The sequence below is a fragment of the Centruroides vittatus genome, unplaced genomic scaffold, assembly GCF_030686945.1.
Source record: "Centruroides vittatus isolate TY-2023 unplaced genomic scaffold, ASM3068694v2 contig_19, whole genome shotgun sequence".
Lineage (NCBI taxonomy): Eukaryota > Metazoa > Arthropoda > Arachnida > Scorpiones > Buthidae > Centruroides > Centruroides vittatus.
This window is the reverse complement of record NW_027121169.1, coordinates 6397400-6541578: the sequence shown is the minus strand read 5'-3', so window position 1 is coordinate 6541578 and position 144179 is coordinate 6397400. Positions and strand designations below refer to the sequence as shown.

The 144179-nt window shown below is 32.6% G+C and overlaps 3 protein-coding genes across 5 annotated transcripts; 1 reads left to right on the top strand and 2 right to left on the bottom strand.

Moving 5' to 3' along the window:
• Positions 1 to 41427: 41427 nt before the first annotated feature.
• Positions 41428 to 49879, bottom strand: LOC136970211 (zinc finger protein Noc-like). The gene is made up of 2 exons (XM_067264638.1): positions 49612 to 49879; positions 41428 to 43674 (listed from the first exon to the last, which is right to left on the bottom strand). The coding sequence occupies exons 1-2, from the start codon at positions 49675 to 49677 to the stop codon at positions 42259 to 42261; spliced, it is 1482 nt and encodes a 493-aa protein (XP_067120739.1). The 5' UTR covers positions 49678 to 49879; the 3' UTR covers positions 41428 to 42258.
• A 6136-nt stretch (positions 49880 to 56015) lies between these two features.
• LOC136970210 (uncharacterized) lies at positions 56016 to 68655 on the top strand. 2 transcript variants are annotated; one of them, XM_067264637.1, is made up of 2 exons: positions 56016 to 56067; positions 67499 to 68655. In XM_067264637.1, exons 1-2 carry the CDS (start codon positions 56056 to 56058, stop codon positions 68636 to 68638), a joined length of 1152 nt encoding a protein of 383 aa, XP_067120738.1. In that variant the 5' UTR covers positions 56016 to 56055; the 3' UTR covers positions 68639 to 68655. The 2 variants fall into 2 exon arrangements, with proteins under 2 accessions (XP_067120738.1, XP_067120737.1); XM_067264636.1 differs by lacking the exon at positions 56016 to 56067 and adding an exon at positions 60830 to 61241.
• Positions 68656 to 68703: 48 nt separating this feature from the next.
• On the bottom strand, positions 68704 to 129928 carry LOC136970209 (uncharacterized). Of its 2 annotated transcripts, XM_067264634.1 has the most exons (11): positions 129771 to 129928; positions 129594 to 129639; positions 81215 to 81445; positions 76549 to 76758; positions 74072 to 74185; positions 73854 to 74000; positions 73643 to 73769; positions 72843 to 73575; positions 72675 to 72776; positions 71014 to 72583; positions 68704 to 70568 (listed from the first exon to the last, which is right to left on the bottom strand). In XM_067264634.1, the coding sequence occupies exons 1-11, from the start codon at positions 129825 to 129827 to the stop codon at positions 70156 to 70158; spliced, it is 3750 nt and encodes a 1249-aa protein (XP_067120735.1). In that variant the 5' UTR covers positions 129828 to 129928; the 3' UTR covers positions 68704 to 70155. The 2 variants fall into 2 exon arrangements, with proteins under 2 accessions (XP_067120735.1, XP_067120734.1); XM_067264633.1 differs by having other exon boundaries at positions 73643 to 74000.
• Between the last annotated feature and the right edge of the window lie 14251 nt (positions 129929 to 144179).

The window sequence follows — 144179 nt, the reverse complement described above, 5'->3', positions numbered from 1 at the left end:
CAGTGCAGATGACAGAATAGAAGGGCCGGAAGGCAAAAGGGGACAGACTGCCGGCCAGGATGACCGACACTTGATTTAGTAGAAGGTTCCATAACTGTAAATTTGACAGATATACAACCAGCGGGACGTCTCCCCAGGACGTAAAGTAAAAGTTATGGGATGTGGAGGATAGTAGTTGCTTTCCCCCTTCTAATATTGGCTAACATGGAGCGATTTAGTTCTAAACTTCCAAAGTGAGGGTCAAAAGGGAGGTGGAAAAACAATTTTTTTTTTCTTTTTGGATCTATCTCATGGGTTGAAGGGTGCTACTGTTTTTTTAATCCATTATCTCTACCATAAAATTAGTTTTAATGAAATTCTTTCTGTTTTCGGATATCTGGGTTACTTTAATATATTTTAAAATTAGCTGTTAATTTAATTTTTAATGGAACCATTCTAGAAAGTCGAAGAATATGAATTATTTAACAATTCTAATAGTTTAGAGCTTTTATAACGGTGCTGCTTTATTCTGCATGGATCCGTGTGTAGCTCTATATTTGTGATTCTTAGTTCTATATTATGTAAGCTGCTTTATGTAGTCTTAAGTTGTAGTGTCTTTATGCTATTTGTTATCTGGTCTGATCCGAAGATAGAGAAGACAGTAACGGAAGAACTACACAATTATGGAACAATTATTCAACATGTTCTTTGGTGTTATTTAGTAAATTTTAATGGAAACATCGTAAGATCAAAGGCACAATCTATCGCATGTTAATTGTATTGTATAAGGGAATCATTTCAAAGTTCTATGGACTTAGAAAAAGTAAAAGAGAAAATCCCCCCTCGTGAAAGAAGCAAGAGATTCAGAGGGTGTCGTGCGATTTACTAAGTTTGGTGCAATAACTTTAACAAAGAATTGGGGTGTAAAAGCGCAGCAGTTAATCTCAATACAAGTAAAACTTTCTCTTTACATCCCCGCTTTACTTAATCCCGTTGCGGTAGCTTTACATTCTATTGAGTCCTTTTTGCCTTTTCACGAGTATTCCAGATGTCCCAAACATACTACCACAGTATTAACTATACTACTACATTAATAAAAGTAGAAACAGTTGGAGAAGAATCTCGTATCCATCGCCTCCTCCTCTTCCTTTTCTTCTTGCTCTCTTCTTAAACTGAAAAAATAAGTTTCGTTTTGTCCAATTCGGTCCGATTTTATCGACAGATCGAAATACTTTCGTTCACAGACGTGCTTCAACTATGAAATGAGGATGGTAGAAGGGTGTGTAAGAGGAAGACAGCATTTACTCTTCCGTCGTAAACCGCAAAATCTAGTAAATACAACGTTTGTTCTTCCTTCACGTAGTTTGAAGAAACAAATTGTCCGAGATGTTACACAGGAAAAAAGTTCCGATCCAAAAGAAAAAAAGCTTGAATGGTCTTCTACTAAAATACACATTCTTTCAGTGTGGGGGGTGTTTAACACAAGATGGACTACGAGACAACAAAATGATACAAACCACTTGTAACTACAGAATCCTGATGCCGAGTTATAGTTTTCGACTGCTAAAAGAACGGTTCCTAATTGTTAATACTGTATTTCATGAAGCTTATAACGAAGCTTGAAGTGTCTAATCACCTACAACATGATTTCTTTAATTGTTAATTGCTGCATCTATAGCAAACATCCTCCCTTTAATTTAGCCTATTATACCACTTATAGGAGCTTGATAAGATGAATTTAACTAGTTGTTACATCATCCATTATGAAGAATAATGATGTTATTAACTATTTGTTATCGTAAATTAAGGCCTTTTAATTGTAAAAACCTTCAATCTTCTTTTCACTCTTCAACATGGATCTGTAATAAGTGAGGAGGGATTTATCACTTTATAGATAGATTCACATATATAAAAGGCCTTTGTTATATACAAGCATTCATATAGCGTTATATCATAGACCCTATCATCTGTTCTTTCCTGTGAAGTCCTTCTACAAAGCTCCTACAGACCCTCAAATAGAGAAAGCTCTTAGAAAATTCCTAGAAGCCTGCAGGATTTCTACCTTTTATCGAAAGGCCAATACATCAGTAGAAGGCCCCTTATACTTTCTAGCCGGTATATTGCTTCGAGAATCAAGTTTTATCGACTCATAACACGACGAGACACCTAAAAACACGTCTAAATTTCGATTAATATAGAGGGTACCACTTAATTAAAATTCATCTAGCATCACAAAAAAAGTAAATTTCTTTCTCAGTTTCAAGAAAAAGACCCGTTCTAAAACTAATTTAAACAAAAATCCCATATTCTCTATGCTGAGAGTAGAGATGCTGATAACAATCGAAGATGAGGAGCAGATGTAGAAATTTATAAAGGAGACAGAAATCGTAAATTTAGACTTTTTTTAAGGAATAGAAGACATTTAGCAACATCAAGGTAATTTACACAGTTAGCAGCTAGTCTCAGGAGGTCTAACAATTTCATTTTACAGGACTCATAAATCAAGGAGGTCCTTCTGTTGCAGGCTGTTAGCTTTACAGTGAGCTGTTCCTTTTTTCTTGACAGAAAGAGACGGATCCTCGTATATAAAAATAGTTAAAGCACCTCTCGAGATGTGTTGATGTTCTACTTTTTGGCCCTTAGAACTTTCCATGTGCTGCAGAACATTGTTTGGAGCCAATGCCGTATTGGCACATCATAAAGTTGTATGGGCTTCTACGTGATAAAGGAGCTACAGAAGAGTTTCGTAGGCTAGCAACGGAGCATAATATTGCTAAATGGTTTCAATAGGCTCTTTAGACCCTCTAAGTGCTCTGTATAATTTAAAATAGTGCTTTATATAACTTCATACAGCTTAAAATGCAAGCAACTGCCGACTTAAGGCAACATTCTGGAGGCTCTGGAGCCTATAAAATGCTGATTAGGAGCCTTATTTAAGTTTATTTAAATTCTTCAGCCTGTTTACTATGCTCTTTAGAGGTTATAACTTTATCTAGCAATCTACCCTCTAAGTTATCTATAGAAGGTAGAGAATATCCACGAACGTTATGTAGCCTTTTATAGAGTCAAGGGAATATATTTTGAGCCTTTCTACAAAGTTTAGATTGCAGAAAAATTTGCGCCTTTCTTTCAACAAGCTGTATCTAGAAAGGCTTATATATTTTGAGCATTCAGAAGCTGCGAGAATCCTCTACTACATTTCCACTTGCTTCTGCTAAACTTCACATCTTTAAAGATTAAAATAAGGCTATCCGATGTAATTATAAGGTGCCAAATTTTGGGAGGAGGCCAGATGTAAGAGCACAAATTAAAAATTAAAGCAAGAAATCCTAATAGAAATTAGCTTCTATAGAATTTCGGTCACGAAGAGCCTTAAATATCCGCTTTGTATCTAAGCTAAAAAATTAAAAAAAGGCAAAAGGAGACCTTAAATATATAAAGAAGAAAGGCACAAAGAAGAATCGAATACAAAACCTTAAAAAAGGGCGGAAAAAATCCTTTTTATTTGTAGTCTGTATTGTTTGGCAGCGCAGTTTTTACGATCGGGGTGATTCGTGTAAAGAAAAAGTTTTAAAAAAATGACAGGAATAAACAACAAAACACTTTACGACGTTTGCGAGAAGACGAAGAAGAAGACGAGGAAGAAGAAGAAGAGGGAGAGGAGGAGGAGAGGCAGTAGTGGGGGACAGATGAAGAGGGAAATCTAAGGTTTTTTAAAATTCAAACTACACAAAATTACACGCTCAAATGCTGGTAGATGTTTTCTTCTATTCTGCATTTATCGCCAAGTTCGAGATATGAAGTCTCGTGTTATTGCGTTGTTTACATCACTCTTCAGCTTCTGATTAGTGATGGAGGAGAGCGGGAGGAGAAGGAGGCGGAGGAGGAGGAGAAGAAGTAAAAAGCGCAGTATCATCGGATGCCGAGTGTCAATAACCTAAAAATTTTACTATTGTCGAATATAAAAATTTGATGTAATAACTGCTCCTTTACTTATATTTTCCTTTTTTTCTTAAACCTCTAAAGTCTCATTTCTTATATCTGTTTACTTGTAAACGATAAACTTTGCTTCTCTCTCCCTCTCTCCTCTTCTTATCCATGCATTTTTTGTTTCTTTATTTGAGATTTTTCTCTCTCTAATAAGATAAATTATGGGATATATTTGCATTTGCAGCATGTTTTTCTTGTGAGAGATGGTTTGTTAAATTGTATACCTCTTGTAAAAACCTATAAGAAAGTTTAGTTTGGGAGGTATCAAGAAGGGGGTTAACATTACGTAAAAAGTGGACAAAATATTCAAAATAATGTGTAACTAAGTACTGGAATTTTATCTTAAGAACAACTTTAATGTGTGTAGGTGCGTGTTTAAGTTGTAAAGTCGTACAAAAAAAAGGAGATTGTTTAGAGAAAGTCACCATCTGATATAGGAAAAATATTTAAATAACTTGATTATAGTTAAAATTATGCTTAAAAATAAATAATTTTGTTGTATAATTAAGTTTTAATCACTTAAACAATTATCTAAAGGATGTTTAGACGTCTTCATTCTTAAAAAAAAAAAAAAAAAAAAAAAAATGGATCAAATTGTACTCAAACGTCAGCAGTTAGCAGCTTAAATCCCATCTTTAGGTTCAAGAAAAGGATTCAAATTCTAATTAAAATATTTAAAAAGCTTCTAATTTAATTAATTTTAGTTATTTTAATAGTAAAAGTATTGAAATTTCATAAGAAATTCAGACTTATAGTCAATGTGATTCATCAATTTGATATAATACATTCCTACATTTGAATGGATACTCCTGAGTTACAACCCTTTATCGCGTAATGTCATCTTGTAACCACATACAAGATCGTTTATCTGGAAGGTTAATTGACACTTGAGACAATTATCCCTCCTACAGCATCAATTCATCAAAGGAGATCTTCACCAATTCGTTCACAGTACTTCGTCGATCTCATTCTTCGAAATTTCTGCTAAAATAGTACTAATTTTGGCTCCTAAAGTAATTTGGACACTCATAAATCATTCCCGAAACGTTCCTCAATAAGTCTACACTCTTCGGGGGTCACGTATCACTAAAAATTTATTTACAGTTTTGCTAGAATCGTCACTTCCAATTATCTACAAAAATAGTTTAAAAACAAACATTTTTACTAGTTTTAAACGTAATTTAAGGCTTAAAACCGTCTATTAGCCTTCATACTACATTTCAGGCACAAATTTTTAAATTAGGACCCCTAAAATTTGGAAATTTTTCTTAGATTTTTGCTAGAATAACCTTTAAACCGCTTACAAAAATTACTTTTAAGACGATTTAAGGCTCAAAAATATAGTTAAGCCTTCAAATTAAATTTTTATTTTAATTTCGAGTCAAAATTTAAGTTATAATTCTCTAAAATTTTGGAATTTTAACACAATTACAAGCAAATCTAAGTAAGAAACACAGCATGTTTGACTTACTCTCTTCGCAATTTTCAAGGAATTCTAAGCCTTATCGAGCCTTAAAAATCTTGTGTAATTTGTAGAAAACCTTCAAAATTTCAGTTCAGAATAATAGCAAAATATATAAATACACGTAAAGTATAGTTTACAGAAGTTATTTGAGTTACTCATGCATATTCCCTTACGATTTTTAATGGTTTTCCAAGGCTCGTAGAGCCTTATCTCGCCTTTAAATTATGCCTGATATAACAGATAGTGAGGCTGTGATAATTTACAAAGAGTTAAGTGTGACACATCCCGTGAAGTTTTTAGAAAAAAGACAAGAAAAAAAAGCAGAAGATAATTTGGAATGAAGCGATTAACGTGACAAAATCGCATTTAGATACACTGACCATTCATAATTTAGAAAAAAATCCACTTTTATCAATTGCTGACAATAAATGTAAAAAAAGAAACAAAGAAGAAATCACACAGAAAAAAAATGTACGGTATTTTTCTAAGAACAAAGTGCAGATAATAAGCGCTTGAATTAATAATAAAGTGCGCATGAAATTTTCATACAACACAAATTATCTTCTTCGTTTGGCTCTTGTGCCATTTTTATTCAATTTCTTTGATTCTTCTTCAGACTTTTTTCAAATTATTGCCCCCTTCTAATGATTCATTACTTCAAATACTTTGTAATTTATTGCTTGAGGTATTAATTTTGAATCTGTGGATGGTTTAGAGTGAGAGAAGCTCAAGAGGATGATTCTAGATGGCATCCGTAATGTTTTTTTTTTTTTTTTTTGGTGTTTTTGCTTGACTTTTGATGTTTTTCTTGATGTTTTGGCTTAATTTTCATGCTTTTTCTCTATATTTGGAGATACTTTTGATCTGTTTGCATGATTTTGAATAGGTTTTTGATGGTTAAAAATTTCATTTTTTATAAACTCTATACGCTTTTTTAGAAGGTTTTTGCGATGATTTTAGAAATTAATTACATAAAATATTATTTCTAACTTGTTTTATGCCTTTAGAAGTAATTTTTGATAGTAAAAATGCAGGTTTTTTTTAATGTACAAACATGCTTTTAATTAATTTTTGTACTGTTTTAAGAGAGTTTTAATGGTTAAAATTATGCATTTTGAGTATTTTTACATAAATTTTTATCTTTTTGAATATTTTTTACGGTTTTAGACAAGCTTTCTTTGAAGCTTTTAGATAATTTAAACGCTTTTCTGAAAGTTGCTGTGCATTTTTACAGATTTTTCAAACTTAAAATGAGATTTTTTGAAGGCTTATTGCTAATTTTTTTCATTAAATACGCACTTTTATACATTTTATAGCATTTTTAGATAATTTACGTGGTTTTAAAAATATAATTTAAACGGTATAAATTCCGAATTCTTAAAAAAAATTCCGTAAATGTAACAAAAAATCTTAATTACCTGTAAAAAACAAAACTTCTTCAAAAGTATAAAAAAACCAAGCAAAAACATTAGTCAAACAAGTCTAAAATACAAAAAATAATTCCTCAAATATTTTAAGAAATCCTTCCAAAAATCCTGAAAATTTTCTAAAAAATTCCTCCAAAAAATCCTGAAATACGCCAAAAAATTCCTTAAAAAATCCTCATACATTTCAAGAAAATCCCGCAAAAGTCCTGAAATATTTTAAGAAATCCTTCCAAAAAAATCCTCAAAATTTTTTAAAAATTTTTCCAAAAAATTCTTAAATGTGTCAGGAAATTCCTCCAAAAGAATCCCACAAACATTTCAAAAAATCCTAAAATAAGAAAAAAAAGAACACACTAAAATCTCCTCAAAAACACAAGAAAATAATCCTTAAACACAACGAAAAAAAAAGAAAAATAATCACGTGCGAAAATTGCAAACCTCTTAACACACACACAAATATACAAACACATAAAAAAAAGTGCTAGTGCAATGGCAAATTCGGTCGGAAATTTAACAAAAGACGTTATAATGTTTTATAAAAAGAAGAAGGAGGAACAAAAATCACGGTTGGTCACGAGCGAGAGACACTTTCCCGAAAGACTTTATTTGGTCATCACGAGAACGTAATAATTCACGATCGCGTCCTCGCCAGTAAACTGCATATTTAATGGCGGTGAGCGCACTATCTGTCACGAGTATCATCTATATTAGATGAGCATGAAAAAGCTGGATGACGGCAGCGGTCGACACACCTCAGCATGGTTATTACCAGCCAAAGCAACCGTCACGTACGAGGGATGATAAATGACTCGGCTTCTATCTATCGCTTATCCTCCTCCTAGACTACCGGATATCCAATCCCCCGTTCGCTAATTTATATCTCCGCGCTTATTGGGGGGCCTCTTGATGGCCCTCTTTCTTCTCCGTCTCTTCAAAGGCCCTTTCTGCCGCATAAGAGGAAATCTTCTACCTTTAAACTAGGATCTTCGAGTGTCTTTTTTATTGGAAGTGCTCTTCTCTTAAAAGGCCTCTTCCTTCTAATATAGAAAGGCCCTTCAAGAGACGAGAGGGCTTCTATATTAGAAGCCCTCTCCGTCTCTTGAAAGGCCCTTTTTTCCACATAAATAAGAAGGTCTTCTCCTACCTTTAAACCAGGATCTTTGTGGATGGTGCGACGGCCCCTTTCTCGTGTTTCTGAGCGTTTTTTTTTTTTTTTAACTAGAAGGCTTTTTTTCAAAAGACGTGTTGTTGTTCTCTTAAAAGGCCTCTTTCTTTTAATACAGTAGCTCTATTCGTCTCTTAAAAACCCTTTTTCTTCCATTTAACGGTGGAAGCCCTTTCTTCCCTCCTAAAGAAGAGGGTCCTCTCCAACTTTAAACAAGGATCTTGATGGATGGATTTTTCGATAGATGACGTAAAGGCCCTTTCTCATTTTCTTAACAGGCTCTTTCTTTGCCTTAATGGAAAAGTTCTCCATTCTTAAAGATTCGTTGAAAAGAAGCCTTTTTCCTTTCATTAAAAAAGAGAGGAGAGACCTTTCTTGGATTTTCAGAATGGAGGAGAGCCTCCTCCATTCTGAAAATCCAAAAAAGTATGAGTGATTTCCTATTAATAAATAAGGCCCGTTTATAAATATATCGTATTTAATGTAAGTGAGTATTGTTTAACCGTAGAAATCCTTATTTTTCGTATAAATCTGCTTAATATGTGAGGACCTCTTTTTTAAAGGCTTCCTTCTTCTATTGAACAGATAATTTAATTTTCTAAAAGATCTCTTCCCTTACCATTCAAACAGAAGGCCCTCTATTCCATTTACAGTAGAAGCCCTCCTTTGCTCTTAATGGTTCATTTTTACAATTTTATTCAAGAGGCCCTTCCTAAAAGTTGAAGCTCTCTTCTTCTCTTAAAGGGGCCTATTTTATTCCTTTTAATGGAGAAACCTCTCTTCGTAAAGATCATTTTCTTTAGAAGAGGAGGAGGCCCTTCAGGAGAGGGCGAAGTAGAAACAATCTTTTAAAAGTTGAAAGGGAGGAAAGATCTTCCCCACCCCACTGTTTTTAAAAGGAATCCTTTTTTAACAGACGATGAAGGCCTTAGCGGAAACACATCTTGTCGAATTTGGGCCTTTGAAGTATGCCTCACGAGTGGGAAGTGGCGAATGTAAAGGTTAATTAATTTGTAGAGTAAAAGCGGAAGGTAGGTAATTAGAAGAGACGTGACTGATAGGGTAATTAAGGTCAGCGTGTTATTATAGTAAATTCTGCTACGGTAACAAGATATCTGCTTCGTGACCAGAGGGCCTGTTTCTACGTGCCTGAATTAAAATTTAAGAGTTGTTTGAGAATTCTAGGCCCCCATGAACGTTTATATACTCCCAATATTATCATCATCGTCCTCCTCCTAATTTCCGACGTAATCAAAACACAAAGAAGGGCCCTTATGAGGATGATTTCTTAAATTTAAATACAAAAAGGGTCTTTCTTATACGTTTAAACTTTAAACGCTTTCAAGAAGGACCAGTTTGCATAATTATACTTTAAATACGTGCATTAAGGCCTCCATATTTATATTCTAAATGTTCACAATAAAGTACAGTCGAGGCCCTTCTGTTATGCCTTTTAAAATTCTTTTTAACTGTTTTGTACACTGCTATATTGTCGCAATTAAAAGGGTTTAACTTATTTTGTACCAAGCACGAGTCAGGGAGGGAAAGGAAAGGCTTGCAAAGTTTCGATCAAGGGGGAGAAGTTAGCTGATGGCCTCGGTGACGTCACTGGAGCATTTAGAAAGGGCAAAGCGTGATGAATGACCCTATGTTTGCTATCTCCGGTTAAGACCGATAGCCCAAAGACCTCGGTCCCATTTCTCGACATCAATTAATGGCCCTCTTCCACCCACATGATCACGTTGGCAGCTTTGCTTTATTCGATGCCTATAGGCCTTCTATTACTTAATCTAATTAAGGTTCTCACGTCAAACCAACATAATTAACTCTTAATTAAATTTATTATATTACTTTCTTGGAAAACAATTAATTTCTTAAATGCAACAAGTGGCCATGGGAATTAAGGCCTTAATAGTAGTACAGTCGAGTCCCCAATGGACCCGTACAATCTAAACTGTCAAACTATCAAATTACTTATCATCGTATTTAAGTTTTAAATGAATAAATCATGTTTTCCACTTGATTACTTCCAAATAAGTTAGAATTCATCAACTGTTTTGCTACTTTAAAAATCTAGGCCCTTCACCAAACGTAACATCACATTTATTGATATAATTTAATTAAATATTGCTTGATTATTATTTGTTTAAGTAAAATGATGTTGTGAGGGCCACTTTACGTGATGAAATAGGTAATTTAATTAAGTGTTACGTTAAAGAGATTTTATTCTGCCTTTATCCAAACTGATTGTGCATCAAATTTGACGTTTCCACTATAAAATGTGCACGTTTTTCTGTTTAATCACTAAAATTAATTTTCAAATTAATTTTAGAAGTTAACAGCACTTAATTTATATAAGAATATTTAGAAATTTTTAAACTTTTAAACAAAATGAGGCCCCCTATTATTTTGGAACTTTGATCTTAAGGTGCATGTACTATACAGATGGAGGTTATATACTTATAGAGATATGTAAGAATAGTTGCCTTCGAGTTTTTTTTTTCGAGTATCGATTAACTTTAACGATGGGACCTCCTGATGTTGGTGGCCCCCACAAAACACATTTCTCTCGTATCTGCTCTCTGTGTTCTTTAACATTGCACTGGAGCAACACGAGTCCTTTTACAAATGGTACTCTCGAGTTTAGGGGGCCTCTTAAAAAGCGGATGGCCACACACATGTTCAACTTTTTTCGGCACCATCGAGTTCACATGATATCAAGTGACCGATCATTAATCATTAATTCCCGACTGTCACATCTTCCCACCGCAAACGTGACCCTCTCACACTTTAAGACCTCCTAAAAACCACTTCAGGTGTCAAAAATGTAATTAGGACCCTTAGAAGCCGGCTTAATTTTAGTTTTTAAGTGATCTCGAGTGATTGAAACATAAAAAAAGTGTAGGAAGAAAAAGAAGTGAAGAAGAAGAAGAGAAGGCGACTTCACAGAAGAAGCAAACAAAACTGGAAGAAGATCAGCCAGTCGATTCAAATTACACAACTCTAAAGGGTATGATAGTTAGAGTAAATTGGACATCTAATGATGCAAACTGGTTACTATTGGTCGAACAGAAGTTAAAGTGAAGCCCCAGGCATTGATCTACGCCCTCAGGGCATGGCTGCAGGTCAAATAAAGGTGCACAGTGACGAATTCCAAACAAGTGCAGTTGGGTCAAACTCGCCTATATTGCCTTTGTTAACGAGCTGGCGGCTTGTCGAATAGCCAGGGGCCACTTCGCACAGTGGCTGATTACTGGGCGGGCCTCGTGTCCCATGTGTTTACCGGCTCCTCCACGGTCCACCTATATTGACTCGTGGGACCCCTCTTCCTTTCTACGAGCTAGCGGCACGTTAGAACTGCCCCCTCTTCCTGGACCTCCCACCGGTTCTAGACATCCTAATGAAGACATCCAGCCAGGTGTATGGCAAACACAAGATGGGAAAGAAGCTAGACGGCACACAATCTCCTCTCTTCTACTCAAAGAAGTGATGCGAACCGGACTCGATCTGTCAACACCGTTTTTTCTCTCCCCCCTTTCCACTTCTAAGAAAGCAATTTGAATTTGTTTTTTCTATTATTAATTCATTTTATTTTATTTATTTTTTCTCTGTGTGTCTACATTTTCCTTGTGAGGAAGAAATTGTTTTTTCAAATCAAAAATAAATTCCTATCGATTTCTTTTAGAAGAGACCCTCCTGAAATTTAATTAATCATAGAAATGCATTTCTTTTTTAATCTGTTAATTGTATTTTAAGAGACATATTCAATTTAGAGTGGGGCTTCTTGCGTTTTAATTAATAAAAAGTATTATCACTTATGACCCTGTTCATATAACTAACAGCACCAACAATAGACACTTGTGCATTAAAATAGAAATAATATCATAGGGTTTTCTTTAAACAAATCTCGCAAAAATGACATCTAAAGATCAGATATATTACAATATAAGGCCTTTTTCTCTGCCAAATACTAATAAAATTAAATGATTGAGACCATTCATGGGTTTTACAAGCGTGAGGCCCCTCTAGATTGATCCTTACACACATCTAACTTCTTAAGATCGGTTTTACACTTGTGATTTTAAGCTATGAGACTTCACTAAATAATCTTCGTGGGGCCATAAACTATATTTTCAAATCAAAGCTACCTCTCGGGCCTCACGCTACGAGACCAAATTTACAGATTATGTCTGGAAGGAAGCTTTATCTTCTGCGTAAATTTGATCCTGGTTAGACCTTAATAAAAGGCTCCAAAATTTAAAAAAATAACTAAATATTTCCACAATAAATCGTCGTGTTCCGTTGCTAAGTTACCATTTAAACTAGCAACACACGAAGCGACATATATCACCTCGACTACCCAAAAATTTGACTAACAAAATCACTGTATAATCCGCATAACACTTCAATAAAGAAAGGGTCAACAAACTTATCAATTTAATAAAAAAAAACAAAAAATAGGGGAGAAAAACACGAAAAAAAATGTTCCTATTTACTCCATAAACCATTTACATATTACATTATAATTATGAGAGTTTCTCAGGTGGAAGAAAAGGGAAGTATTCCCAAGACACCTATAAGTAGAGCCATCACTATACGTATCCTAATTAATTACAGTGGCCACAGAAAAATCTGGTGTAATCTCGACAGGAGCTCCTCTTTAACCACATACTTTTACAGTAAAGGGGTAGAGCATCATCTCGACGTTGCCTGATAGTTCCGTGCTGAGTCTACCGATCGTAAAGGGAGTGACGAAGTGCGTTAGAGCGTCACATTTGCATATATCTAGCCCTTACCTCTTCAGCTACACGTTCTTCGTATGACCCACCTGAGAGTCGTGTTAGAGAGAGAGAGAGAGAGAAGTCGAATGCGTGCACACATTTTACTGTCTCTTCTCTACCTCCCCCTGCCAAACCTACGTCTTGTAATAGTTTTACGACTGCACCTCTTCAAAAGTGTCGTTTTGTGAATGAGCGAAAAGGGGTGATTACGTTTAGACACCTTTTGACATTCTTCATTTCCTCTTATTGACGTATGCGTGTGTGACTAAGTAATTTAGAAATTAGGCTATCTGGAAGGATAAAAATCCCTCTTTTTCTTTTTCCCTCTTTTTTAATATACTACTGTCGTCCTTTACTGTGATAAGGTCCTGTAGCTAATTTAGGTGGGGTACGAAACGTAATAGATGAGACTCTACCCCAGTTTGACCTTGTCACTGGCTGCAGTCAGGTGACTAATGGATCAGTAAGAAAGTTGGTAGAGGGGCTAAAAATGATTAATGGGACTACATCAACACCAGGAAACTCTGCTGAAGAATGAGAGTTGAGAGAAAAAAGGAGGAGAGAAACCAAATTGGATGCGATTCTTGTATTCCATTTTGTTGTATTTGTTATTATACCGAATTTCGCGATTGGAATATGTATAAAATTTAAAATTTTGGTAAAATAATATAGAGAGATGTTAACACCAAAGATTTACTTAGAATAAAGATATACAAATCGATTTAAGTTAGAAAAATTTAACTTTTTCCTTACATCAAGTTTATCATCTGTAATATGATTAAATTAAACGTAAATCATTTAAATATTTATTTTTGATCATTTAAATTAATAAAATGTTATAAAAAATAAAGCATTCTAAATAATTTTTAATGGAAACTTGAAGAATCTACACACAAAAACATCTCGAAAAAACAGCAAGTGAAGTGTATAAAGTTGCAATTTTGATGGGCATTTAGGAGAGATAAAACGGAAAAAATCCTATCTACCACCAATCACGTGACTGTTTTTTACAATTAAATCATAATGATAGAAGTTTAAAAATCGCCATAAGTAAGGAAAAATATGAGTATACGTAACAGGATCACTGTGCACGTCACTCAGTTGTATCCGGTCTCAAGACTCACTCAAGTGTCTCTTCCTCTGCTGCCAGATGTCGGGGGCTATAATTAGCCAGAATGTGTCTCCATTTGTTGTCGCCATCAGACAGGTGTCACTAGAACGCAGCGACCCTTGACCCTCGAGTCGTTAGTATAGAACGATCGCATCCTTTGACTTTTTTTTTTCCTTCCCTTTCCTTTCTATGCCTAGTAGAAGAGGATATTTGAGTTCGGTGGCAGATGGTAGAAAGGGGGAGATAGCTTTGCTACAAATGTATTTGGACTGCCACCAAATTGACACTTTATGTGTCTGTTGGAAGAAGTGCAGGTTATTTTTGAGGTCAGTATAGGCTTTTGTGAGTGTCGCGATGAAATCTCACAGGGTGTTTATGGTGACACAGACCTTCTATAAGTCATACTAAAATTAGATGATGGTTTCAACTACTGTCATCTATCATTTGCAACTACCTTTTTTTCTTCTTATTCTTTTTCCCCTCTTTCTCCTTTTACTTAATAAATAGATTTACATCCCCATGATTTATTTTAATGGGTTCTTAGTCTATTAACGGTTAACTTCTGTTTCTATTTGGTTTAATTTATAACTTCAGTTTAGGTTTTATTATATTTTAACTGTGATAAAACTTAGAACTTTCTGTTGGGAAGTGATTAATAACTTTGACAAAACGCCATTTTTTTCCCCTACGATTTATTATCGATTTTTGTTGGAGCCATACGTTGAGCCATTTATAAACCTTCCACATTAACTACAACAGTATCAATACCTCAAATTAAATGTGGATTTTCTAAAATCCTTTAAGGCCTCCCGACTTCGTTTATGCCTCGACACTTACTAGGGCCTTTCTAGTATCTAATAATAAAAAATGGTGGCTGGAGTTAATGTAGAAATTGAGCTATGCCTTACTACTAAACTAAATTCGAAATTAGGGTTTGTAAACGTTATAGAAAGATATCTTGGAGAAAATTAAATGTACTAGGATTTTCCCAAATGATAAGGTGACTCGTAGGGGTTTAATGACTTCTAATCGCGTCTAAAAGGAGTCAAAGAGATAAAGGACCGTGCAGATTGCGACAGTTTGTTTTATGTTTGGCAGGAAAAGTATGCGCTTGTTATGACGGGACTAATTTAGCGTTAGTGCTTCGCTTACCCCTCTTTAGTAGCGTTATTTGCTGTAAATCATAGCACAGGTCAAGTAACGGGTGCCTGAGTACAGTCCAGAGTTCTACACATACATCTCCCTGTGCAGCAAATGGCGCTGAAAAAGCAATTACCTTTTATTACACAACCTAATACTAAATCATTCTGACTGATAGCGACTCGACTCCTTTACTTCCCCACCGTGCCTTATTACTTCGTTAGCACCAGGTTTTAGTATTCGGAAGTTGAGGAGGAAGAGTCTATGAAAAGAACAATAGGAGGTCTTCCAGTCAGATAAGGCTTTGAGAGCAAACAAAGATAGCCTTTCTATGTTAAATTTATTGTTTAATCTTAGATTAAGCATGAAAAATTATGTTTAGAATTTATTTCACGTATTTTATAGCCCTTAATGCCCGTGCTACTAAGGTAATAAAAGGGTTGGAGCTATCAGACAGTTTCGGTTTGTGTTAGAGATCAAAATTTCTCCATTAAGAGAGAGGGACGAAAGCCATCTTTCTATCCACCAGTCGTACGTACTGTACATTGAAACATCTTCATAAATCTAACCCCTTAGCGGGTACTACTATAGTAATAAAAATAAGGTAATTACAAGATGCCAGTTCGTGGAACGAAAACCACTTTTAACTCGCGAACAGATTGATGGAGTGGAGGGTCAACTTTAATTTTTAAACCGGAGCCCTTTAGTTATGACAGATTAATACGTCGTTTTCGGAGAAACAATCGCGATGGAACCCCCCTCATAAATAAAAAAATCGTTTGGTACCCTAAAGAACAAAGAAAAATACGTCATAAAGCCTGGGCGTCGTCCGTTGTAGTTCTTTTGAAGCGGCTCTGTCATTAGCAGAGATGACATAAAAGTGCAGTCATTTCTATACCAGTTTACGTCACAACATGTCTCGTAAACGACTAGAGCCTCATATAACAACGTATCCGGTCATAAAAATGTCGCCCGATTTGTCGCAACCCCGTTTCTGCCGTCTGGGAGGCGGAAACGGCCACCACTAACTTTTAAACAGGGGTTGAGAGTCGAGCGGTTGAACGGAGAGCGCGACTTGTTGAATAATAAAATTCTTCCTTCCGCCCTCCCCCCTCCGACGAAAGTAAATTAAACTAACCCAACGGTCCGCTTAATCCGCAGGATAAGCACAAATTACGAATCTTAATATCTGCAACACCTCCACAAAATTTGCAGAGAGAAGGCGATTCAACACGCCACTCTGTAATCTCTACTCCATCTTTCACGCCTCCTGGGTTGTCTGTCATTTGGCCACAAGGCGCCGACGATACAAACGGCTGCCAGCCACTAGCCTTCTGTTGAAGACAGCAATGATGGATGCCTTCCGACCTACAGCCCTGCATTAACCGCTTTTTTATGAAGTATATTAGTGAAAACTGCGCTTTTTTTCCCCCTTACCCTCCGGATGCTTAAAATTTTTCTCTTCCATGTTTTTCTCTTCTTTACCAAAACAGACGGCTTCTTTCTTAAACCCACGACGTGAAAAGGCCTTAGTTGAGGTGGCTTAAAGTGATACCGCAATATTGGGGGTATTAACAATGGTATTGTACAAAGAGAATCGATGCTCTGCAACTTACGGCGTGATAGAATGTATGGGTCATTAATTATGCGTTTTTTTAAATTATCACGCTTTACAGAGGATTCTTTCACGTTTTCACGCGTTGCTCACGAGTCAATTGTTGTATTTTATTAAAATACAAGTCTATTTTATATGCGGAAAAGCGCCTTTTGCAATCTTAATTTATCTAGGCCTTCAGGCAACGAGAATTTGATAATGGTCTACGTTGCACGACCGGCGAGGATATAATTAAATATTGTTTCGTAGCGTTTATACAGATTAACAGCAGAGTGTCTAACTGAAATTAGGGCCTTTAGATTTAAATTTTAAAATTATTTAGAATATGAGGCCTTTAACGCGAGTCTGATAGACAAAGCGAGCATTTTACGTCGTAAATCGTGGAAACTGATAGATCGAGCCGAAAGTAAGGCCCTTCGGGAAGAGGAATAGTTTTAACCGGTTACGGCACCGTTTTAAGGGTGGAGTAAGTGAAGGAGAGGCTACGTTCCGGTCTGCGATGATGTATGGCATAGTTACTGGGTGCGATAAGTCACCTCCCCGGTAGAAGCTCGGAAACCTGGACGAAAATCCTGGTCATCCGATCCTCAGAACGAGGCTGGCCAGATTGCTATGATGGATGACCGGAGTGGAGCGTGAACAGGACTCGACAACCTCCTCTCCCACCATCTTGACAGAACCCCGGGGACGGATGATGCTGGCCCCCCGTGTCTTCAATCTTGTAGCGATAGGCCGACAATTGGGCCGACGGTGCTTGTCTTCTTGACCCGGGTCACATGATCGATGCTGTAGAAGACAAGTCGCTGGGACCTCGACCACTCTGTCATCCCTTGTCGCGCAACCACCCAGGAGGACAGAAAAGGTTTGTCACGTTGAATATGCAGCAGGAGCTGTACTTTTACAATACGTTTATAGAAATCTCGCCCCTTTTAATGGGGCTAAACTATTGTAACTTTATTGTAGCGCGTAAGACAAGGGTATAGAACAAAGGAACCCATTGTAAAAGGTGCGCACAATTAGGAAAGTCGAGAGTAAGTGGAGCATTGCCATCTCTCTCGTGACCACGAAATTAAATTTCTACGCCTCTTCTTCGGCTGACATCAGCTTTTCTCCACACCTAACTTACACCCAGGGGCTAAATCATACGCTCCGACGATAAGCCACGAATGTTAACAATAAAGCTAACGACAAGGGGACGGCTTTCGTTTATTGAGAAGGCCCGGGGCTCTGATCCCAACTGGCCAACTACATACTACAATGTTGCCTATCCAATAGGAAACGAGTGGAACAATGGGGCCGAATGTGGGATATCTAATCCCGAGATCAGCGATTGGAGAATTAGAAACCTAACAAATCAATCACTGTTGCAGATTACACGTTAAGTTAATATATGAGCGGCACATCTCCACACCAGACATTTGCACCTCCCGGGCATGAGGCTCGATACCGTGAAAGATACAAGATAGATAAAATTTGCAAAATCTCGTTTCGTGTTTGAGTCATCACTCGATCCCCCTTTACGGTTTTTGGGACACCCCCAACAAGCGCGCGGCTCTTCTCACGTTCCTATAAGTGGATCAAGTTCTGTAGACGGCAACCTCTATAGGACATGCCCCCACCTAACAAACTTTAAACAAACAGTGAAAAAGAAGAAACACGCTACGATTTAGGGCTCCAATCACGTGACAATGGCCATCGATCACGGTCCAAAACCGACAAAACGGCGGCAGGTGCCTAAACTATAAGCCAGAGGATAAATTCCACGTCTGGCCATTTGGGAAGCGTCGAGGGGGATGTAAAAACGTAGGGCTGCACCACCTGGCAATCGAAAGGACTATAGTACCCCCATATCCCGGTGGGTGGTTTGAAAGTAGAGTTACAGTCGGTTCGGAAATTTTACTGCTTAGACGGCGTGTTGTATACGATCCCATAAGTCTTTGCTCGATTGTAGAAGTAGAACGTCTCTATACCCTGCGTGTCGAGGCATGGTAATGGCCTTTACTTCCTTCCGTTTGACTGTACGATCACGTACAGAGGTGCAGCCTGAATCATGTTCTGTTCACGATTCTTGTTGATCTCTTTGAGTGTGTGGTGGACTGAACAAGTGCGTACGTCTTTTCCTTTATCTTTTTACAATTACTATCCCCATTCGAGAGAGAAATTTTAATTATGAGGTTCCGTAAAAATGACTAAACTTCTCCCCCTTCACATTGCATTTTCTCACGATTTCAGCCACAAAACTTAATGTAAATCAGGTACTATAGGGCCTCCAGCTTTCGATTTCTATTTTATGAGTCCTTCGTAGGCCCTATATAAGGCTCGTGTAATAAATTTCTCTTTAAGGTAGTCAGCAACCGGAGAATTTATATTTATCTTAAAATTTTGATAAGATAATGATTAGCGATTTTAAATTATGAGATTCTCTTTATTGAAATTGATTTATGAGGTCTCGAGCCGCATTAAATTCATAAATCTAAAGAGTAATAATAATCGTGATTCTTGTAAAGGCTTAATATTATAATTAAGCATTAATTGTAATATATGTAAAGCCTGACATTAAAATTAATACAATTTAAGTAGTGCCTTATTGGATATTTAACGATTTAGAAGGCCCTATATTTCTTATAACAAGCCTTAGAAATTTCGTAAGGCCTTAATTGTAATGAACAATTAACTTAATCTCAACACAAGAATGTTAGAAGAAAAAATAAATTAAACAAGATCTTTTAAGTTTAAAGGCCCGATAAATATATTCCAGAAAGGCCTTAACAGTTTTAAACAAATTAAGAATATATAAAAGGCCTTTATACTTAAAAAAATTAAGCTCAATAAAGCCTTAAAAAATTCTCCAGACAGAAATAAGATCATTATCTGATAGCTTTCGAATTTAAAAAATTCTTCCCACGACTAACACAACCAAAAATAATGTAGAGCCCTCCGGGTGACGTATACAGTTTAATGCTAGTAGAAATATTTGTGCAAGTGGCCCCCACATCCAAAAATTCTTCACTTGCCAAGCCACAAGTCAGCTATTAGTTACTCAAGCCTGAGCAAAGTAAAAACCTAAGTCACAACCAGACACAAACCAGCCGAGGAGCGATGCATGGCGTACTCCCCTACTCTACAACATTCAAAAGTGACCCGCAAACCCCTCCCCATCAGTCATGTTTTGACACCCGTGTTAGTAAGGCTTCTGACAAGCCGCGGCTGTGGTCATTAACAGAACCTTTGAAGTGGGCCGCATCCAGCCCACGGGGTGAGACTGCTGTGTCTCAATGGGTGACAGGCCAAACGTGGTTCTAGATTCTAACCCGTCGACGGGCGAACTGACTTAACTGTACACCAAACAAAGTAGTGTTTAGATGTGTAGAACCTCCGACAAACGATGTGGGTATTTACACTAAATCTGTTTTGACAAAGATCTGTAAATGGAAGGAAACTGTCATTCTGATATCTTGGTTTTAGACTGATGCATTCATCACCCCTCTACTATACTCGCTCTCTTTTTTATTTTATTATTTCTTCATTTCTTACCCCCCTTCTTCACTGAGCCATTTTGGTATTTAAGGTAACAGATGTTGCTCTTTACCCCCCTCTCTCTCGACTGTGCTTTCGCTCTTGTTTTCTCCTCCAAATTGGCTCCATTCGACTTCACTAAGTTGCACAATTTTCGGTTTTAGTTTTCATCTTTCAAGCGTTAAAAAATCCCCGAATTAGGGCCTCCATTTAATTAGAAAAAATCCGCAAGCCTTTATTCATTTTATCCGCATCTTCACTTAAGTTTACTTTAGCTTAACTTAGGTTACATAAAACATTAAACTAGTGCCCATAAAACATTAAACATTTGGTGCCTATTTTTAAAAATTTCGGTAAGGTTCTATAGCTATTTGTACTTAAGATATTCCTATAAAATCAATTACTGAATGGGTCTAATGATAATAAAAACACAAGTGTTCGAAACTATGATAGCCGTCTTATAACAAATTTAGGCCCTAGGCCCTATTACGTATCTATTTACACTCGAGATCTAGAATACAATACATATACTTCAATTTTAAGTGTAGATTCTAAAATATAATAGGCCCTTTCTTTCCACCGAATAAAAATACATGTAAAAATATGAGGCTGTAAATTACAAACTCGGCCCTAAACTGTAGCTCTGTTTAGTTATGAGAAAATCTGGCCCTGATTTTCACTAAGAACAATATTTTAGGAATTCAGAATATTTTATAAAAGTAGGCCTTTTATATTAGACTATTATTTGAATATTTTACTAACGTGTGTGTTTAAACAAGTAAAAAAAAAAATGCTTAAAAAATATGTTAAAAATATAAAGGCCTACGAGGCTTGATGAAGTCATTTAAGTATCGCTTCTAAGTATGACAAATAAGGGCCTCGTGACGAATTAAAAACGAATAAAACCAAAATAAATTAATCTTCTATGAAACTTTTCTACTTAAATACAAAAGAAGAGGCACTAAACATTAAAGGCCCTCTTCTAACCATATAACCTAAGACTAAAATTGTATATTTTAAAATTTTAAGTAAGGCCCTACACCTATTCGCACAAAGATATCCTATAAAATCAATAACTGAAGGCCGTAATGAAAGCATAAGTGTTCGAAAGTATTCCTAAAGAAGGCCCTATTATATATGCCTATATATATATAGGTCTATATATATACGCATACACACACACTCGTTCTAGAAACGAATCCATTTAGAAGCGTAGATTATAGGCCCTGGGTCGTTTAATATGCAAATATTTTGGATGAGGCCCTGCTTTAATAAACTTCTAATAAATATAATTATGGAAGGTATTTGTGTCCTGTTATCGATGATAAAGCGTCAGAAGGCCTTTCGCACGAGTTACATTCCATAAATACGCACGAGTTACGCTCGGTAGCGCGCATATTTTATTGAGGAAGAGGGAGAAACAGAAGGAAAGAGAAGAGAGAGAGGGGGAAGGAAAATAAATAAAAAAACAACTTCTACATTGACCATATAAATATAGACAAAAGATGATAAAGTGCACGGTTTTCTTCATTTCCGAACTCACAAACAATTTATCTTCTGGAGAAATATATATCCGAAGACAAACAATGGCTTCGAGCACCGTTCTGTCCACGCGAGCGGATGCCAGCTCCCCTCGTGGAACAGCACGGAACTAAAACACACGGCTCAAACAACTCCAACCCTCACCGAAATCATAAATATAAAATCGCGTAAATTAATAAAGATAAAAAGGAAAAAAAATATGGTAACATTAACTTACCTTCATCCGTCCGCCATGTTTGTTTCGTCGGCGATTCCTTTTTTTTTTGTTTTTTTTCGCTTTTATTACTTGTCTTCCACTTATCCCATTGCCCATTAATGGGAATATGGTTGCTGACAGGTCACGTGGTGTAAAGTAGAATGGAATTGAGCGTAATTACTACAACTCTTCCTCATCGACTTCTCGCGCTTCTCTTCAACAGAAAACGCTACAGCAGCGCCGAAGCATCACCACACTACTCCTCTCTTTTCTCTTATCGACTCCCTTACCAAATGATTGTTAAATGGTGTTAGACCTCATAATAACTCGCTATTATGTGTAAAACTATTAAAACGATAACGTTAGAGAAGGGCGAGGGGAGGAAAGAAATTTTCGTTAAAGGCCTATAGGCCGTCGCTGATACTTTAAACACGCTTTTTTTTTAAGCTTCGAGGGCCTCTTCGGTCTTAGATACTCTTTTATAAGATTCGAGGACCTAGTAGTTCCTAATTGGTGACGAAAGAGACACGCGTAGTGTAACACGTGACATTTTTATAAGCTTCGAGGGCCTCTTTGGTCACCTTTTTTGGAGCCATTAACAGCACATAACTCATCAGTTTTAGCGAGTTTACTGCTTCGATCACCCCTCCTTAAATCTTCCTTCTCCTCCCCTGCCTTATCCTTTTTTCCCCTGGTTTTAACGTTTAGCAGACGTTAAATTATGCAAATTTCGTTATCACGTTATTAATTCCCCATGCCAAGAGGCCCTGGTGATATTTATTTTACTTAAAATAAGCTATTGTTGAGAATTATTTAAAGAGCAACTTATTTTGGCACGTGAGATATTTATGATCATAAATTTCAACACTTTTACTCGTTCCTGTTGTTTATTTTTTTAAGGCGAAAATTACTCAAAATATTTTAATTAAACCGTTTAAACTTTATTTTTTCTACTTTTTGGGTTTCAAAATTCATTAATTTTGACGCTAATTATAGAAAAAAAATCCCTTTTTTCCCGAGAAAATAACGCTAATTTTAGATTTTTAAATCAATTTTTTTAAATATATTAATGGCTCCGCCCAATTTAAGCTTAAAGTTGAACTCCGCGCTAATTTACACCCGGGAAATTTTTGATAAAAAAATGACTCCGCCCAATATCCGTGCCCTTTGCGACTCCGCCCAAAACGACTTCGCGCTCCGCCCAATTCGAGTACTTTTAATTATTAACAGCGTAAAACGTCGTTTCTTACAGACGTACGATTGGCAGACAATTAGTAGGGCCGGCTCCGCCCAATTTTTTACGTCATTTAACGTAACGAAATGAAGAATTTTATTGACATAAAGTGGCTCACTATTCCGCCCAAAATTCGTCATATTTTTTTTGAGATTTACGCAAGAAGATTTAGCGCATTAAATTGTATAATGCGCTGCGTATTATTATTATTATGTTTTTTTTTTGTCCCTTTATGCAACAAAATAAATTATGAGGGCCGAAATCATTTTTCAATGTCATTTAACAAAAACAGGCTATTTAAATGCATTCCAAAGAAATTGTAGTGGCACACAATGGCTCATAAATTATCTCAAACAGATAGGACCTAAATGGATATGAGGCCTCGTTCTTCAATGTCTACAAAAATCAGAAATTATTCTTGTAAAAATTGCGCCCTTCCTTCTTCTCTAATGAACGAGAAGAAGGCCTTAATTAACGAACAGTTTCTATAGAGAGCTACAAACGACTCAGGTCTTTTACAGGCCCCAAATCTTAGCAAAATGGTATTTTTTTATTCAGGTTTTTATCTGTAAGATATTGGGGCCTCTGTGCGAATTTAAATTTCACAATGTTTTATGAGGCCTAAAAAGTATTCTTTATGTCTTGAGTTTGATTTTTCTGTGGACCGCTTAGAAATTTCCAAAAAACCTTACTTAATGGGCACTTTTATCTTACAGAACATCTAGGGCTTGGGTGCTGCAAATGTATTATTATTATTATTATTTTATTTTATTTTTTTTTATCAATGGGCTTAGTCTGAAACTGTAATCAATGCGTTTAAAACACCAATTTGTGCCAAAAGCGTTTATTTTCGAATTATTAGTGGACCTTTTTTTCCATTTCTAAACCCGTTAGAGTTATAAGCGTTGTGGTTCTACTGTGCCATTAAGGGTGTGGTTATTTATCCCTCGATGTAACTGATGAAGTAGTGAAGCCTGAAAAGTGTTCGAAAGGGGTCGAGCGTCACAAATGTTCTCACACTTGCACTTTTCCCTAATGAGATTTGTAACGCTGCAGGATCACCAATAACTATCATTATTCAGAAGGGGAGAAAAAGAAGCGAAGATAATTGTAATTACGTGACCAGGACGAGGATCTTCACCTTTATCACCCCCCAGGATTTTTTTTCGGGAGGGCCTTCACTTAAAATCGATTAAATCCACACCAAAAATCTCTCAATTTTAAAACACTCCTACGCTATCTCATCAATTACATTTAAAAATTTCAATTTCGAAACCAGTTTCTATCGTCCGTCCGTAGATCTGTACAAAATACATTTCCTCGTTACGCTCGGCTATTTACGTAGATAACACGACCAAATTTGGTATACGGGTCAAGAAACGTAATTAGAATCGTAATCCGCTTGAAAATTTTAAAAGAATTGAAAAAAATCCTTACCAAATGAAACTTATCGATTATAACGCTAGCTATTTTAAGCCTTATATAACAGGTACTGTATATTCATATAACTGACGTCTTTATCTAATTCATTCCTTTGCGTAACTTCATCAATTATAGTTATGAAGAGCGAAGTTTTCTCGTGTGTGTGTGTATGTGTGTGTGCGTGTGTGTATGTATCTGGCATCGTTAAAGGAAGGAGAAGATACCCCCTACTCTTTTTTTATGTTATTATTATTATAAATATAATTTTTTTTTCTTAATGGCCGCTACGGTAATTTGCTAACACTTTCTTAATTGAGAGGACAGGATACGATAGACGGCGCTGTAATTAACGCATCCGGTTTTTCTCCTCGCCTCCTGCTCTTCTTTCGCCATGTCCGAGAAAAAATTATTCACGTCACAACTTTCTGATTACACGCAACGATAAAGTGATTAGGATGCATTTACAGAGAGAGAGAGAGAGAGTCAGTCTGCGTAATTGCTAAATGTGATAGCTACTAGCATTTATGTACTTAATGTCTTATAATTGGCTTTTTCTTTTCCCCCTTTACTCATATCTCCCCCTTCCCTCTCTCTCTCGCTCCTTCTCTTCCCGCACAACAATTAGAAATTAGAAAGAAACGGATAAATGAAGATAATTTATTGCTTCAACCTTTAATGAATTTCTACTTATGCAGGGCTTTACGACACCTCTCCGTTTCGATCTATATAAGAATATCACGCACCCTTACAGACATACGAACGTACCCTAAGGCTCTAACTATTTGTTAGATAAATTCCTAATTATAAAAAAAGGTTTAGGCCTCTCGCGTGTGTTTAATTTTAGGATTTTGTGTGTGATTAGTACGTTGATTAGAGGCTCACTTATCCCTTTAATTGCCTTAAATAGCCTTACTTTTTATCTTTATTAGAGAAAATCTTTTATAAAGCTTTGTCTACAGATGTTTCTTTAATAATTACGAGTTAGACATGAATAGAACCTTTATTTTTTATTACTAGCGCCTAATATGCTTTATATCTTAATCGAGCCTGTATTTAATGTACCGTACTTATAAGCCTTTACACTATATGAGAAGTAACGGCTAAATGAGAAAGGCTTACTTTGAATCTCCTTAAATAATATAAAGAGCCAATTTCTAACTTATAGCCTGTTGATCTTGCAAATAATATAAGATTAAGCCTTACAAACTAGCAGTTTTAACCTTAAATAGTGCATCAGGTGAGCCTTAAACGATATAAATAGATTATAACCTAGCAATAATTTAAGGTGCAAACGGACCTTTTTATTTAACGAGCCACAAAGGCTCGAGCCTTACACCTCAAATTTCCACTACGAAATTCTTTACATCAGGCCTAAAAACTTTATTAAATTTGAAAAATCAAATAAATCTATCAAAAGTTTAAAAAAGGCATATATTAATTAAAAATATATACAGGACCTTCAAAATACAGGCCTTTTAACAATTACATATTAAACACTCAACACTGTAGCCTGAAAATTTTATATAAAAGCGAGATTTCGAAGAAGGATAACATGCCTGATTCGTTTGGTACAACGAAGAGGGGTGGACATCCGTCAGGAAAAACAATATGGCGCCCTTGCACAGGTGGGCCACTTAGTAAAAAAAAATATGAAAAAAAAGGGAAGCAAACAGCGCGTGACCCACAAGCGATCGAGTTACGTTACTTCCAGCGGAAATTCGTTGACATCATTGTTCATGATCATTTGGTTTTCATGAAGTGCTGTCATTGTATCATAACAGCTTTTAATCTACAATGGATGCACACAAAAGAGGCACCCCCATTACATCTGCACTTTACTTCTCACGTATTTTTACTACTTTGCCCTCATTCTTTCTTTTTGACAAAAGGGCCATGCAATGTTTATCCTCCCATTTTTTTTTTATTACGAGGCACAAAATTACTACGTGTACCACTTCAGTAACAAACTGCTTCGAATTCTGCGTAATGGTGTTACGCTTTTTATGTTAATTTGTGCTACTGCGGTAACAAATTTGGCACACTTGGAACCCCCTTGATGCATCTTTAACTTAAAAAAAGTGCTACTGCAGTAATAAAATTTGGCAATGCTTAAGCCCTCGATGCACCCCCAACTGGAAAATGGTGCCAAAATATCCATGTACTGTACGCTTAATTTATATTACTACAGTTACCAAAGTGTAATCACAATTAGGCCTAAATTCCTCTTAACCCATCTTTAAGAATGGTACTGCTATGGTAATAAACAATGTGAAAACCATGCAACTGTGGATGAATTTATAAGCCAAGATTCTTCTTAATGCATCTTCAATTTACATAGTAACAAATATCCTTGAAAGCTTTGCTTAGTGTGTTTTTAACTTAAAAAAACAGTACTACTGTATTAATAAATAACCCCCCCCAAAAAAACCATGCTGCTATGGTAACAAATCTGTCAATATTTGAGCTACAATTAATGCGTTTCCTACTCGAAAATACAGCAATAAATATTCTAGGTGTCAGGTTGCTGAGTCACATTTTTTAACCTTCCGAATATGAAAAGGGGGATGCACGCGACATATTTTTACATTATTTTTTTCTATCCCCCTATAGAAATCGCCTTGTAGACGGTCTTTAAATTCAGACTGACCACCAAACCTGTGAAGGCTCACGGGTTATTAGAGAGGCATAAGTCACTGCCACCCTCAGTCATACAGGAAGAAGAGCACGAATACTCTGTTCCCGGGTCGTTTTCCTATCACAGGTTGCTGTCATTTGCACTGATGGGCTGTCAGTTGCAGGGCACCTCTCTTTGTCGTCCTTCTACTCTTCGACACCTCTACACATCCGGCTGTTGTAAGTAGCATGACCTGTCGATTGTTCCAGTTAGTCCTGCCACTTGTACTTGTCTGTAGCACAATTATGAGTCCCGAATCATGCATAACTCATATGGAATTTTAATATTACACAACCAGGAAAAAAATTCCCTAAATCTCTTCAAGAAAATAGGAACGTTATCCATTTTTCTATTCACTCTAATGTTCCGGAATGCTTAAATTTTTCTAGAAATGGTAAACAACGATCCACAAAAGTTTAACAGCTGAAAGGTCCTCTTTCTATCTCATCATTCCGAAAGGTTAACTTCGGTTTAGGGATATAATCCTCTAATTGTTTGGCTATCTAAGCCCCGTTATACTTTTCTTTAGATAGCTTCTTAAATTTAATCCCCCCTATTTTCGTTCTCAGAAAAACACATGTACATCGGTAACTCTATAAGAGGACTTAATAATATTTCCGAACCTTTAATTGTGTAAAGGGCGATCCTGACATTAACGATACGAGCCAGAATGGAGTGCGCATCAAAAACGTGTTTAAACTCAATTTTTCTATTCTAGAATTAATTCTAGATCTAATTTTGTAGTTCTAATGAATTTCTAGAGTGGATAAATGTGTTAAAACCCTAAAATAATTATCACTTTTTAAATAGTAAGGGTAACACATTACCATTCGGAACCGAGGAAAGAATAAGTTGATGAGGGTAAGTGCAGTTAAAAGTTGCGAGGTGGGTGTTACTAACTTAGAAAAGTAGTCTGCTCTCATTGATTAATCTGTTCCCAGCTTGGAAGGTCTAGTAATCAAATTAAGATACATGGCGGCTGAAGAGAAGATAAGACACGCAATTTATCATCACCCACAAGACCATTAGACCTTCTCTGGATCGTTGGACAGCCGGGGACCTCAGGCGTTTAAAGTGACATTCTTTATCTACTTTGGTTCTCCTTTCACCGCATACAAACTTGGATGTGCTGGGGGTTTAACGCGATCAAAATCCTCCTCCTTAGTAGGAGGAGGAGGGAGGGAGGAAAAAAAATGCGCTGTATAGTTTACAGAGCATCGAATGTAGCAAATGTCCCGCAGCAGGAATGGCTATGCGCGTGGTTTGTGATATTCTTTCCCCCTTTTTTGGGCTCTACTAGAATCATTTCGTTTTGCTTGGATACGTTTGTATCACATATCGGGGTGTAAAATCGCGTGAAAGAAGAAATATTTCCTTTGATATTGCCACCGATCGATAAAATGATAATCCGTGAAAGAAAGCACCGATTTTGTAGGAGGTAGTGTTAAAAAATACACTAACACCCAATTTTCGGGGGATGTACTGTACGTGGTCGTTTCGAGTTAAAATAATGATGAATATTCAGGGGGGTTTGCTGGAAAGTAAGGCCCCTTAGCGATTTGGAGGTTGGGAAATTCATGTTTGATGAAAGAAAAATCCCGTTCCTTCGGTTTACTCGAGCGCTGCAGGATAGGCTATCCTAACAGGATATAGATCAAAGGAACGGCAACCATCTGGTCTGTAGCGAGGACGACGTAAAGGGGGGGTTAACATCCACGGGGACCGCACATAAATCGCACAGTCTGCTTGAAATACTGCTACGGGGATGGTAAATGGGGACGGAAAGGAGAGAGAAGCCTAATGGCAACGACAAGCTATGGCACATTTGCTACCTTCCATTAAAACTGTCAGCCAAGCCAGTGGTACCAAAGGTCACCGCCTATCCCCCTCTGACGGGCGAGACGTGCAGATTGACGCTGTAAATCTCTCTGCACTCTGCTGTTCACGTACACTACACCAGCCTGTGGCTAAGCCCGATGTCGATGAAACCGTCTCTTCTACATCTACGTCTCGTGTCGGGGTAGTAAAGCGAAATAATTTATGAACGGTTACCCGCCAACGTAGCTTTTCCTTCGAGGAGGGATCGGTCTACGACTCTTCTCTCAATTTTCCCCATCCCCATTCGACCCCGCGAGCAGCAACAGACGTGAGAGGTCAACTAATGTTACACTGGAATTCCCATTTAGGTCGCCAAAACGTCCGAATGAGCAGGAAAAGGATCTACTCCTCCGCACGAAACTTATTACTACTTTGTAATTTGCGGATCCTCCCGAAATACTTTCGATATCTTACATAAGTTAACCTTCTAAGAATCTATAATAATATTTTTTCTTTGCATACCTCTTAACTATAGAGGGCTTGAAGACGTTTCTTACGCATTCTTCTATCCTTGATAACGCTTACATGGGATTCCGGATTCGATTTTCTCGTTGTACAACTGGAGGAATTTGTAAATAAACTTACTAGACAGATTAAAAAAATAAATTTTACTTAAGATTTTGGTAGAGGAAGTTTAAAATCGCAGCAAAATTTCCTGCATAGTGCACAAATTCTGCTCCGCTCAATTTATCGCGCTCCTCCCCTTAGCTCGGTTTGAATCATTATCATCGTTCTATCGAATTTCGCTTTGAATTTGCACCAGAACGGGGAAAACGTAGCACGTAGAAGCCAAGAGACCCCCTCCCGAAAAGAAGTTAAAAAAAAATACTCGCCATGATTAATGACCCGTTCGTTTCAAGCTCCGCCCTGACGGTTGACTTTACTACGTTCATCATCAGATTGTCCAATGGGACTACGCTTTTACTTTTATTATGGAAACACAATCGTCGGCCATAATTGTGGTAATTTTCTAGTCGTTTCTCATCTGCCACAAAAAAATGGCGAACTTTTTTTAAGGTACCAAACAAATCTACTGATCAGCGTCAAACTCACGTGTTGTACGCAGTTAATTTCGTACCCTACTGAAAGATTGGATGTATGAAGTGCCCTTTGTTGTAAATAATCGAAAAAACCCAAAAAAAATGCGCCATTATCGATGTTTAGGAGCAAGAAATAATCCTTTTGTAGAAATAAATAAGGTGCATGAAGCCAAAAAAAAAGTGCTGCTCGTGCTCCAGTGCAAAACACAAACAGAATTTATGGGCATAAAGGGCAAAAAGCCACAAAAGGTGAGTACAAAGCGAGAAACAATTGAGTTTATGGGTATAAGTATAGTTTAAAAAGGGGTCTTCTCGTACTCTACAGCAAAACATTACGCAATTTATGAGTATAAAGGGCGTAAAGTCAAGAAAACAGATGCCAATCGTAAAGTGAGAAATATGGGCTTAAATGTAGGGTCAAAGAGTGTAGGGTCAAAAGAGGTGCCTCTCGTGCTTAAAAAAAGTGGAATTAATATGAATTTCGTGCTGCAAAATTGAGTTAATGGGCTTAAATGTAAGATATAAGTCAAAAAGAGGGTACTTCTTAAGCTGCAGAGAAATATAGATTTCAATTTATGGGCACAAATAAATGGCCTAAAAGTCAAACTAACAACGGTGCCATCCAACTGCAAAATGAGAAAACAGCGTTATTTTTGGGCAGAAATTTATTCAAAATGAAGTCACACTCCGTGACTCCTGGTAATGTATAAAAATAGGGCACACTTTCACTATGATGAGTGATTAGTTTACCTCCCGCGGCTCTTTTCCTATGAGACAAAAGAGAAAGAGCAGCACCTCCCCATAATTTGAAAACGTAGCCACGTGCAAAGTGGCTTGACAGGACAAAAGCGGCGTTGACCAAATATTCCAGGACCATTATGATGAGCTTTGGGCCATTTCTCATGCCTTATCGGGACTATTCATCGTCTAGTAATACTCACGTACGACTCAACGCCATTACGTTGTGCAGAACCGCGCTGAAGAGGTTAAGCAAGATTAATGGCAAATATTTTCTGGTAATTGGAACGACTGGTGTCACTCTTATAAAGTAGAAGGGCAGACTCTTTTGATGAATGTTAAAGAATAATGATCATTTAGGAGGGGGGAATTCATAAAGGGATACGTGATAAATCGTCCTATGATCTCACTCTTCTCATCCCTCCCCTAACCAGAGTCTGTTAAAAGGCTCCAGATGCTGAATGTACCTGGGGTGGTGGTGTGTAGAAACACTAGATTCGTAGACCAAGTGACGTTACACAATCGATAAAACACCCCCCTACTTAATTTTGACTTTCGTCTCGTACTTCGAGGGTAACTCATAACGCAGGAAGGGGGTATGGAAGCGCATGAAACGTTCACGAACTCTTGCAATTATGAGGCAAACTGATTACAGCGCCGGTGTTTAAAGAAATAAAAGAGAATCAAGATGTTGAAGGGTAGTTCTAACCGGCTCCACCTGCAGAGTAGAGATGGGCAGAATTGCCATGTGGGAGAGCACGTGCCATCCATGGAAGATTTATAACATCATCTAAGTTGACCGCTTGAAAGAAAAATTAATGATCATTAAGATCTATTACTGTGCAATTTCCCAGTTTGACCCCCATCGTGTTGAGTATATGTACGCCGGCCCGCTACCCTATCCCACCCATCTTTAACCCGTAACTCATTTATCTCCGGTTTACGTGCAGTTACGAACGACCTCGTTTCGTATTTATAAGAGTTTCGAGTGGATTTCGACTTTTCTCAACCCCCAATTTAATTGGAAAATCTCTTTCGCCCTCTCTATAAGACCAAACTTATGCGGAGTCGAGTAAATTATCCACTTCAACCCCTTCTTACAACATTGAGAAACTGTTCTGTTAATTAAGCATGTGTAAGCTTCTCAACCGGTAGGTCGCGATCTATTATTATCGCACTTTATAAAGAGGTAGGAAAATCTCTCCTGACGTTATAAACGAGTTCTGAAATGCTAAAAGCGGGATTTTTTGGAACTTGGAAGCTCGACAGGAAAACTTTCTCAATTTGTAATTAAAGAAAAAGGGCCTCCTATCGTTTGAAAATCTGACAAAACAATAGTGACGTATTTCATTCGTCACATTTGCCATCTTCGATGAAGCGTAACCAATTACGTTTCAGAAAAGAGAAAAATTAAGCCCTACACAAACAAGACGTGGCACAATTAACTGCTAAAGCAAAGGGAGTGTTCATGCTACGTCGACCACCCAACTAAATTCACCCTTATAAATGCAATTTGTCTGCAGGTCCAATAAGACCTTCTCCTGTCCATGTTGACATTAACCTCTCCACTATGAAGCATTCTGCTTCCCCTTCGCGACCCTCGTATCCCGCCCACGTCCACCCCAGTCAGGGTTACCATTGGGGGGTGTATTGCACTATCCAAAGTCAAATAGCGAAATGGCCCACCCGTTTGGCTGACAGTTGGGCTGTCAACACTGCACAACATCCTTATGATTCCCCTCTTGGGTCATAAGGTCACAACTTATCATTCCGAATGGTAGGAGAGCCGCCGTTAAGGATACTTAATATGACTTTTTTTTTTTTTTTTATCGTCCAGGGGATAAATTAGAACGTGTCACGTGCAACTCGAATGCCCACTTGTCAAAAAAATTTCGTCACCTTTATCGGGCTTCGTTGAAATTATAGGGCTTCAAGAGGTGCAAAACTGTGCTATTACAGTAATAATTCGTTCAGATAAACTGACATTCTGTAAAGGAGGTGAAGAACTTTATAAACAACAAACGTTCCGTAAAAAAGAAGGCATTTTGGACCACGCTACTCTCAAAAATTTAACCCAATTTTTTTTACCGAATTAATCGGGTAAAATATAGTTTTTGGGAGTTAATTCCAGAGGTGGCTTATCGTTAATGGTGTAATATATAGGCTCTACCCCCCAAAAAGTGGAGGTTAAAAGGGGGTACAGCAAAATTTAAGAAATCATTGGAGACCACCGCTCAGAAGTACCTCTACATCTCGTGAGGGGGAGGAGAAATTGTGGGGATGGAGTCTATTCTTAGTGGAGGAAACCAGTTTGGAAACACGATAAACATAGCCCCTAGGCCCCAGCGGCACAACACACACAAAAAGAGGAGGATAATTTATTAGGGCTGATAGTCATGAGGCTGATTTACGGACGTTCCTAGAGATAACGTGACGACAACTGGGGAGGTTGGTTCCGTGACCTGACGTTGTTAGAGAAGGGTCGAGAAAAATACCGACACCTATCCTGGGGCTGTTCTTGAGAAAGGAACGCGTGGGACGTCCCTTAGACACCGAGTCGCCCTTTTTTAGGCCCTTAGTTTTGTCATCGGATGTTACATAAACCTCACAATTTAAACGACTTTTTTGTTTTTCAACCCTCAACTATATCCCCCTCTCCTTTGTCTTTAGTCTTTCGTAGAATTGAAGTTCGGTAAACTCGTTACGTCCTTCGAAAATTGCAGTTTGGATAATTGTTATGAAGCCGCAAGTTTAAGTTACAAATTTGGGGTTTTTTCTGGACCGGTAACAGATAAATAAAGGTCTCTCTCCCCCCTCTCTCTTTCTCTGATACATCATTACCAGTTTTACTGTAAGTTAGAAGAAAAAATACATTATTATACCCCTTAATATTATTAAAAAAACAATTATTTTAGGTCCTCTAGCATTAGAAAATAGTCTTTTGTTCCTGAATTAGTACATCAAACACTTAAAGGGCCTAGTATATATAGTAGAGGCCTTTCTTCCTCCTCGAGCATCTACAAGAAAGTCGAAAATTTTTCGCCTTTCCTAACCAAACTTATTAGACCAAAAATTCCTTTTAGGGCCTCTAATAGTCTTTTGTTCCTAAATTAGTAGAGCAAAGTTATAAAGGGCCTCGTGAAGGCCCTAAAAACACACTTATTCTTGAAAAATCTATAAGAAAATCGTATATATTACTGGAAGAAATTTATTGTTTGTTAGAATATAAAATTTAGGACTTTTTTAAAGATTATAGGATCGTTTTAGGACTTATTGTAGGAAAATATATATTTTTAATGAGAAAAGTTATATTAAATAATAATTTCTATCGACAGAATGTAGGAAAATGCATCATTTATCTCAGGATCATCGATAATTGATGAAAGTTCTGCCCATTTGATAGGCATAATAAAATCTATTTTTATTACTTTCTGAACAGATTTTTACTTCGAGAAGTCTTTTTAGCCTTTTTAATCTCTCTTTTAATGTTTATTCTCCTATTTTGGTCTCAAATTTGAACCTACTGAGCCCGTAATTACCTTTACAAAAGGCTTGCTTTTTAAAATTATGTATTCGAGCCTTCTTGAGCAAGTTAATGTTTACACAGAAGGCTTTACGGATACTTGCTTTTGAGGTGCAAACTCGAGCCTCAAGAAGATAATGCCAATAAATTCGCTTATAGAAGGCTTATTCTTTAAAAATTATACACCCAAACTGAAGTGACTCTCAGAATATTAAATAAAGTGGCGATTTGAACAGGCTTACAGTTACAAAATTATGAATTAGAGCCTTCAAACTTGTAGATAAGAGCCTTATTTGAACGTCTTGTGGTTTCAAAAATTCCACACAATGTCTGTAGATATTTCATCCTTCTAAAACTGAGTCTCAGAATCGAGAAAATAGCTGTAAATTCGATTAGAGAAGTCTCATTGTTTTAAAATTATAGAAAAGAGCCTTATTCGAGCACTGTACAGGCTTAGAGCCTGTACAGAGCTCAAATAAGGCTTATAAACACGCTTAGAGCCTGTGTGGCGCTCGAATAAGGATCGCCCTCTCTAATCTCATCCGTCTAAAATTGAGTGAAGATAATGGGTAAGGCTTACTTTTTTTAAAATGGTGGATTTGAACCGAAGGCCCAAGTTTTAATGCCTTTATAGAACATGAAATATGTGCCCTACTTGGAGTTATATAACTAACTCCAAGTAGGGCACATTTTTCATGTTCTATAAAGGCATTAAAACTTGGGCCTTCGGTTCATGGAGAAAATGATCTTCCGCATCACAAATCTTGATCATTTTTAAATAGACAATTTAATAATAATTCTTACTCAACCGGTAGATAATAAAAATTGAATTCGACCTACTTTCAAGTAACGTAAAAGTGTAGTAAATTTAAAAATTTGGCATTGTCCCGTCTTGTCAGGTCTATTTTTAACAGACTTTACCGTCAGACAGAAAGCTACCAAATTGCACTAACATAAGTCTTGGTATTGGCCAGCCTGGTGCGAAAATGGCACCCTATACATTTTGTTGTGGCACATTGCCAGAAGCACATGAGTGTTGTCGTGCGAACGAGCAATGAAAATGTCGAAAGACGACGTGAAATAGCGAGATTTAACGTCACGTCAAGATAAAATGGTTACTGCCGACCGGGGGGGGGTGAGAACCATCTTGTTTCTGATGATATTCTGCGGGACCAGAAAACATCTCCTTGATGATATTCCTCGAACGTCCAAATTTAAATTCCCATCTCTCGAATCTCCCTCCCCCTTTTTGATGATCGCACGAGAGGAGATCGGTAAGAGGGGGTGAATCTGTTTGGTGTTTAAATCGCCCCCTCTCCCTGCCTGAATTAATGGGGCACGTTAGGAATCGAAGATGGAATTAAGTGATAGAGATGTAGCTGTTCTAGTTACGTTTTATAGTTAAAGGAGGATCTTATAAATCGAATCTAGCACTTTCAAGGTTCGTATATTAAAAATGATTCGATAATAATCGAGGTTAAAAGGTCACCCACTTCACAGCTGTAACAATCGAGCTGAATAATATGATAATGTTGAGCAAAACGAAAACGTTAAAGTAGAAATTTCAGGCGTATAAAAATAAATTATGCCAGTTAATAAGGCTATGATAGTCTTCTGTTAATAAGGCTCGAACAAGATTAAGCGACTGCGGAAATAAGACTAAAAATAATAAAATGTTGAAGAAAATAACGAAATTGTTGCTAAAATCAGCAAGCCATATTTTCAAAAAAATTAAGCCTTAATTTATTTGAAAATATGGCTTTCTGACAATTATCACTGTTAGACTATACAACCTGATAGTATATGGGCCTATAAAATTAAGGTAGGAACATTTGGCAAGTAGTCCTGAAGGTTATGTTCGGAGAGTCAGTCAGTTCTCAGGTTTCTGATAAGGACCAGAACCCAAATTTACAAAATTGAATCGGAAGTTTTGAAAAATCAGACTTAAGGTAATTTGCTTCGAGCCTTATTTGAAAAAGGACTTTTCAGAGCTAATTTTGAATTAATCCCGAACTTTTTTTAACACTTTGATGTCCAGTGGGGTGTTAATACATAACGGAAATCAAGATGGCAGCCGGAGTATATGACCATTATCGAGAATACAAACTAACGAGGGCACAGCGGGAAATTCCCCCTTTACAATATACATCCTAACGAGTCGGACTGCAAACACTTACAAATTATGGTCGAGGAATAGAAAAGCTGCAGGTCCGCGAACAAGGCTCTGGTGCCTCCATTAGCGGTAGAGATTTGTCAATCAGGAGTATAGGAGGTCCACGGGTGGTCCAAGTACCCTCGTTACGGCGTCCCGGTTCTCGGTCGGGGGCCTCCCAGCCTGACACCGACAGCTGGTGTACCCACCCTCGATTGTCAGCCACGTTGAAAGGGAGATGTCCCTTGTCAACGGAGGCATCAAGCTGCGAAGGGGTGATTCCGATAGGTAATGACGTCACCGTTTGTGTGTCACGCGTCCCTGTGTCGCGGTGTCAACACCGCCTATAGGGATGCGGCAACATTTTGAAGAATGTGCGGTCTAGCGAGTGCGATAATGAGCCGAGGACCCCCTCAAAGATGACGAGTTTTACAGAAGATTCGAACATCTTCCAATGAAAACTAAGATGAGGGATGCTATGTAAGGATTCTAAGAGGCAGGTATAAAGTATACAATTAAATCATGTATAGAATATCGCATGCAAACTTCGAGAAATTATAATCTGAGAGTGGAGTAAGGTGTTGAAAACTATAAAAGAACAGGTATTTAAGCCTCCTAAATTACAAAATCGCATACAGAAGTAAATAAATTAAACTAATCACTTCAATTCATCACCTAAATTTCTTTTAATTTGTTAAAAATTAGACAAGAGGGGGATGAATTGAGCACACGGGAGGCAACTATGATGTGTTATAAAACAGTAAAGAGCGCGAATAAACGCATAAATAAGAACTAAATCGGAAAAAAAATTACGTAAGAAACAAGAAAATCCACCCTTCATCGTGTCAATTCGTCAACTAAACACAATTCTAACCGAAAACAATTCGAAAATCAACCTTCACAAACACCAAAGAATGAGTCAGAAGTCTGGCTTCAAGCCCAAATTCGATTCCATTCTACTTTATAAAAGTCACAATTTGCTATCGTCGACACATATCTTAATTAAATTTAATCTAATTTAGTGCAGAAACTCTTTACTTATAATGCTACAGAAGCTAATTTTAATAAAGTTGAAGTCTTCCCTTTTTTTCTCCCTTCGTAGTTAACCCCTGCATTTTCGAAAGTCGCCATTCGAAAACTGGGCTACGCAGTTGTTTCGATCCTGATCAATAAAGTCGTTGGAGAAATCTGCACCCAAGTGGAAAAACCATGCTCTTAAAAGGGATTAGGGGGGCCTAAACTCAACACATATTTTAGGAGGCTTACTCCAAGTGTTAATAGTCCACGTGTTAACGTCATGTAACTTTTAAACAGGCAGAATGATCCATTTAACTAAGTTAAAGATTTCTGCTACTGAGTTACTGCATGGTTTATGCGGCATTGGCTGCAATTTAAGGCTACAATTCAAATAGGAAAAAAGGCTCTTAGCTTTACGAAAGAGGCTGGCTTTTTAAGAAGGCAAAAAATGACGCATTCGAGAATTCGTATCGATTTATTCTATACTTTTTAAGTAACGAGACTTTCTTCGACTGATTTTTAAGGCTCTGATAAAAAGATTTTTTATGATATTAGCCTTTAGAAAGAGGCTAATAAAGCAAAATAATGAGTCAGAAATTCGTTACCAATGAATTACTTCGTGTTCTCACAGTACCTCGCCAGCAATTTAAGGCTGTGTAATTAGAAATATCTATGATTTTAGCCTTTTTAAAAGGCTCAAAACTCATAAAAGTGCAGAATAATGCATTTAATTAAGTTTAAAATTTCCACTATTAATTAAATTACTGCGTAATTTAACAACAGCTCCTCCTTCGCCTGATATTTAAAAATATAAATAACAATATTTATGATCTTTAGCCTTTTTTAAAGGCTTAAAACTTACAGAAAGTCAAATACATTTAACTAAAATTTACTAAACTAGCGTATAATTTTACAGTAAACTCTTTTTGCCTGACATTTAAGTATCATATTTAAGGCTCTTATTAAAATAATTGTAATAATTAGCCTTTTATATAAGGCTCGAAGACAACGAGAAGGCAAAATAATTAAGTTTAAGCCAAAAAACTCGCGCTATCGAATGATTCCGTAAGCCTTTCACGTCTACTATTTACAGGTTACGATCAAAATCTTTTATAATTTAGCCTGTTTCAAAAAGCTTAAGACAGAAATTTATAAGTAAAATTCACTTTTATCGATTGTTAAAGCTTCCTACAATGCACGTCAATCTTAAAAACAGTCAAAAATCGTTATAATTATGTAAAAATGGGGATGAATTTTGAAAAGAGGAGGGTTTAATTGTGCAGAAAAGAAGCAGAATTCTTTATTGTTAAGGTGTATCAAATATTAATTTATGAAAAATCGATATATCGATGATTAATCAATGGATATAATCATCGATAAGAAGCTAAGAAAGTTCTAAAGTGATAAAGAAGAGGAAGAGAAAGATGAGAGATTGATAGAGGCAGAGAGAGAAAAACCAATAAAATATGCGTTAAATTAACTAATTTTTCTCTTAAATAAATCATTAAAATTATAAGTTTTAATTCTATAAAAAAAAATTAAAATAAAATATTTCACTTTCTCACTCCTGCTTTACTTCTCCTTTCGAAAGTGTCTGTCTGTCACGCAATACCCGTAAACTTTAATTCGAATTTTATTTATTTTTAAAAAATTAATACTAAAATTCAAACCATATCAGAGCGCATGACCCGTACCAATTTGCACCCCCCCCTCCTGACCTGACTAATCGGTTCCTCTAATTGTGTGTTTCGCTCGACTGTGGCTCCATTTATCATTTCCGGTCTGTCGGATGTCGTTCGTCACGTGCAGATAGGAGACGGAAGTTGTCGCCGTCACGTGACTTCCGTCTGCTTAGCTTTTACCTTTCTGCTTGAAACTTATATATATATATATATATTTTTTTTTTTTTTTGAGGGGGGTGTTTGTGTGTGGAAATCGCTTTTGTCATCCTTGCCGTGTCGCGTTTGCTTGTGTATAGTACGCCTCTCCAAGTTCACGTGTAGTAGAGAAAACTGAAACTACAATTTCTACATCTGTAATTAAGGGAAGAAAGAGTTTATATGTGAAGGCCCTTAAAGCTTAAAGAAATATAACTTATTAAAAAACACTACACCTGTGTTTAAAGGATTATAAAACGTGAAAATGTTGCTTTACCCACTGGTTCCCACAAGATCAAGCCTATAAAATTAAGGAATATCTACTGAGCCTTAAATGAATGAAATATAATTTAATCAAGGCCCTATATATCGGAATTTAAATATAATAAAAAATTTTATACGAAAGTACTACAAATATTCAAATTATTACAATTATTCATCGATCTAAAAGAGAGAGATTTTAATGCAAAAGGCCTGTAAGACTTTAAAAGCCTTTCAACTATCCACTTAAGTGTAATTAATCTTAAAATTAGGCAAAGAAGGCCTTAAAACTTCGAAGAAAATTATTAGCGCTGCTCCTACAGGCTAGACTAGACCACAGGCTTTCCTACTCCTACAACAGATTTATTGAAGAGTAACAACCCTTTTAAACAGTAAGCAACAACGAAAGGGGGGAAGAGAGAGAGAGAGTAACACTTAAAAAAATGAGAGTCTCGATCCATTAAGCATAACATTTTAACTTAATCTTTGTTAGTAAGTAGCAAGATAATTCCACTTCTAGGAGAGAAAAATATTAATGATAATTTTCTCGACCGTGTCGCCCTCACAAACCGCCATTTTGAACTTCAGAAAGGGGGGATGGACTAAACACCCCAACAACATCTATTTAATTTGCTTTCACTCATCGCAAAGAAGCGCAGTGTGTATGTTTGTCTGTAAGAGGAGAGGGAAGAGAAAGAGCAACTTCCAGCAAATTAGACCCAAAAGGGAACTAAATCACGTGTCTACTTTACTTCCCTTTCAACCCCAAAACACAAAAGTTAAAAAAAAAGAACAGGACTTTCATTACAAGTAATGAAATTTTATTGCGATAATTAGAAGCAGGAGTGTATCAGAAGATAACTTTGCTTTAACAACGTTTGATAAAGAGTTTTGGGTGAGGCTAATATGGACTACCAGATAACACGTTTTAATCTAATCTCTGCTCCACAACGATTTCTCTTTTGTTTGGTGTCCGCCCAAATGCGCTTCATTGGCTGGAGTAGGGGGGTCGTAAATTTAAAAGCTTGTTTGTCTGCCTGTTACGAAAGAATAAATGCCTTTTATATAATCTACGTCTATATTAAAACTCTACTCATCCCTTTCCTGCATTCTAAACACCTTACAGAAATGCCTTACGTAACTACACCTCATATACAAAACTTTTATCTTGTGTACCTTGACTAAATCTTAAGTTACTCAATTAACCTAGATTCACTTCAAAGCAGCTTTACCACCTAATTAACCTATTTTCTGAGCATAAAAAGGGAGGTTTTTTCGTGTGTTCTAGAGTATTTTCTACACTATAGATCGTAAAGAAGCATACTCCAACAAACCCTAAAAATTAGTTGTGTTTAGAGGGAGATTTTATATAGTTTAACAAAGCTTATCCTACCCCTATATACTACTAGGTGTACAAACCTATCCAAGAAAGAAAAAAAATGCACCTTTAACACCCCAGAAATTAGCATACATCATCAATTGCATCCACAGTGTCAGCAGAAAACATCATCCCTAATTGAAAACTCTAGAAAATCCACCGTGTAAAGGCCCTGTAACGAAAATAAAGGGGTGTAGAAAGACTAGGAACCCCTTTAGAAGGTGGAGAGGAGCACTATCCGCACGAAACTAAGCGCGTTAAGAGGAATGTAAACGTTTACAGAACATAATGACAACTGAAACAATATTCGATTTTTAAAATGGCAACGTTTATTTTAACAAAACATAATTTCTCATAGAAGCCTATATCTAGGAGGAAATACTAGATGAGAAACACGGTGAGGAAGAAAAAATCAGATTTTTCATTATCATAAACAGACATCCCCCACCACGAGTGCCATTCAAAACAGAGTTTTACCTTTCCCGTATTGAATGACGCCATACCTTCACTTGATTGTCAAGAAGGAGACCGTTTGGCCCCTTCCAAAATTGGGTGGTTCTAGAGATTAATATAAGACTAAGAATAAGATTTAAACTTATGCTAAAGTTTAAATTTTAATCTAGAAAAAAGTTAATAGTTAAAAAAAATAGGGTAGAACTTAAGAAGAAACGAAGAATGAATCTCGCCCCCTCTTATGGGGGTATCACAGTTATTATTATTTTTTTTGAAGGTTCTATAAGCTAAAAGGAAGAAAATTTGATAGTTTATACGTTACTTTAACACGTTTCCACCCAATCTGGAGGGTCGACGGTCCATCCTGTGCTTCACCCAAAGGAAGAGGTTCATACACAAAAATCATTATTATTTTTTATAAAGTACACCCGTGGTTGTCTTGAGTCGAAGAGGAGGAAAAAGGGTAAATTTTTGTGTATTGCCTTTTTTTTATATCTGTCTAGATCGTCGATACATACACAAAAAACAAAATAAGTTCCTTATTTTACAGTTCACTATACAATACACGAAAGGAAGCAGTAAAGCAAGAAAGTGGAAGTTCTTTATGTACACAAGGCTTTGGTGTTTTTTTTTTTTTTTTTTTTTTTGTTAAACTGAGCCGGACTTACGTCCTAGAAGGATCTATCAGGGATGCACAGGTGGTCCTAGCCTCTGTCCGTAGATGCTGTATGGTGAATAGTACATTCCGAGTCCAGGATGAGGTAAAGGTGGAAGTGGTGCACCCGGTAGGGTAGGTAGAGGTGGCTTGTAGGGATGATACCTACTGGCGGCCGATAGGCTCGAAACGGGGCTTAAACTTGTTGGATATGTCCTGCGAAGTCCAGCAGGACTGGTGAGCGAGGTGGCGGTGCTGTAATGCAAATGGCATGCCCCTAGGCCCACCGCTGAAGGCATACTTAAAGAAGGTGATATCAGCGACAACGATCCCTCCCCGGCTGATAAATTCGTATGGGTCCTCAGATGTTGTAGGAGTTCTTCCGAAGTGGTAAACCTCTTCCCACAATAGGTGTCTCCAACCATCCAGCTGCACACATTAGGCCTGGGTAGCATGGAGTGAGTGTAGAAATGAGAATTAAGTCCAGGTACGGCGGCACCCGATACCGCGGGTGAACCGGAACCTGCTAGGCCCGGTACTAGACCTGGGGTTAGTCCCGGTAGCCCCGCTGCGGCCGCTACGGCTGCTGCACTCAACGGTGACGTCATTCTTTCGTGGGTGCATTGGGTGCATCCGCTCGGACACGTGGACAGTTGAGCGCTTTGCATGCTCAGTTGGCAATTAGTACAATAGGGATCTCTGCAAACAGGCACCAGTGTTGTACCTCCGCTGGCTGTCTTCACCCGTGCGTAACCAACGTAAGGTGAGAGCGCAGATCCCAGTGGATAATTACCCGGTTTTAATGTGCCATTCTGGCCCAAACCGGGTGGAAAACCGTGGCTACCATCTAGAGATATATGTCCTCCGACGGTGGCACAACCCGTGCAACTTGTTAAAGGGTTCAGTCCCGTTTTGTAAGCACCCAGTGCCAGATGAGACATAGAAGATAAGCCATCTTTAACACTATCCGTTCTAGCCAGGTCCAAGCTGAGTGCCGCTGCTGAACCATACCCGAGACCACTCAAAGTGTTCTGACTAGCTGAAGTGACGTTGCTGAGCGGCATGCTAGAATTTACAGAGCTGCTCGAAGTTGTTGTTGCCGTTTCCGATTTAACATTCGTACTTCCGGTATCAGAACCAGAGGGTGAGGCCTTACCACAAGAAGCATTACTTCCACCAGCGGGTGAACAACTTCCCGCTATGGGTGTACTCGTTTTGGACATGGGAGTCTTTTTATCGTTGCTGTCGCTATTGCTCTCATCTTTTTTGGAAGATTCGTAGGGTTTAAATGCGGGCTTATCGTCTGATGAGCCTTTGTCCTTATTCTTTTCGCCATCTTTACTCTTTTCCAGTGGTGGAATGATGGGTTTATTGTTCGGATTGTCCGCACCGATGTTGCTACAAGTCTGGGCTAGGAGGGCCAAAGGACTCTTCTTTGCATCCAGCTGGAAAGGAAAAAAAGTACAAAAGGTTACTCGGGAGAACGACAAACAAATAAAAAAAATATTCCAAAAATTAGGTCATATCTCAAAAGGGGTGGTAAGAAGCTTCGTTAAGATCTTCCAACTTTTTTTAGAAGTTAGGTATTAAATTAGGGAGAGAAAAATTCCGAGATTAACATACTAATCCTTACTCCTCCTGCAGCCTGAATCACGACCCGTAACAGTCGATTTTTTGATGCCGAATGGCACCAAGCTATTTAGCACCCCCCTCTTCATATTAAACTCACTCGAAAATGGCCACAAGTGGTCCCGATCAGCAGTCCACTTAAGGAGACAATCACAGTTTGTTAATTATCCTATTCGCGAGGAAATGAATTAATTCCTCATTTCGTGGGGCCATTGAATACGCCCCATTAACAGCAGCCATCGTTTAATTAACGCAATCCAGTTAAAAATGATAAGAAGGATAAATCTACATTCATCAACAGATTAACGTGAATTTAAAGTTCATTCTAGGCCCCATCGGTTCAGGGTATTTTCATTTTAAATTTCGATTCGTTTTAGAAGAGAGTGTTGAAAGCGAGAAGTCATACGCTACGCCCTTTTGTCTGCTTGCGTATTTTTTATAGGCCTCTACGCTTTGGGGCCTCCGAGACTTATTCGCGAATATTCAAAAAACGGGGGAGAGAATCGTAAATATGTCAATAGATAAGACAAAGTTTACCTTAAGCAAACAACCCCTCTACAGATTGTGTATAAGGTACGCTAATAAAGCTTAATAAATGTCAGAAGGGTTTGTTTGACTGCAGCTACCACTACTACTTCACTGTTTGCATTACATCCTGTAAAATTCATATGATAGGCCGAGATTTGTTTAACTAGGCATATTTTTTCCTTAAAGAAACGATACCTATAAGTTTTCATTAATAAAATCAATATAAACCCCCTAAAAATCGTCATTTATAAACGTCTAAACTCTTGTAAATAAGTGCGATTTTAATGCAATCAAAATGCAAAAAATCATATAAATAATATATATAAATGATGCCCGAATATACCTAAAGGCCTTAAACGATGTTAGAAATAAAACAAATTCATTAAATCAGTTTATAATCCGGGAGTATCCCAGAATATCTTCACTGAAATTGCTTGATTTATAAACGTTTCCCTCTCATAAAAAATATTAATATTGCAACTACATTAATTCTGAGCCCATAGGTATGTCCCCCATAGGCTGAGCTAGAGATAATATATTTAAACTTATTCGAAAAAAAGGAGGGAAAAAGGAAGAGGATGCACTTTTTCTGAGAGCTCCGCACTTAGATGGAAAAACCATTTTACAGATTTTCGTGACATGTGCCCATTTATCACGTAGCCGTCACGAAGGGATTACGTGAAACAAGCGCAATATTCTCTCCAAAAAATCGTTTGTTATCAGCTTAAGAGTGTTACGCTAGCAGTATAATGGAGTAGGCCCTCTATTCCAACTAAAGTACTTTCTTAGTACGGGTCTAGAACTAGTAGAATTGCATTAACTTCTACCTAGCGCATACCTACAGGCATAAAAAAAAGGGCATTCTGCACTCTTAATATGGGGAAAAAAAAACTAACTGGAAAGATTCTAAACGAGAGTTTTTCACATCTCAGAAAGGCCTTAAACACGATGAGAGCCTTAAGCTTACAGATTAAACCTTATATTACGTTTGGGTGTGGCGACGGACGGGATTATCTCTGTATGAAGACGAAAAGAGATGTAAGACGAACAACTAAGACGCTCAAAGGCCTTGTATGAGAGAATTTAAGCAAGTTAGGACGCAAAAAGCAAATTTATGTCACGAAAAAGGCCCCTAATTATATCTTTAAGACACCTTGTCTAAGGCGTTAACGAAGTAGTGACATTTTTACGATCCCCAAAACAAGCATTAAAGAAAGCGAGAGAGTGAAAACAACACCTGTAATTTAATTCTACACGCTTTATAATTATAAAAATACCCGTTAAATAAATTTATAAAGGGCCTCCTTTATTAAAAAAAAAAATTCGTTAAAATTTATGAAATGCTTGCGACTCTATGCGCTAAGACAAAGATTTAAACCACCAAGTGGGCCCTTTTAAAAAATGTAAGGGCTCTTCTATTGTAATTTAATTATCTATAATTTAATTAAATATACTTTAAATTATAAAAAAAATTATTTTAAATATATTTAAAGGCGTCCTTTTATTTAAAACCTTACCTAAATTCACGAAAAACATAATTGGAGATGATCGCTAGTAACAAATTCGAACCATCGAGTGGGCCCTTTTAAATCGAACAGCATAATTTAATCACGTGTAATTTAATTCTACGCATTTTAAATTATAAAAATAACTGTTAAGAATATTCATAAAAGACCTTCATTATTTAAAAATTTTGCCTAAATTCACAAAGTAAATAAATACAACTAGAGACAAGCGCTACTACGTAGATTCAAGCCACAGATTAGGCCTTTTTAAAACAATCGAAAGGCCCTACACTTTTGTAATTTAATTCTACACATGTTAAATTATAAAATGCATCCATTTAGTATATTTTAAGAGGCCTCATAATTTAAAAATATCGCCTAAATTAACGAAAGGTGCGCTACTAAAGCGGACGGATTCAAACCATCGAGTAGGCCCTTCTAAAAACCTGAAAAGCACCCCATCCGCTTGTCATATTTACCAAAATCGGTCACGACGGTGTTCAAAAGTGAAAATCGGCCTATAGGCCTTCATAAAACCGGTCGAGGGGGCAGTAAAGGGCCGGTTTATTAAATCGGTCCACGAAGCTGTCAGGATAAGTGGACAGGTGTCGTGACTGTAGTAAACATCTCGTTAACCCTCTAATTAATCAAACGGACGTCAAGAGGAGCCGGGGGCCCCCTCCGTCACGGATCTATCATAAATATGTCGGGTGGTGACGTAATATTTTAGAGTTAGCACTTCTATAAATTAACTAGTTTTTTTTTTCTTTTCTTTTTCTGAGGCAATCAAAACTGTCAAGTTGTATAGTTTATCAAGATTGTTATGAGGCTATATATAAATATAACTTATATTTATTTTTAAAATTTACTTTTAAAGGCATTTTTCTTTATTTCGTAAATAATTTATAAAATTAAAATTCATTTAAAAAACAATAAAACAGAAGAAAATCCCTTTGTTTAACAAGGGGTGTAGGCCTATAAAATCCACTGAAAAATCCCTCGTTTTTTCCTATTTTTCCACATTTTTCAATGGTGACGTATTGAAAAATATATTCTAAAAAGTGTAAAAATAAGTTCTAAAACAAATTTTTTAAATATAAAACTTTCTAAAGTGGTTAAGTAACTCCTGTTCGTTCAAGAAAGACAGAAAAACTCCCTCAAAAAGTTACTTTTTCTACCGCGAAATCTCACACTTTCTCAACTTGTATGACCGAAAAGAAGGCTTAAAAACCTTTCACAACTTGTTCTAAGGCTAATATACGTCATATCCGGTTTACCAGGCTCTTCGTTTAAACATTAAACATAAAAATCGAGTCCGTACTTAGTTTACATTTGGGAAAAAATCCATGATAATGTATAACCTGAAACTCTTCTTAAAATAAAAGAAATTTAACAATTCTCATGGTCTTAAAGAAGAAAACAAACATCTCATATCATGTAATTTGTAAAATTATAAACAGAAAATTTCTTTTTATGCATTTACAGGCCCTACCATAGCAACCTATTGCCTCACACTGCACGACTTTAAAGTGTAATTTTCCTATAATTCGAAAGGCCTTTAGAAGTAATATACGGCCTTATGCAAGAGAAGATTTAAGGCCTCATATTATATAGAGAAAAATAATAATAATTAAAGTTTCGCAATATACAAATCTAAATCGTTGTAAAAAATATATCCGAGGCCTCCCTACATTAACCACTGTTAAATGTGTTTAAGGCCTTATAAGGGAGTTACGCTTCTAGAATTGCATTAATTATATTAAATTACTTAACTTTTAATATCTCCACTTTGAACTATGATACGGGATAGAAGTGCCGCCTTGAATTTCTCTTCAGAAACGAATATAAACTTCTCTTATAACATCACATAGCCCCTCTATTTATCTTCTTTTTTTTTACTGTTTTAAGTGGCTAGTTGATGAAAAGATTTCATTCACGTGCGATAATTATGCTTTCAGGGAGGTCTAGCAATATTTAATTTCCATCTACCCTAACAACTGCATTATTTTAGCCCTCTAAATTGTGTTTTACAAGGTTATACGACCCCCTAAATATTCTCATTTTCGTGAAAGCCTCGTAAAGTTATAAAACGCAAAATTGGGCTGTAAAATTCTATGACTGGGACATGTCCGGGTGTTATTTCGACGTATAAAGTGCCCCATACGGAGATTACAGCTTATGAGGCCCAAAATATGCCATTAAACTATACGTCAGTCAAGTGATATAAACTCCACTTTTCAGCTATATTTTTATATTTTTAATGGTTTGGGCATTAATTGTGATATTCTTTGGGCCCCTCTGAAGATTTTAAGGCCTCATTTTTGTATTTATATAACGATAACATCCATCAAATTTCAGACTTTCCATACTTCGTCACTCCTCAATGCAGCAATACGTAACTTTGAATGACTTTAACGACGTTATAACTTTTTAAGGTTATATATTTTTGGGCCTAAATTTAGCACCATTAAATCAATTTTAATCTTATCTTGAGTAACATAACCATTTAAAATGTCCAAAATATGCAAAAGAAGGTCTAAAAATAAATTCTAAATGCCATCATACTTAAAGAGGAACGTGTAAAATACCACTCGTGGGCCGATTTTTAAAGCATCAAAATACGACACAAGTAATGGGTTTTTAATACTAATTTACACACAAAACAGACTCACGTTTTGTGTGGAACGGTGTAATGCATTTAGGGACCGAAATTCACTCTCCAAATCCCATAAAAATCGAGAAAACTGGGTTTATTGGGTTCGTTCTAAGTATTTAGATCTCTCTAACAAAATTACTTATCATAATATATTATCGTGTTAGCATTTCCCCCCATAACTTATAGTGTCACGTCACGATCACGAATAACGCTCAGTAGAACAATTGAATGGGAAAAGTGCAATTCAATCGAAACGAAGTGGCGTGACGCACTTAACAGGACATATTCTCCAACATGCAAAACGTTACTCAATTTTTTTCTTTCCTTATTTTTTTAAGGGCCCTATAAATTGATTTTTGGGCCAGAAATTTCCCCCGACAGATGCTAACAATAGCTAATTAAAACGCAGCTGCACAATCGACTCGGCGGATCCTATTTTATCAGATTTACAGCCCGATGAGGTTAACGACTCTTTTTTCCCCCTCCCCTCTTCCTCCTCCCCCTAAATAATTTCGTTGGGGGCCATAACGAGGGGTACAAAAACTAGTGTTAAAGTTCTAAGAAGAGAAAAATATTGTGTCCCCGCTCCGAAAGACCATTTCGGCGCCATCCACTTTCTAAATTAGAGAGCGGTGCCGGATGAATAACTGACCAAAATTGTGGGCAGCGGCCACCACAAAGGAATCTCAGACACCCCGCAGCCCTTGCTTCAGACAAATTGTCGCCGGCGGAATAATGGAAGTAAACCATGGAAGCAACATGTGTGTGGGTGTTCTCGTCAGCCACTTCGCATAGGTGACTGTTGACAGTGTGGCACACGTGCTCGATAGATGCACCAGAGCGTTTCGTTGCGTATCTTCGGAACCCGACGGGCCATTCGGCTATCGTCTCGAAAGGAAAATCACGCCATGCAAAAGTTTCCGCCGCTAGGTGGCGCTCCGGCACGTGGGGTGCCGCGGAGGAGTGAGAAATTAGCGCTTTATACCGAGCAGTTTGTCACACAATACCCGACGAATCGGTGTCATATATCAAAAGTGGATAGGGGGTGCACGCCTAGGACTTACCGTGGTAGGTAGAGGCGATAGATACTCCGGACGTAGATATTGGTTGCTAGACGTCAACATGTTCATAACACACCCTAATAATCCTTAAAGTGAGAATGTCCGTCGTCGACGACGGGATCGTGCACACTGTCCACAGCTAGACAACCAAACCACACTGTTCAGCAGCTCCCGACTGAATGCTTCACAACAACCGATATACAGCACAGGGTCGTATCCGGGACGGACCAATAGGACACCACCTCCTTCGCAACGTCTGCGTCGTCTATTGGTGGCCGCGAGTCACGTGCTTATCCGGTCGTTAATTTGGACGAGGTTGTCAGTGACGATCCTGTCCAATGAGATGATGGGATGTACTAATGACTTGGCAAGCCGCCAGCCGTCATGGTTTACAGCGCCATCTATCACACACCTGTCACAAGTGCCAATCAAGGTTGATTTATGTCAGCTTTTGTTGTCAGAGCCTGCGTAGCCACCGCACCCCCTTAGATGAATAATACTTCAAATTGAGTGAAGTAGGAAATACAACTTAGCGCATCACGCCACCCGTGATGCTAGGGTTGCGCCTCGGTAAGTGGGGTAACCTCCGTAACCTCCTACGAACCCCTAAAATAATATCGGAAATTGAGGGTTTTTTGCCGGGAATTTTGGGGTTTCGCGAAGGTGACTTTTATTAAAAGTTGGGCTGCGTACTTTGCGCGCCAGTCCGAGTGCGTTCGCGTAGTGCCATCTGGTAGGAAGAAGTGGAGTGAATTTCGGAATTTTTTGAGGTTATCCCTGGCGCGGTTCGGTCGTAAGTGAGGTGTAACGGGAGGGATACGCGGCAATGGTAAAACGAGGGGGCGATATGGATCAAATGTATGTTATATAGGGCAAAGGATCAAAGAAGATGGCGTAATGAGCAGGATCGGCCATATGTCATACGGGAAGGGAAGAGATAAACATAAGGGAAAAACAGGGTCGGGGAGAGATGCCATAAGGGGGATAAGAATCGGACATATGTCATATGGAGAAAGAAAGCGAAGGGGGGAAGAGGGATGGAGATCCGACAGCGATTGTTGAAAAATGGCATCTAGAGAAAGCACTCTTCAACGAAAGAACTGGAGCAATTACAGAATAAGTTTCGCACGGTTCCTTTAACAAAGCCCTCTTAAAAGCAACGAATCTTTGCGGTCATCGGTTCTAACAGCGTACTAAAGCCTTCCATTTGAGAAGGAGGGGAGGAGCGTATCCCCCGGGGGACCATCATTACACGTGTTGTTAGTTGCGACAGAATATGCTCCCGACACCCCTACCGAGTCGGACAGGATCAAAGAGAAGTAGCGTCAACAGAGGTCGGCGCTTATCAATCACAGACGATGATTGGAGACAAGACTAGTGACATCTCTATGCCGACACTCGGAACAATAGATAGATGTCCCCCGAGGCGACAGGTGAGGGGTCCGTCTGTCATTTCAACTCCTACCCCAACTCGGGGACAGTTGTTAAGTTTATTGTCGTCTCCACCTCCGTCGGCTTCTTCACAGGCCCAATTTTTTTATCCCCCCATTGCCCATTCTTTCTTTACTTTTCTAGGTATCCGTTTACATCGTTGAAGGTCTGTAACCTCGCGGTAACGAAACGTGACGTCACATTCAAGTATAAACTTTGCAACACCAGGGAATTAATAAATAAGAATATTTGGGAATCCAAGCGATTTATTATCTTTCACGTGTTATATTTTAAAACACACGAAAACACCGGAAACGGGCTTTAATTTCCAAGATCCATCAACGGGTAACTCGTTTAATTGTCGTCAAAATCAGTTTTATGTTGTGTAAATATACACACAGAGGCCATCCACGAATGAAGAAGAGGAAGAATTTTTTGAATAGCAAACAATTGAATGGATCGATATTGTGCTGCAAGATAAATAGCCGGTGTCACGTCCATCAAATTATAGAGGTAGATTGGAGAGGCATACGTGCGTGGGACTAGGACCAGTTGGTACAGAAGCACACACGCAATGTTTCTGTACCTGTATCGGTGAATTGGCGTCAGAACTACTATGGGACGGGGTCATTTGTGTCCGCAACACTAAATCAAACGATACGTGCATCGTATAGATGCACCGAACACGGGTTAGATAGGTTGCATGTCGAGGGTTAATGCCCTAGATATTTTTACATCCCTAGGATATTGTATCTGTGTCTGTGTGTTTATGTGTAACCCAGGGGTTGAGGGTGATAGAAACAGAGCGGATGTCCCGGGACCTTTATCATCGTTTTACTGAATTTTAATGCTACCAGGTGATGGAGTGATTGTTTTAACGAGGCTCGTATGATGGATGAGTCTTTGTTTTAACTTGGAGGACACTGGGAGAGGTCGGGTTGTCCAAGCGTATTGTAACAATTCTATTTTCATGCATGTTTAACCTCGAGTAATTGCAACGTGCTACACATGCTAAATATCACAAGCAATCCAGATATTATTAAACCCTCAGACTTACAAGACTTTTGTGTATATATTTTGAGTCACGATTTCTCCGTAGAGGGCGCTAAAAAAGAAAAAAAGATGGAGGAGTTGAGTAAAGCTCGTCGATGACGTAACATACCGTACAGTGATTTATAGGGGACCTTCTCCAGCTTTCAAAAGTGTAGTTGATTCGACGGTCTCACGTCCTTCAGATAGCGAGGATGAAGTGAAGTGACAGGCGGTAGGACGTCAGATAGTGTTACTGGTCGGTACGTCTGTCTGCCAGCGGGTCCTATTTATTTGTCTACGTCGTTATCAGCCGGTTGTCAGTATGGTTGTAAATCATTCTGTACTGGAACGACCGGACACGTCAAAGTGAAACCTGTCAAGTCGCACACTCTCCGGGATCAGAGGCTCGTGATGTTTGACCTGCAACCGGCGAACATTCAACGTGCAAAAAAATTTTTTTGAATGATTGTACTCTTCTTTTGATATAAGACGTCTCCTTTCTGTTGTGACGTATGATTTCGCATTTAAAAATGACTTTGATAAAGCATAAACATGTCGTCCCTACTTCCAGGCGGTGTGACGTTTCTTTACCCCTGTGTTTATGACATACCTGAGTATCTAAGATTACATACGATACGGGTTCGAGCCTGGTTGAGCAGTCTGCGATTAACACCGGATTAACAATGATCGTTAATGAAGGATGCCGGGTTCGAGTACCGGGAAAAAAGTGTTATCGCAGAAGTAATTGGATTAAATGACTAAAGTGGCTTAACAGATAAGTTTAAAGTTGATTTCTTTTATTGAACACGATTCGGGTTCGAGTACAGTAACCTCCTCAGAGGAAGAAAAAATAAAATGGATTCTTTAATTAGATTAATGACGTATTATCGTTTAAAACACAAGTAAAGTTGTTGGATTAATCGTTTATCCGAATTAAAAATCGAGATTAGAATAAGCGAAACTTCATTTGAGATTACAAAATATTGTATTGAATAGTAGGCTCCGGGTTCGTGAACAACATTAGTTATATTTGCATACCTTACGGTGTTAATTCATTATTAACGAATTTAATCACGTTTAATATGTTCGAATTAATGTTAAACCAATTAACAATTGAAATACACGTGTAAAATAATTACAAAATGTGACGTATGTGAAAAAATATTCGAAGTCTAGCTTCTATTGGACTGTTTTATCACGTGGTAAGTTGCGTCACTTCCGCCATTGCCTTATTCATGTTTTATATCTTTACTAATATAAATAATACTGCTATTTTTAGATAATGTACCAAATATAATTAAATATCAAAGAAAATTTTAAAACGTGTCTAAAATATTTTATTTAGGAATAACTTTTACTTAATATTTTATAAAATATTAACATTATTTTTGAGAATATAATATATAAATTAATATTTTAAGCAAATATTTTTATAAAAACTTTTCAAAAAATATGCTGCCATCTATTGAGTACGGTTTTAATTAAATTATTATTATTTTTTTAAAATTATTTTTCTGTTTAATATTTTAGTCAATAAACATTAAAAATTTAATTAATATATAATTAATTCTAGTAAAATTAAGATTATTAAAGTTAAGGCAAAAAGGAAACGGTTCAAAGAAGCACGCGACTTCATACGCGACGCGAAGCGTCATGCTTCGAATACAAAAATCAATAAAACCAAGAAACAGAATCTGAACATATTTACGCAGAAAAGAAAATTACGTCATAAATGATATAAATAAGCTTACACAAGAGAAATTTAAAAAGTTTTTATGGTAGAAAATATCGATGTACGTAATGACGCGTCATTCAGGCGACGTCGCGACGATTGTTTCGTTCATCCTATAGTTTTGTTTAGAAAAAGATATATATAATTAAAATTTTGTATTACATAAAATATATATTTTAAGCTGTTTATAAAAAGTATACAGTAAAAATGTTTCAAAGTTGTAAACATTTTTTACAGCGCGTCGCGATGATGATGTCGGGTAGCATCGCTTCGCTTCGCGTCGCGTCATGTTAAAACAATGCAAATATACACTAAAAACATACCAAATTAAAATAGACTACTTATTTAACTACAATTAATTCTCGATGTAGCAAACTCTCAAAGGACTGAGCTGAATCATTCGCTATATCGAGGCCTAATCTACATAAAGAATAGCAAGGATCAACAAAATGCCCACTACATCATATGTATTTAACTATTTATTTAGCTAATTAACTATTTATTTCATTAATTTTCTACTTATTTAACTATTCAACCACTTATTTATTTAAATAGTTACTTATTTAACCACTTAACTACTTGTTTAACTATTTAACTACTTACATACTTATTCATTTAACTAACTACTTATCTAACCACTTAACTACTCATTTAATTAATTAAACACTTATCTAACCACTTAACTACTGATTTAATTGCTTATTTATTTATTTATTTAACTATTTAACTACTTACTTAACTATTTAATTAATTATATAACTACCTAATAAGCTATTTTAAGTACTAAAAACATAACAAAAAGCTATTAAAATGGAAACATAAAATAAAATTTTAAAGATAATAATATATTTTCCTTATAATTTTTTTCGTTTTAAATTTATATGCACATAAATTACCAACTTACTGTGCATTATAAATATATATACAATGTATCAAAATTTTCCTGGTGTATTTTTATTTTATTATTATTATTTTAAATAAATATGCTTTATTTTACATTGACACCAATAAATTTCTGCTTTCTTCGGTGATTAATATTGAAAAGAGGGGGTTGAGATAACTTTTGTGTGTCGCAATTCTTCTCTCTTCTTCCCCCTCTTTTCTGTGCCTTCTTTTCGCTACCTCCCCCCTGCTCTTGTGTCTTCTTCTTCTTCTTCTCTCTCTCTCTCTACCCCCCTTACTGTTTAAATACAATTGGTCTTTAGTCGTAAATATCTGAGACAAACAAGACACGAAGAGATTTATAACTTGTCAGATGAAAAGCTAGTTTTTGGGGTGGAAAATAAAGATGATTATCTGCTTGTCATTCCTTTATACAAACCTATATAGACTAAAAATTACCGGTTTTGTATTCCTTATCGCTAACGCCTATAGGCATACATAAGTTATGTACAGTCAAACTTCGATACTCTCCTATGAAACTAGCGCTAAACCGAGTGTTGGGCTAAGCTGAAGTACCCGAATCAATTAGTTTCATATTCACTAACGAAGCCACAGTGTTTGGGGGGTACCTGTAAATCACGTGACTTTTTGATCACATTTAATACCGAAGAGCCTCAAGAACCTCATATCGGTCGCTCTAACGGGGTGGTCCTATCTACAAGACGTTATATCGCGGTTTCACTGCATATAAAAGGTATTTTATATTCTTATAAATGTTTGAGAGAGATTTTTGTATATGGTTTTCAACTAGAAGATCATAAATTATCTATAATTTTCAACATATCACATCTCTCACAATGGGTCATCTATTTTGATAAATGACTGTTTGAGGCGAGGTCATTGACGTGTTGTTTTTATAGATTTTATTTTATTTTATTATCTATTTATTAAATAAAATATATATATATTTTTAAATATATAGTCGTAAATATTCGATTTTTTTCATATTATTCTATACTTTACACTTATTTAAACGTTAAAAAGTTTTTTCCGATATTTTTTATAAGAGATGGCGCTGATACTGCTTGTTTTTGATTTTATTACTTAAAGAATTAATTTAAAATTAATTTAAACGAATATCATATTATTTTTTAGAAATTGGAAAGAAAAACTATTAAGTAATTTAATTTTAATCAAAGTTTTATCATTTATTTTTAACGTTTAATAATAATGTTACTAAATTTTGTCTACACCATTAACTTATTAAGTTTTAAAACTTTTAAAAATGGCGTAATGACGATTGTTACGGGATATTGCGTTATTTATGTTTTCTTTTTGAATTTGAAAAACGTCATAAAAAGAAACGGACAATGTTGCCAGTGGTGAGCGATTTGTATTTTTTGTATATTTATAGCGATATTAATTGTCAAGTGGTCTTTATCGAAGGTTCGACTATTTGTGGAAACGGATATGAAAAATACAAGCAAAAACCGATACTTTTAAAAACTTTTCCTTCCCTGCGGCCGTTAGGAGGGGTGCTTTTTTAGTCTTAGGCAGTTAACTGACTTTTGGGCCACCCTTTATAACTTTTACTTACGCTTTACTATATAAATATAAAGTCATATTACTCATACATAGAGATAGGTAGAGGGAAAGCTGGGGATTTTTTCCATTATATATAGGGAGATCTGGGGATTTTTTTTAGACCTTGGCAGTTTCTACCCCTATAAGTTAATGCTATTTTTACTAAAAAAAATAAATAAAATATTATAAAATAAAATCCTTAAGACAACTCTTTATTAACGAAGGAACATTCTCCATGTATTTCATTTGTTAAAAACAGCCAAAAGGCCTACTTTACCTCAGGCCCCATACCAAGCTTTCAACGGCACTGATTTTATGAAATCGACAATTTTATAAACATTATTAGGGTGATAATAAGAAGAAACTACTCTTTAAATCCGTATTTAAAATATTTTAAAATAATTATTAGTGAAGTGCCATTCCGGTTAAACAAAGACAATAAGATGATGATGATAAGAGGAATTGATGCCTCATGAAGAATCAATTGTTGATATCTCTATTTATGTACTGGATGATGATAGGAAGAAAAAGCAATTCTCAATGCCTCTATTTATATACCAAAACAATTATTAATAAAGCATCACACCGAACTTTCTCTGCAAGAAACAGTAAACAGCAACAGGTTCTATCAGAAATAATAAAAGTAATAATTTAAAACATAAACAAACCTCATAAGTAAATTGCCTAATTGGATTTAATTAAACATTTTAATATTTCTTTGATCTTGGCACGTCTTTAGCATCAAACAAACAAAGGAAGTAATCGTATTTTTATACACCCGTATATATTATATACCCACACATACATACATACATACATTGAAGTCATCAAATGTAATTATTCACATTTATAAATATTTCATTAAGGAAACTTGTTATAATTTGTAAATTAGATTGCTTTAACGAAATGTTAAAGATAAAAAGACAAAAAGCTTATGCACGAGAGAGGGAATAGGAGGGGGGTTTTAGAAGAATCACAGCAGAAAATGTCACATCAATGAAGTAGAAACACGTAGACAATTAAACTGTTCACCTGACAGTAAATTCTCGAGGGTTTAGATATGAAGAAAGAAGACATTTAAAGTCTTCTTTTTGACATTGAATGACGTTGTTGACGTACGTCACCAACAATACAACTGATAGGAAAATTGTAGATGATGCGAAAACAAGAAAACATTTTTCGTCTTTGCAGATTGGGTTGTGAATTATTCACGAAGTAAAATAAAGCAATGACAGTCGTGTTCTTTTGTCATTTATTAACTTGACGTCGCTGACAGAAGAAGCGAAGTATTACGAGTAACAACGATCGAATTGCTTTTGGCAACGGCATTAACTCCCTCCGCTCTTCTTTTTTTTCTTTTTATTTTATTTTATTTATTTTTTCTATTCGTCTTTCGTCTTCTTGTAGTTTTTATTGCAACAGGAAATATTTGTAGCTGTTTGTTTACCTGATATGATTTTTTTATTATGAAAATTCATAAATATTTCAAATATTTTGATGGTTGAAAAATGGAGACTGGTTAAAGAACTTCGCGCCATCTATCGGAGAGTGTTGAAAGTTAGCGTACCGTACATGTCGACATCTATTGGATAAATTATTATTTATATTTTTAATAAATTTATTATTTTTTTAAAAATCTATTATTTATGTATTAATAATAATATTTAATCAAATTTAAGTAAGTTTTATATATTTTATGATAATTAAAATTATAACGGCAATTGATTTAAAAATTATAAAAAAAATAAATAAAATTATTTACACGTTTTAATTAATTAAATTTATTATAGAGACCATTGTTTTAATTTTATTAACAATTTTAAGTTGTGTGTTAAGAATTTCTCGTAATAGATGGCAGCACGTAATTTTTTTACCCCATTCCTTCATATTTATTAATGTAATTTATATCTTTGAAAGCAAAGTATTAACATTTTACAGAATTTGTAAAGACAAAACGACGTACCATTTACTAAAAAATATATCATACTTGAAGCATAATTAGAAAAATTACATGCATTCAATTTATTTGATAAGTGAACACAAAGATGAGAATAATAGGAGAAATTTTTAATTTCTGCAACCAGAAAAAAAGAAGAAATTCTTTTATAATTTAAGACAATTAACCGCATCAACTTCCTTTAGATTCAATTTTTTTTAAATATATTTTTCTATGATTAATGGGATGCAAAAAGCTATTGAGTCATGGAGAATTGAATAGAGGATGCGTTAAAAGTCACACAAAACATTTGACAAGCGTTAATAGAGGGGAAGAATGGTTGTAAAACCCGTGTTAAAACTTTGTATTCTCCACTGTATCGATTTGACTCGAGTTAAATAGAAGAGTTTTCTAGTGATAATTAATTAATCCCTCTTAGGGACAACCACGTCAAAAGGCATAAAAGAAATTCACTCTCTTTCATTGATTTTACATTATTTTACATTACTGAATTCATTGAAATTCCTTTAAGTAGGGAGTAGAACGTGTAAAAAAGTATGGCAATTAGTTGTAAAGTTTACAAGAAGATATTGCCAGAAGCCTGTTGAGATCCCTTTTGCAAAGTATTCTAATGTCTCTCTTAACAAATTCGCCACGTGGAAACTGTGCTGGAAGCATCGTACGTCTTGTGTGACTGGTTGTATTGCCGGAAACTATTAAACAATCGCCGATATACACAATAGATTTAATCCTTGTAGACGGGAAAAAATTGTGTTTAATGTTAATCACCGGTTGTTTTGGCTGTTCTTAAATTATTTATCGTATTTTAAATATCTTAAAGGCTATCCACTCGCCTTGCAACGAATTACTGGAAGAAGTGCGTTTTAAATGGAAATTAATTGAATTTTTAGACTCTTTTTAAAAAAGGGTGTGGTTAAATTGTCGTTAAATTTATGCGATAATTTAAAATTTAATTGTGATTCTAATGCAATTAATTTTGCATATTTTGCATAATTTTAATGGAAGTAACGCGGTATTCATACTTTTTTGGGGAAGAATACACTGATTTGCATATTGACAAGTTTGAACTTGTCGAAAATCGTTATAAAATGTATTTTTGTGGAATAAAAATGATTTTTTTGAAAAATAAAAACTATTTGTTTTGGATGAAATACAATTAAGTATGACTTGACTATTAAATTAACTTACAATTAATTAACATAATTAGAAGGCCGAATTACCGATATGTTACAGCGTCAGCCTATCGCTGTAGGGAATCCGGGTTCAAATTCGGGCGAGTTATTCCCTGAAACTTTTATTATGAATGGCCTGAGCTTGATGTGTAAGGTTGTGTCTTTCACCTCCAATCTCTCTACTGAGCCTGGCATTGTAAAAAAAGGCCCTGCTTAGTGCCCACAGAGTGGAAAGAGTTTTAAGAAATCACGTTAGAGTCAATCTCCAAACGGCCATCTTTATTTTTCCATAATTTTAAGGGAAGTGACATAGCGAAAGGCTTAAAAACACTAATTGTAGGCCTACCAGTTCGATTCTTTTACTTGAAAGTGATGTCATCTCTCAGTTTTATAATAAAGTCTGAAGAACGACGGCAAATTTACATAAAAATACCTTATAGTTCTTTGAACCAATCGAACAGAAGTTGTTTTTCAAACTATTACGCAAGAAACGTACTTTGAGTTTCTAACAGAAGCTGACAAGTTAGAACAAGTTTAAACACGTTGAATTTTGTTTAAAATCGTTTTCTGATTAAAAAATTGATTTATTTTATTTATTTGTTTAAAGTATTTATTGTTAATCTGTCGTTAATCCTTTTTAATCCTTAAAAAGTTTGAAAGTTCTTTAACTTCATAAACATTTTAAATCTTAATTATAAATAAATTAATTAATCTAAATATTTTCTCAGACGTTTTCGGATTACCAAAATTTTTTTAATTGTTTTTTTTTCCCTAAACTTTAAGTTGATTGGTTGAATTTTCACTCTGCCTTGACTTTCAACCAATCAAGTGAATTGTTACAAAGTTTTTAGAAAATTTTATGTAAATCATTCTAGATTTATTATATTTAAAAAATTTACCATTTAAAACGTATTTTAGCAATTTTAAAATTGTTAATATAAATTTTAACAATTTTATGTTATATTTTCTTAATTTATGATAAGTTTAAAAACATATAACAAAAATTTTTATTAAACTTATTGTAATAATTAAAAGAAAAAAAAAGTAAAATTAAAGCTGTAGAATTAAATTTATATAAAAAATAAGAAAAGCAGGACTAAAACAATCAAATTCATGCTACCATCTAGTGACAGGATCTGTAATTAATCAGTTAATTTTAATATCTAAAATATTTAAATTTGTGTTAAAAAAGACAATAAATATAAATATAAAAATAGTAAAGGAGCTTATATTGTATACAGTTTTACTATTTAATTTTATTTATATTTTTCGCAATTATCTGCCTCCTGGAAATAAGAAAAGGGACGAAGTGACGATGAATTATGAAGTGAAAATTGATTTTTTTTTCCTCTTTTCCTTTTTATTTTCTTCCTCCTTGTTGATGTAATATTGATGAATGGCTTCAGGCAGCAATTCTTCCGCATCGTCGAACGAAAAATCTTTCATATATATAAATATATATTTGGAACAGGAGTTTCCTATATGTCTAATTGTGACAAGAGACGTCTATAAGGTCTGATGTATACAATGGAAATCTATATGTGGTCTTGACGTAATTGTTTATGGTACACGTTCCATCATTGTCTTCCTTTTATGTGATGAACGATGACTTGTCTTTGGATAGGATCGTCTCACGGATCGATCGTTATTTAACCTTATGAGACAATATGAGGCCTATCGCTTGACAGCCAGCAATCTCGATGTTTCTACCTTCATTTGTCTTATCAAATCAGTGATCCTTGAATGGGACTTTTCTTCGTCAGTTAAATAGGGTCACAAGGATATTTACTTTCATATACCATCGAGGACCATGAAACAAGCCATTTTGCTCTTCGTATTAATGGTAAGTTTTTAAATGTGATGCTATCTTTAAATTCTCTGCCGTTAGATACAATTTTGGACACGGAGACAAATTTGGTTTTTTTCTTTTCTTTTCTGGAAGTCATTGTGTGTATAGGGAGTCACGATTTTGTTCGCACATTTTAAAGTTTAATAACTCCCATAAATTTTGTCGAAAATTTTTGAAATTTTGCAGTGAAGTTTGTACATTAGAGCCATTTTTACTATTAAATTTTAGTGGTTAAAGGTTGAAGGGGTAGAGAGATAGAGAGGGTATCACGTGTCCTCTATACGGTGCGATCGTACTTAATGAAGATTTTACTTGTTATTAGCATTTACAATTTATTTTTAAATATAAAAACTCGTCTCTATCCACGAAATTTTTGTCATTTTATAATAATTAATAATATAAAAAGTTTTTAAAATAAATTTCCCTAACAGATGGCGCCACACACAATTTTTTATGCTCTTGCCGGCAAAGTTAAACAACTCCTTGTTGGATTTTAAAAACTTAGAAATGAGTTTATACAGTAGAGAGTCGTAAATCGGCACCCTGGTAATCGGAATCGCCGATAATCGGCACGATTTTCAGTCGGACTGTGTCGTGCTGAATCGAACGTTTTTGATACTAAATTTACTTCTAAAGTATAATTTTCATGTTTTTATATTCTTCAATATATTTATTTTGTTTGTACAAAATAAAGAAATAATTTTTAACGATACGATAGCCTCGATTATTATTATAAAAATTTTCGTTAGGCTTAAAATCGACGAAAATTCAACACGAAGCGACACGCAACGGAGAAAAATTCAACACAAAGCGACACGCAACGGAGAAAAATTTGAACATCGGACAGGTTAATATATTTTTTCGTACATAGACCGTAATCGGAACAAATCCCTAATCTGAACAACCCCAGTCCCCAATTGATTCCGATTTTCGGTTCTCTACTGTAATTAATTAATTAAACTGATTTAAAATTTTTATATTTTTCTTTAAAGTCCTGTGAAACTCTAAATAAATCCAAGTAAGCAGATAGAGACTAATTAAGTCCATCGATTGATAATTAGATGGGATTATTGTACATATTTCTAAGTTTAAAGTCTTATATATCAGTACATCTGAAATAAAGTATCTGCTTTATAAACCTGAAACATACTGTGTGAGGTATATATATGCAAATTACTATATTTATAGACATATAAGCAGGGAGCTGCTTCTCCCTGAGAACATGTTAGAAAGGGGTTTCAGGTTATATAATTGTAGGCTTTATATATCTATATGTATATGAGCTGCAGCACATATATGGCCACATAAAAATAGTCTACATCTCGAAAGATGCCAGTGAAAATTTTCTACTGTGCTATATAGGTTAATACTGCAGTAAGAAATCAACAAAATGTAACACAAGTCAATGACAAATACCAGATGTGTGCTCCATTGAAGTAATTACAGTTCACATCGGTAGCTTGCCTGCTTTTTTTGGCAAGATTGCAGCCTTACTAGGTGATACTAATGTCCCTTAATGGTATCAGTAGACTCGATATTTTCCTAAATAATTTAAGATATACACGTGCCAAGTATTTTTCGACGAACGTAACCGCACCACGTGACATTGTATCATTTTTATTAATTGATAATTTATATTTATTTATTTTAATATATATAAAAAAGGAAGAGTAACACTTCACTTCGGAGGAAATTCAAGAATGCACTCGGTATAATGGCTTTTAAGTAAATATTTATTTATTTATTTAAGTTTTTTAATGGGGTTTGAAGGTTAATTTATGTGAAATTAATAAATAAATTGCATTAAGTAATTTTATTTATTTATTTTTAATAATGTATTCTTTAAGTAAGTGCTGCTATCTGGTAGAAACATTATGAATTACAATTGCTTGTTGAGTTTAAAATTTATTGTAAACGACGTTAATTTTACTGAATTACATCGATTAATGCCCATTTTAATTAATTAAATTCAAGGAAGATCATTGCGAATTACAATAATTGGTGAAAGTAATGTTAAATTGTATGGCTTTGATGGTAATTTTTTTTCTATCGTTATAATTCTCTTAAATTTATCATGCTTTTAAAGGAATTAAATATTTATTCCATAATAAAAAGACTACAAATGAAATTTTATAATAATTAAATATATTTTTAAATCAATTTAATTAATAAAAATCACCTAGAGTTTAGAAGAGGGGAGAGAGAGAGAGCGAATTTATTTATTCTCTTCCCCCTCTTTCAGTCTTAAAAATAAAAATAAAAATAAAAATAAATTATATATATATAAAAAATACTTTCATTTCAAGATTAAAAGCATTCAACCGAAGTAATTTGCCATTTTAATATCCTTACTAATTAATGAGAAGAGTAGAAATTTTTTTTATTTTATTTTTTATGAGGGGGAACACTCGAATAAATTTCGAGTGATTCTTCAAATAATAAAATAATATTAATTAATTTTTCAAGAATTTTTTATAAATAAAAATTTTAATTAAATTAATAATTGAATTTATAACAATTTAGTTTACTTTGAGTAGTGATTTGATAATGTGTAAGCGCTCGGTTGGTTGAATTATGATACTTTATTGAGTTAACACGTGGTTTTTTTTCTTTCCCTCCTGTTTAAATTCTTTTCTATTATATAATGTAGAGAGTTAATTTTTCAATTTCAGTTTTACTGGCGACTTATTTGTTAAATTTTCTTTGTGATAGCGACTGGCACGTGTCTGGTTTAATTCATCAATATCATGAATTGTGACTAACAAAATGATGGCAGTTTATTTTCATTGTTAGAATAAAGAGTTAAACTATTCAATTTTATTTATAACTGGAGAATGATGTCGTCGACGTGTCAGGAAACTGACGAATGACAAAATAATTGTCAATTTCGCAGCTGGATATGTGAAATTATAGACATTTTCTGTGTGATGTCACGGGAGAAAGTACAATCATGGGATGGTTACTGAGCGATTTTGTTGATAAGTATTAAATTGTGCGTCAAACTGTTTTATGGTTTCATTTAAAATTAAAAAAATATATATGTATATTATATATATAATTTATCATAATAAAACATTATCTTGTATAAAATACATTTAGTGTATACAGTAATTATTGTTTTCAATTTCGACTTTTGTTAACTACAGGAGGAAGAAAAAATTGTAAAGAGAATTAAGAAATTGATCCTCGAAAAAATCGTCACCTTCATAAAGCGCCTGTATTTGTGAACATTTCTTCTACATAAATATTAAATAGCGATGTCTTCAGGGTCTATGAATTACCAAATATATTAATACTATTTTCATGGAAAATGACATTCTAATCACTAAATCATGGAAATTTCTTAATTCTTATTGTTTGAGGTTCGATTCGATTTAACAACTAAACAAATGGTGCTATATTGCAGTTTGGCTGCATACATTTTTGTATTATGTTATATAGGTCTACCAATTTATTATTACACTAACTCGTAAGTGATACTTGATAATAATATAATTATTACGAATATTTGTAAAGACAGTACTAATTAATCAAAAAGGAAAAAATATTTTATAGATTAAGTACAGTACACGCAACTTATATTTGTTGTTGTATTTGTGAAAAAATAAAAAAAATAATCAATTTTATTCTATTATTACCGAAAAAAAGTCAATTCTTCAATTGATTGAGAAAAATGATTAATTTCTCTCACTATAAAAGTATTAATAAATTATCAGCACCCAATCATTAATAGAAAATTTACCAATTTCACTTATTTAATTAAAATTGTAATTTTCATTCCCTTTTCATTCATTTGAAAGAATGAATAAATGATAATTTATTAATTAATTTCACTCATCGATTGACGAATTAAATCAATTTCGTTCATTTATTAATAAAAATACGCCAGTTTCATTCGTTCAATTAAAGTACCGTATATTTCCTCAGATAAGACGAGGTATAAATTTTCGTCAAAGTTTTATAGTTTTAGCATATATCTGTCCTATAAGACGACCCCAAACTATCAATGGCCTATGAATTTAGTTTAGATCAGCGATCATCATCTGGATAATAATACTGTATAGCGTATACGGAATTATGACCTATTTGTAATTTTTCGAATGAACAAATTTTATTTTCTGCCTTGCTATTTTTGCAAACGTTAGCACCGATTCGGGCATTCGGGTATTCACCTTGACCATTCACAAAAACGTCGTATGGGTTATTCTATTTGTGGACATGCCCTACTCTCTACTAGTAAATAATTACGGTTTGTTTGTTTTTTATAATGGTTTTAATTTATATAAATTTCAATCTGATTTTTTTGTATCTGTCCTATAAGACGTCCCCGGATTTTGGAGGTCTTTTTTTATGATTCAACTATCGTCTTATCTGCGGAAATATACGGTAGTAATTTTCACGTGCTTTTCATTCATTAAAATGAATTAATGAACGATAAATTGTCAATAACACTGATTGAACGAAGAAATTAATCGATTTCATTCAAAGCAAAAATAAATAATTGATTTCATTCATTCATTAATTTATAATAAAAAATTCCAACGAGTTTCATAACTTTCCCGGAAAAAATTAAAATTTTTGTGGCGTCATCTATTATGAGATTTTTTTAAAAAAATACTTTTTATATAATTGATTATTATAAAATGACAGAAAATTATAAATGCTAATAACGAGTAAAATCTTTATTAAGTTCGACCCCCTCTATCTCCCTACCTCTTCGATCTTTAACTACCAAAATTTAATAGTACCAATGACCCTAATACTCAAACTTCCCTGCAAAATTTCAGAAATTTTCGAAATGCACGAGACTTATTAAGCTTCAAAATCGAGACCCCTACACACACGTAAACATCCATAAATAAACGAAAAAAAAACCCACGACGTTTCAAGATTCCAAAAATATAAATTCTCGAGGGGGGCCATTTTTTCGATTGATTGCAATACTTTAACAGCAAGGAACTACAATAACAGCCAGGAACATAAAATAAATAATCTGTTTCATTCATTCATTAGTAAAGATTTGAGTCTTAATTTTCACGTGAGTTGCAGCTTATTCATTAGTAAAATTCGTTAGTTTCATTCATCGATCGTAGTAATATTCATTCATTTGAAAGAACAAATAAACGATAATTCATCAGTTTTAATGAATCGAATGGATAAATTAATCGATTTCACTCAACGTAAAAATAAATGATCAATTACATTCATTCATTCATTAATAATAAAAATAAGTCAATTTCGTTCATTGATTGACAAAATTAACCAGTTTTCATACACTGTTAAAGACAGAATTAATAGTTAGAAGCTACTGAATAATGAATTACTTGTCAGCTACGAATTACTCATTAGTTTACTCGAATTTACTAAGAGTCGAGTTAACTCATCAGTTTTGTAGCTTGGTTAGTGATAAATTAGTTCGTCAGTATCATCCATTTGTGAATAGATTGGAGATTTAACATATCAAAATTAACATCTCATAACTTTAACTAATTAAAACAATATTGAATCTTCTCACTTGGTAGATCGATTTATCTTCTATATACACAAAGTAAGTGGTAGCCTTAATTCTTTAATTAGACCATTTTAATTGGTCTTAATTCATTTAATTAGGAGAGTTGTTTATTGTTACACTTATAACAAAGGGTTGAACTAAATTTTATGATATTAACTCCTTAACTAAGCGAGAAATGCCTCGTACACCAAACCCACAACCGCGGAATGCTGCACAGTACATTTTAAAACCTTCTACGATGAATAATCGGATTCGTAGCAGTAAATCCGTCGTTTCTCTTAACAGCTACTCCCTCCCTCTCTCGTGTATGTGTGATAAGAGATGGGTGTGCAGTTTAGAATGATCGCTAGAGACAAAGATGGACCCAACAACTCTCTACTTGACGATTTGTAGCCATTTTGTGGCTACTGATGACAGCTAAAGCGTGTCTTTAAATGACTCTCTGCGGAATGATACTCTTGATATCGGAACGTTTGGATGATTTTAGGCAATTAGTGAAGGGAATTTGCTGATATATTAACTCTTTAAATTCTATTCTACAACATCTTTGACGAATTAACTTGATATTTATCAATTAGTATGAAGTTAAACAGTCGTAAATGATAAATTGCTGAGTTATGTAATGTCTATACTTGAATAATTTAATTGTTATTTACGATATTTTTATTCGTTTAATTATTCATTACTTATGAAATTTCGAGTGATATATGATTAATTTTATAAATTTTTTTTTAAATAGATAATGCTGAAAAGTATCGTCATGGGATGCGAACGCAATAAAACGTGTAATTCAAACTTGAAGAGGGATGTTAAAGAAGGGTTTAAAGTTAATATAACGTCCCTTCCTTACATTTTACATCATCGTGTGTCTAGAAAAGTTAACGTTAAAGATAGTATACGTGTAGCAGATAGACATATTACAATTGTTGGTATAACATCAAAGAGCCTAGAGAATTTAGAAAAACGAAGAAGAGATACCACAAGATTATATGAAAGAAAGGAAATTGGTAAGATTAACTCTCAGAAAAGAAGCGAAAGTTTAGAAAAGCTAGAAATAAATAAACCAAACAAACATTTTAAAATCCGGAAAGACAATTCCAATAACACTGAAAGTAAAAGTAAAGCAATTAACAGCTCAGACAGTTCTAGATTGAAGATATTCTACGGAGAGGAAGTTAGAAAGAAAAACATAAATTCGTCATCGATTTATCCGGACAGACATCTCATTTCTTCTAATATGAGGAAACAGGAACGTAATTTCCGTTCTGAGAAGGCCAGAACTTCATATTCCTGTAGATACCCAGAAAGGAAACTAACAAAGAAAAGAAGACATATCCGAAGCTCTAAAGATGTAAACATTGAGAAAAACGCTCCTCGAGGTGAAGCATTTATTATATCAAGAAAATTATCAAAAGGTAAAGGTATAGGAGAACCTACAGGATATTTTCATAGAGGTAAAGATGGATTTACTAGTCACGAATGGGTTGTAAAGAGTTCCTTTCGTGTAGTGGGCGATAAGCACTATTTAGCAACCAATTATGGCAAGCAGAGAGGTTCTCCGATAGGTTTTAAGATATTTGAAGGAGAGAAAACGTTAAAAAACGTTAAAAATAAAAACGGGAGACGTCTTAATGTACAAGCAAGACCAATTGCACCACCTTTATCTATAAAAAAAGATAAATATCCCTCAGTAAATAACGAAGTCCTCTCTTGGTTGAGAAGTTTGCCAATTCCTCAGGAAGAAGGATCTACTGTCGCTGACTATCAGCAATTTAGGGCATTTCCAAAGATGAATATCCAAAAACAAAATGCGGGATCATATTTTAGTGGCACTTTTCCTGTAATGTGTCAAAACGGTGCTGGAATTATCAACTTTTAACATTAAATTTCTGTAATTTTTTAATTTTTTTAAGTAAATAGAGAAAAAATAAATTAATTCAACAATTTTTATATTCTAAGTTTTATTGTTTATTATTATACAGAAATTAAATGAAAATTCTTTTTAGGAAAAAAAAAGTGAACTTTTCTTGATCCGGAAGACAACATTCCAATTAACAACACGAGACAATTTCCTACTACACATTTTCTGTACAACGAATATTCACATCAATTCTATCATTTTTTCTTCCAATTTTATGCATTATTATCTTATTTTTCTCTAAATTTAAGTACATTATTAATTAGTTTTTCATTTTATTTTAAAGATTTTTAAAGAAGTTTACAAGATTTCTGAAGAAGGATATTGCACAAAAATATTTCTTGATATGTTCAAATCTTTTTTTTTTAGATATGACATTTTTTATGTTTCTTAAATTAATTTTTAAACATTTTTTTGAATTATTATTGCATTATTTATTTATTTATTTACAAGTATTTTTTTCTTCCTCTTTCTCTATTCTAGAATTTATTAAAGAAGTACCAGTGCTTCCTAATCAATGATTCGAGTACCAATCCATGTGCCATTAGTGAGAGCTTAAAAATGCCATTTTCACTTAAAAATTTAATAACTGTGTACTCTGGGTGGATTTTTTCTTGAGCCAAGAATCTATTTTTGAATAAATTTTGGATGAAAATTATTTTTTTTTATCAAAGCTTAAGGGGTGGTAAGCATCTTAATCCTATGAATCACTCAGTAACGCATGGCTTGAATTTTATAAAAAATGGCACTCTTCTGGTATTTTTTTCGGTACCTTTTAGACAAAAATTAGGAACTACTGGCATATATTTATATATTTTATTAATAAAACATTCAAAAAATTTAATTTTTTAAATTTTATTTTAAAATAAAAAATACTCTCCGCGTGTGTCAAAAAGGACAACTCTCTTATGAAATTGTTGTTGTTGCTGCTGCTGCTGCTGTTGTTGTTAAAATAAAACTACAATTTTTACAATATAGAAAGTACAAGATATACAAAACAACACATCAATATTTTCTTTTAAATATATATATTTCAAAATCAGTAAATTTGTAAAATATTTAAAATAATTTATTTATTTTTTTTATCTTATAAAGATTTATCAATGCAAAGCTTCATTTTTTAAAACTGTTTGATGTGGGAATTTTTTGTGTTTTTCTTAAATTATTTTACTAAAATTTTGCATAAATCTATGGTACTTGAGCGTAGATAATTAGAACAAAATTAAAATCTTATATGATCTATACATCGCGACAAAATTTGATTTCCTATTCTGGAAACTGTACAACTATACAAGACCTCATACATAATATACAAAGTTTTTTTTTCTTTATAACTTAAATAATTATATCTTTTTTTCAAAGAGAAAATAAATTTTAGAAATGAGAAAACTATTCTTTTTTTTATGATTTTACTTGACTTGTGTCGTAGCACTATCCATTTTTTCTCTTATACCTGAGCTTAAATTTTGGTCCCTCTTTCAACTATCATCACCGTCGTTCTTCTCTTCTCTTTGCTGACTTCTATAGGCTCCTACTTTCTTAGCTGCTGCTGTTGCTACTACATCTATAACAGCGTATTGCACCGCTGAAACGTTTGTTTCTGTATCCTGATTGCTCTTATCACTGTTAACTCCCAATCTTTCAGCACTATCGTATTCTCTACCTGCTCTGGGTTTCAGTACGTTAGTAGATTTGTGGGTTACTGAACAGATTTCTTCGCTTCTAACGTAGTCGCTGCTGCTACCACTACTTGTGCTGCTTCTTGAGCAAAGGGATAGAGTCTCTATGTAGTCACTCATATCCGATGACGAGCTACTGGTGTTAACGGTTTTAGGTTCTAGCAGCAGGTGGTTATCGGGTGATGCTGCCGGATGTATCAGACGTCTGTATTCTGGAAGAGGAAGAGAAAAAGTAGGTTTACTTAAGGAAAAGTGCGTATATAATTTTAAAATTTCTATAAATTTGGAGAATATAATGTGCAGGGGTTCGGTATGTGTGTGTTTTGTATGCGTGTAAATCTTTTATGGAATATCTTTTTGTTTTTAGCTAATTTATCACTATTATTCCCTTATATATATATATATATATTTCCATGCAATTATCTAATTTACTGATAAATATTCACTTTATAGACCTATATTATCCTGTAAAACCCTCGCTACTTTTTCTCCTCCACATGAAGAATGCTAGAATTTTTATTAAAGAAATAAAGAAATTCTAACTTTCTCATTGAAATTTCTAAAACAATTTATAACAATATTCCTCCTTAACTTGTTTATCTCCAAAGGAAAACGTTAAATTTACCTTTATCTAAGGAGTAAACTTAAATTTCTTACCACCAGCTCTACACTTGCCATCATTCTTTTGTTTCTGACATTTTCGTTCACTCTTCTTCTCAGCATCCGGTTTGCTTTTTCTGAGTGATGTCGCAATTTCCGGCTTTGCAAGGCTGTGTTTCCGGGGCAGAGAGTTGTGTATACTGACAATATGTGAGTTATTGATAGGGGATATAGACACTGCAGAACTTCTAGGAAGGCTAGTAGAAAATCCAGAATCAGAAGGGCTAGCAATACTGCTTACTTCAGCGGACGGTTTGCAGGGAACACTCGAAGACCTTTTTATAGAAGTTCCAAGACAACCGAAGTCACAATCGACTTTATACTTTATATCGTCGAAATCTCTAGACAGTTCCTCATCAGAAAATAAGTTCTCCTCGTGTTTTAAGCAATCTGCAGATCGATGGTAAAGGGCTCTGTGCAAACTCTCCAGAGAATCATTGTTTGGTGTCGATGGTACTGAAGAGGGTGGCGTGATCTCGTTTGCACTGAAAGACTTTTCTTTAGATCTTAGTGTGAATTTTGAGAAAAGTGAGGTCTTCCTGCTGCTATATCTTGGACAGGAGCTAGGAGAACCCGGGCATTCGTCAGTTTCGGAACCATCATTAAGACCATTTTCATTACGCGTATCTGCAGAGTTGGATCTCTTTCTCATTAGCATCTTTTTCTTTAACTCACTTAAAGAATTTGATCTAGTCGATCTCAAATCTTGTTCCTTCATTCTTGGTGTCAGCTCTTGTTCGTAATTTTTACTTTGACATGGAAGAAGATATGGCATAAAAGGACGGAGAGAAAGGCTGGTAGAATCCGATCTTTCTACTTCACTAGCTCTCTTCTCTTCTTCGCTTATGTCACTGTCTTCCACACACGAAAGAGATTGTTGGGATTTTGTAGAGTATACAGGCTGCATCACCATATAATTATCATCCCTCTGTAGTTTTTCCTCTTCTTCAGCTACTGGAAATGACATTAACTCGTAAACGCTCCCTGTAAATTCGTAATTTTTACCCTTTCTTAACTGACTTGGTGACATTTTGAGTGTTTTCTGATTCTTAACTAGTTCTGAATGGACACACGAATCTTCAGACAACTTCGCTAGAACGCAATTAACATTTTCATAATAAGGCAAAGTCTCGATAAATTGAAGATTAGCATAATTTGACTGCTCCTGAATAGAATTAGTAAAATCTAAATTAACATAATTTGGATTAGAAGGATTTTTCTCTTCTTTAGGATGAGTTTCTTCACCATTGTGCATGGCACAAGTTTCACTAATAAATTCTAGCTTAGGAGGTTCTCTACAGACTGCTTGCGTTTGTTTAGACATGGAGGATTCCGAATCCGATCGAACAAATCCGTGATCCAGAAGAGAAAGATGCTCATCACCCGCATCTTTCCTCCAACAGGGGACTAAATTACCTGCCCACCACATTACACGTTGACACGTACACACTTGACTGATTGCAGTGTGCATTTGAAAGTTATCTGTTCCGTTTTTGTTGCAGGTACACAATACAGTTTTGCACATCTCGTTATCTTGGTGGTGTCCATTCATCTGTAAACAATGCTCCTATAGGAAGAATGGATGAAAATGTAACTAAAGATTAGAAAGGATTGGATATTGTTTATTATCCAGAGAAGAGATTAAAATGTGCTTTTACCTGTAACTTTTTAGGTACATCATACTCTTCCTTTGGCGTCATATCAGTCATTTTGTTACGCTCCAATGTTGCATCTCCGTTCTCTAGCGGAAGTTGTTTTTCCTTAAAAGAATGTTTAATTTAATTAAACAATAGAATTAAATAGAAATATACTAGTTACATACTTACTTTTAAATAAATATTGGCTATTGCAGAACGAGGAACAGAATAATGTCCATTTGAAGTTAGATTCCTTCGACATGTACAAGGTAGCATAGCCTGAACTTCTCGTTTGCTAGGAAGGGTGCCACAAATGCGAGAAGCGTGCTTAGGCGAAGAAGAAGGCGAACCTGTTGAACTACCACTGCCACTACTGGCTTCTTTCTGAAGATTGGGCATGGTTCTAGTCCAGCACGTGCATGGATAACTCATGCCATGAACTTTTGGGATATCGGCATTGAAACGACACGTACATGCTGGGAAATTTTCCTGATTGGGGGTTTTGATAGCGGAACCGAGTAAACGTTTATGATCCTCATCCAAAGAACTGCCTCTAATAATCCTTGGAGGACTCCTAGAGATGTTATGACCGTTAATGTGATGCATACTTCGAGGCCTATCGTAAAGAGTGTCAATACAACTTCTAGGAACTGAGTATTCGGAACTACTTCCACTGCTGGTACCACTACTCTGGGAGCTTTGCGAACACAAAGAACTTCTATCAGGTGGAGACTTAACAGATGTTCGAAAAACTCCTTTTCTTCCGTGTACAGCTACTTCACTGGATGGTGAAACGATTGTTAAGTCCATAGTCCAGTGGGGTGCAAAGACGTTTCCGTTTGTTTGCCTCAGTTCTGGACCATTTCTCATTCCTTCCTTCATGCAATATCGCCCTCCACATTTACTACAATGGCTAAAGGACCTGGCAAAGGAAGAAATTTTAATATTTATAAGATTACACGAAATCTTCTATATTAAAAGCAACTTACCAAGTGCTCTGACTATCGCATGGACAACCATTAATGTTTCTCATGCTGGAATTTACAGAAGATAACTGTTGTTGATCTTGAAAATCACTTATTGTGGGTAAGTCGGGTAATTCGGTTGCGGGTGTTCCTGCCCATCGATAATAAGAACATGAAGGCCAATGATAATGTATATGACAGTTCGATTTACTGTTACATATATCTTCACCCATACCGTCTATCCGGAAACTATCAGAAAATGCATCACAAGTGCTCCCATCTGAACCTGAACTTAGTAATGGTTTACTCGATTCCGTGCTGCATTTATCAGAATCTCTCCCATGAGATTTTGGTAGGAAAGACATGCGAGTTGCAGGATCAACTAAGATGAAAAACTCTTTAAATTTTTTAAAATATTATTTGTTTTTTATATTTTTCTTCTGAAAAATTTACCTGAATGTTTTCTAGAGTATTTTCTTCTACCATGAAGCTTCCCTCTTGATGCAAGATCCACGGATTGTGCCAGTTCCTCCGCCTGATTCGTGAGCAAGATATGGATACCTTCTCCTAAAATTAAAAATTTTTATAAGTCAAAGTATTCTGTATCAGGACAATTAGCGAATTTTACAATACAGTAATCTGTCGACCACGCTCTATAGTTTAAAAAAAGAAACTACTCTACGTAATTTGATATTTAGAAGACGGATATGATCTCGCAATCACTCAATTTTTAAATTTTGCAGGGTAGAAAGAAGTCTGCACATTACATTATATGGCTTAAGAAGTATCCAATAAGTGAACATAATTTGATATTTACAAGAAGATCGGCGCTGTTTTTGACTACTCAGTAGCCTGTTCAAGGTGTGTTATGCAAAAAATTGATAAAATCAACAAAAATAAACCACAGAAACTTAAAATATCAACAAAATCATGTTAAATTGCACAGAAAACATCAAGTTTACGAGGAAAAATACTCATAAATCACCCGCAGAGATGTAATTTTGGATGCAATTTTTTTTTTTAAATTAAGAATATTATATATAAAAATTGTTTACGTTTTAACAATATTTTTAAAGATATATTTTATGAATTTTGTTGTAGGAAATTTAACTTTTTAAATCATTCAACAAAAAAAAAAAACAACAAATCATAAAGTAGTGCTGTCAGTAAATATTTTATAAAGATAGAAGTGGATATCATATAGATTTTCCGATATCTAAACTGTCAAGACACGCTGTTCGGAGTTTGTTTTATAAGATACAAAGGCATCTTTAGAGATACTCTATCATAACCATTGTCAGTTGGGTAAATATTAATAGTAACGTTACCCAAAATCAACACACACGACTTTCCTCCATAATGGCTAGCATTAAAGAAATCACGTTTGTTGATAGCTAAGAAATATATATACATATAAAAAGATAAATTTGGACAAGAAAAAATATTTATTCTATAAGTTGTAACTTCTAAAAAAATTCCAATGAAATATATGACTTTTTCTATAGAGAAAAATATATTATTATTATTTTTTTATAAGCTCCATTTTTATATAAAGAAAATTATTTTTTGCTTTTAATTTTTAATAATTTCTTCATGTTTATGTTTGTTTTTGTAAATTTCAATTAATTAAATTTTATTGCGACTTCTGATTAAAGGTTTATATAAGCAGTTATGTACATATAGGAATTCTAAGAACTTTTTGGATATAGGCATAATTAATATTGGATATAATTAAACTAGAGAGGTCTATGGGAATTTATAGGCCTATAGGAATTCTAAGAACTTTTTGCCAATTATATAGGGGATTATAAACAGTTTATAAGCAGTTATGTAGGAATTCTAAGCATTTTCTAATCAGTTACATACAATAGAAGATTCTAAACACTTTCTGAGAAGTGATACAGGAATTCTAAGCACTTTTTAGGCAGTTAAACAGGAGATTGTAAACAATTTCTAAGCAGTGATATAGGAATTCTATGCCTTTTCTACACAGTTATATGCAGTAGAAGATTCTAAATAATTTCCGAACAGTTATAATCACTTCTAAGCAGATACATAATAGTTTCTACCTAGTGTCCAAGCAGTTATAAAGCAGTTTTGAGTATATGAACAGTTTTGTAGGAATTGTTAAGCAAACAAAGCTGGAAAGTTTATAAAGACTTAATTTTAAAAAATCTGTAGAAAATTGCTTAAAATTCAGTTATTTTAAAAGTAGAATAATTGAATTTATTTATATACAAACAATATTCCAACTACAAAGTGTGAATTAATTAAGAAAAGTGAGATAAAGATAAATTCGTATATTAAAATAAAAAAATTATATATATAATTCAATAACTAAATATAATTTAGCAAGAGTTATATATGATGCACAATAGACCTCTCCAGTTTAATTATATCCAATATTAATTATACTTATATCCAGTTTAACTCGATTTATATCTTGGTGCAAATTATATCCATTTTACTAGATTTAAACCCCCGAGAAATTATAACCAGCTAAACTAGATTATATCCTATAGTAATTATACAGTTAATTATATATAATATCTAGTTTAAATATATTTATATCCAATAATTATTATAATGACTTGAAATATCATTTCACAAAATCTCAACACTTCATAACCAAATCAATTGAAATTATTAATATAAAATAGCTTTAAAGGCAAGAAAAACTAATAAAAAATCTCGTTTCTTCTTTTGTGTTTAAATTGCCTAAATAGCGAGTAAATAAAGAAAATATACGTAGAAATTCATGTACAGCTGGCCAAAATGACTGTATAAACTCCTTTACAACTGGCAAAAATTCTTATACAAACTGCTTGGAAAGTTTCAAGCAGGACATACAATTTTCTTTAAAATGTAAGCAATTTCAAATTAAAATAATAAACTCAAGCAATTTCATTAAAACTCAAGATTAAATTTACCTTTCCCACATCTAGATCCACCTTCGAAACAATATTTTCCATCTACCACACCAAATCTTCTTAATTCTTTGATGGGCCAAGTACCAAGAAGACGTGGAGGAACCCCAGCTGTTAAGCAAAATTTATAATCTTGTAAGTGTAATCTTGCAGGGCCACTTGCCAATTTTCCTTTAGCTGGAGCATGGGCTATTTGTACCAAAAATTGCTGTTCTGTAAAACAATTAAAGATATTTTATGCTAAATAAATTGAAAGTTTACATTTTTAAAACTGTTTACAACACGTAAAACTCTTAGAAAATTTATAATTAACAAAATTTCGTTGAGGTTATTCAATTGAATAATTTAATAGGATTTTAATTTAGCGTAACTTTAATCCATATATTTATTTAACAAACGTGATCGTAAGCCAGATACACAAGCGCTTTCGAGCAAATTTTCATGCATAATGCGTTGTTATGCATATTTATAACATTACATAAATGTTATCCCAACTTCTAAACTTTGTAAATTCCTATAATAATCAATACTAAGGCCTGAAAGAGTAAAATGAGACCCAACCAGTTACGTATGTGGAGTATTACCACTTACGAAGAGAAACTTTAATTTATCATGTGTTTTTGTTTTTTTTTCTTTTTAAGTAAAACAGACTAAATTTTGAGATTTACGTTCTATCAAAATCGCTACAAGACCCTAAAGATGAAATAAGGCTCTGATCATTTCTCCATTAGATTTTTCATAAAAAGAAAATACGTATCATTTCCATAAATAAAACAAAATTTTTGAAGGTTCTGTGTCCTATGACAACAGAGATAAGAGATAAGAGATAAGAGCCAAAAGAGATAAGAGGCCCAGACCAGTCAGAATTGAGGGCCCTTTCAGATTCTTCATTCAAAAAACTATTTTATATTAATTTCTGTTTAGATTTTTACACAGAAGACTAAATTTTTGGGCCCTTGTGTCTTATTACAATCGTTACTAGGGCCATAAAGAGAAGTAACACCCGGCTCTGTCACAAATACAAAAGTTCTATCAAAATTTAAATCTCATTCTACATAAAATATTAAATGTTGGGTTTCTCTTTGTCTAGGGCCAGGCCCAAAACGCTCCTTTGGCACATCCCTCTACGTAGAAGCGATTTCTACTATAATATTTTTTCTACTTTCTTTTTTGTAATCTAGGAAAGGTCATAGCCATATCATATAAGTGTAATCTCAAAGGGATCATCTATCAAGAGTATGAATTGCAGGCTACTCTACTAAAACGATAAAGTTGTAGATACGAAGTAAGTCATATATATATATATAAAAGAAGTACAGGGATATAATAGATGGATAAATTATTCGTTTAGAATAAATTAAAAGACGTACAGTACACGATACTATAATCTATCCACCCCACGATTCTCACCTCTTTTCAACTAAATGCTTTAAATTTCACTTTCCTAATTTTTCATTCGTGAAAATCATTAATCATTTTAGATACAAGAAACATAATTCTAACTTGCTACATTCGTTTTGTATTTATAAACATTCCTGTGCGTAGTTTAGTATGAAACATGCGTTGTGTTATTCATAAATTTCCACGGAAGGATGGCTGTTTAAAATGATGTTTCCACTTTAATTATGAATTCCATACAACCAAGTTCTTTCAGAGAATTAAAATGAATCGATCCAACAACAACCGTAATCATTTTAGAGTTTAAAATTTTTTAAATATTTTCTAAAACGATTCTTTATAACAAAAATCTAACAATGAAGCAATCAGCTTATAACAGTGAAATTTTATAAATGTAAACTTAATTTAAATAATTCAATTATTAATTTATTTTAAAAATAATTGGTAATAATTATTTATAATTTTTAAATTCGTTTCGTTTTCATAAATTCATCACTTTTCAATTTTTATTTATTTAATTTTGTACGTTTCAAGGTTAAAATGAATCATTTTCATTTTGAAATTAGCATTTTTTACATTTAATGACAATTAAATTGAAATAATTACAATTAAGATAAAAAATTGTAGTTTACAGAATTAAAAATGATTACTTTTTAAATTTCAAAAGCTAAAAAAATTATTATAAAAAAGTATACATAATTAGTTTAAAAATATGTTTTTAAATATCATTTAATTAATTTCAAATTTATAATTATTGTAAATTCCGTTATACACAATTAAACCTGTGTATAACGGAACCCCACGGAACCGAACAACTCTTCCATACTAGACATGTTTCCGCTCTAAACAGGTTAATTTACATTACTTTTAGCAAAAAATTCAGAAGACCGTATAAATTTTCCGTTAATGACAGGTTTTTCGCTATATACAGGTTTTATTATACAGGTTTGACTGTATTATTATTAAGTTCTATCACGAGTCTAGACTGAAGAAAGGGAGAGAGTGAGGGGTGAGCAGATAGGATGAATGACGAATTGTTTTGAAATTAATAATATTAAATATTACAAGTTAAAAAATAATTTTTAATATAATCGAACCTCTGAACAACGGACATCTTTAAATAGTAGCGGGTTGTTTCTTTTAATAAAAAAAATTGCATACAAAATATCCTCCAAACAACAACCACCTGTGAATATCACTTTTTATGTTCCCGTCAGTGGCCGTTGTTTACAGGTTTGACTGTATTTACATTAAGAAAAAACAACGAAATAATGTCTATAAACAATTTGTAATATATTTAAACAATTAAAAAAATTGTAAATTAGAAAAACCTGTGCTATTCCTGTTTACAAAAATTTGAATTAAAATTAGAGTTTTTAATTAAAAATTTCAATAAATAAAGGATAAAATTTATAAAAACTAAACCATTTTTTAAAACATGTACACACAGAATATTACTACATTAATTATAATTATAAAAATATTTTATTACGGTGATAAATAATTAAATTATTATACATTTTAACTCATCTTCAGATGTTTTGATGTTAAATTTATCTACTAGATGATACAATCTGAGTATAGAATTTAGTAGAAAACTTAGTGTTAAGTAGGAAAATTTGCAATTAGAAAGTAGTAAATGAAGCTTCTTAATGCAATTTACTTAATGCAGAAAGGGGTTGTTATTTATTTTAATGATTGTGTAAATGGTTGCAAGTGCTACTACTCTAGTAACGAAATAATATTTAATAATTAGTAAATACAATCTCTTATTTTTATTAAAAATTTGTAGTAGCACTTATCATTGTAAATAAATATCGATTATGCAATTATATTCGTGATTTCAAAATTCGATTTTGATATTAACGTATCGAATAAACTTTAAAGATGATAAAAAGACCTGAAAAATCATTAAAATTTCAATGAAATTTCTATTAAATATCATCTTAACTTTTTATATTTACATAAGAAAAAGTTAATATAGAAGTAGCTAAATAGATTTTAAAAAAAGTTGTTAAAATTAAAAAAATATTATTCTAAATTATAAAAATTACATTTTAAAATCATTTTTAAACATGTAATTTAGTTTTTTTCGCGTATAAACCATTGCAGATTATAAAAGTTAGCATTATATTAAACACAAATGGGGAGATCCTGATCGAAATTTTAAATTAAATATCAGTTCCTTAATAAAATATTATAGAAAATTCTAAATGCCTTTAAAATACTGAAAAAATAATAATTTAATTAAAAACTTTTTGTGTAATATAATTAAAATGTAGCGAGAGTTAAAATTGATGGAACATTTGTTATAAACAGCTATTAAATTATATATTTCAAGATTATAAAAAATTTATGAAAATTACTAACAAAATTATTATCTGTAATTTTTATATTTTTAATTTTTATGATATTATAAACATTATTAATTTAAATAAAAAATAATTTGAAAATTATATAAATACTTTTTTCTATTTAATTTTGTTTATAAAATTCGTCATTTACAGTATTTAATTTTATATATTTTAAAATAAAAAAAAATTAAAAGTTAATCATTTCCACTTGTAAACGACAATTTTTGAATTTAATTATGATTAATTTCAATTTAATTGCAATTAATTTTAAAAAATTTAAATTTAAAAATGAAAATGATTATATTTTTAACCTTCAAAATACAGGAAAAAATTACAGGAAAAAATTGAAAGTGATGAATTTATAAATGAAATTAAAAGTATTAAAACACTTCCTTAATTATTTTTTAGTAAATTATTATATGAAAATTAGAGAAATATGTAAATTTTCTACAATTTTTAATTTGAAATTTTATATATTTCTTTTATTTCTAAATTTGTACATTTCAAAATTAAAAAAATATAATTATTTTCATTTTGTAAATGATAATATTTCAACTTAAACGTGATTAATTTCAATTTAAACATGATTAATTCCAACTTAATTGCGATTAAAAAATGTCGATTGTAATGAAAATGATTATTTTCAAGTTTGAAACGTACAAAATTAGAAAATACGGTAAATGTACGAATAAAAATTTAAAAATTACATAAAAGATATTATCTTCAATCCAAAAAAATTAATTGGAACATTTTATAAATTTATAAATAAAAATGATAAAAAATGAGTATTATTTTTTAAAATACAAATTTATACAAAAATGTGTAGAATTTTTGTATTTTTTATGAGAAATTTTACATATTTTCATGTAATAAATTGAATTTTATGTGCTGTTGATAAAACATAGAAGTAGACTTACCTTCAACTAAATTAGTTCGAATTTTCACCTGCCACTGAATAAGTAATTCTCTAGAATCGAAGGCAAGTACAACTACAACTTCAGTACAGATGAGAGCTAAGGTGTTGCTCTCTTTATCCAATGTGAATCCTGTCTCCATTCCTAGAAATCCTTCGAGAGAAAGTGAAGCTTTGGTGGGCCCATTCTTGCACCTGTCTTTGCTATCACGATACAATTGTAGATGGAGGCAATCTAAAGATTAAATTAAATTTTGTTCCATTAAATAATTAAATGGGAAAATTTAAAGTAAGATGAGATGATAATAATGTTTAATTAAATAGTTTTGACTTTAATTCATTTATATTTTCCCTACGTGGATTGGTCGACAGTACTTCAATTACGTAATAATGAAGTTAAGGCTACGACACTTAACAATGCTCCTATAGTAGTAATAATAGCCATACTTCTATAGCAACAATATGCAATGGATATTCAATAATTAAACAATGATTTCGAATGAAAATTGAACAATTTTATGTATAAATAATTCATGAAAGTGATTATTAACGAGTGGTGCCACCCATGTGGTGCATTAATTTTTACTTAAAGCCATGTACGACCCCAAACTGTTGGTTGACATCACGGAAAAGAATTATTAAAGCCCACTAATGATCTTTTGGTGGTATTAACCTCATAATATTCCATAAAACATTTACGGTATGTGCAACCATGCTGCTATATCGATTTCTAACAATTTTTTTTATCCTCCTTTACCAAAGAACCTTCGTTTTTTAAACTAAAATGTAAGGTTTTTCCAAATGTTAGTGGTTGTAACACTTCTAATGCTTCTCGTGGGTGTTGTTGATGATAGTGATCAGTATATAATGTTGCTATAGTAACAACTGAAAGTTTTAAGGGGGCAGCGTGTTGAGATTTTCTAGCAAATATAATTAGAATGATACTGAAGCTATGGAGTTTACCAGTTGTATTAACACTAAATTGGCATGTTGAATGTTAAAGAATCAAGATATAATAAAAATGTTACTATAACAACAATTGAAACTTTTAGGGAACACATTATTGAACTTTGTTAGAAAATACAGTAAGAATATTGAAGGATAACAGCTGAATTAATGTAAAAGCAATATATTCAAGCTGGAAGATCGATTTAAATTATAAATAATCATTATAAAATATTGTTGCTATAGTAACATCTAGGATTTTAAGAAGACAAATTGTTGAAATTCGCTACTAAACATTGATAAACGTAGCACTAAAGTTACGAAATTCAATAGATAAATTGATATTTAAGAAGCATATTCAAATGTAAAAGAACAACCAATAAAAAACAAAATTCTAAGTGGTAATGTATCGAAAATTTCTAGTAAATATGGCTAGAATACTGTTAAAATAGTACTGAAATTAATATTAAAGTAGCATATTGAGCTTTAAAACGGTTTAAATTTAAAAATAATTATAAAAAATATAATAAATTTCAACATATAAAATCTCTATTTTGAAGCGATTACAAATAAATTGACTGTACATCAGGGGGAGTAAAACATGATTTTAATGCTCAATCACGTGATATAATTTCCTATTTTAGATAGAAAATACTTTAGAATTACTATAAAGATAAGGATTTTTATTTTATTTTTATTTTCGGAAAAAAATACTGCAAAAGCTAAAAAATTTTCTTTCTCGTTTCCCAAGAGCACAATGCTTTGTCCTTCAAGTAAAGACAGAATGAGATCCAAGTGGAATTTCTTAACTTCTAAACTTCAAAGAGATATTGGATGACTATTTGTGATGTGCTCAACTTCCAAACACGTTAAAAAAAACGTCCAATTCCTCCCAGATCGACTTTTATTTAAGGTGAATTTTTTAGAAAAAAATAGTGTAAGAAGGATAGAATCTTTCTCTTATCCTCCTCTCTTCTTTCTAAAGGTTATCATTGAGAGAAATATGATATTTAAAATTATTTTCTTATTGTTACTGTAGTTTATTTTCTCAATATCTTTCGTATATATAACAGTGCTGCTATAGTAACATGATACTAGACTGCTATCAGATATAACTGAATCGTTATTATTCTATTTAATTAATTAATTGTTTTTAATGTAACTATAATGTACAGCACACTGTAGAATTCTATAGTATAGTTAGCAGTCTTTAGTACTCTATAGTGCTATAGTATACGTTAGCGTATACTATTAATTAGTAGTATAAATGCTAGAGTATGGTAACATTACTCTACTTAATTAATTATTAATTAGTTATTGTGCTGCTACAGTAATGTATACTTTAATCATATAAAATTGTAAAAACTAGAGATTAAGATAGTTTTAATGCTTTATGTTAGTAGCATCATATGCAAGTACACGTTTATTACGTTGATAGCATGGTAGGAAGTTACTTGTGTTATCACATTAGTGCCTGTACATTTACAGATTTATTATGCTAGTATCATTATAATGCTACCAACATATTAAACTATGCACATACTTAAACTATGATGAGTATTCACGATATTATCTATATTATAACTGAATAATTTGTATCATGATCACATATTGTTACTCTGCTTATAGTTTGCTTATGATGTTATTTATGTATTTTATGCTATGTGTATACTAATTTATGTAGTATAACATGCAATTTTAATTAAGAGTTAATGTTTAAATTAGATTTAATGCTATAATTATTGATCTGAAGTTATATATATCAACATTGTATGTCGTCCTCTTGTTAAAGTATTGATCAGGTGTAGGTATGTATTAATTATATAGTATTATGAAAAGTAAATACAGTACAGTAAATTATGCTGGTAGTAAGGATTTTTATGCCATTAAGAACTGTTACAGATCAGTATCATCAGTTTGTAACTTCATAAAATAAAGGTAATTGCAATGAAGAAATGTATAATGCAGCAACAGCAACATTAATTTTCTCTTCCTGAGAGGTTAACAGGAGAATAATTAATAAAAATTACATTTACTTGTAACAATAGTAATAATTAATGCTCTTAGGAACGAGATAGAAGAGTTACAGTAGCAGCATTCGAAAGTTTTCTCATTACTGATACTACTACAATAATAAAGCAATCACTCTCAGCTATTAATAACACATTAGAGAGATCCTTGTAGTGGCATAAAATAAACTTTAAAGGTTATCTAGTGCTTTTTTATTAGTGTAGTAGCAGTGATTTACTGCAATGTCAGGGTGGGAGACGTCCGTTTTTTGTCTTAGTTAAGACAGGAAATTCCATTCATATCTTAAAATGCCTTTGACTCGATCGTTTCTTTCTCTAAATACCGACTTAGTTTAAAAACCACTCTAAAAATAGTGGTCCTACTAAACACTGTGATAAAAGTCGCGTGTGAGGAAACATGAAGTAACATACTGAAAATAGTGCTTTTAATATTATCCTAGTTATTTGAATTTAATGACTTCCTTCGATGATTTAAGACCCTTAATGAAGAATGATCCCTTTCTGAATAATACAGGAAGATGATATAAGTTTTTAACCTTAAAAAATCCCAAAAGTTGTGTGCTTCTTTACACTGTGAATGCAGCTTCTGGTGTTGAATGCCTCGCAGCAGGGTGATAAAATGTAGATGCAAGGCAGTAAAAGTAACATATTATAAGGTCTAGAAAGGAGAATCCAGTCTATCTGAACCCTTTAAGGCCCCATTTAGGAATAACTTGGCCCATAAGACTCATAGAAACCACATCAAGTATTTAAAAACAATAAAGGGAGGAGAAGCGAAACGGTATGGTAAACAAAGTGGATATATTTCACAATCGCTATCATGGCAGGCAGTGACTTCTAAAAGCCTTGTTTGCACTACCACAGAGATGGACGATAAGCAGTAACGACACCAGTGCGACTCACCAAAGTCGTCTGTGCCCCATTTGAGCCCCGAGGGTGAGTTTCAGCATCAACGAACTCGAAAGAAAATGCTGCCAACAGGAAAAAAAAATCAATCAAAGAATTGATAAAGGTTTCAGAAAAATGAAATTCCTAACTTAAAAAAAAAAAAAAAAAAAATACGATGAGGGAGTAATTTAGCAAAACTCTTCGCAATTTTCTTACGCGTTGCTGGGGTGAAACGCCCTGTAATAAAATGACTCCCTCTTCTTCTTTATTTATACATATAAAAAAATGTTCTTATTCCGAGAATGTTTCAAGATGAAAAATTCCCCTTTTTCTATAAGATTTCCTTTTAATGTTAACGTGTACAAACCTCCTTCTTTAAACCCCTTCTGATAACCCCACATCAATATAAACATACAAAACTTCTCCAACTCTATATTAAAACATGAAACTTTCTCCTTCTATATCAACACACAAAAGTCTCCTTCGTTCAAAACAAACATAAAAATAGATTTTTTTTATAAGAGCATAAAAGTCTTCCTCTTTCTGTATCAACATACAATAACTCCCTTTTCTCGATATTAAAAAGTCCTGTTTCCTCTCAACATACCAGAGTATTTTTCTATATGAATACATAAATGATCCCTCTTCCATATAACATTACAAATAAATGTAGAAAAAATTTGTATTTTGTATTTTCATATTAATATACATGAACTTTTAATATTAAAATTAAAAAATGTCTTCGTGTTAACATACAAATGCTCCTTTCTATGTATATAATTTTTTTTTATACGGAACATAGGAAAGTCTTCCTGTCCATATCAATATAAAAAATTTCCCTTTTCTTGTTAGCATATAAAAGTCTTTTCTTTCTACTTAACCATAACTCTCTTTCTCTCATTCTATATGAACATAAGTAAACCCTCCTTTTCTATATGAGCATACCGGTAAGTAAATCCTTCTTTCCACTTCAACACAAGAAACCTACTTCTTTCTTAGAAACCTCCTTCACATATCAATAACTTTCCTTTATATCAGCTTATACTAGCATACAAACCCTTTCATTCTACATATAAAACCCTTATAAAAACCTCCCTTTCCGTATCAACGTACGAAATAAAAAAACCCCTCCTTTCTTTATAAAAACAACCCTCTTTCCCTTATAAGAACCCTCATTTCTACATCAACGCAGAAACCGTTCCTTTCCATATCAACATACAGAATCCCCCCTTTTCTATACATCAATTTACGTAAAGATCCTCTTTCTATGAGGCGCAAGAAGACATATATATATATATTTTAATAAGATTTGCAATGATAGCGTGTTATTAAAGTAATAAAATTATTTTATGTGTCTTCGATCAAGATTTTAAGAGATATTTCGATAATGAACGACAAGATAATAAGCTCAGATATCAGAATTTACATCAATAAAATAGTCATAAAAGGCCAATGAGAAATTGTGATACAATTTTGGAAGACCTCCGAGCTAAGAAGAAGAATAAGAAAACGAAGCGTTCCTGTTTTTAATAAGATGTCGATTTTTTTTAAAGGGGAAAGAAATGTTTCTTTTGAATTTATTCGGAATGTCCTTTTTACAAAGATCGTTGACGAGATATCGAAAATTTTATTTGAAAATAGCTTTTAAAAATTTCCCTTTTTACAAAAAAAAAATCTTAATTGAAAAATACCTTTATTGCGTTTTTGGAAAAGTTTATTGCAAGTTTTTTTATGTTTTTAAAACGTTTTCCGTGTAATTTTATCGTGCTTCTCACTTCTGCAGCTTTCCATTAATAAAATTACGCAGTTTTGTGGTTTTCCTGTTAATAAAACGTGGATAAATTTAACAAATTTACGAAATTCTGTGTGGAATTTCAACAATAAACAGCATTCATCTATTTAATTTTTTCTTCAAATACTATAACCATTTCTACTTGTAATCCCTCGGTACAGCTTTCCAACAATATTGTCAGTTGCACTTTTCTATCAATGGAAGACAATATTTCTTATCGTTTTCCATCGATAGAATTCTAAAAAAAAAACAAAAACATATTTGTTTTTAAAATTTATACAAATTTCATAAGAGATTAATAACATATTTTTGCAAAGATTTCCAGCAATAAAGCTTTACATTCCAAGAATAAACAATGCACTATCGTTGATTAAATAAGTATAGTTTTCCATCAATAAAACGATATTCTTGACTATTTTTTACTTCACTACTTTCTACTAATAAAATAATTTATTCTTATACAGCTTTCTATTAATACAACATTCCAACATTTTAGATTTTCAAAAAAATTAACAATTTTTAGAAATAATTTGACGAAAATTTCCGAAGGGCTTTCCGTTAATAAAAGTATTTAAAAATAAATCTTTTAAGGTTTTCCAGCAATAAAGTTTTCGTAATTATAGAGAATTCCAGAAGTAAACAATATTCATTTTTGTTCTTTTTCATTAATATCTTAAATACTGTTTAGTGCAATGAAACATATTCTCATATATTGCTTTCAATCAATACAGTTGTAAACCAAATTTTTTTATGAATTGTTTATCGATTTTTTCTATTAATAAAACATTGCTTAAGTTTACATTTTTTAAAATAAAATTATCATTTTAAAGATAAGTTTCACATGAACTTTTGATGAGTTTTCCATGAATAAAAATACTTCTTTTTAAAGCTTTTCAGCAATAAAATTTACATAATTATACATCTCCTGAATAAACAGTATTCATCTAGGTAACTCTTCATTAAATACCTCAACCTACAGTATTTGTAATTCCTCAGTACAACGTTTTCCATGAATAAAAAAAACAATACGTTTTCGTGTTTCTCATTTGTATAGCTTTATATTAATACTATAATGCATAGTTGCATAGTTTTGCAGTTTTATATTAATAAAACGCTAGTAGAATTTACAGATTTTTATAAAATGAACATTTTAAAAAAAAGATTTACATAAATTCTTGGAGAGCTTTCCATTAATAAAAATACTTCTTTGTCGAGATTTCCAACAATAAAACTTGTATTGCAGGAATAAATAATATTCATTTATGTACTTCTTTTTTAATAAAGTAATAGCTCAAGTAGAGCTTTCCTATAATAAATAATAAAATATTTTTATGTATAGCTTGCTCTCAATGAAAACAGAACTACATAATTAAGGCAGCAGTAATCAAACAATCCTCTTTGACAGTTTTCCAGTAAGAGAAACAGTTTTCGTTTATAGCTTTCCGTGAACACATTACAGTACAGCAGTGCTGTTGTCTACTTATGTAATGGAAAATATTCTCACAAGCAGCTTTCATTAATAATACAGTATAACAGCTGTTCATTATTTATGCAGCTTTCCAATAATAACATTACATAGCTTTTCATTAAAAACATTTTTTCGTACAGCTTTTCACTAAGAACATTCACTCGTTAGAGCGCTCCACTAAGAACATTCTTCGCGAAACTTTCCATTAATGCAATTTGTATTACTGGAAAGCTGTACAAGGAGTTTTCCCCCAGCTTTTAAAACAAAACTACGGCAAACAACTTTCTACTAATAAAACCATAAAAGCAGCTTTCCAGCAATATAACACTTGTTTTCAGCTTTCCATTAATAAAAAAGAAACTATAATTATTCGCATCAGATGAATTTAAACGTTTCGATAAACAATTTTTTTCTATAAGTTATCAACGTAACAATAAACAATCCAACATTCTTCGAACAATTTCCACAAAACCGCATTAATAAATTCAGAGAAAATGACTGTTAATGAGGCCAGATAAGTGTATAAATGTTGGAAAATTATCTTCAAATTACACCTGTTTGCACAGGATAACGACTCGACTCCATTTACATCCAACGGATGCAAAAGTTACGATTTGTAATTAACTAGAAACCATCGTAACTTCCAACCTTTCCTCCATGTACACGCATTTTGCAACGGGATTAACAGAGAGATCGTAATTTTTTTTTCCAATTTTCCAACATTTTCCAACATCAAAAAACACTTTTCATCTTCTTTATCCGGATAAAAATGATGCAGAAAGTGTTTTTCTTTTTTTTGGTTGGGAATTCATCAACATTTCTCCTATAATTACGCGGCATGAGAGCCGAGTATTTTAATGAGCTTTCTAGCAAGACATAAACAAATGAAACGTTGTTTTTTAAAATGTTTTTTGATGCTTATAAATGGTGAAGATATCTAAAAACACATACTTTCATATTAATTTTGAGAGATTGAAAGGAATACCTGAACAGGTTTAACTGAAGAGAGGGAGGATTATTAAAAACGTTCCTTGCTTAAACCAAAAATCTTAATATTTTATTGCTAGATTAGCATAATAACTTGTAAATTTTCCTAAATTTATTGAATTTTACCAGCAATGTTATTATTTTATAAGTATGTGAGATATAAATAGGCTTGCTAAAATCAGAAGCTTTTCAGCAAGCCTGTTTATAACATTGAAGCTCTCTAGCAAATACATTAACATAAAATATCATTTTTTATATATATATATAAATGATTAAAAATCGTCTAAAATATATATATATTTTAATTTTGAGAAGCTTAAGTGTATACTTCAACAGATAAACGAGGAGCAAGAGAAGGGGGAATTTAAAAATGATATTTTTGTTTAAATGGAAAATCTCAATATTTTATAGATAGATTAATATAAAAATTGTAAACTTTTATAATTTTTTAAGAATTTTCAGAAGAATAAATTCATTTCGGTGATTTTATTCTTCTATAATCATCTAAAACCATTAAAACTTTCCAACAACACCATTAAAATTCTTGCATTTTAATGGTGTTATTGGAAAGCAGATTTCTAGAATTCATTTTATTAATAAATGAAACTAAAATTATTTTTAATGTTTTTAAATGATATAATAATAAAACGATCTAAAAGCCTGAAAAAGTCTCTGTAAACAGGTAGGAGAGATGGAAAAGAAGGAATTAAAAATGTCTCTGCTTAAATTTCTTTGAAATTTTCTAACATTTTATTTTTGGAAAATTGTAGTAAATTGTTGTTAGAAAATTCTCTGATGCTAATTCAAAGTTTTATCCATTTCTAATTAACTAAGAGGAACGAGTAGCACTTTAGTGATGTGAACAAAATTGCTGGAAAGTAACAGCTTTCTAGCAAAATTTAAACAAAAATAAAATTATTTAATGTATTTTTTTGACATTTTAAAAGTATCTAGATATAAAAAAATCATTTATTTTAGTTTTAATTTATCTGGAAAAATGGGAAATATGCGAGGGGCAGAAGAGGACTTTCCTATTCAGCCTCTTGCATCTTTTCCATCTCATACAAAAGAGAGTAGCTTGTAAAATTTCGATTATATAAAACAATTGTAAAAATGTTCAAATTTCTTTAAATTTTTATAACAATTTTTGGAATAATGAAGCATTTTTTATGGTAATCCAAGTTTCTACTCTTATACGATTGCCTAAAAAGAGAGAGATTTTAATGATATATGCAGGTTTGCTGGAAAGCTATGACTTTCCAGCAAATTGTAAACAAGAAAACTTTATTTATTACGTTTTTCTGATATCTGTAAACAGTGTAGATATCAAAAAACAAGTTTTTTTATTTTTAATTTATTTGGAGAGCTGGAAAAGTGTATCACAACAGGTGCGAGAAGCACAAGAGAAGGAATTATAGAAATAGGAATTTTAAAGAAGTTGTTGCATAAATTGAAAATCTTAATATTTTATATAGAGAGAAAGCTTTCACTTTTATTGAACTTTCACTTTATTAAAACGAGATGCAGAGAAGAATGCTTTGTTTGTTTGTAAATGGAAAAATGTAACTTGGGATCAACACGATGGAATGAATTTTATTTGATACTAAAGTAAAAAAAAAAAAAATGTAAATTAACTCTAGAAAATTTTTAGAAAGTCTTATTTTTTTAATTTAAAATTATTTGTTACTGCTTTTTTCAACAATTTAAGTTATTAATAATTATTTCTTTGTAATGTTTATGTAATTGCCTCTTATAATCCTTTATTTGCATTTTCATCTGCATCTTCATCTCGACAAGTCATACGGTTTTGAAATAAAATTGATGTAACTGAGAAGTTTTTTTTATATAATAAAAATAAAATGTTATAAAATTCGAGTATTTTACTTCATTTTCTAAATAAAACTATGGGTTTTATACTCTCAATATGTAAATCTCCAAGTTTTATATGCTTAAATCTGTCTCCTAATTTTCATTCTATTACTCACAATTTCGAACCGTTTACAGAGAATTCAGCCCTATACATACTGTATGACTGTCCGTATCAATTTTAGCATAAAATCTATAGAATTTAGTGATAAAAAAACTTAAAAATTTGTCATTTTATCCATTTTCCTCTAGGTAATTCATCGTTTTTAATATATTCACACAAATATAACAATTTTTAATTAAAAAATAAGTTAAATTTGCGTTATATCTTGCAGAATTTTGGGTGATGTTGTTAGAGAAGAAACGTTGAGGATGCTTTTATTATTTTCCTCTTATTTCTTACAGCGATTAACACAGTTTATCGATCAAGTATATCCTCGTAGAGTACGGTTCTGATACAAAGTTTTAATATATAAATTATGTACGTCCTTCATAAATTATATTAAGAAAATTAAAACTTATGTACAAGTCTTTCTCATCGATTTTTCGGATGTTTCTTTAACTTTCTCTCTTATTTTTTCTCCCTCCTTTCCTCGTCTTCTTCGTCTTCCTCCTCCAGTTTATCCTCACTCGCTTCATTTATTCTTCATCCTTTCGAGTAACTTATGCTCCAATGGGATTATTCATTCCTTTATTTAATATTTAAATATCCAAACAACCCTCACTCTCTACTGCAAGATAGAATTTCCTTTCAGATTACCTAAGTAATTAATTATTTAGCATCTTCTTCAAAACTTTCACTTTATTATCAGAGGAACATATCAAATAATTAAATGGAACATTTTTTTTCACTTTTATTTTTAATATTTTAATTTAAATCCCTAAGAAGAGCAATCGAATGTGATGCTGTTGAATCTGGAGTGATGATAACCATGAAAACTGCTAGAATTTTTGACTATTTTTATTAAAATTAAGTGCAAAAATGCTTTACATAATTAATAAATGTTTCAAGTTTTTGCTATTTATTAGAATTTTCATGAAATTAAGGCTTTTAATCATCATTTTCTACTCTTTGAGTATCCTTAAAATCTGTATGATATAGTACTAAAGTCTACTTTGATGAAGGTGAGATGATGATATAAGAAGTTCAATAAATAATGTAAGTTTTTAATAAATTAGTTGAATTTCTATAGAATCAAGGCTTTAAATCATCGTAATCATTTTTTTCAGCTTCATAGAGTCTTAAAAAGTATATAAAACGTAGAAAGATGCTGATGATTAGTTACTATAAAAGTGGAAAAATAGAGAAATGAAAGATAAAATCGCTTAAATTTGACAAAAATTTGTGAAATATTGTATAGAAAGAAGACTTTATGTTATCATCGTCGTCGTCTTTTTAGGTTTTATATAATTGTTTAAGATCTCTATGATGAGGAAATAGGAGCACTAGAATGATGCTGATTTAGCTATTCTAAATTTTAAAAAATTATACTGTATTATTTTATTTTAATAATAATTTCTAGAAAATTGTATAATTAAGGCTATAAATAACCATTATCATAATTTTTATAAGCATTAAATGATGATAATGCTTTGTTTCTATGAGTTAAAACAGCCACACAAGAATGGATGAGATGCTATTGATTTATCTACTAAATGCTACTAATAAATAAGAAAACAGTTATAAAATGATGATAAGGATAATGATGATGATGATTTTATACCAGAGAGATGCTTAGAACAAGCACAAACTGGCGTTTTCCTGTCCAAAAACTGATTACAAGTGTCATTGCATAATGACATTCCTAGCCAGATTTAACCACGATAGGGCAGGAATATAATTAAAAAAATGACACCCCATCAATTAACACATAATAAATTACTTGTTTGTGTGCGCTTACAACAGTAAAATCGAAGGAAAAGTAGCGAAAGATCCATAAACAACTAAACAATAATCCACTTTCCTAAACTTATTATCGCCTTCGTACAGCGGAGCAGCGAAATTAATAAACTTTAAAAAGGTAAATTAACGGCTCCCGTAAAAAAGAAGGCAAAATTAATGGTAGGAGAAGAATATATGAATATTAAAAATTCAAGTAAGTTGATGAAAAGTTATTTAATTTTTGGCAGGAACCCAAAATTTTCAAGAAAAATAAACAATAAAGTGATCATGTTATAAGAGTAAAAATTACTTAACTCGACTTTTACAAAATTAATATGCCTTAAAATAATTTTAAAATTTAAAATTTAAAAAAATACATACATTTAAGTCACTTTTGTAAGGTCTATTTACTCAATTTTCCTTAATTTTAGCGATTTTATCCAGCATCTTTCTTCAGAGATGGAGCCGAATTTAGGCGAATTTCTTGATTATTTCAATATTAAAATTAAATTTAACAGCGTAAAAAGATGAACGGAACCTTATTCTAATTAGAATTAACCTCATTTTCAAGTTTCTATATAATTTATTTGCTTTATTTTCTTTAAATTTTACTAAGCATCTTCCTTCAGAGGAGGAAATATACATAGCGAAATTTAGATGAATTTCATAAATATTTCAACAGCAAAATGAGATTTAACAGCACAAAAAGATGAGCAGAACCCTATCCAACTGGCATAATGTTGAAGGGGTCATTCTCATTAACTGTCGTTATGGTAACGTGCCATGTTAATGAAACATCATCTTTTCATCCCATCCGATTAAGCCGGAAAGTCTAGTTACAGCTTCAACAATAAATTATAAACAAGAATGAAAAGATAAAGAATTCTTAAAGAATAAAAATTATGGGGGAAATAATTTTTCAAACAGGAATTAAAAATCGGATCGAGGAAATCCTCGTGAGGTTACAATTAGAATAATTGACTTGTCTTCCTCTGCAAAATAATACTTTATTTAAATATCTTGTTTGCTACTTTGCTGCGCCTTTTTTTCTATTTTACACCCCTTTTCATGTGTAATCTTATATAAATTTTCGGAATTTCTGTGTTTACATTTAGAATCTTTAATGAATATCGATCGTTTGATAGTTTTTGTTTCAATTTTGGTTATTTTGTGTTGAATTTTCTGCCTTCTAAAGACGTTTTAAAGCATAAAATCTCATCTTAGATGGATGAAAGTCTTATTTTATGCTCGAAAAAGTCTCATTTATGATAAGAATTACCATTTTTTGGAGTGAAAATTGAATAAAAAGGCTGAAGCATTACATTGTAAGCCGAGAAAGGTCATATTTTCAGAAAGAATGAGCTCTGTTTATGCTAAGAAATGTTGTTTTTGAGCCGAAGAAAGTCACATTTTGAGTGCAAAATGTCATAAGTATAAATGAAAAGATCATATTTCCTACTATAAAAGTCATATTAACAGTCGAAAAATATACTTTAAAGTGAGAAAGGTTATACTCTAGATTGAAAATATTATATTTTAAGAGGAAATAGTCACATTCTAAACAGGAAAAAGCCAAAAATTAAAGCAGGAAAGCATAAACTAAGCTAATAAACAAATTCTAGTCACAACTGAATCACATTTAGGAGTCACCTGAAAGTGACTCAAGTTTGACTCATACCTGAACAATTATCGATTAACCAGGTGCAAGGTTACAGCTTTACACGAGAATTTGCTTTATTTATGACACTAGAAGTTCAGCAGTCACCAGAACATGAGTAAAAATTTGACTCACACACTCATGAATTACTCGAAATGCTACTGAATACACAGCTCAGGTGCAAAGAACACGCGAATTTAATTATCTTATCGCTGAAACTATTTTATCATGACAAATATTATTCATAGGGGTAATGCGATCACGTGATTTCATCGAGAAGACACTTCGAATAAATCACAAACGGACACGAAAATTAATCACATAAGTTCGATCGCTTTCTTCGAGATCAATAGGGGAGCTCGTGACGAGAATAGCATTTATCACGCGATTTTTTTTAAACAGGAAATTCGTCACAAATCAACGTACCACGTGATATAACATTGTTTTAAGCTTACCATCTTGCACTTTTCTGCTTGAATTTCTAATCTCAAAACATAATAGGGGAAAGGTCATTCATAGTATGACCTTTACTCTTCTGAAAATACAATCTTTTCTATTTGAAATATGACCTTTAACCCCAGAATAAATTTCTATTCAGATTATGGCCTTTTTCACTTCAAGATAAAGTATTTTATAACATAAATATGCTATTTTTTTTAGCTCGAAATGTGACCTTTCTCATTCAGGAGGTATTCCAATACACTGGATAGAAATTAGGAGGAATCCTTGTGTGTGTATGTGTGTATATATACATGCACACACGAATCACGCGACTTTTTAGTAGAAAACTCTTCATAAATCATTGTGCCACGCGATCAACAGACAATTGAGAGTAAGAAGATACCTTTCAACATCATGTTTAGTACTGTAAATATTTAAATATTGTATAGAAATTAGAAGGTATGCTTATGTGTGTATGTTTGAATGGTTAATGAAAGGATCCTTAGTAATGTTTGTGCATCATTTGCACAATCGATAACTTTATTATAAACAGGAATAGCTGGAATGGATATCTAACTTCAATTGCTTTTCTATTTACAGAAGAGATGGAGGAGGAGGAAAATTAAATTCTTGGTTGTATCAACAGATTGCTTTATACTTAATCCTCTTTTCTTGTTTGGTTCGCATCCTGATCGACAGAAGATGAAATTCTATCCTTAGTTTAAAGAACAATACAACTCGTCACTACAGACCCGTCTCTAATTTGTTGATCTGATTTGGGATGATTTAAAGATGATTTACTTGCTGTTTAAAGATGTTTAGAATGTCTGAACACAATCCATTTTAAAGATATGAGGTCAAAAAGACATATTCAAATGTGAAGAAGGTCGTGACTCTGTAGGGGATGGAAGGCTTTATTATGGAAAGTATTTGTATTAAAGGTCACACTCTACACAAGACGATGCCATAAATTAAGGTGGAAAAGATCATAGTGAGCTTTAAATGTCAAATTTCAAGCTTTAAAAGATCACGTTTTTGTGGAAAATTTCCATATTCTGTGCTAGAAAGAATCATATTTATATAAATATGATTCTTTCTAGCACAGAATATGAAAAGTAGAGCAGGAAAGTAGGCTCATTTTCAAATAGAAAAGGTCACATTTTCACTTACAAAAGGCAATATTCTGAAGTACTACCGAACACCTGGTTGCGGGTTTGGGCCTGACCAACAGACTGGCAAAATGGAATTTTCCGGGTTTTGTTCACGTGTCTAATATCTAAATAAGGCCACTTTTCTATAGAAAGTCTTCCCGGAAGGCACCACCTTTTGGCAGAACGCCCAAGTGTTGTTGCATTGCCTTATCTCATCAATCCAATTCATATTTTCACTAAGAGAAAGTCATATTCTGAACTGGAAAAAAAAAATCATATTCTCAGCGTAAAACTACCATTTTCATCTAGAAAAGGTGAAATATTCAGCTTAAAATATCATATATAGAAAAAAATAATATTCTACACTAGAAAAGTTTATATTTTCAAATAAAAGTCATATTCTAACCTAAAAATCCATACTACAGTTTAAAAATGGGGATATTCTGTTGCCCCATTGTAAGATCGAAGATTTCACTCATCTAATACAGTTAACAGGCAAATTCCAGGTGTAAAATTGGAATTTAGCAGTAAGAAAATTAATAAAAATTTAAAGAGGCTCTAGTGAAAGAAGAAGAAGAGGGGAAAAAATGATGAAATTCAATCTGGGTTATCCGTTACCAAGGTGACTAACTTTGGATTGCTATCTTGGTCCAGTGGTTCTGTCCGAGCGGAAAAAAACTATCTTCTTTCTAGTAAAAGTATCCAATAGAAACCGTTCAATCGGAAAATGGTTATTTTTCTAGCATCAGGAGGAAGAAGAAGGAGGAGGATTCTCGTTATTCTAGAGCAGATGAACTACATCAAATCTTACAGAATCAATTGTTTTATCCTTAAATTATTTAGGAATATAGTTAAAGAAAGGTGGGGTCATCTTCTAATCTTTTCGGTGTTCATTCCAGTTTTACGTCCGAAGGAATTTATGTCCCATTTTATGATGTGGAAAAGTCGTGTTCTGTGTTAGAAAAGGTCGTGTTTTGGATTATAAAAGGTCGTATACTTAGCTCGAAGTGGTCATATCTTGAATTTATATTTTCGAACTGAAAAAGATCATATTTTGAGCTTAAAAAAGTCATACTTTGAGTACAAAGTAGTCATCTTGAGGTAAAACTAGTCGACTTTTGAATAATAAAAATTACATTCTATATATTACATAAGCTGTATAAGGGCATGTTTTGAATTTAGGAATCGTATCTTAAATTCAGGAGGTTATTATGGACTATAAAGGTCATATTCCGAATTTGAGAGCTAACAAGCTAGGCTAAATAAGGTTATATCTGAAATTCGAAAGTCACAATAAAAGGTCCCTCTAGCTACGGGCCTGTTTAAAAGGTGATATTTTGTACTCGAAAAATCATATTCTGAGTTTAAAAAGGGCCATATTTTGGGTTCACATGCCGAATTAGAAGGATTCGAATTCGCATTCATATTATGAACCGAAAGGAACCGTAATTCTGAATCAGTAAAGCCAAAATAAAGAGCTGTTCAATCTGCAACACCATTTTAGTTTACCAAACTTTTATTTTTATTCCCCCTAACAGCGGAAGTGGAGCTTTCCAGAAAAAGCGCCTCCAGCCAATTAGTAATATCATCACTTCCTGATAGTTACGCGGATACTTCAGTAAGTTACACTACCCAGTTAATGCTAGAAGTCGTTACGTTCCCACAGCGTAACTCCATTACGTATCAAGAAAGTGGTGCTTTAGCGAAGATAATGTGGATGTAGTATTGCAGCAATGTAAACTGCGTGCAACATCCGGATGCGAGAATAATCCCCGCGAAACGTTACGTTTAATCGATAATTCATAGGTTAAGGAAAAAGAAAAATAAAACACATTAAATCTACAACTAACCCTTTTAAAAAATTCACCATACTGACCCATTTGGTTGCTATAGTTTGTACGTAACGAGTCCTAGTAGTTGGCATTCTCCTCCGTCATGAATTACTTAAATTATTTAGGAACAAGTTGGAAGAAGAACAACAACGTCACGCATTTTATGTAACGTAACACGAAAGGATCTCTCAAACATTTAGACAGAATCGGTCTAACTGCTTCCATTGGGGATCTCAAACAGGTAATATCTATGATAGGCGATATACTGCTACAAGATTTAAGAAGTAAAGCTTCCTTTCTACCCCCTTCCAGTAATGCTTTCCTTATCCGAAATTGCAGCAATGTCTCGTCTTTTGGGATACCTGACAAACTAATGTTGCACTTTTCCAGGTTTGTTGCCTCTTAGAAAAGCATCACGTGAGTGGACAATGATGCGGATCTCTTTGCTATGATTACTTGTATATAAGAAAAAGGTTAAACAGAAGAGGTAAGATTTAAATCTAATCCTTCTTTAGGGGGATTGTTTCTGCACATGACATCCATTAGTGGGCGCATTTTGCAGGTTTAATGTGTGATCTAATTGAGTGACTACACGTGATGTTTACTCGGTTAACAATAATACTTTTAAAAGAGACGTAACACAGCTTGTAATCTGTATCAACGACAGTCATTAGTGTGTCTGTCTGTGTGTACAATCTGATGGATAAGAGTACACATTCTGTTACGCTGTTATATCACTGTTTTATCGATTGAGATGAGTCGCTTCCTGTAGAAGAGGATCAAGAAAAGCTATATTTTATCACTCACCATAGGTAACACAGCAAAATTTCTTAGAATATCCGGTTTATCTACATATTCGTAAGACATAAACTATGTACTAAAAACGTAGAAGATGCTTCAATAGATGATGAAGAAGAAAAGAAGACTTAACGATTAATTATTCTCACTTAACAACGCATTAAATTCCATACTCAACCAAGAAAATTGTAAGGAGTTAGACGACTTAACGAGTCGTCTAACACCTTACAAGTTTCTTGGTTGTAGGAAGTAGTTAGAGACTTAACGAGGGTGTTTGAGGGGTTAAAGGTTAGGATTTCCTGTCCAAAAATGGCAAACATCCAAAAAAGTAGTTTGGTAAAAGGATTCATTAGGTATAGCAGACCTCGGGGTACCATCTCGGTGGCTCGTTTAGACTGTAATAAACAAATATATGCCCCAGGCTTACACCATCGTAAACTAAATCTCCACTACACATTACATTAATGTAAATGTTACCACGGTAGAAGGGGAAGTTGTGGACTTATCGGGTGTTTTTTAGATGATTTATTCAAGTGTTTTCGGTTTTTTCAAGAGTTTGTATATATATTATTTGCTTTTACTTTCAGTGTAGTGAGTAATTTACTTTCCTTCATTAAAAATAAATATTATTTTTATCATTTGTAGCCAAGAAATGTATTTTTTAGAGACTTTAAAGAAAATTTCGACGTTTGTCATCCTATATATTTACTAAGTTTCTCAATCTTTTCATACATTTTCAAATGTTCCATATACTTTCTCCACATCTTTGTACATTTTGTGTAGCTTTGAATATCTTTAAACACCTTCGCACAGCGCTCACACCCTTGTACAGTACATCTTTGTATACCTTTCATATCGTTTTTCACACCTTTGTACGGTACATCTTTGCATAAATCTTTTGTACACGTTTGTAGTGTATAAATACGTACAAAAAATGCAACAATTCTTGAATACAAGATATGAATGAACGTAACATATTCCACTATTCATAAACACGTACTGTACATTCATATGTATTGTTCATATTCATAATACACGTACTGTACATATGTTCAGTCTTATAATAGCCTATTTTTATATATTTTTAATGTACAAAGATGTTCTAAAGTTGAAAATGTGTGAATAATTTGCGTGTATATGTATTACTAGAAAGCTTAAATTTAGAAAACATTCACAAGTATTCATTTGTTTTAAAGTGGATGAGTGCAGAAATAAAGCACAACTGATGCAGGCAAATGCAAATATAAGGCTCAAATAAAGTATGTGTTTACAAAAATACAACAAATTTATTTATACACAAATCCAAAAATTTGAAATTATGCATCAAATATATTTCCTTGCTACCTGAAGAATAATTCCAATTCCTAAAATACACACAAACACGAGCAATTATTCAAAAAAGAGCAAAAAATTCCTTTATAAATTCTCATTTTTTATGAAAAATTAATAAGAAAAAAAATCAGATTTAAATAATTTATTTTGGAGGAGGAAAAGTAAGTGTTTGGTATGCAAATAGTGAATAAAAAAACACGCAAACAACCCACTTTCTAATTTACTCTTTCCTATAAAAACATTTTTTCGTAATTTTTTAGAAGAGAAAAATGTTATTTTTAGATTGAAAAGAGGGCATCCAATGTTTATTTACAACACGCGTTAGTATTTTTTGGGGAGTATTTTTAGAAGAAAGAAGTATTATTCCTTTTCCTATTTTTGTTTGTCAAATAAACAGTCAAATGTTGACATTTTTCAAAAGAATACATAAAAAAATTCCTTTTTTTTTGAATTTTTCAATTTATGTCTACCTGAATTGATTCTAACTTTATTATTATTATTACAATCGAACTTCCAATAATGTCCGCCTCCCAACAATGGTTGCCTATAAACAGTGGCTATTTTTTAGAAACTTTTTAAATGCGTGCAAATTAACTTCAAAACCACTTTTTAGGAACAATTTTTATGAAAAATACGCATATAAAATAACTTGCAAACAACGGTCAGTTTTGTACCGGTCAGAATGAAAAAATGATGGATACCGGAAGAAAGCAAAGAATATTTAATTCGTGTTCTTAAATGTCTGATATCTTTCGTGATTTCCTTACTCTAATAATGCTTTTCGTGATATATTTAGTATACTACAAGTATTGTCTTCCTTTCGTGACATCCTTACTTCACTGATATCTTTCGTGGCATTACGAATTGGCTGATACTATTGTGGCATCACGAATCGAGTGATACCTTTGTGGATTCATGAAACTACTGATATCTTTAATGGTTTTGTGTATCTACTGATAATTTTTTGGAGTTCTTATTCTACTAACATCTTTCGTGGAACCCCTTACTTAGCAACCAGTTTCTTAATCCATGATGTCTTTCGTGATATCTTTATAACACTGGTATCTTTCTTATATTATTAATTCATTACATTTTTCGTGAAATTTTTAGTCCTATCGTTGTATCCTTAGTCCTATGATATCCTCCACAGTATCTACACCTGTCTTTCTTTAATATAATAAATTCTTTTACATGTTTTATGGTATCATAAGTGTTCTGATATCCCTTTGATACGGTTTAAAGCATATGAGAAAAATTAAAAAGGTAAAATTAAGTTTTTTTTATAATGTTGAATATCAAAAAACACTAAATAATGGAAAAAATGGATACAAAGTAGATTTATTTGGGGACGAAATAAATAAGTGACTTTCAAACATATTTTTTAATGATTAAGGATTAAAGAAATTGAATTATTTCTAAAAGTCCTTTAAATATTAAATATTAAAAAAAACTATTAAAAAATAATAAAATTGAACCCAATCCAGCTTTACATTGAATTTTTTTCTTCCAAAAATGCGTCAAAGTTTTCAAAAAATTCAGCTGAATTTTTCATTTATTTCTATTTTAGAAGAATTTTTTAAAAGAAAAAGAAAAAAAATTCGATATAAGAAAACGAGATAAAGAAAATCTTTTTAAAAAATCTTGCAAGGAGTCGAAATGATAAAAAAATGATTAAAAAATAAGAAGAGGAGGGGAACGGAGAGACTATTATGGAAATAACTAGATCTTTAACCTAAGGCAATATCGATAATGCCTCTTTGATATCCGAACATCTCTTTTCTGAAGATACAAGTGGCCTTAGGATAAAGAGAAAGCAACTCGAGAGGGAGAAGAAGAAGTTAGCATCAACAATAAAACACAACTAAAAGAAGATTATATATCAAATCCACTAGTATTAAATGGATTTTTCTATGGTATCATCATATTCCAACATCCCAACATCTCCAAGTTATACAATTTAGAAGAGGGATTATTTTAAAAAATCTTGGGGATTTTTCTGTAGATTTATCCTGTTATATATATTGTGTTTTTCTTTTTTAAAAAAATAATTTATTACAAGTCACGATGAATTAAATTTGTGTTATTTCTCTTGATAGGAGGTTGATGTTAAGGTGTGTTTTATATGGTAAGAAATGATTAAAATTTTCAAAATTTATTGTGTTTTCTTGACTTAAGTCTGTAGGATCTTATTTAGGGTTTAAACACGAAAAATTGGGTTCTTAACAACAATAAAAGAAAGAAATCCATTAGTTTCAATTGGATCTTTCTACGGTATCATCATATTTTAACATCTCACCATCTACAAGTTATAAAATTTAGAAGAGGATTATTTTAAAAAATTGGATTTTTAAAGATTTACCCTGTTCAATATTGGGTTTTTTTATGAAAATAATTTATCTTCAGTGTAACTATATCACGTTTAAGCATGGAAGAACCAAACTTGTGTAATTTCTTCTGCTATTGGAGTTGATTTAAACACGCTCCTTCCCATTTCATGTTAAATTTAAGCTGAAGAATGATTAAAATTTTAAAAAATAATGATGTTTTCTTTGCTTTATTGATGTTTAAACACAAAAAAAAACTGAGGATAAGACGTTACAAAACGTAAACACAATTATATATTTGGCATGATCTTATCGATTTTCATTTGTAGATGCACTTAAACAAACAGTAGATTCGAAAACAGTGGGAGGCCCAATCAATAATCGAGTAGTTGTTTCCGCTTGTCACATTGTCAAGTCACTACGTCGAGCTATCAAGAAAACAGATCGAGAGTTCACACGCACGCACACACACACACATATATACACTCAACCTAACATCTTGCAGGGTGGCTTTTCAGGAAAAAAAAAAAAAAATACATGTGGAGACAGTCTGCTGGGGTGCACAGAAAATGCTACTATCGATTGGATACTTCAGACTTGTACTATCCACTCACTTAGTGGGTGGTTATATCTCTGACCATCTTTGAAGTTGGCCAACAAGTGTCAACTGAGAGAATAAGGTAGAAGTCAGAAGGCACGCAAGGGGATAGCATCTTATCTACACCCAAGATAAGGAAAGAATCCACAAAGTAAAGTCTCTCTCTGCCTTGTTTGGTGAATTTTTTCAGCTTGGTGTGTTTGTTTCTTCTATTTTTATTGATTTTTTAACACGATTTTTGGGTGTTCTATAATACTACTAGGATGTTTTCAGACGATAAAGGTTATTGGTTCTGAATGAATGGATTCGTCCAAGTTGCTAACAATAGGTGCAAAGGGTAGATCAGAAGGCATTTTTGATACACTAAAAATGAATAAAACTTGTATATTAGGACCACTAAAGTGAGCTAGGTGCATGTAAATGTATGATAATCCGAGGTAGGTAAGTGCTTGTAAATGTAAAGTATAATTGAGGCAGGATCATGTAAATTAATGTAGATGTGGTACTGTACAACTAAGACAATATCAGGTGTATACAAATACGAGCCCTAGATGAACAAATCTCAAGGAAAAATGAGGGGATAAAGGTTAAAAAGCGCAACGAACAGGTATCACATAAAAAAAGGAAACGAAATTCTAAAGCAGTAACATTGTAGAACAAAAGTAATCTGCCGTAACTATCACATCTTCACAAAGTTAAACAAGAAAGTTCTTTGCTTCCTAACAGATGGCAGACACGAAAAATGACCTCACTTGGAGCCACCCGCCTTTCGGGTGTAGCTTGTAATGGGCACTTTTGTTGTCCCGCTTGCTACACCATTAGGGCTGGATGAGTAGAGGGAGAGGGAGAGAACAGACTTTCACTTCGACACCCCCCTCTCTTACTTTCAACCTCCTTCAGACTAGTTCTGTAAATTCGATAGTTGGAAAAGTCGAGATAAAACGTCAATTTGTGATGGACAGATTAAAAAAAAACACACACAATTATTAAATTTTTTTGAGGGATTTTTTTAGATTATTTTTAGATTTTTAGAATGTAGATAGATTATTGGAGATAGGACGATTAGGAAGATTGATAACAAAAGTAATTTAAATACCAAGAATGACTCAAAAGAATGATTGAAAATCAATGAGCTTAATTCCTTTTAAGCTGAAGGGCTTACTTAGTATTTAAGTTGGAGAATTTAATATCCATGATGGATGAATTATAAATAAATTAATTTTTGTTAAGAGTTGAAAGTTTTTTAACCTATTTTTAAAGAATTTTATCAAGTTTTAAACATATTTTCTTAATAAAAACGTGGTGCCAAACTCTTCTTTATTCTGGTTTATCTGGATGAAGTGATAAGGAGAATCTCTTTACCAGGATATTAAAAAGAGCATCTCCTTGAAGAGATGCTCTTATTGATATTTCTCTATCTACAAACATCAAAATGCTTTTCTTTACACTTCTATGTCTTCAAATAAATAATTATTTTTCTTTCTTCCGCATCTTCAAATGTAGAAGTGCTCTTCTTTATCCGCTGCATTAAACAAGTTACGCTTCAGACATCAAATAAAAAATTACATTTCTTTATTTTTTAAACAGAGAATTGAAGAGTATTTCTTTGTTTAAGCATTCTTCTTTGTGCTCTATACTGTGGAAGAATCTTATCATTAATCATATAGACACTTCTCTTCTCATCTCTGATATTTTGGGTGTATGACCCAGTATATGACTAAATTTATCCAAGAAGACAAAGAAAGATATACCTGCGAAGTAAAGTGTGTTATTCACACGTAGATGTATACTTGTAATGTTCGTTTATAGGTATATAAGAGAAGTGTAACAGAAGCTAAAGAAGACACTCTAAGAGGTGTAACTATAATCAGTTTCGTCTATTTTAATAAGAAATTAATAAAGTATATCTGTACACCTTTCACAAACCTCTTAATGAATCTCCAAAAAAGGTCTATTATGAGTTAAAATTGTTTGTATATCTTCAAATAAACAAAAAATGCACACGTATATCTTACATTTTGATGTAATTGTATATGTATAGTCCTTGACAGGGTAAATTTTTGTATATCTTTAAAAGAAGTACTGTACATTCCTATATTTTAAAGAGATATATCACCTGTAAAAGTATATAACATCTTTATAGCCTCATAAGTCTGCATGTATACTCTTAAAGGGCCAATTTACGTAAATACGAGATATACAGCTTTGTTTTTCTTTAGAGATTCAGGATTTAGAGGTGATATATCACTTTAAAATATAGAATACTTAATCTTTAAAGAAACAGTATGAAAGTACGAAGTTATATCTGTATATCTCGTGTACAGATATATCAACTCTTTAGGGATATACATGCCAAGTTATGAGGTCATAAAGATGTTATATACTTCCGTTTTTCTAACCGAGGAAGTGATAAAGCGGGATAAAGAAGAAGAAGAAAGAAGCTCAAGATAACAGGATAAACTAGCAGAGTAACAAAGATGATAGCAATATAATTTTCCAAATATATCCTAGGAGTAACGAGTTTTACTTATCCCATTATCCACAGTTGCATATATCGAAACCATAAATTGAATAAAAAGATAAAACAAGCTTACCCTTTGTTACACCGCCATTTTTTCCCCAACAAAACCCTATCCAAACCGCAAGAGAATTGCGGTCAGGTGCACCCCACATCAAATGTGCATAGATGCATATATGCAAACAGTACGTGACTCAACAACATAGACATGTCATTTCATGTATAAATTATTCAAGTTGAAAGCGGTAAGTAGTAGTAGTAGTAGCAGCAGCAGCAGCAACAGCAGGAGGAGTAGGAGTAGGAGTACAATTCCCTTGCAACCCCTTTTCTATAGGTTAGAGAACAGAGATGCCGGGACACCTAACAGAAAACTAATCTCATCTACCCAACCACTGCCGACAAAGAAGTGAAATAATCAGAAAACTGGGGGTGGTAAATCAAAAACTGGATAAGGGGGATGAGCAGGAGATGAAGGGGTTTTACGTATGCCCCAAGGCATAGTGACGTCTGCATTTATTAACGTTTAAGAATGAGTCATGAGTGTGTTTCGTGACATCTGCCTGTCTCTTCTTGTCAAGCGTATGAGTTATCCCAAAGGGTTCGTGATACGCGAGTTACTGCTTGATAGGTGGAAGATTGGTATAAAGGGGAAGGGAAAAAAATCCCCTAGGCAAATTAGAATCGAAAATTTTGAGAAATTTCGGCTGTTTTGGGGGGGGGGTTGTGAAGGTAGGATGTCGATGAAAAATGATGCTGAGGTGTTTAATTTGTTTATAAGTTAAAGTTATGTCTTACGTAATTTTTTTTAGGTTAAAATAAGGATAAATTTGGAAAATTTTAAAGGTAAAAATGCTAACAAATTTTGATTGTTTAAAGAGTTTTAATTACAAAATTAATACGTTTTAATGAAGAAAAATCGATAAAAGGAGGTAAAAAATCCTCTATAAAAATTAGAATGAAAAATTTTAAGATTTCACTTCTTAAATAAAGAATTTAACGTAAATATTCGTCTGGAATCAGCGTATTCTTCCAAATAAAATGTAAGGAGCCTGAATAAATCAGATTTATTCACAGATTTAAAGGAAAAATCGTATAAAATAATGTAGTAAGAGCATGAAGAAATGATTACTCAGCATAATTTATAGATCTAGAGAAACAAGTTGACATTTCCGCTTGGAAGAAAAAGTAGAATAAAAGTCAATAACGAAAATATAACGCTATTTATCGATCTTTCACGAACTCAATCAACATCAGTCGCATGCACATGACAGAATCTTGACTAGAACAGTCATTTCAATACATCTTGTTCAAGAAATTCTTTCAAGTTTCGATCGAAAAGTCGTGTATGTAACGCACTAGAATTGTTACACAGTTAGCACAGATAAGTCTATATACACGTTAGAAGATGAGGGTGATGATAAACGAATCTTAATGAAGTAGAAACACAGTGAAGCAAATAACACACACAGTCAGTTAGTTCAGTTAGTACATACTGTGCTAACTGAAGTGATGATAACGTAGGATTTTAGTAGGAAGATGCTGTAGATGGAAGAGGGTAGTACGCTAGGAAGAAGTTACCACAAATAGATGAGAATAGGATGCAAGGAAGAAGAGGATGCTGTAGGTAGAAGATGGTACGATTGTAGTAAAAAAGAAAATACTATGGATTTAAAAAGATAAGTTGCAACAAAGAACAGGATTCTCTTTTTCCCCTATAGCATTCTCTTTTTACTAGAACCCTAAGAGGATACTGTAAATAGAATACAATGGGATGCCACTATATTTTAAAAGATATGGGAAAGAAAAAAATAAAATAGATAATAATAAACGAATTTTAATGATACACAATTAGCAAAGATACTTACAAATAAATACACGCATTCTATCATTACGAGTTATTTAGATGTAAAAATCTAATGCTGGAAAGATGAAGATGAGGATAAACGAGCAAGAAGCTCGAAATTTATACGTGTGTATCAATGTTATGCAAGATAAGATAATTATTACGTGGATACTATAGAAATGTTACGATGTAGTGATAGAAAGATGAGGATGATGTAAAGCAGTTTCAACATGAAATCTGAGAAATATAGTTACAACCACGTCATTGTTACGCAGATAGTGTATATGGCTAAACACAATAGATATGTCTATATCATTTTATAAAGTGTGGACTCATCTAATATAACATAGTAGAGTGTTAGAACTTTGATACCTTATCTTAGACAAGTGTATGGTTGGGGGTGAGCGTGAAGTGTCACGCATCCTTCACGTGTTTGGAATCACGTAACTCCTTTACACAGATCGTTGCGTGATAACGGTGCGAAGTACGTCACGAACGAACGTCAATGGGCTTCCATAGAGGTAGAGGAATTGATATTTTGTTACAAAGTATACCTCACTACATCTTGCATGTTTGCAATAAGAGAAAGTGATGTGATGTGTAAGAAATTATTGCTAAAGTTTCCTTCCTCGTGTCAACTTGACAGATGAAAGTAATATTGAAGACATGAGAATGGATGCTGCTATAACATTATATATATACAAGCAGACACATATACGAACGCATATAAAGATATGTTATTTTTTCTCAAACATTTAATATCTTACGCTTCACTGCATCAAATCATTCATTTTTAAAGAAAATTCTCTATTTTTCATGCAATGTATTTTAAATAAAATATTACATTTTTATTATATTCCTAGTGAATTTGTAATTATTTTCTGATGAGCATTCTGATGATAAGGAGAAGAAATCACGATGAAGATGCTGAGTGAGAAAATAAAGTTGATAAACATCAGCATCTTCATCTTCCAGCGTCATATGTATTTTGATATATTTAGCATCAGGTTTGCTGACATTGTATAATAAGCAGATATAAGTCATATACAGTATATTTATTTATCACTGTATATCCTAGCAACAACATTGACGTCTTTAGCATCATATCTAAATTTTGAAGATAAAGATTTGTAGATGATGCTTAGTTCTGGTTTGTGAAGATGGAAGCAAACATCACTTTTAAATGTTTACCTCATATATATGGCATCAGAAGGAAGATAATTTCAGATAATCCACAAACAAGAATTAATCCATTAAGCTACTTAAAATATAATTGAGATAAATGAAAAATTTAAGTAAGAAACTGAAGAAGAGGATGAGGAAGAAAAAAATTCAAGTTAAAACTTTCGATTAAATTCTTTAAACTTTTCTTTAACTATTAACAAAGATTCGATTAAGATACTAAATTAAATAAGGAGAAATCCCCAATCACTGAAAGCACTACAAGTTTAATCAATTTTATTTACATGTTTCTTGACTTTTCCTATGTCCAATGTACTTATACACGTGTGCACAAACATGTTGTATATAGAATTTTAATTAATTAATTTAACAAACTACAGTTTTAAATTAGAAATTTAAACGTTTGTCAAGGTTAGAATTCAAGAATCTACAAGTTACTCTAATGTGATTTTATCTAGGAGTAGAGAAAGGATGACAATTATCTCATCCCTTCTACTCCTTATGCATCTCTAAGGAGATGTAAAATGGATGCTGTATTTATGATAATGGAAAGAAGGGATATTTGGTAAGAGATTTGTGTCCTTTAATGGGTTGAATCACTTTTAAGTTTTGATTCGTTGGCAAGTATTTAACGATTTTTGTCAAACTTTTCACTTAAAGAACACAGTTGAATTGATGGAAAAGTTGAAGAGGGATGAGTTGTTTGCTTAAAGAAAAAAGTCAAGTGAGAAGATATTTGAAGTAAAAGTGAGAATTTTTCTTTTACTTTTTCTATTTTTTTTACGTTCTTCGTGTTGTTTGAGGTATGGGAGGGTTGTTGGATGAGGTGTCGTCGAGATGGTGAAAGCTTAAATCAACACTTTAGACTGCTGTAAAAATGCAAAATTGTGGCTTAGATATGAAATTTTCTTAAAAATTTATTAAAATACACCACAAAATAATGTTTTCTTTTAAAAAATTTATCTAAAAAATCAGTACTCTCATTTAGTTTCTTAACCAAGTATTGAATCATAAACAACAGTTTAAAATATGTAAATTGTAATAAATTTGAAATTTTTTAAAGGAGTAAGAATGGGAATTGCTGAGCAAGTGAAAGAGCCGAATATATATAAAATTGTTCCATAGATATAAAAATTTTTTATGACTCTAAAAAATTTTGTCATAAAACATAACTTTTTACAATAGAAACATAAATTTATCCAAAAAGAAAAAAAACCTACGCTCAGTGAACTTCAGCAACTAAGCAACGAGTCACCAAACTTTCCTGTGGCACGGATTAAAAATTTTCTCATAAATCTAAGAAAAATTCATATGAAAATATAAATTGAAATAAAAAAACATAAATCCATCAAAAAACACAATACATTTAAAGAATTTCTTCATTAAATCAATGTAAAAACCAGCAAAATTTCCACGAGTGGACTTTCAAAATCACTAAAAATATCAAAAAAATATATGCGTTATCGAGTAAAAATGATGTTTTTCTTAACAGAAACAGAACAAAGTTACGAAATAAAAGATAAATTTATCTAAAAAAACAAAAACTCAATAAATTTCTTCACTAAATCAGCACGGAAACATCAAAGATTTTTCAACTTGCCTACCAAAAAAACTAAAAAAGAAAAAAAATATATATATATATATTCATTCTCATGTCAAAATAATGCTTTTTTTCTAACAGAAAAGGGAAAAACCTACTCGTTACAATATAAATGATAAAATTCCATTTACTTCCATCCATCCGCATCACTTGTTTTCAAATCAGGAATTCGAGACTAAGAATAGAAATATATATATATATAGCATTTGTCCAAACAATCTCTTCGACAAATCGAAGAGAAAAGAAAATTTTTCTCATCAGAATCGGAAGTAGATGGTAGGAAAAGTTCAGGAATTCTGACATGGCGAAAAATCTCTTTGGAAAAGTGGAGAAAAGAAGAGAAAGAAGAGGAAAAAAATGATTGACCGCAATAGAAAACTGATGCTGGAATTCCAACGGATCGTAAACGAAACTTGCTGCTATTTTCTTCTTTTTTGACATAGAAAACTTGCTAGAAGGGAAGAGCGAATGAAAAACAGAACAATAAAATCTTAAGGATGTAACGCATGCCAGGACATACACTCAACTTCCTAAACTCCCTTGCAAAAAGACCTATCTTTAAGATCCTTAAACGTTTGATCAACAAAACTCTTAAGCAATTTATGAGATGTTTTTTCCCACCCTTCAATTGATTGTAGTAGCTTGGAAAGTGTGTTTTTTCAGAAGATACGCTATGAATTTTATTGAATTTTTATTGAAAAGAATGTTAAAGAGCACTTGCCAAATCTAGAGCTATTATAGTGTGAGTGGTGATGCTCCTTCTTAAGTTTCTTTGCTACTTTTTTTTGTCTTTTTAATTATATTTATTGCTGATTCTAATAAATTTGTCTTGTTATTGCCGAATTTACAATCGTTTATTCTTTCCTTTTTTATTGTTTCGACAATTTTTATTTTTCTGTAATTACTAAACATTGTCTCTTCTTCCTCCTCCTCATCTCTTTCTATTCCTTCTTCTTTGTCATCTCTTATCCTTGTTAGCATTTTGATCGATTTTCCGCATTTTTTAATGCTTTTTTTAATTTTCATTTCTCAGAATGAAGAAGAAAAAGAAAATAAATGATCTAAATTTAAATAAAGATAAATTTTGTTACAGTTTAAGGATACAAAAATCTCCATTTTGTGTGTGTTTTTTTATTTTGAGGTGGAATTTTTGATTTTCTTCCAAAAAAAATTTGAATTTGGAATATAAATTTAGAGGGTTTTTTTTAGAATTTTAAACGTAACTTTTTCTGATTCAAAAACTTTTCGGATCCATTTTTTCAATTGGATTTTTGGAGATTTTTGAATTTTTGATTGAATTTTTTTTGATGTTTTGTTTTTTAAAAATTTTTAATTTTATCCTAAATTTCAGGTGTTATAGATTATTGAGCCTTTGTGAAGCGTGTTAGGTAATTAAGCCTTTGTGAAGCGTGGTTGCATATTGAGCCTCCGTGAAGCGTGGCAGATAATTGAGTTGCCTTAATATAGAATAGAAAGATGTGCCCAATTAAGTGTTGTAAATTGTACACTTTTAAGAAGTGCCGAGAATAATTGTGCCACTTTAAAGTGTGATGGTTCTTATTTAAGATATAATATAGTCTAGTTTCTTTAAAGTGTAGTGGAAAATCCTACGCACTTTTAACGGGGTAGAAATTTGTGCTTTCCTTGAAGTATAGTGGAAATTTTTGCAATTTCAAAATGTAATAGAAAACTGTTCTACTTAATTTATAATAGAAGATTGAGAACTGTTTAAAGCCTGGTAGAAATTTTACCACAGTTTTTTACGAAACTTTTTTTTAATGGAAAACTGTGGCAAAAATTGCACAACTTTAAAGTTGTAGGTGTGAAATGGCGCTTCTTTAAAGTGTAATGGAAAACTGATTTAAAAGTGTGGTAGCAACTGTGCTCCTTACAGCACGGTGTAAAATTGCACACATTTTAAAACGTAAGAGGAAACTGCGTGGTAGAAATTGTGCTTAAAGATGTGGTGGTTAACTACATGTGGTGATGTGGTGGCTCTCTTTAAGGCTAGTGGAAAGATATGACAAAATTTTTGCCATCTTAAAATATAGAAGAAACTTTTCACTTAAAAAGTGTGAAGTGGGATCAGAAATTGTGTAGTTTACACCTTAAATTATAATAGAAAATGTACAGCTTAGAGTGTAGAATTTGTTCCTGCTCTTCCTATTTTGTTTATTGAACAAACAAATCATCAACATCTTAAACAATTTACCTACTTCCTTCCTATCAACTAAACACGCTTAGAGGTATACGAAATGTAAACTCGTTTCACACTTCGATCCTTAATGTGAGTAAGTTTAACATAATTAATTCATTAAATTCTAGCTTTCGTATATAATTGATTTTTTCTCCAATTACAAAGTATTTTTCGCTAATAATTCGTAAAGGTCCCCCCTCTTTCTCTCTCTCTCTCTTTCGATAATGATGTCTCTCATTATATGAAGTAAGGAAGAAAAAATATATATCTAGAAAAATAAATAACAGAAAGAATCACTTAGAAGAGATGGATGTTGCCTCGCGGCTTCAAAACTCAAAAACTTTAATGGTAGGATTTACGCTATCCTGACAAATGATCCTTAAAAAAAAAAATTATTGCAGTTAATTTTGATTTTATAAAGATTTTCTTTTACGTTTTTTCTTACTTTAAATTGATTCTATAAGCTATAACTTTATAAATATTTGCTCCATTTTTAATGGGATTCGTATTAGCAGCATCCTCATACTCCGCATCACTTTATCCACAATTTTCTTTTTTTATGATTAAAACTAAACTATATTAAGATCAGGATGGTTGAAGATGAAAGGGAAACATGTTAGGATATAATTAGTAAATGGAAGTGGACTCACTCGGTCCATCAAGTAAACAAGAACGGTCGAATTTGGTCAATTATGGGTTGCCATTTTGATTTGGTGAAAGGAACGAGTGTGTTGACTAACTAAATTTAGTTTTCTACTTATTTTATAATTTCGAGTGACTTATATTTATTTAATTTAGTAACTTTGGATAGTATTTTACTGATTTAAATCCAAAAATTGTATTATATATATATATATTTTAAAAATTTTGATATTTTTTCAGCTCCTCAACGTAATGATTTGTAGTGAATAATGTATGGTGTCGCATCACGAAACAATTTCTTTTTTTAATTTTACAGCTTCGGTTTGTAAAAATTGCTTCAAGAAACATATTTATCTAAAATTTATGATGTAATTTCTTCCAGAAAATTGAAAATATTGAATAAAAATCGATGATAATTTATCATGTAAAGAGAGATGTTAGGAGCTACTTTAATATATTGAAGCTACTACAGAAAATCACTGATTATACATTTACTAGTAATTCTAGAGCTTCAAACTTTATTTTAAGTAAACGCACAATGTTTATTAAATCTAACTTTGATTATTTTTTAATTTTACAACCTTTATAATTTTACGAAAAAAATGAAAATTAAAGCAATGTCTTCTAGGAGATCGAGCCATTTTTATGTCAATTCCATACTTCTGCACATAAAAAATCTAAATTAAATAAAAATTTACTTAAATTGAAGACTTAATTTAATATAAAAAAGCAGAAAATTTCTAAAAAATTAAAGAAAAATCTATTTGTAGAGGAAACAAAGTCAATTAATGCATCATTTCCTACTCGTTAGACGAATTCAAAGCATCGTTAATACTAAAATATTTTTTTAATCAATTTGTATTATTAAAAAATATCATTTTACAATTGATTTTTAATAAGATTTAAAAATTTTATCATTCCTTTATTCAATAAACACAAAATTTTTGCGTATAAACACAAACAAATGGCTTCTCCTTTAATACTTCCGACGTTGGAAGATGGTAAAGAAATCAAGTTTAATAAGAAGAAAAACACACTTGTTTAAAATTTAAAACGTAATTTAATAAAGTAAAGTTTTGAAATATTGAATAAAATCAAAGAAAAGTAAAGTTAGAAAACAGTAATATATATATATAAAAAAATAAAACAAATACAGAAAAAACAGCAGTTCTTTACGCTAAAGGAAATCTGTGAAGCAGCATGGAACAATTTAAACGTCAAGTCAATATTTAGAATAAAGAGAAAACAAGATAGGGAATATTCATCCGAGTGTAACAAGAAAACGCTAATTTTACTTCCCTATCGTATAGAATCCTCCAGGGATTCTGTATTGCACTGTCTTTTCCGCATCCTTTTCACTGAAAAAAGATGCGGAGGATGCTGAGGATGAAAACTAATTTCTTGACAGGTTTTCTCTGTTTGCATTATATTTATATAGATTTTTTTTCTAAGTTTTTCTCTTCCAAAAAGTTCAATTACATCTGTTAGTTTCTGGTTTTTCATCTTATAACGTTTAGAACCTACTGGGAATCGAAGATGCTCTAACATATGACTAAGAATGGTACATCTGTCCTCCTTCTTACCTCTTAGGATTTATGAGGCTGCCAACTTTATAATATGATTCTTGGTGTGTTTTTTTATTTCTTCCTTCTTATCACTGTAAGAAGTGGAAGTATAGATACAGAACTGACGTCAAAAGTGGAGAAATATTGATAAAAGAGTAAACTTAGGTGTTTGTTTTGTGTAAATGTTAAACTTGTATGAGTGTGACGTGTTGGTAAGAAATGATATTTACCTTTTTTCCTGCCTAGAGAAGGTTTGTTCTTGTGGATAACTGGTTAATTAGTTAAAACCTTTTCTATTTTATACGCTAACATTAATTCTTCTATATAAATAATAAATAAATGTGTTGTAACTAATGCTTACTGGTTTAAAAATATGTTAATTAATTAAAAATTAAAAGCAGATAACCTCTAGTTATCACAGAAATTAAATAACAAGCAGTTATAGTAAACTAGAAGTTAGATAATCAGTAATTTTCAGTGTTTAGATAAGGTGGAATGACTCTAAGTTTAGCTAATTGTGAGTTAATGAAAGTTAAATAATCTCTGTTTGTATAAATGTTAATCAGGTAACTACTCGTTAAGTAATTGGTAAATAAATGGTTAAATAACTTGGAGTAAACTAACCATTAGTTAAATATCTATAAGTTACTTGTTTCTATCACATTTATATACTATTAAAGAGGGTTCCCTTAATGCTTTGCTTACTCATTAATTGACGTGTGATCCTTCTAGAAGGAAGAAAAATGGAGAAGAGAGGAGTTACTTCAGTACAAAACTCTACAAAACTCTAAGACCAAAAATTAAATATCTAAACATAAAAACAACCTCAAAGTTTTCATAAACGTTTATATTTATATCAATTATGACGATACAGTTTACATAATTCATGTTAAAAGAACAGCAATATGAATGCATCTGGAACCACAACTAACCAGAAAAAAATCAAATTAAAAAAAAAAAAATATATAAAATCAACTTAATGAAACACCATTAAAAAGGGTTCCTTTCATGTTTTATCTACCCTTAATCAACATGAAAATCTTCTACTAGTAAGGTAAAATGGAGAAAAAGAGAAGAGGAAGAGTATATTCAATCTCCAGTTCACTTCAGCTCAGATGACATGAAAAGTGACTTTCTATATATTTTCATTCTGCCTTTTCAGGAGACGAGAGTAGACTCTTTTACTTTAATTACAGGGATAAAAATAAGAAAACAATGAAAAAAACAGCTAAAACTTGGCCACTAGAAGAAAACAAATGAGCGACTGCATCAAGCTTACTCCAATTATCTTTAGCAAAGAAGAAATTTAGATTGAATCATAAATCACTTCTTTGTCTGTTTCAGCAAAATTTTCCAATAATCACTAAATTTACGAGGAATATAATAAAGGAGTAGAGAAAACTTTAAACATTATTAAGTGATAGAGTAAAACTCTTTTAATCCTTTATTATGTTACGTGAATGTGTTAAGATTATGTGATTAAAGAACGACGTTGATCAACTTTTCATCACCTTAAAAACTCTTTTCTTAATAATGTTACTTAACGTTAAAATAATTAAATTATAATTTTAATGTTAAAAATTAATTTTATGAAGGTTTTTGCCGTGATTTTCATTGGTAATCTTGATACATTTTATGCTATTTTTCTATAGTGATGAGGTAAAGCATTCTTTCACAATTGTATGTAATTCGTGCTTAAAATTGCTTTTAAGCATTAAAAATTAATGTTTAAAGCTTTTATAACATTTTATAAAATTTTTTAGTAATCAAAATCATAAATTAGATATCTTTTCTAAACATTTTTTCGCAGTGAAGACGTGGAAAATACATTTAAACATGAACCAGTTTCCTAGTTTTTTAAATGAATTTTTCGTTAATTTTAAAAGTTTTTTATATTAATACTTTTTATAGTATTTAATTTTTAAAATATTTAAAATATTTAAAATTTTACTCAAATATTATGCTAATTTTTCAATACTATGCTGCTAAGGTAATAAAGATACAAATCTCTCTTCCTCATCCTCTAGCAGCATCACTAAGAGAAACTTGTTACTATAAAAATAAATTTGGGGCTCCTATAAGCATATATATTGTTTTCTATAACATAAAATATTTTATATATTAAGAATTGTTACGATAGAAGCAGAATTTTAAATTTATCCAATTTTTTATCCCTCTCTTCATCAGCATCTCTATAGCATATATTGCTTAGTGATATGAAAGTATATAAGTTACGTTAAATTATTAATATTGTTACCGAAGTAAATTTATTAATTATATAACTTTTAAAATATTATTTATTGCGAACTGTTACTATAAAAACAAAATATAATATTGAATTTATCCAATTTTATATATCTCTTCTCCTCATTATCTTTAGCATCCTAATTAATTTTTATCGATTCAAATATGTTAATTTATTAAATAATTATAAATATTTAAATAAAAATAATTTTATTGCGTTATAAGCATTCTATTCTACATTTAAAATAAAAAATACAGCTTTTAAATCTCTTAAAATATTTTTTAAATGAATAAAATATCTTGGAACACGGAAAATCCTTTGTAATAAAAATGCATTTATATTTGTTTTCTGGCAAAGGAATATCCAAAGATAATGCAGAAACGATAATTAAACATTGATAAAAACTAAAACTAAATTCTGAGTATGAAAGATAAGAAGGATTTATAAGATAAACAGAATAACAGACTGTTAAGAGGAGATCTACATCAGGAGAGAGTAACAGAGAGGCCATTTACAATGGGATTTACTAATCTCAATTTAGTTTCCCTTCACTAAAACCTTTTATCTCAGAAACCTCATTGTTTTTTAATTATATTTCTATACATTTTAACGGTAAAAATAGTAAAATTTTCATGTTTTTAGGGATTTATTGATAATAACTATAATTATCATTTTTCCTATTAAATTTATGTAAATATATTAATTTTTCTAAGAAATTCGTTGTAAATTCTGTCGTGTTAACATAAAATTACGGGATATTATTAAGATTTGTCTAAACTTTTATAAAAAGTGGCATTTCATTAATCCATCCCAAGCGCATCGCGCGCTATTTTATATTATAAAATGGAAATTTATGCTTTTATCGTTGATTAAACATGAAATATTAAAAAAATCTAAGTTTATAGTTTATTTTTATAGCAGCAATCATCAAAAATTTCCATATTTTTCCATAAAAAAGCCAGATATTGTAAAATCGAAGAGGATGCTGTACGAAACAGTCTGCAACATCTATACAAAGATAAGGTAAGAGTGTGTGTGTTGCATACAAAAGAATCGAGCCAAATACCCTCGCATAGAACTTGTGGCATACCAGAGATGCTTATCTTAGTTTAAAACGTGCAAAGAAACAGCAATAACTTTAAAAAAGTGCAGAAGTTGCGATAAGAAGAGAGCACGATTTACATTGCAGCGAATCAATTATTCATCTCATGGATCAATCAAAAATCATTATTTTCCGAAAAAAATCTAAGACAAACGATCCTAAAATCCTAGTTTTCTACTCGACCATATCCTACAAACATTAAGAAACAGAGATATAAGCAGGAAGAAAATCAAGCAAAAATTGCACTTCACAGATGGATATGTCTATATATTTTCCGTGTAGTTTTATATTTATTTTACTACTTTAAACTACCTCAAGTCATTGTTACGGTTGGAAAATCTTTTTATATAAGTCATAAAAGTTATTTGAATGGATAGTAATAGTGTGTAAGGGTAGAGATTGTCGTAAACTCTACCTTAGATGATACCCATAAAACGAGAAAATGTTACATAAATCCAAGTATATTTGCAAAGTGTTTGGCTTGGCATTCATCCCTTTTGTTACTGTAGTAGCATCACGTTTCTGGTTACCGTTAATAGCCACCGATTTGATTTGTGTTTGCTCTATTAATGAAGGGAGAAATGTGTTCAAGAATGCAAGAATTCTGTACTTTTTTCTTATACTGCAAATGAATTATTCAATAGTTTTTAATGCAAAAAATCCAGTTATTTTTTAATTATTTTTGCAAATGATGTAAAACAGCATCTAACCCATCAGAAATTTGCATCAATTCTTGCTCCAGTGACTTCATCAATTTAATAATTGCTCGAGAAAATTCCAACTTGTTTTCCTTCTTCTTCAACCTCAACAATCATGTTTTCGAGTGATGCGGAGGATCAATAATTTTTAGTATAATTTAAGAAACAATTTTATGTATTTTATTGCAGAAAAACATTATTATTATAGTTATTTTGTCTAAATCTTTTCAATGGCCTCCACAATCCATCAAAAATCCTCATCAGTTCAACTTCTAAAATCCTTTTTCCAGATGATGCGGATGAGATATCATTTTTATATTTTAGATGAAATTCAATTCAATAACATTTAAACTATTAAATTCCGCACCATTTTCTATTTAAAGATTCAAAAATTCCTTTAAAAATCCAACATATTTTTTAATGCGCAATCTCTAAAAATCATATTCTCCAAGTGATGCGGAAGATCAGTAATTCTTTCTTATCTTTTAAGTAAAATTACAAAATTTAAAGTAGCTATTAAAGATAAAACTACCCAAAAACAGCTACCAAATAATAATAATAAGGCTATAAACCATAAAAATTTCATCTAAAAAATCGAATTTAATGATGAAGATCATTACATAGGGAGACGAAAAAGATGATGTCAGAAGAGAAGACATTATTTATTTGCAAATTAATGTGTGTTTCTTCATCGCTGCTCACGTTGACAGATGTAAAATAGCTTTACTATTTGTAATCTCATTCTTTATGCTAATTATAGATATTTAACTGCCGTACTTCTAACGTTACAACAGAGAAAAACTCCAAAAAACAATCAAATTTTTTTTTGGTTTTGAAATTTATCAGAGAATTCTTCTTCCTCTTCTTCTACTTCAAGAGGTATAAACTTATAAATTTTTATTGCAAAACTACAACTTTCTTGCTCTTATTTACATATAAATTATGATGAAAATCTCAATTAAATTTTTTAGAAAAAATCAATAAATGTTGTGGGAGTTGTTTTTTTGAAGTGAAACATATATTTAAGAAAGGTAAAGTAATTATGCAAATAGCTATCTTATCTTTTAACATGTATTGGATGAGTTGTCAATTTTTAAATAAAATTTCTTTTATGTAAATGGTGTTTTTTAAATAAATTCTCCTCTTTTAGATGTTCTTTAGATAGTTTTCTTCTTTATTTTTTTAATTATTTATGCTGCTGTATAGTAGAAACTCGTGTACGATGCTGTTCTTCTGTACAATGCATGTGACTGTTGATAGTGCTGATGTATGCAATAACACGATATTGTTACACTTGTTTACAAGTTTTAGGAGAAATTATAACTGTATGATGTAGAAAGGAGCTTAATTGAGGTTATAGGTAAAAACTACAAAGAAAACTGGTGTTATAGAGAGAAACACATAAAAATGAGCACACAGAACCAATTGATGTAACCACTGAAACCAAGCACAACCAAATACTATTATGTGAGGAATTAAATCAAACTTTTCCTCCTTCTTAGAACAAGTTAGTGTTGTCATACAGAGCAATATTATTCCTATTGTAGCTGCTGCACAAGTATGCTAGAGAAGTCTTGTAATGGCACCCTACAATGATATTCAGCACTGAAACAGAAACTGATACTTATAATGCTTCTCCTACGAGTTACACAAAAAGTTACATTTAACAAATACCTTAAACAATATTTATCATTATTTATTAAATTAAACCGAATTTTCTCAATATTTTTCCAAAAATAACAACATTGAAAACTGTTTCTGCATCTGTTTTATATGTCATATACCACTTTCCATCATCGAAAAGTCATTAATATGAAGTTCTTTATGATGTTGGATCCATAAGCAACTTTTAATCGCATCTGGAACCATCACATATGCTCCCCATTCTGTAGCTTGATATAAAGCATCAATGACTGTAACGTCTTACGATCCAAAACTTGTCATCCATCAACTCATAAGATGTACAGTTTGCAAAGGAGAAGCGTTAAAGTTGCCGAAGATCCCTCCCCTATCACTATCGCATGTGGCAATTAATCCATCATCGTACCATGAGCAACCCATCAAGAAATATTTATTTTCCTTCATCAAATTGTTTGCTAATTGTTACGAAATTAACGTATTAACTTATATTTTTAAAGGAAAATATATAAATTAGCAAAAGATTTTTATCCGGATCAATGAACCAGAAGAAAATTCTGCAAGGCAAAAAGGGATGTTTTCAAGTTAAGCTGATTACTCCTGTTTTCTATTTTCTTTAAATCTCTTGTCCGAAATTTTCTGGTGACAATAAAATACGATTTATAATCACTACAAATCCGGATAACGTCACTAATCCAGCGATAAGTTTGAAAGGAACAAAAAGAATTCCTCTTCCTCCCTCTCCAATTCCAAAAAAACACGAAAATCTAATTAACTTTGTAGACTGGAAAATTTCGTAAAAAATTCTGTTTTAGTTCAGAATTAAAGGATTTAACAGTTAAATAAATCTCCTTCTTTAAGTTAAGTAGCAGAAAAAAAATAAAATAAAATAAAATAAATAAAGGAAGATTTCTAAGGAAAATGCGAATTTCTAAGCATCTGTCAAACTGGACACGCGTGGTCCAAACAGTTTTGTACGTTGGTCGGAGCGTGTCGATTAATGAATCAATTTTCGATAATGGACACCAACTCAGTTTTCAATAATACATTAAATTACTTAGCAGCTGATGTCTCACTCCCCCATTTAGAAGAGAGAAGCATTAGTAATAATTAGATAAAACTAAGCTGCTACCGGCTTAACTTGAGCCGGATTTGGGCGGAGAAGGTTAAAGTTCGCTAGTAGAGATTCAATTTTCGATGTAGTCACACTTGTTATAAAGATTTATCACGTTCAATATCAAAAATCCGAGTGACGAAAGTGATGGATTAGTTATAAATTGATTTTTCCTTGCTCCAACGATGCTGCTTATAACTGTATCAGGAGTAATATTGGGCGGAGCAACAGGAGAATTTTCTGTACTTTAATATCGATTTTTATGTAGAAAAAATAACGTATTTTTAATAAAAAAATCGAGAAAAATTTATCAATTTTCCAGAATGCTTCGCACCACTCCAGGATGAAGAATGGTAATTTTAATTAGTAAGAGAGCGAACTTAGAAAAATTCTTAAGCCAAAATATTTAGTTTTAACATCAAGAAAAGAAACAAAATTTAATTACTAAGAATTCCTACGAGTGCTTTAAATAAAAATTTTGTTATTACAGAAGTTTCTATGGAATTAAAAAAAACAGTTTTGTTACAATTTCCACAATTTTGTATCACTGTAAACATATGGATGGAGTTGGAGTTTATTATTAATCGAGCCGCTTTGTACGTCTCCATGGTGACGTACAGTTGTCAAATGTGGGTAGTAAGAGAGGTAGAAAGGTGAGTGAGAAGATCTGATCAACATCTTTCTACTCAACCTGTTACAATTTCGTAAAAACTAGGCATAAATATGCTCTCACGAATCAATTTTATGAAAGTCCCCCCTTTGAACGTAGCAGAAACAAGCAATTTCTGACAGAAAACTATATATTTTTCAGTTTCTAACAACCAATATTGGTGGAGATGAATAGAAAAGACTTCAAAATTGAATTTTTTTTTTATTTTTTATTTTCTCTCTTCTATCACGATATAGCACCTCCAACAACCATCCTATTACGTAAGGTGTTGGACAGTATGAGGATGCAGCAGCTGTGATTCGCAGCTGTTATAAAGACGACGACTTGGCCAAAAACTGACTGGTTCCCAAGGCACCCTGTATATGTCATCAACATCTGTGTAGGTATCATTGTCGTGTGGCACACTGCTGATCGATCGATCGCCTGTGATTTATTACGCTTTGCATTGCTGCTGAACATACTTTTATTCAACGTTAAACTCTTAAGTTTAACCAAATTTTTAACCCGGTATTTTATGTATGACGTCAGAAACTTACATCACAAGATTTTTGGCACCTCACTACAACAGAATACTTAGAATTGTTTGCGAAAATCGACTAATGCCTTAGGCGCGGATTTTTTCATCACGCTATCTAACCTTCAAACTAAAATTTACACAACAGAGAGACCATTCAAGGAATGCCTTCTATTTATAGACAACAAGACAGCTCACCTACTATCAGACCTCATAAATCCAGCAGTTTATATCTTATTCATCAATTTGGCTTTAAATTCAATATATATTTTAAAGCTTCTATTTATGATGCTGTGCATTAATTGATCAAAGAGAGGAGCAATTTCATAAACACTACAGCAATAAACCCTTATATGAGAATGTTTTTCTTTGTTTTTCCTATATAAATAAAGAATTTATAATTATATTTAATCTGTTTTACATGATAATTTTGTTATAATCAGCCTTAAACTTTAGGGATTATAAGAGGCAGCGTGGTTTATCTGCATATTCCATAGAGGAGTAGGGCATTAAAAAAGTTATGCTGTGCACCAAACTATAAAAGAACCGATCACGTGAGTGTACCTCTACACCAGGGACGGAGGATGACGTATATATATTGTAATTTTGGGGGAACAGGAACGTTCCAGGTGGCACATCGGTTGCTTAATTTGTTTTTTCAATTTGTTCCCTCTGCACGTCACCTGTCAATCAAAATTTAAATCTCTGGATAGAAAAATGATCGAGTTAATCCTTAGACGTGGAGTGGCGACCTTAATTTTATAAATAAATTATAAAAAAAACTTAATTTTTGTAGCAAAATTGAGAAGTTAGCACTTGAAGTTCAAGGAGGAGAATTTTCTTTATGAAGGCTGTTTCATGGACGATCGAAGCTGTGAACACATAAAAAAACTCCACGATTTGTTTTTCTGCCTCATTAGTTTTATAAAAAAACAAGAAAAGTTGTGACAAGTGACAATGTCGCAACATGCACTTAGCAAAGGACCCAGGTGGTGGTGTTGCTCAGTGTGAAGAATCAATCAGCTGTTTATGAAATCCTTACAGGGACATTTGGGCAGCTGTTTATATGAGAAGTGGCAGTCTACGTACTGCAGATGCTATTTCTCATCCCTCTGACGTCATAATATTGGATATTTAAATCGTTGACACGCGAAAACAAGCGTGGGTGGCGGATGTTTCCGGGACAACAGCTACATTCACAAGGTTGACAAACCTACAATGCCATAAAGAACTGAGAAAGGGGATAACTTTATAACATTCGGGAGATGCTATTTATGAAAAAAAATATTATAAATTTTTAATGAAAATCAAATAATTAGCAATTGTGCCCACTGAAGACCTTCAGGAAATACCAATTCTTCTATAAATAAACCGGGATTAAGTCAAACAACGAAGATTGTAGACAATAGTTGGGTACTTCTCCCCAGAGAACTATGCGACAACTATGCAAGTTGTGCTTCTATCCTCTTGAGAAATGGTGTGGGAAGTGACGAGACTGTTCCCTTCTTCCATTGACGGGGTTGGCGTCACAGACGCTCTACTGAATAACAAATCGCTTCTTGTCGTCAACCAAATGGAGATGCATAAGGTTTTTTTCCCCCTTCTTCTTCTTCTTCTTCTACGTAGCTGCACAGAATTTCTGAAGCATAACGATCCTTTGCTCTAAGAAACACCACCCTCCACAGTCGGCTGTATGAAGGTTCTAGTATGAATGGGGTAAAGAAACTTCTGATTTTGACACGAATTTTCCGAATTCTAGCGGTCTATACACCACCCTCTTAGGCGTTTTAGTATTTAGAATTAATTAATACGTAACCCCAAGTTGTGTTTGGGTTCGTGTATGCATGGTTGAATCCTTAATGATATTAAATGAACGTGTCAAGTCGAATCCGCGTGATTTATATTTAATTATCTTCAGATAATAAAATTGATTAGGAATTAATTAACGTTAAGGAATAGGGAAAAAATCAGCAGGGGGAGGAGAAGCTGTAAACGACGAGGTATTTACAGCTAAACAAACTATAGAGAAGCAGGTGTCTGAGGTGGTCAAACGTCATTTTTTACACTCCCTATCCCACTTCAGATTGTCAGTGTATATACCTGGTCCTCCACTCTACCGTGTAGGATACCTTCCATTCATCTTTCCACTGTGATAACATTATTATCATTTGAATGGGTGCAACGTGGACGAAGAACACCTCTCTATTAGGGGATCCCCACCACTGCATAATCCTATGGGAATAAGACTTAGTTAACAGTACAAACGAAAGGAATTGCTCGTTGTGGGGTCGAGAAAGGTTATTTCTTTAGTATTTTTTTATGAATTTAGTAAAAAAATGGTAACATAATTTGTATGAAGGAGGTTTCTTAATTTGGTTCTGTAGCATAGACTTAAGGAATATAGCTTCATTATTCTTGCAAAATTCGCTAATTTTGACACGTTTTAGCTCTTGAACAGCATTAAAATGGTAGCAAAATATATAATTTAAGTAATAAAAGCATAAAAATTTTGATTTTACATCAATTTAAAGCAAAATTTTTGATTAGAAGACAGCAAATTTAACTGTTTTCCAATTAAATTGATGGTGTTTCTAATAAATTAAATGGTTAATTGATCAAATTCTTAAGGTTTAATAGCTTTAAACAGTAAAAATATCAATTTTTTAAAGTTTAAATCACTAAGAAAAAAGATACAAATTTATAATCCTCAATTAAAGAAAAGCAGTGAAAGCAATTAAGTTTTTAAAACCAAAATTCAATTATTTTAACTCCGGAGAAAGATAAATAAAATTAATTCTGATCTACTAAAGTTAAAGAAAAAATTAAATTTCTGTATCTTAGAGGGGGGAAAAGGAAAATAATTCGGTAGATTAAAGAAGAATTTAATTTCTTTACTAAAAAAAATTAATTTAAGGTAAATCAGGTTAACGTCTTTCTAATAATTTTCATTACTCAAGAGTATAGTTGAAAGCCTCCAGGCAACTTTCTATTGAATTATATAGTTAGATAGTTAAAGATTCCTATCTTCTTCCTTGATTAAATGGCGTAAAAATGGCAAATACGTTTGGTGATCCTAATCCTAGATGTCATTTTTTTGCCTTTAGATAAAAATATATAGCTTCGTATAGTTAAAAGATTGAAGTATTTCAAACTTCTTCCTTGATTAAATAGTTTATAGTCCAATTTCTAAACGAAATCCTTAACATCTCTGTCGAGTATAATTAGAAACCTAATTTTCCTCCTTGATTAAAACATCTAAAAATGTCAGAAAAGGTTACAATTCAACTTCTACGTGACGTCCTTGATACTTTTATACGTTTATCAGAAGAAATTTTAAAGTTTTGTAACGTAGGAATGTGAGAGATTCCTTAATTAAATCATTTAAAATGCTCCTGGACGACATTTTAAAAGTAATTAGAGTAACGATTCCTGTCTTCTTCCTTGATTAAAACGTTTAAAAACGTTTACAAACGTTGGTGATTCTATTTCTAGTCAACATTTTAAACGTTTTTATACGTTTAATAGAAGAATTAATCACGTAAGATGTAGTTAAAACCCTTAAGAATCTTTCCGAAAAATAGGAATAGAATTTAGTTTTCTTACTCGAAAAATATCACGTGAGGAAAATACTTTAGGGAACAAGAACGCAATTGAGTTAGGGAATCGCTCGATTTAGTCAAATCACGAAAGAGACCCATCCGATCATGCACGAAGATGCATACAATCAAAAAGATGCCATTCTCGTACGTCACGAAGATCAGAGAGAGAGAGGGATGCTTTGCTTCTTGTGCTACAAGAGTTGCAATTTTGGTCACGTATTGTTGGGGATATCAAAAACCCCTTCTTCTTGTGTACATAGTGAAGAAAATAAGAAGAAAAACCTTTGTATCTCCCTATATAACTTATATATAATATGTATATATATATATAAGATTTTCTTTATCCGAAGATGGAGAAGATAAATCTACAGCATCCTTTATGTTACTTTGATAGAATTTACAGTATTTGTAGAAGAAATCTATTAAAGAAAACGTTAAAAAAGTACTCTAATAGGGGAAAAATAGCAAAATCAAGTGGTATATTTACCGATATTTTCGTGAAAATCCCTACTAAAAAAACACAAGATATAAGTTTACGTTCTATGTCTTTTATAACAAGAAAAATCACAATTTTACGCTAATAAGTGGATTTAGATTAATTCAATTTATATAAATTATATCTCTAGATTAAAGTATTTATAAATTTTTATATAAAACGATCCAGAAATGGAGGATATGCAAGAGATTCTCGCTCGTAGAGGAGAGAAAAAATCCACTTATGCCTTATCTGTTGAAGACTTTTAACATTTGTTGGATGCGCTTGAGAAACGTTTCCCACCCCCTTACAGTAACGTAATACTCATCAAAGGGAAGAAGTCAAACAGAAAAATATTTTTGTATGTTCAACATGTGGTTGAAGGCCTTAGTTTAGCTGGAAAAATGACTAAACTAATACCAAAATGATGTATGTCATACACTAAACAGGTGTCGAAAGTTTGGAAAATTATGAACTCCTACAACATAATTAATAAATCTAGTTAATGAATCACGAAGAAGGATATCGAAGTGTTAATTATATTCAACAAAATCGCCTCTATGACGAAATTAATGTTGAGTTTATTCAGCATTAAACTTGAGCATTCCGACGCATCAACCACATAAATTTTTGTATTAATTTCCATCATTTCGCGGCGATTTTTACGCGAAAATTTTAGCATTTTTCCGAGTTTTTTACGTGTTAAATATGAATTTATGTTTATATTCTTAGTTTATTTTATTATCTTAATCAACATGTCCATATTTGACCTTCTAAACGTATCAATTTTCAAACATGGCTGAACCGTTTCATGCACGAAACTAATTAAAATTTAATGAGAAAAATTCAGTTAATGCTAGATTAAATTTTAAATATTGCCAAATGTCACGATGTCAAAAGCTAACATGTAAATTGATACAAAATAAAAAAAGTATATCTTGTGATATCAAGCGAGGAAACGACGTTTCCTGTATACCTCTTTATAATTTCCGCGGCTGCATCTCTGTATTTATGCATAAATTTATATTTAATTATATAAAAACAGGATATATCTTTAATATCTTTAATCTTCGATTAATGTAAACTTTATCATATATTTCAAAGCTGGGCATTTTGATATCTTATAATACCTTTTTCACTGCTAGGTATAATTCAAAGACTATATACTTATATTATTCCATGAGATATCTCGAGTTTTAAGCTAAATATTTTATTAAGAATCTATTTTACTATTTGATAGCCTACTAAATCTTATAGTATTGTATATCTATTTAATATCTTTCTGACTCTTCATCCTACTTTTATAATGGCACCACATTTGAACTGATATCCTATTTCACATTTTAAATTTATTAGAGGAAATCATACCAGATACCCCTATTTAACACTTTATCCTCCCATAAATAATCCTATTTTAATACTGAACAACATAGATCAAGATGTTCCTGCTATAATTCGAAACATCAGATATCTTATCCTATACTTGATAATCTCATCTGATACGTATTAAGTAATATCCTAGACACCTCTTAAGATAACCTCAATAACCTGAAGCCTGCATACGCGCAATCTTAAACGTCTCTCACTTTCTTAATGCAGCCTGAATTGCCTTGAAGCTTGAAGTATGTGCTACCTTAGACATCTCAATTTCTTAAGATAGCTTTAATAGGTTGGAGCCTGTAGACTGAGTAGCCTGAAGCCTGAATACGTACAATTTTAGACATTCCTCACCTTTGAAGACAGTTCGAATAGGCGCGATCTCGCCTCCAAAAGTCCTTTTTTCCCTCCTCATTCTCCACTGCAAAATCTATATCTGCACGCCAATATATCCCCTTTAACGCCATTCCTCACTAACGTAAGCTGTGAATGCTTCTAAACCTTCACTAATTGCCTCTCGAGCCTCTACCATTCACACAATACATAAAAGGAAAGGCACAATTTAAATAAACCGCACCCTTCCTCTATTCAACTTTATCGTCAATACGTTCTTAAACAGGTAAGAAAGCGAAAATATGCCATTATAACGTCACCCAACCTGTGTATTAGTAAGTATGATGCATAATGACATCCATTTACGTCCCCCAACCTTTACATCATTTAAATTGGAGCACACAATATCGTAGCATACGATCATCAAAGGTTATTTCCTGTCGTGATGCATTGCAATTGTCTCCAGGAAATGAATTACAGAGCAATAAATGGTTAGATTTTTCTTTTCGTCACACAAGAAACACTTCTTGGAGGGATGGAAACACCCGAGAGAGCCAGAAAATCCCGCATTTTTTGGGGAGTACAAGCCATCGTCTACCGATCTCCCAATACAGTAATATCCATCGAACAAATGCTATTATAGTAACAAATTTAAAACAATAGAAGGGGGGGTCTGGAGCGATTGTTGCTTTGGTGGCATCATTAGGGCGCGCGTGCGCCAAGAAAATTCCCCGTGTCGCCGCAATGTCTGGACCCAGGCCACACAAACCACGAGGTATTACCACTGACTGGACGAATGGACTCGAATCGATTGAAAATTTTGCTTTTCAATCACGTGACGCCGTGTGTGCCTCCCTTTTATAACATTAATCCCCAGGAGGGTCGAAAGAACTCATTTGTTAAGCTGTGACGCGGATTATATACCATCATTATCACGCGATAAATGACCTTTAAGGTCTTTTAAACATAGGTAAATTACACACCTAAAGATTCTTTAATTTTAAGGCTACATTTTAGGTAAAATTACAGCCTTATATGTATGCAAAAAAAAGAGCTTTGTTGACATAGAACGTTACCCACCTGCTACTGGTGACAGCTTGCTGACTACACACCACCTGGACTTCCACTAGAACAGAGAACTAATGTGTTACATATCCCCCTTTTTGACATATATATATATACATACATACATATATATATATATATTTATATATATAAAACACACACACAAATGCTAACGATCCACGTGACCGTTACCTTCCTTCCATCTCTGTATTTCAAAGACCCTTCTACAAGCGTCCTTGGATCAGCCATCCTCACTTCACCAAATCAACCACCACGTGAAGAGGCTCCAAACTTAACTCCTGATCGACGGGGCATAACTCCTCGCCTTCCAAGACGCTGACTGAATGAGGTGACGCCCGACGCTGTCTGCCAGTACAGGCAGATGGCAGCGTACGATCGGAGCGCCATCCTTCCACCCCCGGTCACGTGACGAACCGTGCAGGTGTTTAGCGCTTTCCGAGAGAAGTTTCGTTCGGAAGGATAGGGTTACTCGTTCCTAATTGTCACTTTGACACCGCGCAGACCCTGGGAATGTTCCCTGGCAAGCATTACAATAGGGAATGTTGCCTGTAAGGCTCTTATGTTGTGTTGTTGCTCAAGCACAACATGAGAGCCTCGTATTGGCAGACGGCATTGTTTATTTTTAATTACAATGTTAATTCTATGAGGTTTAATGAACTTTAAGGCTTATCGAGAGGTTTTGCGACTAGCATTAAAATCAAGGGATCGTGCGTTAAGGCTAACATCTTATCAATGCCTTATATTCGTTTTTATACACTAAAGCTAGTTATACGAGAAATTCTAGCCTTAAAAGCAACATATTGCCTTTAAGGCTCGTTTGGAAGCTTAATAATGTCCTTAAAGACGTATGATTGTCGATAAGGCTATCCTGCAGGCTCGTTAACGATTTCAAAATCATCTTTTACTCGAGCCTTAGTGATGCGTTTAATTTTAAGGTTAGCTTCAGAGTTTTAAGACATAAAGGCTCGACAGAAGCTTTTAAAGTAGCCTTTTTCCGAGTTTCCACCCTTTATAAAGCCTGAGTTTAGATGAAATAAATGATTTGAAAGATCTCGATTATCATCATGGTGATTGAGAGCTCTTCAGCCTCGTTTTTCCGGTGTCTTTGCGAAGTGTAGGTCGTAACCCCCTGAAGCTATCAAACACTAAAGGCAAGATTGCTGCCTGGTCTTTGACCTGGATATGATCTGTTGTCTTTAATAAATATCCTGTTAGAGGTCTTTGGAATCTCTGAAAGAATCTACGTTCTTTAAGGGTATCTCTTGCTATTATTGGTGAAAGTTTAGGGGATTTAAGGCTTTACACTTACATTTTTAATTTATAATTAATAATTAAAACATTAATTTTGTATAAAGGCTACTTCCATAAAGGCTAACGCTAATTTCTAGTAAGGTTTAAGGCTTTTCAAGGCTTAAAAACTTTTAAAATTATTTAATAAATTCTAGGCTTATATATACATACTCAGCAAAAATAAGGCTTACAAACAATTAATTAAGATTCACTTAAATTAAATTAAAATAAAAAGACTTTGTGGTCAGCCTTAAAGCCTTTCAAATCTTTAATAAACAATTTAAGCTCTTGTTATGAATTTAATAATTGGAGGCTTTACGGTTTAAACAACGAATTGCTTTAGCCTCAACGTTTCCAATGATTAAGCCTTCAAAACAAATCTTTTAAGCCTTACAGCCTTTGTATTTCATTGATAAACCTTTAATAAAGATTTACAGGCATGAAGATCGAGCCTATAAAAAATTAATGCCCATATATATAGCTTCTTTATCGAACATTCTATACATTCACAGCCTTTATATAAAGGTTACAGAAAGGATACAAAGATTTAGATGGCGTTAAACCTATAAGTAACGTTTATTTGAAGATAAAGCTTCTGAAATTATTACTTCAAATGCATAAACATCATTTAATGCAATCTTAGCCTTAATTAATGTTGATGTAAGGCTACTTAATAAGAAAAAAATGTTTTTATAGATGTATCAAAACAGATAAGACAATTCAATTAATTAATATACAGTGTTTAAACATAAAGGGTTCATTGTATAAGATGAGGTTTCTTTACTAGAAGGAGATTTAATACCTTAGTAGAGGTCAAAGGTTAAGGATGTAGATAACTGGGCGTGTGATGAGATTACCTCCTTTATTGGTAAACACGGTCACATGACAGGGTTTTTCTTTAAATCTTTAATGAAAAGCTCAACTGTGAAAGTAGGGAAATTAATCTTATTTAAGGATAAAGGAGACTTATCTAGGATCACGAATTTTATCGAATTTTTTTAGAAAATGAAATTTTTTTAAGGAAACAATCTTCAGTTTCACTCGATATATCGTAACTGAATTACTTTAGGTGAAGGTTGTAAAACATAGCCTTTTTACCTTCTAAAAAAACTTCTTTTTGTTTAGAATAAGAGTCAAAATACGTGTATACGTTGCTACGTAAAGAAAAAGTTGCTTATCTTAATGATAGAGACGTTCCTCTACAAAACATGAGCCTGTTTTCTTTTTAAAGCAAGCCTTTTATGCACGAAAACCTTATTTTTTTTTTAATAAAGAAGGTTCATACCATTAAAATAACTAAAGTTTTCTTAATACATTCAACGTTTTAACTCGCTTTAAATAAGCCTTTTTGGAAGAAAATAAGTTTGAAACGATCCTTTTTTTTACTAAACAAACCTTCTGAAGGTCATTTAAGCTGTGTTATTGTGGAAGAGAAAACGAGCCTTTCTCTTGCAAAATGAGCCTCTTTCGTGAATAGAAACAGAGAAAAAAGCTAAATTTTCTAAAAACACCACTTTCACTTATATTAATTTAATGGAGAATTCGTTAGTTTAACCAAATTTTTCATTATATATTCAACATATTCACGTATCTAGCATCTACTTTCCTAGTTTAAAACGGGTTCAGATACTAAAATTAAATAATAATTTGAGTGTTTTTAGAAAGGAACGTATCTTAAACATTATTTTTAACTAGCTTTATAAATTTTTTACTTTTAGCAGCAATTGATTAAATATTTAACAAGTTACTACAGTTTTAAATAGAGGCAGGAAAAAGATATGTGTAATACCACGTAGACATCGAAAAATGTTTGAATTAGTCACGTGACAGGCCAGACTGACGTCACTGACGGCGATGACTGATGCAAATACTACGTCACACACGCATTGAGTTAATATCGAAAGAAAAAATATTCTATTAAAATCCAGAGTTGCGGGATTGCTGGATTTATAAATTTTGACACATCACGTGACTACGCTGTAAAATTCACATGACTAAAGTAATTTAAATGGTTCACGTGACTGTCCCGACGTGAACCACGTGATTACGTAAGCACGTGGTTTACAGGTTTACGGAATTCAAGTGGTCAGGTATAATATGTGATTTAAGAAGTGGCTTAAAGAATTCACGTGCATAAGTAAACCGTGTGACTAAAAAAGTCCTCGTGATTATGTAAACCATCTGATTCACTCAATAATTTACATAATTCGTGTGTGTATGCAACGAGACAATTGATTCACGATTGACACGTATAATTCACGAAATGATTTAGGCAGTTCACACGACTAAAACACGTGATTCACGAAGCAGTTGAGACACTTCACGTGGCCAGAAAAGCTGGTGATTCACCCTATCCATCCTAAACACACCCAAAATACTTTAAAAAACCCTCTTCAAAGTATTCACTTAATCACGCACGAAAACCCCCCAGAAAACAATAAAGATCATCCTACTTTCAACCCCCCTCACGACTTTCACAACTCACCATTTACGATGGAACTTTCCCATGAACGACCCTATTCACCCCCTAACTAATCTACAAAAAAAAAGTTTCTAAGTAAACACACAACTTTTTAGAATCATCCCTTACAGAAGAGTACACTAAAAATAATCCCCCCTTGGTACAGATTATCAGAATTGTTCCTTTGATGGACACCTGTCCTCTATCCTCTCTTCTAACAATTCCTATGAAGCACTAAACCCATCTCTTTATCTAATTTCTGTAGAAGATGACCCTCCTTTACCAACCTCCTATTGGTTGTACGGCTATTAAACTAGGACCTCGTGTGTTATAGGTGAGGTCTGCATCATTTATTAGTTCTCTTGCTCTCTCTCTCTACCCCCTTTTATCGTCTATATAACTTCAAAACGGGGGATGAGTAGCGCACTTTGATGATAATTCCGCAAATTTATATGCTTCCAACAATTACTTGATGCATGTTTACCCAATCTTAAATCAGATTATTGTTTTAATTATTCAAAGGAGAGGAATGTTTATTGTGTCTTGGTGATTTATTGGTCAAAAAAAAAAAAAAAAAAAATACAAAAATGCAGATAAAAATGGTAGGATTTTTTGGCTTTCTTCTAAAATCTTCCCATGTTTATGGGGTTTGGGGGGGGAATTTCGCACTTTACAGCATCTCTAGATACTAGAAAAAATCAAAGAAAAAATTAAAAATAGGGGATTAATTAACGTTTAAATCATAAAAAATACAAATTAATATTCAACAAATTTGAAGAAAAAATTTAATTAATATAAAAATTTGCAGCAATGTATGCAAATTTACAAATTAACAATTTAAGTTTACATTTACTGATATATATATATATTAAAAAAAGTGTATTTTTTTAAGGATTTCTACTTCAAATTAATATCTAGGAACCTCCCCTTCCGAAAAAATCAGCTGTTTTTAAGTAAGTGGGTGGGAAGTTGGAAAGAAAAGATAATCTCTGGAGGACGAAAACTGCCCGCAGCTGCTCCTCTTGTAATCCTACAGAGAGGAGGAAAAGAAAAAAATCCCCAAGAGATAGAAAAGAATGGATAAGTTCCCTCGCTTCCGCGTTATCCCTTTAACCCACTGCAATGGGGGGGTCATTGTGAGGTCACGGCCATTGATCTCCTTCTAATTGGGGGATTCTGTAGCTGGACACTATCCCAAGGGTCAAACCCTAGTCGTCCCTTTGTCTAAAAGCTTTTAAAATGGCGCATAAGTGGGTTGGATGAAAAGAAACGTCGAGTTCATTACTCCTATCTGCTTGTAAGCATCTCCCACGATGATAATTATCCATTTGCAACACCGTGTTTTGAAGATTTATCGTATTGAAGATGAAGGAGGATCTATTCAACATGTTTGACTTAGTTCTAATCTATTTTTTTCGTCTCTTACTCTGTTTATCCCACGTTTTGGTTACAGGATGTCGTAGTAATTAAAGAGAGCAATGCGTTATCACCATTTTTTTTTGCATTAAAAAAAAGGAAATTAAAAAATTCCTTTTTTGGATGATTGCTTCTTCCTGAAAACCACGTATTACATAATGCAAATTGAGAAAATATGCCTATTATACACAAATTTTTACATATTTGTAGACTAATCTAGCTGTTATTATCCTTATCATCTTCCTAAATGTGTCTTAAATCATATCTATCTAATAATCGTCCTAAATCCGTCTATCTATCCGTTAAAGATAAAGAAGAGGATAATTTACATTTTTATATCGGTTAGTATAAATATATCTTCATCTATTGTTTGAATCACTTAACTAGAATCTATTGGTATCTATTAATTTTATCACAGAAATAATGATTATTCATTTATACTAGCAAATATAATGATGATGTACTCAATTATTGTGAATAACATCAATAGAAGTTGAAGGCAAAACTCAGAAAACCTATCATCATCCTAACAAATACAATGATGAATCTCCTAACCCAATCTACTACTCCCATTGATTTTCTCAAACAAAAAAATGATGATGCAACAAACTAAATATGATGATAATACATCATTATTTCAGTATATTAATCATACAAAACGAAGAGAAAAAAAAGATGATGATGATGATGATGCACGATCGTGATTAAGATAATGAAAATTAGCACCGACTTAAGCACCATTAATCGGTTTGATGATATTTAAATGATGGTTAAACGATTTGAAATGATATTTTTCACAATTTTTACATCCTCCTCCTCCTCATCATCAATATTTAAGCGATAATAATTCCATTTTCTAGACGACGCATACATGTTCAGGTAGCAAGAGATCATCTTGCTACCTGAATATGTTAAAAATTAATTATAATTAAATTTTATTTATATTAAAATTTAATTAAAATAAATTGAATTTATGATTAATTAGTAGCCTTTTGTAACTAAAATTACGGAAAATTCTATAATTATTGATATAATTTAGTTTTTTCCCGGGGAATTAAGGCACATACTCCAGCCTTTATTTTCCTGATGCAAAGGCAAAGCAGTAGCCTTCTTGTATATATAATTAAGGTAAATTTGTTAAATTTTATGTAGAAAAGTTTAGCATTAATGTAGTAAAATTAGTAGGTATTTTGTATCTAAAATTAAGGCAAACCTGTTTAATTTTTGTGTAGCAAATTTAAGCCCTTACATAAGAAAAGTATTGCAAATATATTAGCCTTAATAAAGAGGTAAAAACCAACTTTCAGATAGAAAAAATAAGGCAAACCTAACGTAAAAAATCATGAAAAATACCCTTTATAAATCAAAATTAACATGCCATAGTCTTAATATATGAATTAAGATAAATTTGTTAGTCCTAACCTCAAAAAATACATTAAAAATTAATCTTTAGTTATTAAATTTAAGGCCAAGTTATTAGCTTTAAAGTAAAAAACGATAGACAACTTGCCTTAATTTTTATTCATTAAAAATGAAGGCAAATAGATTTGTTTCCAATAGAAACACAGAAAAATAAGATTTATTTATTAAAAAGAAGGTATATTTTTTAGCCTTGGCATAGAAAATATAAAAAAAAGTTACCCTTTCCATAGAAAAATTTAGCCTTAACTTATGGAAAAGTAGACTCTAGCAAACCTGAAAGCCTTATTTAACCTATGGAAAAACATGTAGCAGAACTAAAGAAAAACCTTGAATAAAAAATAACTTTCCGAAAAAACACTCTTTTTTTATTAAAAAAGAGAGATTTAATAAGAGAAAAAAGGGGATAAATAAAATACATTTAATCTTGGTAAAAGTTCACTTACTTTATTTTTATAACCTGGCAAATGATGTTAAAATTACATTTTCTGATATCAGATGAGATTGTTATTGTTGCGGTTTTAATTAATGTTGAAATTAAAATTGTAATTTAACGCTTACAACGTAATATTGTCTTCATTCAATCTTTGTAAATTAGCTGAAGTAAAAGCAGTTTCGTTGGGGGAGACCAAAGGAATTTCTTTGTTAGTAGCTATTTAGCGATCAATAAAAGACAGAAAATTGAAGATATATCCAATTATTTTCGCCTTTCCAAATAATTTCTAACCTTTCTCCACGTAGAAAATGGACATTTGAGATGTAGAAACAAGTTAAGAAACCTTACTACTTTATCGATTATTTTATTTATTTTAATAAAAAAAAATGTTTATAAATTTATAAAATTCGTTGATTATAATCTATAAAATATATAAAATTTAATAAATTAATAAGATTTCTTTTAGAATAATTCAATTCAATTATTTGGCTTGTATTCTCCAGCATCCTCATCAGCATCCTTTCCTTATTGATATGGATTATTGCAAATATTTTAATAAAACGTAGCTACAACTTTATAAAATTTATTAATTATAATCAAAAATATTACAGTTTTATAAAATTTGTTAATTGTAATTAATAAAATATATAAAATTTAATAAATAAATAAAAAAATTTAGAATAATTTAATTATTTAATTTGTATTCTGCAGCGTCTTCATCGGCATCCTTGTCTTCGTTGATGCTTTCTCTTGAGAGAATGATACTCTACGTTTAAAAATTTTTAAGTTTATATCAAAGAATATATATTAGGTAATATTTTAAATAATTTATTAACTGTTTTATTTACTAACTTTCTAGTTTATAACTATAAATAAAAGAATGCATCCACATTTCATGCCATCATTTACTTTACTCGTTTCTGTCCATTTCTCCCCATGCAGAATTAAATAAATATGTTTAGAACAATGCTCTGTAGCTTATTAGTGAAATTTTATATATTAAAATGACAAACATTAAATATTAAAGTCGTAAAATTTACAAAAGGGAGGAAACTTTACTTAGAACCAAATGATTTATGTTGGTGGTAATGCACTTCTACAGTATAAATCTTCACTCTGTCGAGTGTTTCGTCTAATTTTAAAGTGTTATTTACTGTTGTTACGAGGGAATTTCTTTTCTTAATTTTTTAAATAATTAATTTGCATAATCAAGTTTTATTTTATGTAGAAAAATGAGGAGTAAAATTAGTTTTCTTAGAAGGGAAAAATTATATTAAAAATTAAATAAAATTATATTGATTTTATTTACAAGAAAACAAGGAAATATGCTGAATTGTTAGTTTTTAACAAGAAAATTTAAGGTAAATTGTCACTTTTATGTAGGGAAAATTAGGAATAATTGCTCATTTTTATGTAGGGAAAATTAGGAATAATTGCTCATTTTTATGTAGGGAAAATTAGGAATAATTGCTCATTTTTATGTAGGGAAAATTAGGAATAATTGCTCATTTTTATGTAGGGAAAATTAGGAATAATTGCTCATTTTTATGTAGGGAAAATTAGGAATAATTGCTCATTTTTAAGCAGGAAAAATTGATAAATAATGGAAAATAATGGCTCACTTTTATGTAGAACATCTAGGAAAACAATTTGAAGTAAACAATCATATTAAAATTTAGGTGAAAAATTTACAAAATTTAATTGAATTTTTTTTTATAAACTTAGAAAAATAATTTATTTATGAAAATTTTAAAAAAAGCAATAGAATTTACGAAAGGTTAAATTGAGAATAAAATTAATTTTATATTTAAATAAACAAAACAAAAATTTTATCTTTCGTAAAATAAAAAATTAAAGAGTAGTCAAGTAAAAATTTAAATCAATATTTTAAAAAAACAAATTAACTAATTAATTTTAATATTAAAAAATCTCAAAATATTCGAATAAACCTTAATATCAGAGCCACAATTTAGCAAAGATGAAATATAATTAATTTATAACAAATTATTACATGCTATATTTATATAAAAATTGAAGAATTTATAGATATTTTTAAAAAAATACAATTTTTACTCAATAAAATTTTAAGAAAATCCAGGAAGAAGAGGAAAAAGAAAAAAAAGTGGAAGCATCTTTCAACAACGTTACCAAACTACTCCAGTTGAACAAATAAAGGACTAACATATTTATTTTTGTTGAAGAAACAAGTCAACATTCATGTTTTTATCGTTGTATTGTGTTTTCTTCACCTCATTTTGCCTTCGTTGAAAAGTGAAAAATAAAAATAAAAAACATTTACGAATGGTAAACTTCGCATGAATGATCAGTGGAAAGATTGACACAAAAGAACATTTCGTTAGAAGAAAAAGAGCGAATTTATTCTTAAAATAACTCATAAAATACATAAAGAAGAAGATTTTAAAGTAAACCTTTAGGGTATAAAATAAATGTAAACATTGTTTTGTTATTAAAATAAATTAATTAAACAGAACACATGCAAGAAAAATGATTTTTCTCCAACTTGTTTTCTTGATGATTTATTCGTATTTTTTAATATTCTTATGTTCGTAATTTTGTTGTAAAGTTTAAATTTTTACTTATTTTTTAAAATTAAAGTCGAAATAAATCGAATTTTATGAATATAATTTAGTTTTTCTTGATGCTAAAATATGTTAATTCTATCGAAAATAATCAGAAAGAAAAGAGAATTTATGTAAAATATATATTATTTTACAGCTTATTAATTAATTGTAATCAAAAATGAATAAATATTCTATAAAATTAATTTTTATTTTAATATTTTTAGGTGTTCTAAATCTTTTAAAAATAGCTTTCATCCAAGATAAAGGATGAAAGTAAAGGAAAACTGCCTTTACAAGAGGTTTATGGATACGACCTTAGCATCATTATTCGTTATAAAATTTAAAATATTTAAAGTTTAAAGATTAAAAATTCTTTAATTTTATTTAAAATGTATACTCCTCTACATCTTTCACTTAATTACTACTTTATCAGAATTTTCTATCCTCTAGTCTCCCATTGTTTTACCATTAATCACAACAGAGCTGGTTAGTTGGAGATGGATCGATACTCCTATATCTTTGTCAATTGGTGCTTTATCGATAAACAACGACTTCAGCAGTTGCTATCCAACTTCAACTTCATTTCCTAGCTAATTAAACAATCATTAGAGGGACTCCAAATTGGTCTTTGTCTCTTCTCCTCCGCAAGAGATGGATGCAATTGATGTATTCAGAGATGGATGCATACAGAGAGCCTTAAGGTAAAATTATAATTTTGGGGGGTTATTTAATGCTGATGTGATTGATATAACAGACTTTATAAGTTATCAATTCTATTAAGTAATGTATTCGATAACATCTGTGCATCTCTGATGAGGAGCAATCTAGAATTGGTGCAACATCAATGATTATCTAGATGTATAATCAGTAAACACGTTAGAAAAATCGAATATTTTTCCAATTTCTTAAAAATAAAATTAAAATATAGAGTTTTAATATTAATTTTTTTTAATAATTACACTTTAAATTTACAAGATAAAACTGATCTTTTTATCGCTTGTCTCCGCAAGAGATGGATGCTGAATTGATATGTTCTGCAAATCTTTTAAAGCGAAATTATAATAATTTTAGGGGTTATTTAATGCTGATGTGATTGATATAACAGACTTTATATGTTATCAGTTTTATTAAGTAATATGTTCAATATAATCTGTACATTTCTGATAATGAGGAGCAATCTAAAATTGGTGCATCATCAATCAGTAAACACGTTAGAAAAATCGAATATTTTTCCAATTTTATAAAAATAAACTACAAATATAAAGTTTTAATATCAAATTTTACATATTCTAGTTTAAAATTACAAGATAAAATTGCAAATTTATATAACGTAAATAAGTAAAACTCCAATTTGTATCGAAGTATATATGACACATCTTCTGCATCACTTCATAAATATTTATTATAAAGAAGGTAAACCAAAGATATTGCTTTTTTTATAAAAATATAAAAAGTAAATTTTTTGTGCATTATATTCAAGAAAAAAATTTAAAAATTTTATTTACAGAATATTTTTAAGTTATTTTTCTTCAAAGTTTGCATCTCTCCTCCTCCTCTTCCAGGAGTTAGAACAATGACATTTTCATCTTGATACGCAAGAAAAAAGGAGAGAGAAACAACTTTAGAAGTACAATTTATACTTTAAATCAATACTTAATGCTGTATTTGTATTAGTTATAAGAAAATAAAGAGTGTAGAATGCAGTAAATACCATTAATCTTTCAGTAGAAATGTGTCTAAAGTCATTCAAAGATGCTGTTTTCATCAATATCATCAAGCATAAATCCTATGTCCTATAGGACAGGTGATAAGGTTGAAGCTTTTCTAACTGGTTTGTCACTTGTGAAGGTGCTTGGTTGACAGTGAACTTTGCCCGACACGTCGTCTGTCAGCTTTCTTCTAGACAAGAGACCTTCATAAATCTCGTCTAAGCAAGAAGAAGAGGGGGTGACAAAGCACAAAAAAAATATCTACTCTATTCTTTGTTATAAATGGCACCGTTGTTTATTGTTGGTGACGTTGGAAAATTTACTTTGTGAAATATTAGAGTGATTTTTTCTAGAAGACGACTCGAAGGATGAAAAGTTTATTTTTCAACAATTATATTTGTGTATATATTTGGCTGTTTTTTTTTGATTTTTATCTCATAAAAATGTAGAAAAAATTCAGTTTTTTTCGAGTAAATCTTTTAAATTTGGAGCCATAAATGGACTCGACTCAATTTAGTGATTTACTCCACCTTTGATTCAAGTTCAGATTTGAAGCTCTAGGAATCATAATTCTATAGAGAAGTACTATGTGTAAAGGCTGAAGCCTATCTTGTGCTTCCAACTTAACAGGCCTATCTTTTAAAGGCTCAAGGTTTTCGTGTTTTAGGCTGTTTGTTAAACACGAAAACCTTGAGCCTTAAAAACATTTTATTTCAGACAAACCTTAGAATTAAGCCTTAAACCTTCCAAATTATCTGATTGAAAGAATAAGAGGACCATACAAAAAAAGCATACTTTTGAATATTGAGCCTTTAAAGGCATCATATTGAATCTTAGTCTTTAGAAATGCTTCATAGGAGATTTAGTTACTATTTATAGTATCATTTAACCTCACTGAAAAATCAAGCAAAAATAAAAGATCATAAAAATCGCAAACAGAGATCCTTATGAGCTCAGGATCCTCTCTTATATTGATCCTTACAAAACAAAAATCAGAATGCACATAATACTGATCCTTAATTAGCAAAACTGAATGGAGGGGTACCAAGTTGTCATCTAACAAATTTCATTAAAAACAAAAAAAAAAAACACAAAATTTGTCCTGAAATTAGTTAAGATTATAATTTAAACTTGGACCGAAGAAAAAAAGTCATTTAGTAAGTGAGATTTGTCTTCGATTATCCAGATTAAAGACTCATCTCAAACACGTTAGAAAAACAAAAAATAGGACCAAAAAAAGTCAATTAAGGAACAAAAAACTTTGATACGAATTAACAACTTTTATACAAATGTTATTAAAGTATCGTTAATAGTAAAAAAATCGTGTTTTTTTTAAAGGATTTTCTCCTTAAAGATTTGAGCTGTGAACCTTACAAATCCTATCACGTGTTCAGGGAGAAGAAAGAAGTGAAGAAAAAGCATTTCCTCACTGTGTCACGTGTTTGAATGAGGAAGAAGTCAGGTGAGTTATACTGTAGTTTTAGAGCGTTAAAATTTAGTTTGGTTCTATATAAAAGGGAGATAAACTGGGATAATGGGATGCAATTGTGTCGCGTGTTTAAGTGAGGAATAAATTGACCTATCAACACGTCATTCACGAGGAATATTTTAGTTTTGTTTTGCTCACAAGGAGATTTTTGTGACACGTGATTTAAGTATGAAACTGTAAAGGTATAAGTCTTGTCACGTGTTTGAATAAAGGAGGAAAAATAATCATGCAATCATGTACACATTTAACACTTTAAATCCTCAAAAATTACGCGTAAAATGTAATGTTTTACTATATAAAATATTAAAATACGAGAGTATTCAGTCACGTCACGTGTTTGTGTAAATATAAATTAACGTGTAATCACGTGATTCGCGGATTTAAATCATTTAAATAACTGAAAAAGTTCGGTTTTGTTTGGCACAAGGAAGGAAATCGATCAGGTGTGGAATGTCACTTGCTTACACGAAATGAGGAAAAATTAGCATATAATCACGCGACTCGTACAAATTCACTGTTTAAATCCCTCAAAACACATATAAATTCAACATTTCGGTTTGTACGGAGGTGGAAAATTAAATTGTTAAACACACGTTTGCGTGAAGGAAGAACACAAATCATGTGATTTTTAAGCCGAAATATTTTAAGTTTCATTCCATTTAGACACTTAATAAACACAGGGGAAAAAATTTGCAAATCTCATCGTTCATTTACATTAAAGTTGAGGAAGAAACGAGAAATTCGTCGTAAACACGTGACTGGATTTTCACTCATAAACACGTGATTATAAATTAAATAAATTGTTAAATGAAACCATTTTTATTTTATTTTAATTCCAATTTATCTCTGATTCTACAACAAGAAGAAAAAGGAAGTAGAATTATTTTTTTATAATATTTTTTTTATCTCTGGAAAATGTTGCGCTTCACTAAAGCACTGTAACGACATCAGTTACTTATAATTACAATGCTTTTATTTCTTCCACTTCAGTTTTAATTCCAAGCTAATGGAATTTCTGACTGAACGTGACAAGACACAGAAAATTTTCTTATTTTTTTTCCTTTTTCTTCTTCCTCTTTTCCTGCTCCTCCTCCTCTTTATCCTTTTCCGCTTTCTCCATCTTCAGGTTCTCACGAATTATTTTATTATTTTTTTTACTATTTTTTTCCTGGGGAAAAAACTGTAAATTTAATTTCTATATATACATAATAACTTCTTCTCATTCTTTCTGTCTAATTATAATTATTTTTTGATAATTTACTATCGAAACCATTAAAAGAATAGTACTTAAATGGCTTTCTGGACGTTTCATCTTAGAAGAAAACGTAATTGAATTCTACTTCTTTTTTAATCTTTCTTTAATTCTTTGAATGTTAAGAATAAAATTACAATGTCAAGAGGAAGGTTATTATTGAATTTAATGTAAAATTACACTCTTATGTTTACTGAATGCGTATTTTTTGGATAATTATACATTGATAACTGATGATGAGCTATGGTGGATATCATACAACCAACGTGAATTACTTGTAATTTTCTGGTATTTTTATAAAAATATCAGATTTCTGGTTAATATTTCTCTACATTCTCTTGAAATCTTAAGGAATTTTTTTATTAATTTCTCAGGAAAATTAATTACATTATCTAATTTTTGATGTGGTTAATTCGTTTGTCATTTCATTTTTTACGGTTTTATCGGTATTGTAATTGGATATATCGTTAATTTTATCAATAATCTTTAAATTTTTCATTTTTTTACTGATTCAGCGGTAACATCG

What these genes read in the sequence shown, in the direction of transcription:
- LOC136970209 (XM_067264633.1), bottom strand. Translation starts at nt 129,827, where the DNA reads ATGGCTGATCCAAGGACGCTTGTAGAAGGGTCTTTGAAATACAGAGAT. An exon ending in ATGTACCTAAAAAGTTACAG is followed by an intron (nt 72,584 to 72,674) that starts GTAAAAGCACAT and finishes TTCTTCCTATAG; the next exon opens with GAGCATTGTTTACAGATGAA. An exon ending in TGGCAAGTGTAGAGCTGGTG is followed by an intron (nt 70,569 to 71,013) that starts GTAAGAAATTTA and finishes TTCCTCTTCCAG; the next exon opens with AATACAGACGTCTGATACAT.
- LOC136970210 (XM_067264636.1), top strand. Translation starts at nt 61,209, where the DNA reads ATGAAACAAGCCATTTTGCTCTTCGTATTAATG. An exon ending in TTTTGCTCTTCGTATTAATG is followed by an intron (nt 61,242 to 67,498) that starts GTAAGTTTTTAA and finishes TTTTTTAAATAG; the next exon opens with ATAATGCTGAAAAGTATCGT.
- LOC136970211 (XM_067264638.1), bottom strand. Translation starts at nt 49,677, where the DNA reads ATGAACATGTTGACGTCTAGCAACCAATATCTACGTCCGGAGTATCTA. An exon ending in TATCGCCTCTACCTACCACG is followed by an intron (nt 43,675 to 49,611) that starts GTAAGTCCTAGG and finishes TTTCCTTTCCAG; the next exon opens with CTGGATGCAAAGAAGAGTCC.